This window comes from Lynx rufus, unplaced genomic scaffold, assembly GCF_022079265.1.
Source record: "Lynx rufus isolate CCGP_SWC_20201006 ecotype Redwood Valley unplaced genomic scaffold, mLynRuf1.p SCAF_9, whole genome shotgun sequence".
NCBI lineage: Eukaryota > Metazoa > Chordata > Mammalia > Carnivora > Felidae > Lynx > Lynx rufus.
The window spans coordinates 65,069,951-65,214,129 of NW_025814897.1; the positions used below are offsets into that span (position 1 = coordinate 65,069,951).

Here is a 144,179-nt window from a genome sequence, read left to right on the forward strand (position 1 = left end):
GCTATTAGCAGTTAAGTTTTGGGGGGAATCAAAAGTTATATGTGAACCTTTGCCTGTGTGGGAAGGTCAATGCCCCTAACCCCCCATTGTTCAAGAGTCAACTGTAAGGGTGCCTTGGTGGCTCAGTCGGTTAAGCATTCAACTTCGGCTTAGGTCGTGGTCTCATAGTTTGTGGGTTCAACCCTGTGTCGGGCTCTGTGTTGACAGGAGTCTGCTTGGGATTCTCTCTCTTTGCCCTTCCCTCCCTCACTCTCTCTCTCTCTCTCAAATACAATCTTAAAAAGTCAAATGTAGAAAAAAACAAAACAAAAAAAAACCCCAAAACGATGACCTACAATGACCAGGTCAGAATCCAGGGCCTCGTGCCGCTGAGTGGAACCCCTGTCTCCAGGGCCCCCGCTCCCTGCCAGCCTCAAGGTGGCAGGATCAGGAAGGCACAGGCTCTCTGGCAGCAGGGAGGGTGGTGCCTGCAGAGGAGACGTGCAGGAAGGTGGGCTGTGGTGGGGACTAGGAATCAGGGAGAGATGAAGAGAGAGGTCCGAAGCAGCCTGGAGTTGGAGAAAGGCAACAATGGATCCTGCCCCGCCCAATGCCACCAGCTCTCCAGACTTCCCCTCATCGCCTGGAAGGGGCTACACGTGACCTCCTCCCTGTGCCAGAGCTGGGCAGTGCCGGGGGGTAGGCGGCCCGGGGAAAGCGGCCGCCTCTGGGACTTCCTGTTCTCATCCTCAGCAAAGCCTGGCACGGGCCCTGAGGCATAGTTCTTTGGCCTGGACTGAGTAAATCCTCGCTGTTCTGAGGGCCCGGTGGCCCCTCGGGGTTGCTGTGAGCATCAGTGAGAGAATACAGTAACACTTAGCACAGTGCCAGTCCCAGGTGAGGGCTCAGCAAGCGGGAGCTCTAATTACTAATTGTTGGCACCTCTTCATGGTGCTTTGGACTTTCGACCCAGCGGTCACAGGTTCACACTCCTTCTCTCAGTTCAGCCTCACACACCCTGTGCAGTATAAGACATGCACTTAACAGATGAAGAAACTGAGGCAAGTCTGGGCCCGTGGTCCCTAGCTACCCAGTGAGTTAGCAGTACAGAGAGGACAAGAGTTTAGCTCTCCTAAGTCTAGCATATGTTCACTTTCTTCTATACAATATAAGACTTTAATCCTTATTTCAGAGTAGAGCAAACCATAACCCTTTGTCTGCTACCAGTCCTCCTGTAAAGTCAAAATATCAGAGAAATTTAGTACCGGAAGGTAGCCTTCAAAATGGTTCTACCCACTGATTTTCATGAGGCACAGAGAGGCTACATACTCACTCAAGGTCACACAGCACAGAGCCAGCACTGGAACTTAAGGTGTTCTTTCCTCTATACTCGCTACTATTATAGGTCTTGGAACTTTTATCCCCATTTCAGAGATGGGAATAGAGGTAAAACTATTGACTCCAGTCCCATAGCACTGCCTTTCAGGACACTGCTTCTTCAGTAACCTGGTGGCTCTAGTCTGATATTTGTGAACCATCTGCAGCAAAAGGGAAGGCCGTGGAGTGAAATGTTGCCGTATTGGAAGTAACACGCTTTGCAAATTGTTTAAATTGCATTTCAGGGTCTGATTCCTCTTGCTAGAGAGATTGGTTTATGAATTCAGAGTAGGATTGTTTAAAATGCATTTCACATTTTAAATAACCATGGTTTTCTTAGGTGAGAAAGAATAACAGGTCAAAAACGCACACTCATAGGCTTTTCTGAAAGGTTACAATATAAAATGTTCTTTGCTGGAGGATATGAAGGCACTGGCTCTCTGTTTGACAAAGGAGAGGGCTCTGCTAGATAAATCCTGCATTATGAACAAATGAGAACTGTGTCCCTCTCTTCCTGATCAGCTTAATTCCTTGTTGCTTATCTGCAAATCCAATAATGCCAGTAAAACAAACCCCTCGGGCAGGCTGAGCTCAGGGGCCTGGATGCTCCTCAGAAGCCTTTTTGTGTTTATAACTTCAGTTCCTGCTCCCTGGAGAGCAGGGCTCAGAAGCCCTGTCAGAAAGTGGGCAGGAGAACTCGTCTGGGAGTGACAGTTTTCCCAAGATGGGTCTCCCCGCCCCCAGCCCCAGTCCGGGGCCCTCTGAGCAGGAAACTCTATAGGTTCTCAGAGAGGAGCCAGGGAACTGGGGACCGAGCAGGTATTAAGATCCAGCATCCTTCCTGCACATCCCCTGTGCCCCTGCAAGATAAATAACCTGGCCCCAAATTGCAGGCGTTTCTTGTGCCTGCATGCTTAGAGTGTGGTCACCTGGGTGTCATCTTCCTGCTATATCATACTCCACTAGGTGACTAAGGATATTTCAACTGCACAGCTTTTAAAATATTATTTATTTGTTTATGACATCCACGGTGACAGTATTTATTTACTGTTCATTTCCCCCAACGGGGGCAGGGGTATTTTCTGTGCTCTTTAGGGGTTACTAGGCGCTCATGGGAGCTGAAAACCAGACCTTATAGGAAACCCAGCACCTGGAAAGAGGAGCCACGTGTCAAAAGGTTGTGGTCCTAGGGTGGCCTAGCTGATGGCACTAGACTGTGTCTCTCTCACCCCGGGCAACTTTTTATGAGACCATTCATGTGTGTGCCAGCACGTGGAGCTTCTTTATAGGACATTATTTCCTGCAATAGCGGATCCCATCCCATAAACCTGTTCCTCTGTTGTTAAAAACTCCCCATAAAGGGTGCTTAATGATCCCTCCTGTGAACACAGAATTCTTTACTTAACCGAGTCCCAACTGATAGACATTTTGTACCCCCAACTCCTGCCAATTTCTCCTATTAGAAATAAAGCTGTCATGACTATCTGTACATAAATGTAGCAGGATTCTTGCACAGAGTCGTGACACCAAGGCTTTTCTTTCCAGGAAGCAACTTTATTCGTGCTGACACCACTCAGTTGGGTTCGTCCCCGAAGAACTGAGCCCTGAATGCCACGTGGCATAGTTTTTTTATACATTTTCTATTTTTTTGTCTCCCATATATGGTAACACACAAATATGCAGTCTGATTAAGTGGTCTCATGTTACAAGATTGTGAGGAATGTTGTCACATACACGAATAGTCAGGTTGCCTTGAGGTGGTTTTTTTTTTTTTTCTTTCCTTAGGGAGGGGACCCTACCACATAAACTTTTGATTCCATTGCATATTTCCCCTGGCTAGATTTCTAGAACAGGAATTAATGAGTCAAAGGGCTAAGGCTCTCATCATTTGGTTTTCTGTAGAGGATTGCAGTTAAGCCTGTGGCTCTAGAAGTCTCTGGTGCCTGAGCTTGAATTTGAACTCTCCCACTTATTGTTTGTGTGACTTTGAGCAGGTTATGTAACCTCCTGTTTCTTCACCTGTAAAATGGGGATAATAATAGTACCTACCTCATAGTGTTGTTAGGATTCAATGAGAGGAACCATGTGTGTGAATAGGCATGACTCATGAGACGTCGTCATAAAGCAAACTTTATTTTTGTCTCCCACGGTCTCTTTAATTTTATTCTGTGGGGCTGCTTCCCCCCCCCCCCCCGCCCCGCAAACCTAGATGAAATTGAGGGTAAGTCCCATGACTTCTCTGGCCACTTTCAGGGAACCAAAAGTTGTCCTGTGAGTAATTAATATGTCCTGTCTATTGCAATAAGCAAATCTTAAATTGCGGAGTTACCCATCACGATCTGCTGAAAGCCAGCTGCCTGCAGGAGAGGGTCCAGTTTGCAGTTCTGACTCTTTCTAGGGTCTAAGGTGAAGGGAAGGAGGGGAAGAAGAGAGGAGAGGGGCAGGAAAATTCTTCCTCCTCTCTGTCACGTGAGTGCCTTTTGAGGTTCTTGGAGACCATTCCATCATTTGGGGTGTCTCCGTAAGCACAGCTCCCTCAATGTGAGTGATGCTTGCTCTCTATCCTCCATAGGACACTCTGGTTCCTTTCTCAGGCCCTGGGAAGCCTGGGCCTGTCCCCTCTGCCCACTGTCACCTCCTCCCACAAGGGGGTCCTCTTGACTGGGATCTAAGACAACCACATCTGGTCCTCTTGCTGGGACCCGCGTGGGCCCCCCGAAATACTCACGTATCCTTTGCCCACAAACCTGACCCTGAGGCGGCAGAGTCCTCTTGGCCATCAGGGCAGCCACCCCCCCACCCGCTCTCTGGATTTGCAGGCATAAATCAGTTGCCTGTGCCCCATGGCCTCAGGACCATTATGGCCACATATAAAGCCATCCTGGGGGGGGGGTCTCCAAGCCCCACTCCCTGGACTTGAGGCAAAGGCCATGTACCCTGCTGTGCTCCCACTGAGAGTCCGCTGGACCCCGAGGCTCCTTCTAAAATTCCTCCTAGACCTCCAGCAACATTTTTTGCAGACTTGCATATTTTTTTATGTATTAGAGGTGGATGATGGGCACCTGGTCACAGACCCAGGTTTTCACTGCCTCTCTTCCAAGTCCCATTTGGGGCTATCCCACCTCACTTTGGTATGTGGTATCTGTTAACGCGGAGCCTCGACTGGAGAGTTGCATTTCATCATTACCTGCTGCCCTTATTTGCTTTTTATGGAACATGTGGAGAAGTGCCAGGCACATAGCATGTACTCAACAAGTGATGGTCTCGTGCGACCCCAGCTCACAGGCTCCCCACTTACGTTCATTTCATCACTATTCCTTTTGACTTTATCCCTAGTACCTTGTTTTATGCTTTACAATTTTATTTTTCCTGTGGACTGTGCTGGTTGTGGTGATGTTGGTAGTGATTTTAATTTGCTATTATCTTCTGCAGTTATTTGGAAAAATATACGTATTGTTTTTATTTTTTCAAAGTTTATTTATTTTGAGAGAGAGAGAGAGAGAGTACAGGTGGGTGGAGTAGGGGCAGAGAGAGAGGGAAAGAGAGAGAGAATCCCAAGCAAGCTCCACACTGTCAGCATGAGCTCAATGTGGGGCTTGAACTCACAGACCGTGAGATCATGACTGGAGCCGAAATCAAGAGTCAGACGCTTAACTGACTGAGCCACCCAGGCGCCCCTACACATTTTGTTTTTAATTCTTCTAGTGCTTAGCCTGCATTTTTTCAAATATGTCAGTAAGCCTATCTGCCTCACTTTAATCGTGGAGAAATGGGGCAGTGGGCACTGTCCGGCTGTCCACATATGCTACCGTTTTGCCATGATGTCTGCCCAATGGCTTTGAAAAGACACTGGGCTCTGGTCTAGCGTCCGCTCATTTCTGTCCTGGACTTTCCAAATAGCCCGCTAGCAGTTGCCAATACCTCTGGCCTTGTCTCCCTCTGTCCGCCATTTTGCTCCCAATTATGTCTTTCTAAAAGTACATCTGGGAAGGTTACTCTTGGCTTCAAACCCTCAGTGATGCCTCATTAGCTCTAGAATAAAATCCACACTCCTCAGCCTGGTGTCCAGGGTGCCAGGGGATCTGGCCCTACCTTAACTTTCTAGGCCCTTCTCCTGCCACGTGGAACAGCTACCCTCCATGCCACCACACGGGTTTGCATTTTGGTTTTCAAGTGCATCGGTCACATATTCTCATATCCTGATGCCTTCGCTCACGTCATCTTCTCTGTCTGGAATGCCCTTTGGTCAGAGACCAGCACAGCACTGGGCCAGTTGTAAAATCTCAGTAACTGGTAAGCTTCCCCCTTCCTTTCTTATTAGTCTCTCAGAATCCTTCAAGGCCCGATTCCAATGTCATCTTTTTCACTCTCAGGACAGATTTGTCCTAACCTGACTTCCCCTCCCTCTGGTACCACTGGCTGCCCCTCCTCTGTGCCCCCAGTACTTTGTACACCTGTACTGTAACCCCAGCACCTTGGTGCTTTCAGTCCCTCCTGCCAGATGGAATGCTCCCCAAGAGCAGCACTGGGCCGGCCTGACACCTGCCCAAGCCCTGCGTGGACCTGCGAGCCCGGTCGGGTCCAGTGGATATATGATTGATTCGAATTGCCTTCCTCACCCTGCAAGGATGCAACACCAAGCTACTACACAGGGCACCTTGGGACTTAGTGCCCAATCTGAATAGGTATTCACTTATTATTCATATCCGTTTGTTTCTAAAATTGATTAGAGGTGAGCCACACTCAATAAAACTGTTAAATTAGAAACAGAAAATTTAAGACTTCACATGGAAGTAGCAAAGTGCCAGAAGAAGGTGCTAACTTTCTTCCCTGGCTGAATGAGTGTCGCTGAGAGCAGCTTGCACTGGGGTCCTTCAGCTGGGGTGGCAGATATAAGGGTCTCCTTGGGGCTAAACTCTTTCACTCCCCTCACAAACCATGGCCCTGTCTGAGAATGCCTAAAAGGCAACAAGGAGAATTTAAATTCACAGAAAATATCTCACCCTTGCAGGATTTGGACAGTGGTGAGGAGGCCGTTGGGGGTTGCTACATGGCAGCATTTCGGTACAGATCACCTTGTTCCGCGGGCTAAATTTGAAAAGCTTAGGCCCTTTCTCAAGGGTCATTGTATAGCACAGTTGTATTTTAACCATGGCCTAGTACAGTATTCCTCATGTGGCTTTCTGAAGTGGCTTTTCAATGGAAGCCAAGGGCATACACATAAAATGTCAACCAGGGGAGCTATTTGAGCAGGAAAACCCATTGGCAGTTCTGAGTTGAGTGTGAACTCTCACATACCCCTTTTAACTCACAGAAGCACACACTTAGATCCTCCCCATGCACACACATCAACACATCATCCAACAAACATTCTTGTGCAGACCCATTCAGATGCAGGGACACCTTACCACACACACATTCTCTCTCTCTCTCCCGCACACTCATACGTACATGGCACAGTCCCACTGGCTCCCACACATCCCATGGGCATACACAGCCTCTATAGGACATGGGGAGCTGTCTTATTTCTGCACCTCACTCTGCCTCCAGATTTTACTCCCTTAGGACAGAATCTACAGTATCTATTTAATAGATTCAATTACTTCAGGCTCCTGAGACCTTCCAACTTGATTTTGATTGCTTTAAGGTGTCAGATAATTTGGGAATGGGGGAAAGCAGCCTCAAATTCTTGAAGGGAAAATCTTCTAGGCTCGAGTCATCACCAAAGTGGCAGCTGCTGATGGAAGTTTGGGGAACATGGTCTGGATGGTGGGACCAGCCTCCTGTTGCTGGGCAGGGCTCCGTCCTCCAGTCCTACAGGACAGAGGCCCTCAGGGTAGTGCTTTGTTTGGCCTCCAAGGCAAGGACCAGTCCCTTTCTGCTGACCTTCCTGGGAGCCTGATCAGCGGAACCGAGGCCTATGCCAAATGTCCCAGCAGGCAAGGAAACAGCCCTGCTTTCTGCCCCCTTGCACTCACTCTGAGGTGATTTCTTTTGTCTGCCCTCTGTCCCCTGTGACAGGGATAGCTCTTGGAGGTTGATAAATAATCAGAGGTCACAGCCTTCAGAGAGTGTCAATGCTGTACCAGACAGAGATGGATCTAACCTGTCGTGCGCTCCAGAAACCAGAAGAAAGAGGCTGGGTGTGCATCCATGTGCACTGCACGAACGGTGATAGGGAGGAAGGAGGCGAAAGGCAAGGGCTGTGGACCCAGACTGCTGTGTGTGAATCCTAGCTTCACCGTTGAGTAGCTCTATGGCTTTGGGCAAGATCTTTGCCTTCTGTGTGCCCCAGTTTCTTCTGCTATAAAATGGGTATGATGATAGCATCTCCCTCCTGGGGTGGTTGTGAGGATGAAATCAGTTACAGTGTAGAGATAGCACCTGGAGCTCAGCAAATGCTCCACACATTTGGTTATTGTTTTTATAGTTAATGGGCAAGGCCGCCAGGAGGAAAGCCTGGGAGAGTCCTGGGATGGGAAATCCTGGCCGTGGACCTAGGGCAGCAGGATGGGGCCCTCCTTCAGCGGAGCTGGTTCTTCTCACACTCTCCACCTCCGACAGCCCCGCCCCCCCCCCCCCCCCCCCCCCCGCCGTGTCGTGGAGTCACCACACAGACCCTCTTCTGGCATGGTTACCGGGGTGTGTGCGCTGCTGAATCCAGGGCGCACATGAGGACACCCACATGTAGTGGGAAGAAAGTGCCCCTCAGCAGACCGCTGCCAGATCACCTGTCCTCGCTTCCCTGCTTCTGTCAGCCGGCTGTGGATTCACTAGCCTTCACCTCATCATGCCACGGCTTGCTTTAAAGTTGGTGTGAGTCACAGCCAAGACTTCCTCAGCACTCAGAGACTTTAAGATGACCTTTGTTAAGAAGTTTTTGCTTTCTTTTAAGTGTAGCCCCTAGAAAGAGCTTTGGAGGACAGAGACCCTGGTTCTATTTCAGCTCCATCGCTTTGTAGCTTTCTGTCCTTGGGCATCTTAGCACTATTGAGGCTTTATTCTCCAGAAATAGAAATAAAACACTTGCCTCTCAAGGCTGTTGTGTAGCTTAAATAATATAAATTCATAAGGGCTGGGAATGCAATAGACGGTTTATGTTCTCCTTGACTGCTATAGCTTAGAGGGGAAAGACTACTGCTGCTAGGAAGCAGCTCCTTCACAGAAAACCAGAGGTTCCCCGGGGACCTGTGAGGGGGTGGGGAGGGTGGGGAAGTGGAAGGGGCCAAGAAGGGAAGGCCAGCCTCCAGAGTTTGGACCAGCGGGTTCCCTGGGACCTCTTCTGTTCCAGACCGCAATCCTTTCCGGCACCGAAGGATCCCCTCCCCTCCCCCATCCCTCTTCCCACCCCCGAGCTGAGCAGCGGTTCCCATCTCTTAGCGGAGATAGGTATGCTAGGCAGGCAGGTAGGAGTTAGAATTATCTCGGCTTCACAGAGGAAGAAACGGACGCTCGGAGGTCTAGGGACCCGCCCAGCGGCTTTGGTCTTAGCCTCGGGTGGGCGCGGGCGCGGTCACGTGTGTGGAGCTGGAGCCCCGCGGCTCCCGGGAAGGCGCGGGGGCGGGGGCGTTCGCAACGCCAGCGCCGGCCCGGGGGTGGGGTCTCCGCCGGGGGGGCGGGGCGGGGCGAGGGGGGAGGGGGCGGGCCGCCACGCAGCACTCCGGCGGTCGGCGCGGGACCGAGCCCCTTTAGCAGCGCCGGGCCGTGGGGGCCGGCCTCTCTCGCCTCTACGCGCGCGCACGCCCGTCCGCCCGCCGCGGCCCCGCGCACTCCGCCGCTTCGCCCGTCGCGCCGCGCAGGCAGCCGCTCGCCGAGCCCGCGGCCGGGGCCCTGGCGTGCAGCGCGGGCCTCGGAGGGGCCCAGCGCCCCGGCCCGGGAGGATGCGGCCCGGGGCGGCCCGGGAGCTGAGCAGGGTCCCCGCGCCGGCCCCCGCTGGCCCCGGCTTCCAGAGCCGCAGCCGCCGCCCCGCCCCCGGGAGACATGACTTCCAAGCCGCATTCCGACTGGATTCCCTACAGGTACGCGGGAGCCCGTCCCACCTCCCCTTCGGCTCCGGGACGCGGGCCCGGCCCACTACCCTCCAGCGCTGAGGGCGAGGGTGCCCTCCACCCCGACCCGGGGCGCAGGGCTCCCATATCCATCCCATCCAACACTGCGGGCGCGGGCTGGAGGCGCTGGGCCTTCCTATCCCAACTTTGGGCCCCGGGCGGACTGAACCTGGCTGCCCTGCTTCATCTCCCGTCCGCCGGGGTTGCTGAAAGGGTCCAGAGCTCTGGGCCTGTGTGGGCCCTTGTTGGGTCCGGCAGCGCCATGTGGCCGCCTGGGGAAGGAGCGCACTGCTCTAAGCCCCCTCCTAGGCCCAGCGCACCGGGTCACATGCCAGTGTAGCCGTGGACAGACCCCCCGGTACAAGCTGCAGGCATGCACCTTCCGTGAGTGCATCCAGCCAAAGATGATCCTGCTGATCGGTTCACACACTCAAAGCATGAATTCCTGGAGACAGTTATTCTGAACCAAGATCACTGGCTGCTCATATACACATGCACCCTGTACGTCTCCCCCCACACTGATTCTTGGGCTCACACGGGTGTACTACTGTCTGTGCACATACACATCCTGTATGGGACGATACCTGACACCTGCTACCCACTCACAGATACTACTCCTGTCTTTCAGAGACTCAGAAATCCACTTGCTAACAGGTCCATACCTGGACGCACACTAACTCACAATACATAGAACTGCCTTTACATGCATAAGAACACTCATGAAAACACAGAAAGCACAGCCACCCTGTGTTCCCAGACTCTGGTCTGTCCCAAGGACAGCTGGGCTTTGCTACTTGTGTGGAGGTCCGGGTGGGGGAGGAGTGTGGGGGGTTTCACACAGGTGCAGGCCTTTCCCCCATGCACTCCATTCTCTCCGTTACCACTGGAATAGATCTCATCGTCATGGCAGCGCCAGATCCTTGGCCACCTATTGGCTCCTGGTTGCCATGGGCTACGGGGCTGTCTCTAGGCCTCCCAGAGAGGCATGTGTGTAAAATAGGTGCTGGACTGCTAGGGTCCACTATGTTAGTGTCTGCTTAGGTGCACAGGCCCGTGGGTTGTAGGAACAGACCCTCAGGACCCGCCTTGTAACAGCCAGCTCTTGGGGAGGGACGAACCTGAGTCCAGTCACTGATAGGAAATACTTCTGACCGAGCTCTTCTATAGTCTGTCCAGACAGCATCCAAAATGGAAACCAGCTGAAACCGCCTGAGGCTTGTTAAAAGCAGATTCTTCTGCAAACAAGCACCTGTCAACTGGCCTGGGGATTCAGGGTTTCTCTTAAGAACTGTTGTCTCTAATCTCAGCTCCTTTGGGGGCTTTAGGGTTTCCCAAGTTAGAATTTGTGGGTGCTCCTCCCACCGACATACCCACGTGCACACATACACAAGTCACTCCTAGGATTTCCTGAAGACCTAATGCAGTCACACCTCAGAGTCTCCCATATATCAGGGAGATATTTCTATCAGGAAACTGGGGCTTTGCTGACTCAGAAGAGCTGCTACCCTACACTGGGCATCCAGGCTAGGGGCACAGGTAGTTTCTGGAACATCCTGGCTTTCTTGACACACCTGTATTGAGGGGGTGCAGCCACAAGGAGTATCATTAACCTTTTCTAGCCACCCAGCATAGGTGCCTGGGGTAGTGCCTGTGGGCTGAGTGGCCTCCAATGCTGTGGGAGTACGAGTATGGAGGAGCAGGTGGCAGGTGGTGGCCACAGACTAACTTCGGAGGGAGGGAAGGGACAGCACTTACAGACACGACGGTGCGGTTAGGGTCTGGCCGACTAGGGGCCGGGCCAGATCGTGGTTCAAGGAAGCCTCTCCCAGGAGCCAAAGACCAAAGCAATGCATAGAGTAAGTGCATAGGTCTTAGAGAAAGTCTGTCTCAAATAGGGGAGGCTTAATCCTGCCCCTAGGAAAGGGGGCCCTGGAGAAGTGGGGTTGTCTCTGGGAAGTGGCATTGTCCTCCAGCAATCCCCAGGGCACTGGTGTCCTTCGAGGAGTGAGTTGGCACTTATTCCAGCCCAGGTCCAACCACTCCATCGCCCCATCCCCTTCTTGGGCCGCACACTGCACCTGGAGCACAGAATCTTATCACCCTGGCAGACCACCCCTGAGGAGCAGCTTGGCACCCTTGTGGCCCTGCCTGCTTGCTGTCCCATTGCTCTGTCACCCCTGCCGTTTTGCTCTGTGGCCAAGAGGGTGGGTCTCAAGCTGGGAGCAGGCTATAGTCAGAAGTTGCCCGAATCTCTCGTGCCTTGTTGGGGTCTTTCTGAGCGTGCACCGAGCCTGGGACAGCACTGGACTTTGGGTGTGGACTTCCAGAATGGGGAGGCCTGGGCTGAGAGGAGGAGATGCAAATTGCCTCCTTGTGTTAACTGGGCTGCTGATTGCAGTTAAAGCCACATGCCTGTGTGATCACAGAAAACTGGGGCAGGAGACTGGCAAGGCAGTTTACTTGCAGATGAGGGGGATGGGCACGTGTGCACGCGCTTTGGTATGAGGCTTCCCCCCGATGTCACAGCATGTCAGAACTGGAACGTGTTATTTGGTTTGGGGGAGAGAAGCCGGTCGATTTCTTATTAGCTCTCCTGGTGGGGGTTTTATTCCCTCTGTGATGGTTGCACCTGCGTTCCCTAGGCCTGGCTCATTTTCTTCTAAGCGACGCCAGTTGGTGATAATCTTCTTAAGGGTAATTGTGGCTCAGTTTACAATGATTATGGATTAATCTCACATTCTGACTCAGAAGGGAGCCATTTAGTTTATAAAGTTGAACAATTAGAAGAGCGTTTTGCCTTTTGATATGTTTCTGTTATTACTACTAATAATTTCCACTTCTGCCATTTTCTGTCCGTCTGTGTTGTTCTTGAGTATTAGATGCCCTTCATTCCTGACTTCACAGCCTTCAATGAGCTGCAGGTGGAGTATTCAGAGTGGGGCGTGCTGGCCAGCCCCTGTCCTCAGTGCTCTGTCCGCATGGTCGTGTGGCCGTTGTCTGGTGTGTCTCCAGCCAGGCCCTGAACTCCTGGAGAGCAGGGACCTCATCTGGTTCTTGGCTGTGTGCCTGGCATGAGCCAGCATAGACAAGATGCCTGCTACTTTGAATCAAAGAGGCATCCCCAGATAGCTTTTAGGACTTCCCGGCTTTCCTGGCTCCACACCCAGGTTGTCAGCACACCCGAGGGATGTAGTACTCCCCTCTCAGAAAAAGGAATACTTCTGGAAGAGTGTGGGCCTAGGTTAGAGAATGAGAAGCTCGGCTGGAAGGGCCCTTGCTGTCCAGTCCTCGGCGCGAATGCTCTGTGCAGTAGCCTGCCATCAGATGGCTATGACCAGTAGAAAGTTCTTCCTTGGGGTGAGCCTCAGCATGCCTCTTGGTGTTCCCTCCTCTTGGCTCTTTTTGGGGTCCTCTCACCACTTCCTCACTTCGCTTTCTGGAGAGTGGAATGGCCGCTGACCAAGCAAGACCTGACTCTTTCAGTTCTGCCTGTGTGGGGAGCCTCGGGGCTCCCTGGATGCTGGGGCCTGCTGCTTCGCCTGTGGCGGCAGGGGCGAGGAGCAGAATCTCTCTCCACTCCCCGCCCAAACCCCCCTGGGAAGTCTTCCTGATGTTGCTTAGGGCAGAAGGAGAAGGAAACACAGGGGTGAAAGTGGACTTGGGGAGCAGGCATCCTGTTGGTACACTCAGATTGGTCTCTGCCCTCCTCCAGCACAGGCCTAGAGGCACCTGCAGCCTGCAGGGTGTGGCCTGTGCCACAGCAGTGGAGGGAGGCTGTTACTTCCTGGCCCGGGGGCCGTGGCTGACCTTGAGTCCTCACCATCTCGGGGAATGGCTTTGGCTCACTGACTAGTCACCTTGAGGCCTCTGTAAACAGAACCCTGAAGTCTCATCAGGCTGATGTCAAGCCCTGTCTCCCCCATTCTGCCTGTGTCGGGAAGACCTAGGTTCGGGGACCCACGTGTGAGACATGACCTTCTCCTGTTAGGTTTCTGTTAGTTAGACTCTTGTTAGCTCTCCAGTGTCTTCTGAAGTCCTACTGTCTTTTTAAAAAGAAAAAAAAATTTTTTTTAATGTTTATTTTTGAGAGAGAGAGAGAGAGAGACATAATCCGAAGCAGGTTCCAGGGCCTGAGCTGTCAGCACAGAGCCCCAGGATCCGTGAGATCATGACCTGGGCCACCCAGGTGCCCCTGAAGCCCTACTGTCTTAATGAACAGTTTAGTATCATTTCTACTTTGCGTCATTTGAAGTCTGCTGAGAGGCCTGCCTTGTCTTTAGGTCATCAGTAAACATGCCAACCAGGGCAAGCAGGATGCTAGAAACCTTCTCTGACTGTGGCATGCCCTATTGTTGCAAAGATCTTTGAGTGTCTGTCTTACTGGAGAAGCATGCCACTCATGTGGCTTCGTCGTGCCCGTGGGTAACCATCACTGGTCCCTGCGAGTCCGTGTGGAAGCCTAGCTGTGCTGTCCTCCCATTTTCCCTGATAGGTCTGGGGGCATGTGCCCTGACTTGCCAGTGGCCTGGGCTTGCTCCTGGTGGTCACTGGGTCTTCTAGCTGCTCACTTGGCCTGTCCCGTGATCTTAACCTGGGGCCTACATAAGACTCGTTGATCTGCAAGCTATAATTTCTTCCCCCATCTGAACATAAGGCTGCATTTGCATACTTCCAGCAACTCTCCAATTTCTTTTTTGTTCTTTAGAGAGCACCAGCTGTGGCTCATGGTCCTCATTTGCATGGCTGAGCATTAGAATCACCTACGTTTCTTGTTTTAAAAGAGAGAGTGCGGTGAGGGATTGACTCTGGGGTAATTTCCCCAGCAAGGGGATTACCAAGTCAGGCCCCAGTACCCATAGCCATTTTATGGTGCTTTCCTGGGTCTCCCTGGTCTCGTCCCCAGCAGGAGACGCCTGTAGTGAAGGAGCCACCAGGGTCAGCTGGAGGCCCCATCCATCAGTGTCCTGTCTCCTGTCCGAGGCTCCTGGCGGGGCTGCAGCTGGCAGCCTGGGCTTGGCAGTGGTTCCATAATTGGAGCCCGAGTTGTTAAAAAGCCATTACTGTCTGCTCTGTGGTTATCATTTAATGCTGCCTAGAATAGTGCCCATCAGACAGAGGCAGTGTTGGTGAGAAAGGAAGGTGCTGAAGCGGGAGCTGAGAGGCAGGGCTGTCTGGAGGGGTGGAGCCTGGGCCTGCTGAGGAGGTGAGAGGGGTTTCCTTGACTCCCTGGAGACAGCCATCCTTGTTGTCATTGTGCTCCTCAGCAGCTGGGGTTTGCGGGGATTCCGTTATCCACCAGGGACGGGTGTCGTGTGCCCCGGATACATTGCGGTTAGGCAGTGCAAGCCTATCCCTGCTGGGGGAACGTGGTTCGCCTCGTGCCTTTGCGGCTTTCCTAGAAACAGTGCTGTGCCAGGAGCCTGTTCACTGTACCTGCTGCTGCCTGCTGTTGGAGCCACTCCATGTAGGTCCTTTAATTGCCGGCCCTCCTGGGTGGGTCTTGCTCAGCCAGGCACGTTGTGACTCACCGGGCACAAGTTGCTTCTCCCAACTGCCGCCCCCAGCCTGCACGTAACCCCCCCCCCCCCCCCGCCCCCACGGCTGCTCCAACAGGCATGGTGGATGGCTCTCTAGGCACCTCCAGGCTGAGTTTCTGGAATCTCTTCAGAAGCCTACCCCTAGTTCATCCCTCTTTCTGTTCATCCATCCATCTCCGGTGGTGAAGTCCATTCTGCTTATAATCTTATCACTGTTGCTAAAGCCTGCAGCTCTTCATCTTTCTCCTCCATCAGGGAAAGGAGATGGGGCCAGAGGAAGAGGAAGGCAGCTTCCTTACCTAGGTGTGACTATAGAATGACCGTGGCAGTGGACAGTAGCCTGGGGTAGGAATGTACCCTCCTGCACGAATAAGGACATTAGAGGCACTGGGCAGCAAGGCCACCATGGCTGGAGCCACCTTTTGTCCATCCGGCTGCCAGTGTGACCCAGCAGTTCTGGAGGTGGCTTTGCTAATGTCAGCTTAACCCTCAGATGGATGTCCCCTTTTCTTTTAAAAAAAAATTTTTTTTTTAATGTTTATTCTTGAGACAGAGACAGAGTGTGAACAGGGGAGGGGCAGAGAGAGAGGGAGACACAGAATCTGAAACAGGCTCCAGGCTCTGAGCTATCAGCACAGAATCCGACGCAGGGCTCAAACCCACAAACTGTGAGATCATGACCTGAGCCAAAGTCGGACTCTCAACTGACTGAGCCACCCAGACGCCCCTGGATGTCCCCTTTTCTAAATGACCCTAGATTTTAGTGTCAGCACCATGGGAGGCATCTTCATTGCCCTGCTCAGCAAGCCCAGTGCCAGGATGACCCAGATGAGTGCCCTCTGCCCTGCCCTGTGAAAGTACGAGCGACTCGCATCATCCCAGCAAGCCATGAGACTGCCTCTCCTGCTGGCGGGAGGTGGAGCCGGCAGTCTGGCAGAGGTGACACGGTCGCCTGTAGCCAGGCCACTGGCACGTGACTGAGATTACAGGCCGCCCCGTGTGCACCCAGGCACAGAGCTTGGCAAGCAGAGCACGGGTGGATTTCAGGCCCCGTCGCTTCTGTCAGCCAGGTGCCACATGGAGTCCAGACTGCAGTCTCCATCTGTATCCGGGAAGTTATAAATGAATATGCATTGCTCGTGCAGCAGCCCAGGGTAGACAGTGGTGTTTGTGGACTGACCTGTTGAAGTCTGTGGGAGCAGACGCTTTGCCTTGGTGTTATTCAGTCAGACCACTGACTTAGGTGGAGAGACCAGTGGCAGAGATGTAGCCTCTCAGACCTGGCAGGGCCCCCAGGCATCTTGCTGACTCTAGTACCGTCATCCTTTCTTCAAGACCCTTGCTGCCACTCTCCCGTCATGCCTGTTTTCTCTGATGGGGCACTCACTGTCCCAGACAGCTTGCGTTTTTAGGAGCTTCTTCCCTGTCCTCGGCCCTGGCAATGCCTTCAGGGAGTCCCACATGCAGCTCTAGACTATTTTAGGTGGGCCGAGCCCTTGACTTCGAGCATGTCTGTTTAGTAGTGTTTTCTCTTGTGCTCTGGCAGCCAAGGATTTTGGTGAATAAGGCTGTGCATGGCCCCAGATCACAGTTGGGGCTCCTCTTGAGTGTACAGCAGTCCCTGGGTATCAGGAAAGGCCTTCAAGTAGGTAGGACAGCTGCCAGTTAAAAACATGCAGTCGTTATAGCTTGTGGCCAGGGAGGTGTGTGGGTGAAGCCAGAGGTGGGCAGTGAGCTGTGTAATCCGTGGACTTCCTGCCCCCCCCCGCCCCCCCCTCCCCCCCAGCCTGGCTGCCCCAGCACATGGATGCACAGGTAGTTTGAATGAGCTGAAGGGTCCTTTCAAGTCAATGATTGGTCCAGCTAGAAAGAGCTGCTGTTGTCAGGAGGAGGTGGAAATGGCTTTACCTTGTCTGTGGGGCGACTTGACCTCATCTTTCCCCCTTACATGCACACTGTACTCACCTGCACACAAGCACACCCACTTCTTACGCAGGTGTTTACATGCATTGATATCCAGGTATGTGCTTATCCACGTAGATGTACTCCTATATTTGCACACATCCCCGTGTGTTCACATGCATGAGATACACTTAGAGCTTCACACACAGACCTGATGCACTCAGGCAAGCCTGTGCAGGTGCCCACACAGGTCTGGTTCAGGGGCAGGCTCCAGCATAACTGGGCCAGGGCAGCCTGGGGATTCCCAGGGCTCAGATCCTCAGGCTCCAATCTTACCCCTTAACCTTGGCTTTTATAGAATTTGGGCTTGGGTCTCATGTATGTGTCTTGGACGAGAAGGAAGGCTAAGTGGTTGGAGCTCGCTGATTATGCTTACCTTCCTGGGAGGCAGGTCTGGTGTATGTGAGGTGATGCTACCTGTTCTAAGACCTTAGGGACTCAAGGATTTGATGCCCTGGTGCCCCCTGCACCATATTGGCTGGTTGCTGGGCTATGTGCTGACATGCTGTGTCTGTTTGCAGACATGCCCACCCAGCCCTCCCCTGAGGGACTGGTTGGTGTTTTAGCTTCACTCTCCCAAATGAGGGGACCCTCAACCCTCTTTAAGTGGGGAAGGGGAGTGGGCAGTGTTAGCACCTCCATTCTGCCACCCGGAGAGCCAGGAGTTTGAACAGAAGGGGAAGGTGTCTGCCCCAGAGGATCCAGCCTCCTCCAGAAAGGATGGAAAGAGAGGGGAAGAGCTGGTGAGATCTGAGAGGCACCTGGAACGGATGGGTGCCTGACTTTGAAGCCCGGCCTTGGGCCCGGCTTCTGCCTGGTGCCTTGGGACAGGTTTCCTGGATCTCAGGCATGTTCCTGCTCATGGGCGCAAAGGGAAAGTCTCCTCCTGTACTTACTGGGGCCAGGCTGACTAGGAATTCCTTGAATCAGCAGGGATCCCAGCAGGAGAAAGCTCTAAAGTGGCTAAAATATGGCTCACACCTTTTTGTCTGGAGCCAATTTCCAGAGGGTGGCTCCACCCTTCCTCCCTCTCCTATGTACCCAGGAGTCATGACAGGAGGGGTTTAAAGAATGCAGATGTGCTGGGGGTGGGCTCTGGGCTCCATCCTGGCATGTGGTAGGCAGGCCCTGAGTGCCCCTCTCTCCCTCTGCAGTGTCTTAGATGATGAGGGCAGCAACCTGAGGCAGCAGAAGCTTGACCGGCAGGTGAGTGGGGCTGGGGCCAGGTGGAGGCGTGGTCAGCATTTGGCATCTTGGCCTGAGTCTCCAAGGGTGGGGAGGGAGGATTGTCTCCCTTCCTGGGGTGGCTCTGTCTGGGGAGGAGGAGGCTCTCACAGAAGACAGGCAAGCCCTCTCGGCCAGCTCAGCATTAGCATTGCCCCAGAACCCAGGGCTTCTGTGGGATAGGCAGCTGGACCACTGCAGGTGGAACCCTGGACATCTGTGCTGGGGTCCTGCCAGGGCAACTCCCTGGGCTCACTTTTGCCTCCTTTTCCTGGACCCTGAGTCTCAAGGTACCTTGGTCCGGAGTGGGCTGTGGATCCCATCGCAACCTCTAGAACTGAGCTGACCGAGCAGGGCCTTCTCTTTGATCCCAGTTGGGAGCCTGCCCTCTGGGCGGAAGTGATAGGCTGCCCTCTCAGGGCCCGCCAACTTCCCTGCCTGTCCGGTGCCTCTGTAGCGGGCCCTGCTGGAGCAGAAGCAGAAGAAGAAGCGTCAGGAACCCCTGATGGTGCAGGCCAATGCGGATGGGCGGCCCCGGAGCCGGCGGGCCCGGCAGTCGGAGGAGCAGGCCCCCCTGGTGGAGTCCTACCTCAGCAGCAGTGGCAGCACCAGCTACCAAGGTATCTGCCCTTGGGTCAGCCTGCGCAGGCCCCCGTGCTGTGGCTTCATACCCTGGCTTTGCTTTGGGGAGCCCCTCAGGGACTTTCTGCCTGCCTGCGCAGGCGAGGGGCTCACCCCATCAGGGTGTGCTCAGGCTGGTTGCGGCTCCCAGCTCAGGTGGAGGGAGGCGGGCCGGGGGAGGGGCCTGGAGCCCGGGGCCCCTGCATATGCTCAGGCATCTTGAGGCTTTGGGAGTCTCGTAAGTCACTGCCATGCAGCTGTTTCAGCAGCTGTTTTCTTGAGTACAGATTGTGTGCCCGGGGCAGGGCCAGGCCCGCAGAAGGACGGCAGCCCTTCCGGAGGGAGTGTGCCTCCCATGTGACAAGACACAGCTTCTGGTCGCACCACCATAGGTCACCTGCTCACTTGTGACTGTGAGCAAGTCATTTCCCCTCTCTGGGTCTGTTTTCTCCCATTGCAAAGTGAGGATAATTCTGTTTCTCGGGGCTTTGAAACATTGAAGCGGCCATGGTGTGTTCCATGGTAGTCCAGTCTGCTGAGTGCTGTTCCCTGCTGAGACTCAAGACCAGGCTGCGTGCCTCCTGCTGCCCGGGAGGGCCAGTGTTTGCCCAGCTCTGAGCAGCGGGCAGGGCCCCAGGAGGCGGCCGCACAGGTGACTGGCTGGCCTGGGCTGGGGATGTCCTAGAGTACCTGCCACCCCCACCTGCGGCCCTAGCTGTCTCCCGCCCTGCCCTCTGCTGGCTCCTGGTGTTAAGTACAATGGGATCGTTTCCAGAGGATGATTGGGGAGTTTGACGTAAATCAGAAGTGTTTATCCCAGCAAGTGGTTTTTGATTTATTGGCCATGCTCATTCATGTTAAATATTTGTTTCTTAAATATATTTTGAGGTTTTGGTTTATGTTAGGCTCTGGATTAGAGGCTGAGGATCCTGGGTAAGCACAAAACAGGTGTGGTCTCTGTTCACGCATGAACCTTAAGGTCTTGGAGGGCAGAGAGAGTTAAACAGATAGTCACAGGTGTATTTTGCAGAAAGAAACTAGGCTCTGGGAGTGAATGGCAGAGAGCCTACTCCCAGACTGGGGTCAGGGAAAGCCTCCCTGAGGAGGGCACAGGTTGAGTAGGAGTTCAGTTGGGGTTAGGGGACAGTCAATAGTGAGGGCGGTTCAGGCAGCTAGAGCAAGGCTTCTGTGGCAAGAGGGAGGACCGGGTGCACAAGGCACTGAAAGAGCCTGGTGTGGCCGGGACTTGGGTCTCCTGAGAAGTGAGGAGTGTGAGATTAAGGCCAAGGCCAAGTGGAGGGGAGCTGGAGGGGCCAGACTCACAAGAGAATGTCGGTCATCTTCATGTTATGAGCATTGAGAAGTCATTCAGGGACTTTGAGCAGGTTGGGGTCCTGATGTGTGGAGACTTTGGAGGCCATTCAGCTGTGATCCTTGTGAGGCCTCTCTGTCAGTGTGTGCAACTCTTCATGTCCCAGACTTATTCTCCTGCCTTGGGGGTGCTCCAGCATCCAGGCTCCTGTGGACTTGTCCTGTGAGGGCCAGCGCAGGCTCCCCGCCGTGCTTGTCCTGCTAGTTCTGGGCTCTTCTAGGAGATGCAGCCTTTTCTGTCTTCACCATTTTCGGTGACCCACATTCTCCCGGATCTTCTCCCTTCCCCTGCCCAGGCTCAGAATGTTTGCTGGCCCAGAGACTGACTGCAGTGCTTCTTGATGGATTATGGTGTGGGCCAGCTTGCTGTGACTTTATCACACTGGAGTGGGGGTGCCACCTCCTTCCGGCCCAGCCTGCCCTGGGCCCCTGTGCCTTGTCAAGATGGGTGGTTGAGAGGCCCCGGTGGGGCTCAGGTGGTGGTGCAGCGCTGGGAAACGTTGTGCTGAGAAGTGAGTTCCACTTGGACCTCTGCTCTCACCTAGATCTCACCCATTGCTCTCTCTCTGGCTCTCTCCTGAGCAGTTCAAGAGGCCGACCCAGTTACCAGTGCACAGCTGGGAGCTGCCCGCCCAACAGCACCAGCCTCAGCCAAGAGAACCAAGGCAGCCGCAGCAGCAGGAGGCCAGGGCGGGGCCTCTAGGAAGGAGAAGAAGGGGAAGCACAAAGGTTGGCTTGCCTCCACTACAGCCCTCCTCAGGAGGCCTGGCTCCCACTGGAGGGTTGGGGGGAGGCTTCTCCTCCAGACTTGGAGGTAAGGGACAGGGCGGGAGGCCTCCACGAAGGCCTGGAATGGCACTCAGGCCCCCACCCAGCTGGCTCACAGGCTTCGTCTAGCTCATGGGGTTCCTGCGCTGGCCTGTGGGTGTGGGCAAGCTCTGCCTGCTGCCAGAAGTGACGTGCATCTCGGCTGGGTCAGGCCTGGGAAGTCCCTCCCCCACCCGGCCTGAGTGCCTGCCTGGCCAGCTGCCTGTGTCCTGCCCCAGGATGCTCCCTGCAGCAGGTGTCACAGCCTCCCGGGCTGCCTGCCCATCCTTGTGCAGCGCTCATGGTTGCCCTGTGGGCTTCCTCCACTCTCTGCTCGAGTCCTGACTCCAGCCTCCGGGCCCACAAACCAGTCTGTTCTCTGTGCTCCTCTCTCTCCAGAAAAGATCCCCAGAGATCGAGGACAGTTTTATAGTGGCTCCTGCCACGAGTCCTGTCTCTGCTGGCTAGACACTCTGTGTCCTCAACCCTTGGGCAGGGGCCAGTGATTGCCAGGCCTGTGGGCCATGGTTGGACAGTGGTATGTCCGGGTTCCTAGGCTTCTGGAGCTGACAGCAGCATTTGGCGCACAGCCCAACCAGGCAGGGCAGCTGCCACCTGTGTGGGCCAGGCCTTCTGTTACTTGGGCACCTGGGGCTGGGTGATGTGGGACGGGAGATCTTCCATGTGGGAAAGCGAGTGTATGCCAAACCCCACCTTTTTCAGGAGGCCCATATGTTTTGAATGATGTCTATGAGTTACCGTGTGTGTGTGTGTGTGTGTGTGTGTGTGTGTGTGTGTGTGAGAGAGAGAGAGAGAGAGAGAGAGAGAGAGAGAGAGAGAGCGTGAGCGAGCGAGCAGCATGGGTGTGTCTGTGTTGGAGAGAGAGAGAGAGAGAGATCAGCACTGGTAACCAGGAGCTGGTCACGTCTGTGAACGAGTGGTGGCCTTGGGTCTGGTCACGATCGATCTTTGTTCTCCATCTTGTCCTTTTCACTGTGCAGTTGGTTTTGTAGATGGCTTTTTTCCATAGGGATGTGAAGCATTTCAAACCAACCCTCGGCAGCTAACTTGGGGGAACAGCAGAAGAAACGAAGTCCATGTCCCTTCGTAGCTTACCGATCATTAACAGGCTGGCAGCAATCATTAGTTTTTTTTAAAGATCAGTTTTGCAAATAAAGTTTTGCAGAGAGTCTCCCCACTCGTCCCTCACCCACTTTAAGGATGTCTGAGAATCCAGATTCTCCCTCCCCCCGAATCCCCACGGAACTCAGGAGTGTCCGTGGCCTGCAGGCACCAGCGGGCCAGCAGCACTGGCAGAAGACAAGTGTGAGGCCCGAGGCCCGGTGCAGATCCTGACTGTGGGCCAGTCAGACCACGCCCAGGACGCAGGGGAGACGGCAGCTGGTGGGGGCGCACAGCCCAGCGGGCAGGACCTCCGTGCCACGATGCAGAGGAAGGGTGAGCCCTGTGGGGTTTCAGTGACACCCCCGAAGCTCAGTCCCAGGTTCATAGATGTACCCTTCTGGAGGAGCATGGTCCTCCTGTGTCTGTTGCGGTCCCTCCTAGGCCCTGGTAGGGGGGCACAGTTGGACACCAATGAGAAATTTGGGTGTAGGGGCCCCTAATAAGGCCAAGTTAAGGGAAATAGATGTGAACTGGAGTGAGCAACCTGTCCACAGCCCAGCCCTCTCTCCCTACTTCCATCTCCTGTCCCCAGGGAGGTCTGGGTTTGGAGACAGATTTCCTTTCCCTTTGGTTCCTTTGAAAAAGCTCCTTTTGCACAATGTTTCCCCTGTACCTGCTCAGCTCGGGGAGCAGAGCCAGAATGCCGAGAGGCAGGGCACATCCTCCCGGGAAACCTGCTGCCCAGAGTTGCACCTCCGTGAGCCCTGCCTGAGGGAGTCCCTGGCACACGGTGGTAGAGGGAAGCCTGGCAGTGCCACATGCTCCAACAAGTCAGATCAGGGCCGGCTTCCTGGAGAAAGGGCCACTGAGGCAGAGTGAGGCTGGGGACAGCATTCCAGGTGGGGAGCAATGCGTAGACAGAAGGCCGCAGACAGGCTGGGAGGGGAGTCGGCAGCCCCTGCACATCAGGCTGGGTGAGGAACTGGGCCTCCCCCAAGCAGATGCCATTGCCTGTGCCAGCTGAGGCCTCTGGTGGTCATGAAGGCCCCCTGCACAGGGTCAGCTCTGCTCAGGCCTCACTACCCAGGAGTTGGGCACTGTGACTGGGGGTTTGGGGGAAACTCATGGGGGGACTGAGCTAAAGCTGGGGCGGGGTCACACACTGACTGTGAGCATCCCCAGCTCACGCGTGCGCTTGAGAGAATGTGTCCTTGCGTATATTTGGGTGTGTGTGTGTACCCACGTGTGTACATATGGCTGTACGTGTACGGGTGGCTCAGTGCTTCTGAACAGGTGTTTGTCCAGGCGTGTATATGTGACCCCTCGGCCCTGCCTGCTCCCCTGCCTGGCCCAGGTGTCTCTAGCAGCATGAGCTTTGAAGAGGAAGAGGAGGATGAGGATGAGAATAGCTCCAGTTCTTCCCAGCTAAACAGCAACACCCGCCCCAGCTCTGCTACCAGCAGGAAGTCTGTCAGGGTGAGGCGCTCTCCTGCCCAGCAGGGGTGTGGACGGCAGTCTTCGGAGGGTGATCATCTGGGCTGCAGGGGAATGGGTGTGAAGAAATGAAAGTTGGCTCTCCTGGGACTAGGCCTAGGTGCCCACCAGGAGCTTCTCTGGACCAGGGCTCTTCTGTCCTCCTATCCTGCCTCCTCCCCAGTCAGGCCAGGAGTGGGGGGTGGAGGGGTAGGGCTCGAGTTGGACAGGATGGCCCTGAGAACCTGCCCACATCCTCCGTCTCCACCCCCAGGGACAGCTGAGGTGGGAGAAGGGCTGAGGTGCTGGCTGCTGACCCCAGGGCCAGCATGGCCAGGCCCATGTCCCAAGGACCTTGCCCCAGTTCCCACCACCACCACCCCAGAGGGCAGCTTTGGATCCCAGACTGCCAACTGCACCTGCTCCAGGTCTCTGGGGCATCAGGCTCCTACTCTCTCCCCGGTAGGAGGCAGCCTCGGCCCCCAGCCCAACAGCCCCAGAACCCTCGGGGGATGTTGAGGTCCAGGATCTTGAGGAATTTGCACTGAGGCCGGCCCCCCAAGGTATCACCATCAAGTGCCGCATCACGCGGGACAAGAAGGGGATGGACCGGGGGATGTACCCCACCTACTTCCTGCACCTGGACCGCGAGGATGGGAAGAAGGTGAGGTTGGCCTGCACCTGCAGTTCTGCCGGGGGATGGCCTGAGGTCCCGGGGCTGGGATGTGACCGGAAGCCTCAGATCCAACACTGACCTTTCAGTTCCCTCAAAGGGACAGAAGCCTCCGTACCTGGTCGGTGCATACCTTTGTGTCTGCTGGTGCACATGTGTGCGTGCACACACATATGTTCAGGAGCTGGCGCAAGGGAGAGTCGTGTGTGTGAGGGGCACCCGTAATTGTGACCAGAGGCTGGGCCTGGAACGTGACTTTGCTCCATTCCCCAAGGTGTTCCTCTTGGCGGGAAGGAAGAGAAAGAAGAGTAAAACTTCCAATTACCTCATCTCTGTGGACCCAACAGACTTGTCTCGAGGAGGGGACAGCTACATCGGGAAACTGCGGTACTAGCGCTCCCCTGGGAAGCAGGCAGGGGTGGGAGGGAGGGGCAGGGCCAGACCCTGGACAGGGCATGTCTTGTCCCTGAAGGAGCTCTAGGTTAGGGGTCAGATCCGCTCATGGAATTCCGTCTGTCCATCAGATCCAACCACAGGCCCCGGTCTGTGCCAGTCTAGAGCCAGACTTGGGGATGGACCTTGCACACCCTACCCTAAGCTGCTCCCAGGCGAGTGGGGCACAGGTCTGCCAAGAGTGGTGGATCAAAATCTCAGGAAGTCATTGAAGATGTAGGCCACCATGGAAGAGCTGCTGTGGCCCCATGGTCTGTGCTAGAGCCCTTGAGGGAAGAGAATGCAACCTTGGGATCGGAGAAGGGCTCTGAGCTAGTTCTTGGGGAATGTTTGCTGAGGAGCAGAGTGCCAGATCGGGGAAACAGAAGTCAAGCTTAGAGATGAGGAGGTAATGCTGGAGATGGGGCTGGACCAACACCATGGGCTGGATGGGACAGAGGAGTTCATCTGTGATATCCACTCTCTACAGGATGTTGAGTCCCCTTTACAGTCTTGCCACATGCCGTTGTGCTTGCTCACCTCCCATGAGAGGAGCACTCCTGTTCCTTGAGGGAAACTTGTGGATCCCAGATTTACCTCCTGGAATTTCCCTCACTGAACTAAGATGCCCTTTGATTCTCTTCAGAGCAAATCCAGGCCTTGTGCCCATGATCAAACATGGGGATTCAGTGAGCGGGGTCCCCCCCCACCCAGGTCTGTTCCTGGCTCAATCCAGTATGTTCTGCAGGCTCCTCATGGGACAGACTGAGCTTTTCCCTGCCTTAGGGCAGAAGGTGCATGATCCTTTATCGATTGCCTGTCCTTCAGGTCTAACCTCATGGGCACTAAGTTCACCGTTTATGACAATGGAGTCAACCCTCAGAAGGCATCATCCTCTACTTTGGAAAGTGGAGCCTTGCGTCAGGAGTTGGCAGCCGTTTGCTATGTGAGTCCTGCATTCCTGGTCTCTAGTCTCCAAGTTAGACATGACACGGAGGACTTGCCCAACCTGTGGGTTTTCCCATCTCGCTTTGTGAGTAGACAAGACTGTACAGAGTTGGGCTGCTCTCTGTTGGAGTGGCCCCTGTCTTCAGAGCTCAGACCACAGATGGCCATCTGGCCAGGGAGCCTTGGGAACCAGGTGAGCTCTATATAGCCCAGCCTGGGAGCCTCTGGGAAAGGAGACCGGAGGTCTGGGTCATCCCTCATGTCCTCCCTTTGGTATGTAGGCCCTCATGGACTACAAGGCCCTTTGCATAATCATCTCACTGAATGTACAACCTAAGAGCTCAGTCTTATATCTTTTATCATATAGATGAAACTGAAGCTCAGAGGTTGGGTCACTTTCCAGTGTCCTATAGATTCTAAATGACCAAACTGGAATATAAATACAGGGGATTTGTCTCCATTTTAAAATGGGGGATTGGTACCTCCATTAACCGGGGCATGGATACTTCTAAGGCGGCCAGTCTGCGAGCTCTGTAGCTGTTTTGTATGATCCTGTGCTGCCACCTGCTGGTCACCTTTGGGGAGGCAACCCAAAACTCCAAATGCTTTCTGAGCCCCAGCTGTGTTGCAGGTACTGTTTGAGGCACTGAAGATACAATAGTGAAGAAGAGAGATGTAAATTTATACCTTAAACCTCTGGTAGGGGAGACAAGCTATAAAACATATAAACAAAATAAATAATGTTCCTGATGAATGTGAAGAGGAAACAACAAAGCAGGGAAGAGGGATATGAAATATTAGGCACTTGGGTAAAGCCCGGAAGGAAGTTGGAGCCAGCCATATAGGTGTAGGGGAGAACACAGCCAGTGCTAATGTCCTGAGTGACTGGCATGTATGGGGAATAGCAAGGAGGGCAGAGTGAGTGCAGAGGAGAGCAAATGGTGTGGAGAGGAAAGTGATGGGGCCATACCATGTGAGGCCTTGTGGTCAGGGTAAGGCCTTCAGCTTTTAATGTGAATGAATAGTGGAGGCAAAGCATGGGACTTGACTGCTTGCTGCTGTGTGAAAAGATGGGGGGCAGGGAAGGTTGGAAACAAGGAATCCAGATAAAGGTTATTACTGTCATCTTGGTGAGACGTGATGCTGGTAGAAAGTGGTTGAGTTCTGGATATAATTTGAAGGTCGAGTTGACAGCATTTGCTGATGGATTAGAAGTGGGTTGTGAGTGAAAGAGAGGAGTCAAGAATGAACAAATGGAAGAATTAACTGAGAGACTGTAGATGTTGCTGGTTTAGGCAGAGTGGAGATTGGGAAGCTTGGTTCTGCATGTGTCAAGTTTAGAGATGCCTGTTAGACATTCAAGTGGAGAGGCTGGAAACGAGCTCATCATCTTTATTCCCTCTCCCCACGCCCCTGCCATCTCTCCATGAGGTAAGTAGAGTCCCCTCCAGTGTTGAGTTCTCGCTCTGTGTTTGTTTCCCAGGAGACAAACGTCTTAGGTTTCAAGGGGCCACGGAAGATGAGTGTGATTGTCCCAGGCATGAACATGGTTCATGAGAGAGTCTCCATCCGGCCCCGAAACGTGAGTCTCTGCCCACCCCTTCCCCATCATCCCAGCCTCTGCATGCACTTCTGTCGACAGAACTGTAGCTGGCTTGTGTCTGTGGAGGAGACACAGTGTAAGAAGCCGTGGAGGTCTAGGGAAATCTAAGAACCCCACCCCCAGGGCACATCCCTCTTCAGGGTGGTTGTGGTGCGGCAGCACAGGGCTGGGCCTGGCTCAGGGGAGGCTGCCTTCCCAGGAGCATGAGACGCTGCTAGCACGCTGGCAGAATAAGAACACGGAGAGTATCATTGAGCTGCAAAACAAGACGCCTGTCTGGAATGACGACACACAGTCCTACGTACTCAACTTCCACGGGCGTGTCACACAGGCCTCTGTGAAGAACTTCCAGATCATCCATGGCAATGACCGTGAGTGTTTCTGCCCTTACTCATTATCATCCACGTGGTAGCCATGGCCTGTAGCTCAGGATTCACTCACCCAGCCCAGCCTTTACAGGCCAGAGCTTAAGGATGTGGGTCATACGGCTTAGGTCAGATGTCAAGAGCTCTCTAACCATAATGACGGGAGGCCTTTGGAAGAACCTTCTTTGGAGCCCTAACCCTAGTTAGCAGTCTCAGGTGTGGAAACACCCTCTGAATGGACTTTTTCTCTTCTGGTGTTTATATGTCTGTCTTTCTCCTTGTGTCATCTGCTCCCTCTTTCCCACCACTTCTCCCCATTGGTCTGTGTTTTACCTCCTTTGGGATTTCCCTTGGCATCTCGGCTTCTCTTCCCGCTTCCTCATCTCTACTATCCCTGCCCTGTCCTCTCTCTCTCTCTCTGTGCACACTTGTGCCTGCCTCCAGCGGACTACATTGTGATGCAGTTTGGCCGTGTAGCAGAGGATGTGTTCACCATGGATTACAACTACCCACTGTGTGCGCTGCAGGCCTTCGCCATCGCCCTGTCCAGCTTCGACAGCAAGCTGGCCTGCGAGTAGAGGGCCTCCTTGTGCCCGTTGGGGTTGCCCAGCCTGGAGTGGAGCTGCCTGCAGAGACAGCCCTGCCTACCCTCTGTACATAGGCCTCCTGCCAGATGAACCTTCTGTTCTCGGTGGCTCCCTGGCCCAGCCAGCTCAGACCCGCCTCCACTGCTGAGACAGAGGACTAGATGGGGGAGGTGTGTGTGAATGGACCAGAATGAATTCTTCCTGTGCCCCAAGGGCTGCACACACACACCCCCAACTCTTGGGTTAGTATCCTGCTGCAATCATGTTTGCCAAGCTGGGTGGCCTCTTCAGCTGGAAGGTAGGAAGACGTGTAGAGGGAGAGGAAGCACAATGCAGGGCTCCTGTGGCCCAGCCATCCCCTCAGCCTAGGAGTCAGGGGACAACGGGTCCCCCATTAGTGAAGGGCACAGTGTTTGTGTTGGGTACATCAACTTTACACAGAAGGGCAAGGATCGGCTACCAAGTCCTTTGCTAACTACAGAAAGTCCTCTGGCTTCAGAAGGCCTCAGCCAGGCTGGGAGGACTTATAGGGGTTTGGGAAAGGTGAGTGGCAGGACCTTGTCAGGACTGTAGGGGCCTGGCTGTGGGAGGTTTTCTCCATGTGCACAGAGACAGGCAGTAGGAGGCTGGGCCTCCAGGCCAGATGTCTTAGAGGATGGGGCCTGTAGGACACAGGTCCACGTGGAAGAGGTACACGGAAAGGCTCCCTGGACCAGGGCTATCTCGGGAGTCCTGTCAACTGCCGGAGGAGCTTTCTACTGAGCAGTTCCTGCACTATTCCCAGTAAATGTGGACGGGGACCAGCTTGTCAGCCTGAGTGCACACAGGTAGGCGGGCCTGGGACTCTAGTGGGCAGAGCACTACTCCTGAACCCTGGCATGCTCCGGGAAGAAATTCCAGCTCAGTGCTCTTGCCTGTGCTTCAGCTCCTCCTATGGTCAGTCAAGGTGTGGTTCTTCCTGGGTGGGAGTGGGGCAGGGTGAAGAAAGCAGGGAGTATTTTAGAACCACAAGAGCTCAGAGATGGCAGGGCCTTTAGTGATGAACTAGTAGTACTTTAGGTGAATCATAACAGGAATGGGACTTGCACTGGGTCACCTGGCTGGTTAGTGGCAAAGTTCAGCTCCCTTGATTTCTTTGTTCCTACCATCCCCCAAGAAACTGGTTCTCTGGCCTTCCTGGGACCCAGTCTGCATACCCTCACCCTTTTGTCTGGTTACAGAGAATGAAAGCTGGCTTTTTGGGTATCACTCTGAGACTGGCTTGTGTTTGGCTCAGGGGGCAGGCCTTAGCAAGGCTGCTGCCCCTTTCTCTATTCGGGTGTGATGGGTGGGGTGTGAGTGTTCCAGGGCTGGGCCTGATCTCCCCCCTCCATCCTCCTCCTCTTGGAATGGCACCATCTACCCTGAAGACTTGGAAACGCTAAGCCAAGCCCTTACCTGTTTTGTCATTTACCACCCCCCCCCCTTCCCCGCTACTCACCCAGATGGTGGTCAGAAGTCAAGGGGAAGCAAGGAGGAATAGCTTCTCCCTTCAGAGTAGGTGTGCTTGGAAAGGTGGTGTAGAAATTTTTTTTAAATAAGTCCTAACTACTCTAGTGAGGTTCTGTAGTGAGGGGGAGTTGTTCTGACCTAAGTGGAAGGTACTGAGTTCTTATTTCCTTCTAATCTAGGATTTCCTACATTGAGTGCTCATAGCAAGGGATACCTGTTCTAGTGTGAATATGTGCGAGGCCCTTCCACTGGTCTAGTTTCCGGACCACTCTTGAGGGCATGAGACTTGTTTACCAGGGCTGATCCACTTCTTGATGAGGTACTGTGGGGCCCTCCTCCTTTCCATAGTTCTAGTTTGGCTCTTCTCCTCACTTTGGGAAGAGACCTGCTGACAGTTGGGATGATGAAAACTAGATCTCCCAAGTCTGGGTCAAGCGGCGTCTCTGATTTTAAAGTAGAATGAGCTGTTTTAGATCCTAGGGAGGGGGGAATCCAGGTGGCCACATGGAAAAGGTAGAAGAAGCCCAGTGGCAAATGTGCAGGAGAGCAGGGTGGTTGGATAGTCTGGTGGGGTCAGGAACTTGGTGTGGCCCGGGCCTGGGGAAAAAAGCTCTGGTGAGCAGTGGGTGATGGGTGCTTGAGCTCCAGCCTCACAAGGTCTTTTCTTAAGGCCCCACTCCTGGTGATGCTGGGTTTCCCTTTCCACTGGCCTCTCCATGGGCCCAAAGACTCAAAAAGCTGCCAGGGCCCCTGGAAACCATCTGGGCTCAGCATCTCCCACGGGAACAGCTTTTGCCCTTCATACCCTCTACGCACCTGGTGACTGGATGATGAAATGAGTAGGCCCTGAGGGTGGTGGGCAGCTGGGACCTTCGGCAGCTCCTCTGTACTGCTCCTGGGGCCACACCCCAAAACTCTACTCCCTCTTACCCCAAACAGCTCTTCTACAGAGCAGTGATGTTCACTTCCCCACTCTTCTCCAAATCTAGCTTTTCTTTCCTTCTGGCTCCAAGGTGCTCTGTGTCTGTCTGTGTGTGTCTGTGTCTCTGTGTGTAACTGGGGAAAAGGGCAATCTGCAAATCACCAACTGAGGTTTCTTACTACGATTATAGTTCTAAGGATGAGTAGGAAAGGAATAAGGATGTTATGATCACCTGTGGATTTTTTTTTTTTTTTTTCATTTCATGCTCTTTGATCAGAAAGTAGACCTGGGAAAGTAGCAGCTCCTTCTCCCAGGGGTTCTGACTGGGAGGATACCATCCAAGAAATTTTAGTTTCAGTTCCATTTTGCATTACCTGAAGAAATATGCATGCTTTTGGATGAATCTGAACATACTCTAGTGAATGTGCCTTAAAAATCACGACACTAGTTTAGGAGGAGCAGGTAAGGTCCAGACTCATGCTGAGGACAGGCACTGGAAGCGAGCAAGTGTAATAATCACAAGCTAGAAGAGGACCTTCGGAGCCTGCATCCTTCAGTGACAAAAAAGGGCAGCAAAATTATAGAAGCAAAGCTTGTCTTGGGTCTGGAAATACTTACAGATAAATGCTCTGCCAGTTTACATTTAGAGGCAGTTCTAAATTTAATAAGCAGCAGTGAGGACTTCAAACCTAGTAAGTACATGCTTCCTCACAGTGGGGTCTGCAGTGAGCCATGACCATGGCTCTGTTATGCAAGCACAAATGACATTTCCTATCTGGAGTCCCTGCTTTTCCCTTACTGTGCTAACACTGGCCTTCCCTTTCTAGAATTCTTTCCTAAGCTATACCTGTGACCTCAGGATACCAGGTGGCCCTCAGAGCACACTTTTCCAGATAGCTTAAGGAGTCTGCGATCTTGTGCCCAGCACTGAACTATAGCAGCCCCCAGGAACAGGCCAAGGGATGGGCTCTTGTTTTCAGTTTACTGGTTACCTGTCCTTCTGTACCTCCAGTTTGCAATTCTGTCATCTCAGGATTAGGGGGAGGGAGAAGCAATACCCCAGAAGTACTGGGGATAGGTTTAATTTTCTGACCAAGTTGAGAGGCAAGTTGGTCTTATAGAGAGCACTATTGCACTTAGTAGCTAGGTGATTCTGAGCAAAGCACGTTTTTCTAGGTGGTTTTCTCGTCTACAGCTGAGGAGGTTGGACTGTCCAAGCCTTCAGTAAGAGGGTGAATTAAAGTTGATCCCTGCTTTCATCACTACCTTTTCTGGCTCATCACTGTGCCTTTTTTCTTTCCTAAGAAACATGTCACACCCCTTTCTTCTCTTCTGTTTTCCTGTCCCTCTCCTTTTCCCCCCATCAAGGTCCAGGCAGAGCTATAGATAAGGCCAAGATCCAGAGTTTCCTAGAGAGTAATTCTGAGGGGCTTAGAAAGGGAAGTCCGACTCTGGCCTCATGAAGGCCAGAGTTACAAAGAGGACTTGGTCAGGATGGGTGGCACTTCTCTTGCTGGGAATATACATTTAGCCAGTTTTCATAATGCCTAGAATGTGTATGTCTGTTTGCACAAGATTGTCTTTTCCTATTCTGGAGTGGTCAGACATTTTTGTTCAAAATTATCTGGAGTTTTAGACAAACTTGCAAAACTGTGCTTTTATTAAGTGACTTTTTGAATAAACTCTTTGGTATTCTTGAGCAAATGTATTTATTTACTGGTATGTGCAATGACAAAGTTGGTATTTTCCCATGTTGACATTATATATGTTGTAGAACTTAGTGTTTGTCTAAGTACAGACCATATATCAACAAATTAAACTTGAACTGTTTCAACATGACTGTGCATTTTTTTCTTTGTAGAAAAGGAGAAAAAAACCTTTCTTACCTAAAGTTTTTTCCTACACCATTCATTTCCTTCTGTCCTAAGAGCCTCGGGGGTGGGTGGGAAGGCATCATGGCTTGGTTGGAAACACTATCATGTGGGTTGAGGCTGTCCTGTCTCTGGCTGTGCTCTTCAAATTTAAGGATGGTGAGAACCACACACACACACACAGGCTGGGAAAGGCTGGAAGAATAGTTAAGGATAGAAGTTACTTAGGTTAGCACAGTCCTCTGCAAGAATGGGCTGTTTGGTTCCTGAGTGTCGCCCTGAGGGCCCGGCCCTTGGGAACAAAAATAGGGTTGGTTTATTTTTTACCCTAGATTTGGAGTTTTTATGTGGCTAAGATAATTTCCTGCCTCAATCATGGCCTATATCTTCTTGCTCTGCCTCTGTGGAAAACAACAGTACAGGTTCTTACTAAAAAGGGAAGAGGTTTTTGTTGTTTAGTGGTTAGGTTAAAAACAAGTCTTTTAAATACATCCAGGATGGTCCTGGTTTATACCTATTGTGCTGGCATAATTAAAGTCCCCTATGCCTCCATTCTTCAACACACCTTCCTTCCTGGGTGTAGTTTCTGGAGTGTGTATACTGCCAGTCCTAGAGCTAGCAAGGTGCTTTCTTTTGCTCTTATTGGACAGGAAAGAGCATCTCCTGACTGGATCACCCACCTGATTTAACCAAGCATGGTCCCAGGTGACGCAGTGGCTTCCTAGGCCAACTGTCTGTCCTCCATGCTCTGCCACAGTGCTCAAAGGTCACTGAAAACTAGTACCTGGGGGCTCATCCAAGTTCACAGCCCAGACCAGTTCTGAAAAATGAAGACAATGGTGACAGCGAGAGCAGGCATGACAACGAAAACCAGTGCTAGGATTTGGTCATCCTGAGTTGTATGTACACATAATTGTCATCCCTGAAGGATAAAATAATTCTGGAAAATCCAAAAGACTAAACAACTGGTGAATAATCAAAATTTCTAAAATATAAATATGTTAATATTTATTATTGCTGTTTAAGCCAACCAAGAGCTAGGGCAACAAGAACCATCAAGAGCTCTTAGTACTTCTGGCAGGAACTATTCCCATAAGCCATTTCCCCCAAAGATTAACATTCAAAATTAAAGAGTTGGTTAGGCAACACCTTACATACCATCCTCAAAAATACCTGAACATCCATACACTTTTCACACCAGTTTTGTCTAACACTGCCCTTTCTGCCAAGAATGTTCTCTTCCTTGGCCACCTGAAGTTCCCAGCACGCCTCAAGATCCAACTCGCCCGTCAAGTGTCTTGGAAGTACTTTGGCCAAAATGATCTTTATGTTTCTATAGATTTGGGTCCATGTCTCAATTACAGCATAAAGTCTTGTACAAGAAAAGTAAATTATCTACCACTTATTGAGTGGTTATGTATGAGATAGGAGGGCTAATGCTGTTTTATATGCACTGAGGAGTTCACGTTTAATCCTCCTAACTACCCTATGAGACCTGGACTTGTACTCCCCTGCACTAGATAGGAGAAAACCAAGACTCAGAAGGGTTAAGGACCCAACAAGACTCTATGGACAGAATAGGCATGGATGGAATCATGACCGACATTCTCCGCTTGCAGAATTCACCATCGAGCCCTTTTATAGTTAATAGTTCACTGAAAATAATAAATTAGACAAGGCTCCCACACCAAATTTTGTTTCTCAAAGTTAGGAATTGAGCCCCTGCTCCCACTGCCTACCCCTGGGCAGTGTCTAAATGAACACATGAATGAACAAGCTAGAAACACACACATCTTAATAATGGAAACATATATACTAAGGCAAAAAAGAAATTAGAACCAGGGACCCAGGACTCCTCCCTCATAAATCAACCCCTCACAGTGAATAAAAGGAAATAATGGAAAACAATTTATCAAAACAGTTCAGAGCACCTACATTATTTTTTACCTTAAGCATTACATCTAGATCATTTATAGTACATTTTAAACTACATTCTTTAAAGTGAATCAAATATTCTACACAGAGATAGATGCAATATACTTCCTACAGACTCAGTCTTCAATGACTTCTCTAACAAAAATGTTAATTTCATCAACAAGAAATGCCTAGTAGTAGCTGACATATTAATATGATCCCATACCTTTTGACAGTCTATAGGCTTAGATGTGTGATTTTAACTATTTTCCTGGCATCTTAGACAACTAGGAACAATGGAACTCCAAAAGCTCTATCTACCCTCACATAATTTAATTTTCATGTCTTCTGCATTTTATGATTGGGAATGTTCTTGGGAATGTGTCTTCTTTAAACTCAGGTCTTACATGTAAACTGAATTCACTCATCTTTACTAGCCAGGATACCTGGGTGCCATTTTATCTCCAGAAGACACATGGCAGATGTGTCTCACCTTAGAGATGAGGTCTTTAGTTTGGTCAAAATCCTTCCAGTCATAACCTACCTCCTACTTTCCCAACCCTTCTCAAAAGACCCAGATACCTGAATAGAGAACAAATAGTCTCTTCCCCTGGCCTATATAGCTATAGGGGCTATATGCCCCTGCTATATTGGTTCTCTGCAAAAGACACACGCTGCAACTTCCCTTTGGGGCTGGCACTTTGTCTACAAGCTCAGTCATCCTCACTTCTGTTTCAATTCATGTGGTTGCAGAGGGCACATTTAGAATAGCTTCCAGGCCAGGACTGCTGTAAGCACATGGATTCTTTCCCTATCCCTGGCTCTCTGGCCACCTGAGCATCTCATGGAGGACCAGCATTCTCACACGGCTTTCTTGTAGCCTTAACAGCCTCAAACCTTGGATCTGGAGGGCAAGGCCTAAAAAGTCTCTATTTAAACCTTCTTCTGGCCACTGAGGGCCAGAGGTATAAAGGTGCTTCTGGGTTGGCAGTTCTGTGAACACAACAGGGATAAAGGAAGCTAGAGATCCAGGCAATATTGGAGCAAAACAGTCACCCAACAGGTCTCCAGGCTCCTTCACAAATCACTGGGGGCTTCTGCTACTCTGAAGAAAAGCAGGTATCTGAGGCAGCAACAGTGCTCCTAAAAAGGCCTTTGCTGTGGCAAACAGGCTTCAGCTCACACAGCAGAGTCCTACCCTGCTCTGGCCCCATCATACCCACAAAAAATGTTCTCTTCTTGAACCCAGGAGACCACTAACCTGCTCAAGGCCCACAGAATAAGACATCTTGGACTCTGAAATCTTCACTTTTGCAACCATAAGTCCTCATCACGTGTAAACTGATGTTCGTTCACAGGTAAACCATCTGCTACTCCTAGCACAAGGAGTTAGACCCCTGTCCCTGAGTGTACAATAGATCAAACATAATTACTCAGTGGATCGACTCTCTGGTGGAAGAAAGGCATAAAGAGTGAAGCTGTATTATGTTCATACTAATTGCTACCGTGTTTTACAAGGTGACAGGTGTCTGAGCACCAGGAAGGATACATGATATCCATGGTAGTGGCCTGATTAGCTAGGATATTTAAACACAGAATGAAGTATAGGGCACAGGGCCAAGGATGAAATCGGAGAAGGGAGAGAAAGGTCACCTTGGGACTAGAGTAATGGATACTTCCCCAAACCAGCTGTTTTCAACTCCAAACCCTGGGGGTTCCGCTTCCTCAATGTACCATCTGTATGTGCTTTATCAGTGCTGATGCCCAACCCTTTATCCCTGAAGTCTTGGGGCCATACTTCTTTGGTGGCTTCCTCTTGTTCAGTGTAATTGTCTGCACTGAATCCAGCATTCTCTGCCAAGACCGCAGGATCCTCCTCTTCATGAAAACAGCAGGAACATGTTTCTGGCTTTGGGTCACATGAGGTAACAGAATTATCTTCCTGGACTCTGGGGTCAGTGGGCACTCCCCACCCCAAATGGTCTGATTCTTCACCTTCTAGCAATTCCATTCTTTCAGCTATTTCTTCAGCAGACGGTTCCTTGGGGTCAGGGTAATCCACTAAGATGGTTTCTTGCCTACGCTTGATGCAATCTGAAAGGTCATAAATTGGGTAAGTTTCTTCAGGGTAACCTAGAGAAAAAAGCAGCAAAAAGTCTTACTTTGTGTTGAAGAGACATTCTTTGTATTAGGCTCAAAGAGGCTTCTTAGGCAGCAGCTATCCTGTCCCAACAAATCCATTCAAGAAATCTCTAAGAGGACTCTAACAGTTCTAAAGTTTCACTTGAGTAAATTCTTAGCAATCTGGCAGACTACCCCCGTGTTCTTTGAAATACAAACCAATTCAGAAGAAAAACTCTTCTTAAGTGCAGGGTGCTTAGGGCGGAGCGGAAGTCTCACACCACCAACTTCTGCTGTAGTGATGAAGATTAAACAAACATGAGCCTTCGGTTAAAAACAAACAAAAAGTACCAAACACCAGAGAGCATAGCTCAAGGCTAATGTTTATAATTTCTATTTGGAACCATTTCCAAATCTTCCTGGGTGGGGAGAGGAGAAGAAAAGGAACACTAAGCTCTTCGAAAAAATATACCACGAAGGCTTCCACTAATCAAAAGAACCGAAATGGCTTGCAAGTGTCAGAGAGAGAGAGAGAGAGCACACTCCAGCAAGACATGCCCAAGATCCCGAAGGACAGGAACTGCGTTTTCACAAGACACAATCCCCGTTGTTGGCTTCTTCGTCTTCACAAAATAGAACAAAAGAGACAACAAACCGGTAAACAAAATAAGTAGTACTGGTACTGAATTCCAGCTATGATAATGAGAAAAGACAAAATGTTGCCAAATTAAAGAACGAAATGAAATAAATCTGTGTCAGGCAAGCTGCGCCAGAGCGGCAGATGGGCCTCGCTGGAGCTCATATGCCAGAGCTGGCAACAGCAGCCGTGCACGCTACACGATGTGAAAAGCCGGAGAATTCAAAATCCATTTGCACATTATGATAATTGGCAAATTTCAACCCTAATACAAACCACTTTTTGCCTGCAAATTCTGAAAAGGGTCTTTTTTTTTTGATGCAGTGTAGAGTGTGGAGAGACATATTTTAACAACATGAACTGTTTTTTTTTTCTGATCATAAATCATACAGACTCACTGTAAAAATTTTGAAAAACACAGACAAGATTTAAAAAGAAAACACAAGTCACCTAGAATCCCACCATTGATGATAATTTGTTGTGTTGCTTCTGGCCTTTTTATCATATATTATACTCATTTTTTCATTCAATATTAGATCATGAGCACTTCTCCATGTCATTAGGCATTTTAAAGTTTGCAAAATATCCCATCATACAGCTACATAACTCACCTGCCTTACCATGCCTTTTCTGTAAAACCTGTAGATTCTTTCCTATGCTCCCTTATTGTAAGTAACACAGCAGCTAAGATCTCTGAATATTAATCTATGTCCACTTCCCCATTTCTTTAAGATACACTTCTAGAGGGTGTCTGGGTGGCTAAGTTAAGCGTCTGACTCTTGATTCCGGCTCAGGTCGTGATCCCACGGTTTGTGATATCAAACCCCAAGTTGGGCTCTGTTTGGGAATCTCTCTTTCCTTTTCCTCTCTCTCCCGCTCTCTATGCCCCTCTCCTACATGTGGGTGCATTCTCTCTCTCTCAAAAAGAAACTTAAAAAAAGATACACTTCTATAAATATGAGAACTAAAGTTTAGGATTAGACATTTTAAAAGCCTTTTTTACACCCTGCCAAATTACTTTCCAGAAGAATGTATACACTTTTATTTTTACCAGTGATGTAAAAAAACAAAACAAACAAAACAAACACACACAAAAATACAACTGTCGATCTTATACCCTCATCATCACTGATAGTAGTAGGTTAAGAATCTTGCCAATGCAATCTTAGTTCCCAAGTTTAACTTACTGTGTGTGGGTGGAATGCTAGGTAAAAGAGTTTAGCTACCCAAGGCCCTCACTGCCTCCTTGGTCAAGGGCAGGGGTCCTGGGGAGGCTTACTTGCTAGTTAGCTCCTAGTCACTGAATGCTTAAGAGATGTCCATTTTCTGGCATGTTCCTGCCTTCTTACACCAAGAACAAAGCCTACCTTTGGAGTTCCATGGCTATCTGCTTTAGTTTAAGAGGGGGAGGGCTGCTGAAAATCAAATAGGCTCACAAATGGGCTTCTAAGGTAGCCCATTATCTGCCAACATTACTGGCTACTCAAGAACTTCGTTAAAAATATGAGCAAAACTCACTGATCCTAAAAGGAAGTCAGCAGGGGAGCCAAACTAAGCAAACTATGTAAACAGCCCTAAAAGAACAAAAACAAAACCAAAATAGTCAATGTAGGAAACAGGAGTTAATACCAACTTAAAATGGATATTCCCAGTAATATTAAAAATAATACCGCATTGGTAAAACCCAACCAGGGTTCAGTATAAAAAGGGGAGCAAACAGGCAATAAGAACTATTAGAGCTGGGAAAACTGTACAGCAACATGCAGAAGAATGAACCTGGACCATTTTCTTACACCATACATAAAAACTCAAAATGGATGAAAGACCTAAATGTAAGACAGGAAGCCATCAAAATCCTCGAGGAGAAAGCAGGCAAAAACCTCTTTGATCTTGGCTGCAGCAACTTCTTACTCAACACATTTCCAGAGGCAAGGGAAGCAAAAGCAAAAATGAACTACTGGGACCTCATCAAAATAAGCTTCTGCAAAGCAAAGGAAACAATCAGCAAAACTAAAAGGCAACTGACGGAATGGGAGAAGATATCTGCAAATGACACATCAGATAAAGGGTTAGTATCCAAAATCTATAAAGAACTTCTCAAACTCAACACCCAAAAAACAAATAATCCAGTGAAGAAATGGGCAAAAGACATGAATAGACACTTCTGCAAAGAAGACATCCAGATGGCCAACCAACACATGAAAAAATGCTCAACATCACTCATCCTCAGGGAAATACAAATCAAAACCACAATGAGGTACCACCTCACACCTGTCAGAATGGCTAACATTAACAACTCAGGCAACAACAGAGGTTGGTGAGGATGCAGAGAAAGAGGATCTCTTTTGCACTGCTGGTGGGAATGCAAGCTGGTGCAGCCACTCTGGAAAACAGTATGGAGGTTCCTCAAAAAACTAAAAACAGAACTACCCTACGACCCAGCAATTGCACTACTAGGCATTTATCCAAGGGATACAGGTGTGCTGTTTCGAAGGGACACATGTACCCCCATGTTTATAGCAGCACTATCAACAATAGCCAAGTATGGAAAGAGCCCAAATGTCCATCGATGGATGAATGGATAAAGATGTATATATATACAATGGAGTATCTAAAAGAATCGGCAATCAAAAAGAATGAAATCTTGCCATTTGCAACTACATGGATGGAACTGGAGGGTACTACACTAAGTGAAATTAGAGAAAGACAAAAATCACATGACTTCATTCATATGAGGACTTTCAGAGACAAAACAGATGAATGTAAGGGAAGGGAAACAAAAATAATATAAAAACAGGGAGGGGGACAAAACAGAAGAGACTCATAAATATGGAGAACAAACTGAGGGTTACGGGAGGGGCTGGGAGAGGGGGAATGGGCTAAATGGGTAAGGGGCATTAAGGAATCTACTCCTGAAATCATTGTTTCACTATATGCTAATTTGGATTTAAATTTAAAAAAAAATAAAAAACTATTAGAAATAGAAAATATTGGGGCGACTGGGTGGCTCAGTCGGTTAAGCGTCCGACTTCGGCTCGGGTCACAATCTCACGGTCCGTGGGTTTGAGCCCCGCGTCAGGCTCTGGGTGATGGCTCAGAACCTGGAGCCTGCTTCCAATTCTGTGTCTCCCTCTCTCTGCCCCTCCCCCATTCATGCTCAGTCTCTGTCTCAAAAATAAACATTAAAAAAAAATTAAAAAAAAAAAATAGAAAATATTTCAACTTGAGAAAGGGAGAAAATAGATTGAAATGGACACAGTACGTGAGATCAAGCCCTGCAATGGGCTCTGCATGGACAGCATGGGGCCTGCTTGGGATTCTCTTTCTCCCTCTATGACCCTCCTCCACTTGCTGTCTCAAAGTAAACATTAAAAAAAAAAAAAGCCATTTTTTAAAATGAATAAACAAAATGGACATGGCTAAAAGGCAGATTAGTATATTAGAAGTCAAAGTCCAGAAATTCTTCTAAGACAAAGGTAAAAATGAAAAGGAGATAGAAACTGTGAGAAAATACACACTGCACTGAAGGCTGGCCCGGGACTACCCAATCTCCAAATCACTGGAATTCCAGAATGAGGGAAGAGTAGGTTGAATGGAAGCAAGAACCAGAAAAAAAAAGTTACAAAAGAAAAGATCACTTAGCTGAAGACAGACTCAAGTCTTCAGATGGAAAAGACTCACTAAATGCTAGGCAGAAATACCATGAAAAATCCACATTTTCATATACACTCAGATATGCTAATGAACCTGCCCAAATTCAAATGTGTAAGGATTAAAAGATTATGAATTTTCAGACAGAAAACAAACTAGCTAACTAAAAGGTTCCCTACAGAGAAGAAGAATCAGACTGTGGTAAGATTTCTCATTTTCAACATCAAAGAGAAATAAAGCAACTTTATTTGCAAGTCATCTTAAAGCAAATCGTCTTCAGATGTGTAAGGAAAAAGAGCACAAAATTACCTGTATCAAAGTGAAAAATGGCATATGTAGATACCCAAGTACTCGTCAAGTACACTTGGGGGTGACAGGGTAGGGGTGGAAACACTTAGGAACTATGATACAAAGAAAAAAAATCAAAAAAATTGAGAAAGAACATACTGCATATGAGAAAGCAGTGAACAATGAATCAGTAGAAATTATCAATGTAAAATAATTGAAACTGTGGTTAGAAATTTAATGCCATTGTTCAGAAATACTTAAAACAGGCTACTATATTTAAAAGTTAATATCACTTGGACCTAAATTCTATATAATTTCAACACGTGAGAGGTAGACAGAAAATGAACGGGATATCGGGACAAGGTTATATATAAAGAGGTTTGCAATCTGGAGGATAAAATGAATTCCAGTTTTTATTTCCTTGATTACTAGTGAGACTGAAATACTTTTTAATGTTTTGTTAGCAAGGTGCATTTTTTTCTTTTGTGTACTGCTTACGTAGGAGGATTTCAGTGTTTTATAAATTATAGAATTTTTTTTTTATATGAAGTTTATTGACAAATTGGTTTCCATACAACACCCAGTGCTCATCCCAAAAGGTGCCCTCCTCAATACCCATCACCCACCCGCCCCTCCCTCCCACCCCCCATCAACCCTCAGTTTGTTCTCAGTTTTTAACAGTCTCTTATGCTTTGGCTCTCTCCCACTCTAACGTCCTTTTTTTTTTTTTTTTTTTCCTTCCCCTCCCCCATGGGTTCCTGTTAAGTTTCTCAGGATCCACATAAGAGTGAAACCATATGGTATCTGTCTTTCTCTGTATGGCTTATTTCACTTAGCATCACACTCTCCAGTTCCATCCACGTTGCTACAAAAGGCCATATTTCATTTTTTCTCATTGCCACGTAGTATTCCATTGTGTATATATACCACAATTTCTTTATCCATTCATCAGTTGATGGACATTTAGGCTCTTTCCATATAGAATTCTTTATATACTAAAAGGTATCAACTTTTCAGTCATACTTGTCACAAATATATTTCCTGTTTAGTGTTGGCTTTAAGTTTTGTGGTATTCTCTAATCTACACAAAGTAAAAGTTCTATGTATTCAGAGTACACTATCCTTTCCCTTAAAATTTTTTCACTGCTTTTATTATTTTTTTAACATGAAATTTATTGTCAAATTGGTTTCCATACAACACCCAGTGCTCATCCCAACAGGTGCCCTCCTCAATACCCATCACCCACCCTCCCCTCCTTCCCACCCCCCCATCAACCCTCAGTTTATTCTGTTTTTAAGAGTCTCTTATGGTTTGGCTCCCTCCCTCTTTTTTTTTTCTTCCCCTCCCCCACTGGTCTTCTGGTAAGTTTCTCAGGATCCACATAAGAGTGAAAATATATGGAATCTATCTTTCTCTGTATGACTTATTTCACTTAGCGTAACACTCTCCAGTTCTACCCACATTGCTACAAAAGGCCATATTTCATTCTTTCTCATTGCCAAGTAGTATTTCATTGTGTATATAAACCACAATTTCTTTATCCATTCATCAGTTGATGGACATTTAGGCTCTTTCCATACTTTGGCTATTGTTGAAAGTGCTGCTATAAACATTGGGGTACAAGTGCCCCTATGCATCCGCACTCCTGTATCCCTTTGGTAAATTCCTAGCAGTGCTATTGCTGGGTCATAGGGTAGATCTATTTTTAATTTTTTGAGGAACCTGCACACTGTTTTCCAGAGCGGCTGCACCAGTTTGCATTCCCACCAACAGTGCAAGAGGGTTCCCATTTCTCCACATCCTCGCCAGCATCTATAGTCTTCTGATTTGTTCATTTTAGCCACTCTGACTGGCATGAGGTGGTATCTGAGTGTGGTTTTGATTTGTATTTCCCTGATGAGGAGTGATGTTGAGCTGCTTTTCATGTGCCTGTTGGCCATCTGGATGTCTTCTTTAGAGAAGTGTCTATTCGTGTTTTCTGCCCATTTCTTCACTGGATTATTTGTTTTTCGGGTGTGGAGTTTGGTGAGTTCTTTATAGATTTTGGATACTAGCCCTTTGTCCGATATGTCATTTGCAAATATCTTTTCCCATTCTGTTGGTTGCCTTTTAGTTTTGTTGATTGTTTCCTTTGCAGTGCAGAAACTTTTTATCTTCATGAGGTCTGAATAGTTCATTTTTGCTTTTAATTCCCTTGCCTTTGGAGATGTGTCAAGTAAGAAATTGCTGCGGCTGAGGTCAGAGAGGTTTTTCCCTGCTTTCTCCTCTAGGGTTTTGATGGTTTCCGGTCTCACATTCAGGTCCTTTAACCATTTTGAGTTTATTTTTGCAAATGGTGTGAGAAAGTAGTCTAGTTTCATTCTTCTGCATGTTGCTGTCCAGTTCTCCCAGCACCATTTGTTGAAGAGACTTTTTTTCCATTGGATATTCTTTCCTGCTTTGTCAAAGACTAGTTAGCCATACTTTAGTGGGTCCAATTCTGGGTTCTCTATTCTATTCCATTGGTCTATGTGTCTGTTTTTGTGCCAATACCATGCTGTCTTGATGATGACAGCTTTGCAGTAGAGGCTAAAGTCTGGGATTGTGATGCCTCCTGCTTTGGTCTTCTTCTTCAATATTACTTTGGCTATTCAGCGTCTTCTGTGGTTCCATACAAATTTTGGGATTGCCTGTTCTAGCTTCAAGAAGAATGCTGGTGCAATTTTGATTGGGATTGCATTGAATGTGTAGATTGCTTTGGGTAGTATTGACATTTTAACAATATTTATTCTTCCAATCCATGAGCATGGAATGTTTTTCCATTTCTTTGTATCTTCTTCAATTTCCTTCATAAGCTTTCTATAGTTTTCAGAATACTGATCTTTTACATCTTTGGTTAGGTTTATCCCTAGGTATTTTATGATTCTTGGTGCAATTGTGAATGGGATCAGTTTGTCTTTCTGTTGCTTCATTATTAGTGTATAAGAATGCAACTGATTTCTGTACATTGATTTTGTATCCTGCGACTTTGCTGAATTCATGTATCAGTTCTAGTAGACTTTTGGTGGAATCTATCAGGTTTTCCATGTAGATCATGTCATCTGCAAAAAGCGAAAGCTTGACTTCATCTTTGCCAATTTTGATGCCTTTGATTTCCTTTTGTTGTCTGATTGCTGATGCTAGAACTTCCAACACTATGTTAAACAACAGTGGTGAGAGTGGACATCCCTGTCGTGTTCCTGATCTCAGGGGGAAAGCTCTGTTTCTCCCCATTGAGGATGATATTAGCTGTGGGCTTTTCATAAATGGCTTTTATGATGTTTAAGTATGTTCCCTCTATCCTGATTTTCTTGAGGGTTTTTATTAAGAAAGGATGCTGAATTTTGTCAAATGCTTTTTCTGCATTGACAGGATCATATGGTTCTTTTGTTTTATTAATGTGATGTATCACATTGATTGATTTGTGAATGTTGAACCAGCCCTGCAGCCCAGGAATGAATCCCACTTCATCATGGTGAATAATTCTTTTTATATGCTGTTGATTCAATTTGCTAGTATCTTATTGAGAATTTCTGCATCCATATTCATCAGGGATATTGGCCTGTAGTTCTCTTTTTTTTTACTGGGTCTCTGTCTGGTTTGGGAATCAAAGTAATGTTGGCTTCATAGAATGAGTCTGGAAGTTTTCCCTCCCTTTCTATTTTTTGGAACAGCTTGAGAAGGATAGGTATTATCTCTGCTTTAAATGTCTGGTAGAACTCCCCAGGGAAGCCATCTGGTCCTGGACTCTTATTTGTTGGGAGATTTTTGATGACTGATTCAATTTCTTTGCTGGTTATGGGTCTGTTCAAGTTTTCTATTTCTTCCTGTTTGAGTTCATTTCTTCCAGGTTGTCCAGTTTGTTGGCATATAATTTTTCATAGTATTCCCTAATAATTGCTTGTATTTCTGAGGGATTGGTTGTAATGATTCTGTTTTCATTCATGATTTTATTTGGGTCATCTCCCTTTTCTTTTTTGAGAAGCCTGGCTAGAGGTTTATCAATTTTGTTTATTTTTTCAGAAAACCAACTTTTGGTTTCATTGATCTGCTCTACAGTTTTTTTTTTATATTCGATATTGTTTATTTCTGCTCTGATCTTTATTATTTCTCTTCTTCTGCTAGGTTTGGGGTGTCTTTGCTGTTCTGCTTCTATTTCCTTTAGGTGTGCTGTTAGATTTTGTATTTGGGATTTTTCTTGTTTCTTGAGATAGGCCTAGATTGCAATGTATTTTCCCCCAGGACTGCCTTTGCTGCATCCCAAAGTGTTTGGATTGTTGTATTTTCATTTTCGTTTGTTTCCATATATTTTTTAATTTCTTCTCTAATTGCCTGGTTGACCCACTCATTGTTTAGTAGGGTGTTCTTTAACCTCCATGCTTCTGGAGGTTTCCCAGACTTTTTCCTGTGGTTGATTTGAAGCTTCATAGCATTGTGGTCTGAAAGTATGCATGGTATGATGTCAATTCTTGTATACTTACGAAGGGCTGTTTTGTGACCCAGTATGTGATCTATCTTGGAGAATGTTCCATGTGCACTCGAGAAGAAAGTGTATTCTGTTGCTTTGGGATGCAGAGTTCTAAATATATCTGTCAAGTCCATCTGATCCAATGTATCATTCAGGGCCCTTGTTTCTTTATTGATCCTGTGTCTAGATGATCTATCCATTGCTGTAAGTGGGGTATTCAAGTCCCCTGCAATTACATTTTTATCAATAAGGTTGCTTACATTTGTGATTGTTTTATATATTGGGGGCTCCCATATTCGGCACATAGACATTTATAATTGTTAGCTCCTCCTGATGGATAGACTCTGTAATTATTATATAATGCCCTTCTTCGTCTCTTGTTGCAGCCTTTAATTTAAAATCTAGTTTTGTCTGATATAAGTATGGCAACTCCAGCTTTCTTTTGACTTCCAGTAGCAGGACAGTTCTCCATCCTCTCACTGCTTTTAAAAAATGTAATTGTAGATTCACATGTAGTTATAAGAAATATAGAAACCCCGTGTACCCTTTACCCAGCTTCTCCCAATGATGGTATCTTGCAAAACTATCCTACAATAGGACAATCAGTATATTAATATTGATGAAATTAATATACAGAGCATTTCTATCACCACAAGGATTCCTTATATTTCCCTTTCCCTTTTATTGCCACACCTAGTCCCTCCTGCCCCATTTCCTCCTCAACCTCAGGCAACTACTACCAATCTGTTCTCCATTTCTATAATTCTGCCATTTCAAGAATGTCCTATAATCACACAGTATGGAACCTTTTGGAATTAGCCTTTTTCACTCAGTATAATTATCTGGAAATTCATCCAGGTTGTTGCATATATCAATAATTTACTTTTATTGCTGAGTAGTACACCAAAGTATCAATGTACCATAGTTTGTAACCATTCACCTGCTGAAGGATGTCTGGGTTGTTTGCAGTTGGGGGCTACTACTAATAAAGCTGCTATGCATATTAATGTACAAGTTTTATGTGAACATAAGTCTTCACTTCTGAGGTTAATGCCCAGGAGTGCAACTTTCAGGTTGCACAGTGGATCTAGTTTCTCCACATCCTTGTCAGCATTTGGTGTTGTTACTGTTTTTTTACTTTAGTCATTCTGCTAGATGTGTAGTGGTATTTATTGTGATTTTAATTTGTATTTTCTTAGTGGCTAATGATGTTTAACATCTTTTCATGTGCTCATCTGCCATCTGTGTATCTCCTCTCTGGTGCAAGTCAGTTCATATCTTTTGCCCATTTCCTAACTGGATTGTTTATTTTTCCCTGTTTTGAGAGTTCTTTATATACTCTAGATATAAGTCCTTCGTTGGACATGTGATCTGCAAATATTTTCTTTCACTGTGTAGCTTGTCTTTTCATCATCTTAATGGGGTCTTTTGCAGAGCAAAAGTTCTGGATTTTGATGACATCCACTTATCAATTTTTCCTCTTATGAATTGTGTTTATGATGTCAAGCCTAAAAACTCTTTAGACAATCCTTGGGACCCAGGATTAGGCAAATTTTTTCAAAAAAGGTTTATAGTTTTACCATTTACATTTATGTTGATGACCCATTTTTAATTAATTTTTGTGTAACATGTAGACCTTGGTTTGATGATTATTTTTTGCTACGGATATCCAGTTGCTAGAGCACCATTTGTTAACTCCACTGAAATGGTTTTGTAACTTTGTCAAAAATCAGCTGTACATATTTATGTGGTTCTGGGTTCTCAGTTCTTTGATCTAGGTGTCTGGTCCTATACCAGTATCACAAAGTTTTGATTACTGTAGCTATATAATAAGTGTTGGAATCAGGTAAACTAATTCCTCCAATTTTTCCAAAATTGTTTAGCTATTCTATTTTCTCTGCTCCTCCGTATACATTTTAGAAGAATCTTGTCCAGGGGAGCCTGGGTGGCTCAGTTGGTTAACCTCCAGCTCTTGATTTCGGCTCAGATCATAATCTCACAGTTCATGAGTTCTGTGCTGACAATGCAGAGCCTGCTTGGGATTCTCTCTCTCCCCATCTCTCTGGCCTCTCACTCATGCGCACTCTCTCAAAATAAACTTTCAAAAATATATAAATAAATAAAATTGATATCAACATGTTCTTTGCTATTATGTAGAAATACAAAGACTTTTTGTATTTTTATCTTGTAATCTAACACATGCTGAATGCACCCCGGCAGTTTTAAAAATGAATTCCTTGGGGTTTTCTACAAAGGCAATCACGTAATCTTCAAAGAGGAGCAGTTTTGTTTCTTCCTTTTTAATCTGTATGCCTTTTATTTCCCTTACCTGCCTTACTACACTACCTATTTTTTTTGGATTATGCTGAATAAGAGTAGTCACCCTTGCCTGTTCCCAATCTCAGGGGGAAAGCATTTATCTTTGATCATTAAACATAATGCTAGCTGTAGGTTTTTGTAGATTCTCTTTATCCAGTTGATGAAATTCCCCTCTATTCCTAGTTTTCTGAAAGTTTTTATTATGAATGGGTCTTGTAATACTTTTATGCTCAAGAAATCCTTTCCTGCTAAAAAGCCAGTACATATTCACAACCATTTTTTTCTATTTTTTAAAGGTTCTTCTCTATCCCTAACTTAGTATATCCAAAATCACTCCACTGTTAAATGTGTAGGCTCTTCAGCTCTAGCAATGATGGAGACAAGGGGACCCTTTTCTTTAAACACCTAGAAAACCAGATGAAAAATATGACGCACTGATTTCCAAGCATTACTAAGTAGTGTAGCATGATCCCCGAGAAAAGGGAAACCGAGCCCAGTGGTCTCACTGAGCTGGGAAGATAGACTACAATTTAGGGAGACCAGGGCAGCTAGAATTTACAGGGAAGAATACTAGAAAGAAAGAAGCTTTGCAGAGAAAGATCCCCAGGGATCTTCAGAGACAACTCTTCATGCTTTTAATGGAGTTCTGATCTGTGCATCTATGTGAAGGAACTACCCAAGGCCAGGAAAAAACTACTGAAAGGCCTCAAGATTCTTAGAGCTCATACATAGCTGGGAATAGTTCATGTTCCTACTAGTCAGAATAGAAAGACATTGTGGAGCATCAGACAGAATCTTGAGGTTATTGCCTTACTCGTCTAGTGGGGCTAAATTAGCCAGAGTAAAGATTGCTCTGGACCCATTCTCACAAATCTTAAAAACAAGCCTGAAGGAATCTGGTAACTTAACTGTGTTAAAAATATTTTAATGGATTTCTGGTAACTTAACTGTGTGTCAAAAGTAAGTCCAACAGCTATGTAAAGTACTAAAACAAAATACAGAATCCAACGGTGTAAAATTGGCAATATCTATCATCCAGTCAAAATTTAGCAGGCATGCAAAAAGGGCAATTAAATAAGAGGCCATAGCAGGGAGAAAAATTATTCACTAGAAACAGACCCAGAAGATCAGATCAGCAGCCAAGACTGTTAAAAAGCTATTACAAATATGCTTCATATTTTTAAGAAGGTAGAAGACTATATGAATATATAAGAAATGGAATATGAAATCTATAAAAAAGATCCAAATGGAACTTCTAGAAATAATAATATCTGAATTAAAAATACACTAAATGAAATGGAGAGCAGATCATATACTACTGAAAAGGTTAACAAACTTAAAGGCACAGTAACAATAATTATTCAAAATTAAGCACAACATGAAAAAAAAAGAACGGACCATACATTGATATTGACCTGTAAGGACAATATCAAAGGTCTAACAAATGTACAACTAAAGAACCAGAAGTAGGAGGGAAGGGGGGGGAGGGGGGGGGGAGGGAGGGAGAGAGAGAGAGAGAGAGGTCATTAATAACAGCCAAAGTGGTTGGGGCAGGGGAATCAATCAAGGATCTAGGTTTTCACCTTAAGAAACTAGAAAAAAAATAGCAAATTAAACCAAAAGAAAGGAAATAGTAAAGAACAGGAATCAATGAAACAGGAAACATAAAAGTAGTAAAACAACAACAAATGAAACCAAAACATAGTTTTTTGAAAAGATAAACCTGTCACCAGTCTGACCAGAAAAAATTTAAATTAGAGAAAGAACAAATTACCAGTATCAGGACAGAACAGAGAACATCGCTACAGATCTTACATACATTAAATGAATAATAAGGTAATATAAACAGCTTTATACTAATAATAGATATGACAATTTGGATGAAATACGTAAATTCCTTGAAAGAAATAAACTATCAAAGCTCAGTCAAGAAGAAATAACCTGAACAGCACTGTATCTATTAAAGAAATTAAATTCATAGTTATGTAAATCTTACCAAGATAACTCTAGGCCCCAATGGTGTCATCAGAAAATTCCATACTTAAGAAAAAAATACCAATTATGCAAAGTCTTCTAGAAAATAAAAGAAGGAACACATTGCAATGCATTTTATGAGGCCAGCATTACCATGAGATCAAAACCAAAAAGATTACAAGAATGAAAAACTATAGACCAATTTTCCTAAACACAGAAATAAAGAGTCCTTAGCAAGTTGAATCCAGCAATATAGAACATCATGACAAAGTAGAGTTTATCCCAGGAATGTAAAGTTGTTTAAGCATTCAAAAATCAATGTAATTCACTGGATTAACAGATGAAAACAAAAATAATATGATCTCAGTTGACAAAAAGTGTTCACAAAAATTCCGTTATCTATTCATGATTAAAAACTCTTGGCAAAGTAACACTAGAAGGACACTTCCTCAGTCTGAAAAAGAGCATCTGTGAAAAACCAACAAACAGCTCACATCACACTAATGGAGAATGTGTGAGTGCTTCCCCCTAATATCAGGAAAGCAAGGATGTTTGCTCTCACCACTTGTATTCAGTATTGTGCTAGAGTTTCTAACCAATGCAATAAGGCAAGAAAAATAAGAGACATACAGATTGGAAACTCAGAAGTAAAGCTGTCTTTATTCACAATTTGATTCTCTATGTAGAAAATTCTACAAAATCTAATCCTAAGAAATCTAAAGAGAAAAAAAAGCTACTAGAACTAAGTGTGTTTAACAAGGTTATAGGAAACAAGGTCAGAATACAAAAGTAAATTGTATTTCTAGGTAGTAGCAGTAAGCCATTAGAAATTTTACACTATCACCAAAAATAGGAACTACTTAAGCACAAGTTTACAAAACATGTGCAAGACCTATACACTGAAAACTATAAATGCTGCTGCGAAATTAAAGATCAAATAAATGGTATAATATAAAATGTTCATGGATTTGAAGATTCAGTATTGCCAGGATGTTAATTCTTCCAAATTGACCTAAAGATTCAATGTGATGCCAATCAAAATCCCATTGGGCTTTTTCATAGAAATTGACATACTGATCCTAAATTTATGTGAAAATGAAGGGCTAGAATAACCAAATAATTCTGTAATAAAAGGAAAAAAAGTTGAATTTACACTACTGGATTTCAAGACTTAATATAAAGACACAGTGATAAAGACATTGTGATACTAGTTTAAGTACAGACATGATTTCACACATGTGACATTTAAGAAAACAAATGACCAAATAAAAAAGAGAAACAAAAAAAAACAGACTCTTAAATTAGGGAGAACAAACTGGTAGTTGCCAGAAAGGTGGGCGGGCAATGGATGAAATAGGTGAAGGGAATTAAGAGTACACTTATCATGGTGAGCACTGAATAACATACAGAATTGTTCAATCATTATATTTTACACCTGAAACTAATCACACTGTGTATTAATTATACTTGAATAAAAGAATTCTTAAAAAGCGAATCCAGAATAGACCCACACATACACAGTCAACTGAATATCAACATGCCAAAGTAATTAAATGTAACAAAATAAGTAGGAATAATTGGACATAAACTTAGAAAAAAATTAACCTTAGTCCTAATGCCTCACACAAGATAGAAGAACTAGCTCGAGATGGATCATAGGCCTAAACAGAAGCTAAAACTACTTTTCTAGAAGAAAAACATAGAAGGCAAACCTTCAGTTAGGCAAAGATCATAAAAGAAAAATGATAAGCTGAACATCAAAATAAAACTTCTGCTCTTTGAAAGATGCCACTAAGAAAAACAGCAAAACCACTGTTTAGGAGAAAATATCTGTAAAATACATAACTGATAATAAACATATCCAGAATATGTAAAGAACGCTTGCAACTCAATAAAAACAATCAACCCAATGAAAAAACTGGCCAACAATGTGAACAGACACTTCACTAATGATATAGAGATGGCAAATAAACACATTAAAAAATGTTCATCATCATCATCATCACTGGGGAGATGCAAATTAAAATCACAAGTGGGATACCACCATTCATTCACTAGAATGGCTAAAATTAAAAAGACTGACAATACCAAGTGTTACCAAGGATGTGGAGTAACTACAATACTCATACGTTGCTGGCCGAAGGCAAAATGGCAAAGCTATTTTGGAAAGCAGGTTGACAGTTTCTAAAAATGTTCAATACACACTTAACTTTTTAAATAAAAACCTAGAAACCTAATTCCTGGGTATATACTTAAAAGGAATAAAAACATACGTCCACAGACTTGTATGCAAAAGTTGATAGCAGCTTGATTCGTAGCAGCTCAAAGCTGGAATGTTCCTACACTAGTGCCTGGAGAAACAAACCACAGTATATCCGTGTAACAGAATACTACTCAGCAATTTAAAAAAGTGCTGATACACTCAACATGTGAATCTCTAAAGCATTATGCTAAATCAAAGAAGCCAGAAACAAAAGCACATGTGCAATATGATCCATTTATATAGAAAAGGTAAAACTATAGGAACAGAAAGTGGTTAAGTTGTTGCCAGGGCAGAGTAAGGGATTAGTTGCCAAGGGGGAGGGAACTTACTGAGAAGATGTTAACGTTATCACGATTGTGGTATAATCATACCACTTGATACATTTGTCAAAACTCATCCAACCACACACTTAAAACCGGTGAGTTTTATTGTATTTACATTTTATGTTTTTTTAGGTTTTCATTTATTATTTATTTTCAGAGAGACAAAGAGTACAAGCTGGGTAGGGGCAGGGAGAGAGAGAGGGAGAGAGAGAATCCTAAGCAGGCTTCACACTGTCCGCACAGAGCCCGATGCTGGGGCTCAAACCCACTTAACTATGAGATCATGACCTGAGCCGAAATCAAGAGTTGGACACTCAACTGACTGAGCCACCCAGGCACCCCTACGTTATATTTTTTAAAAATTTCTAAGAGCTCTTTTCTGGGCTGACAGCTAACCAAGAAATGATAAGACATTGTTTACCTTCCCAGTCTTCCATGTAAGGGGCTTCCTCAGCTTCTTTCTCTGGAGTGGGTCTGTCAGTGAATTTTCCTTCTTTCATGACCCTGGTGATTTCTCGGAGCTGATGCAGCAAACGTTTTTCTTGGTCAGAAGTCACAGTCTGTGCTCTGCTTAGAAATATCAGACAACCCAGCCATTTAATGGTAAATACTGCTGGGCAATGAATATAGACAATACTATGATCTGTCTGGATCCTAGAATAGGAAGTCCAACAGCAACAGATAAGTATTCTAGGAATTGATTATGGAATTGCATAGCTGATGACTAGGTATGTTAGTTCAGTGTTCTGATTTTACAAATGCAGACACTAAGGCCCAGAAAAGATCAAGTGTTTGCTCAAGGTCTCACAATGAATTATGGTCAATACTGGGACCAGACCCAGATGTTTCAGCTTTCAGTTTCAGTTCAATCTCTAAGAAATTTCACCATTACTCTTATTATCCATTTACTACAAGCCACTTTTCTTTGAAGCAAGGTCATTAAAAGAAAATATGCTGGCCCATTAGCCTTAACTAGGGAAAAATATGCTACTAGGCCAACCCTGGAATCACCAGGCTGCATCTATTTGTGCAGAAATAAAGATATGCCCTAACATTTCAGAGTTAGGTCATTCTGAATCAAATCACCTAGACCAGAGAAACTCAAGCCCACAGAGGGGGAATTCCACATTTATTCTTATGTCTAGTTCATGTCAGCACTTGAACTATGACTGAAGTCCCCTGACTTCTGATAGCATTCTATACAATTTTTTTTAAAGTTTATTTAGAGAGAGAGAGGAAGAGAGAGGAAGAGAGAGGAAGAGAGAGAATCCCAAGCAGGGTCCATGCTGTCAGTAGAGAGCTTGATGCGGGGCTCAAACTCATCAACTGTGAGATCATGAGCTGAGCTGAAACCAAGAGTTGGACATCAACCAGCTGAGCAAACCAGGCACCCCTCTATGCAATTCTTAAAGCATAGTGCTCGAGTTCCAGTTTAGAAAACCTGGATTTGAGTCCCAATTTAACTGGACAGTTCTAGGTACATGTCTGTAAAAATAAGATGAGGCTCAAGGATAAAGGCAGGACTATTTTCTTTGAGACAGAAGCACTGTATCACACTCATAGGCAGACAAGGTTCTACTTGGAAGATGGAGAACTGGTTTGGGACCGGTATTAAGCAGGATTTAACAGAAGCTACTTATTCTCTTCTTAAAAATCCAGAACATTCAGAGGCCATATAACACTCCTGAAGGAAAAATGACATTCAATACTGGCCTCATGGAGGTGCCGTCAATTTTTCTAATCAGCTAGTCTGAAGCCTGTGTTTTTATCCTTAGTGTAACAAACTTAAACCTTAATGACTAACAGGAAAAAAGTGTTTCTCCTTCCAGTGTTAAGATGGATCCTGAGAAACTTAACAGAAACCCATGGGGGAGGGGAAGGAAAAAAAAAAAAAGAGATTAGAGTAGAAGAGAGCCAAAGCATAAGAGACTCTTAAAAACAGAACAAACTGAGGGTTGATGGGGGATGGGAGGGAGGGGAGGGTGGATGATGGGTATTGAGGAGAGCACCTTTTGGGATGAGCACTGGGTGTTGTATGGAAACCAATTTGACAATAAACTTCATATATTTAAATAAATAAATAAATAAATAAAAAGATGGTAACTGACGGTGCAACATTTTCACAGACCTCAGTGGGAGGAAAACAAAACCACCATGAGCTCTACTTTTTCCACACTAAATGGCCTCAAAGCCATGAACTGAAGAAGCCTGTCTGTTACATATTCAGCTAAAATCTTACATTTATTGGGCCTCTTACAGCTCTGTTCCTCCTATCAGTACAGGAGTCCTGACTTGTCACAACTGCTCATCAGCTCTACATAACTCCTAATTCATACTATTAAAACAAGATGCCCCCCTCTGTGGGGGGCATCTGGGGCAGCTAGGGCACCCCTAGCTAAGAGAGCTTATGTGCTAGTATTAAAAATATATAAAGAACTTATAAAACTCAACACCCCAAAAACAAATAACGCAGTTAAAAAATGGGCAGAAGACATGAAAAAACATTTTTCCAAAGACAACGTACAGATGGCCAACAGACACATGAAAAGATGCTCACCATCACTCATTGTAAGAAAAATACAAATCAAAACTACAATGAAATACCACCTCACACCTGTCAGAATGGCTAAAATTAGCTACACAGGAAACAAAAGATGTTGGTGAGGATGCACAGAAAGGAGAACCCTCTTGCACTGTTGGTGGGAATGCAAACTGGTGCAGCCTCTCTGGAGGACAGTATGGAGAGTCCTCAAAAGGTTAAAAACAGAACTACCCTATGATCCAGCAACTGTACTACTAGGTATTTACCCAAAGGATACAAAAATACTGATACATGAACCCTGATGTTTATAGCAGCACTATCAACAATAACCAAATTATGGAAAGAGCTCAAATGTCCATCAACTGATGAATAAAGAAGATGTGGTATATGTATATAATGGAATATGATTCAGCCATAAAAAGAATAAAATCTTGCCATTTACAACAACATGGATGCAGTCAGAGAGTATTATGCTAAGCAAAGTAAGTCAGAGAGACAAATACCATACGATTTCACTCACATGTGGAATTTAAGACACAGAGGAACATGGTGAGGCAAGGAGAGGCAAACCATAAAACAGATTCTTAAGTATAGAGAACTGAGAGTTGCTGGAGAGGAGATGGATGGGTGGATGGGTTGAATGGGTGATGTGTACTAAAGAGGGCACTTGTAATGAGCACTGGGTTTTCTATGTTAAGTGATGAATCACTAAGTCTTAGACCTGAAACTAATACTACACTGTATGTTAACTAACTGGAATTTAAATAAAAACTTGGAAGAAAAAAAAAGCCTATGTGTTTATCACAAAGCTCTTACTCTTGGGCTGCACATGTTACTTCTCTGGACTGTCCCCAGGGCATTTTGGTTTTTACTTAGTGAAACAATCTGGACTATGTTTCCTAACTCCTAGAAAACCAGAACCCCTAATTTTAAAAGGAATTGCTAGGCTAGAAGCACAAACAGGCAACTGAAGCATTCTCAGAATCTAAGTTAAAGCATCCTCTTTTACCTCTGAACAAATATATTCCTATTGTCCATATCATGTATTAGGCAATTAATCATGGCCCACCTTACATCTTCTGAATTTATGTAATGAATGTTTTTCATAGATTCCTCATTGTCTCAATTTGGTTTGATAGTCATGGAAGGCACTGATAAGTTCAGGATGGTGTAGGCACAGTGCCATGAACATTGCAAGTGCTCAATAAGTATGTGATAGTTTAATTGGTCCCCATTTCCTTACCATGCATTTTCTCCCATCTTCTAGAAATCTGGCTTCCACTCCATCATTTTACCACAACTTGTGAAAATCATCAATGATACTTTACTCAAGTCCAAGAATCTTTTCTTCACATCTCATTCTTCTCGACTTCTCTGTACTGTGAACTATTCTTTCCTTGAAATGTTCTCTTCCCTTGGCCATTGAGACATTCGTAATTCCTCCCACTTCTTTTAACCATCCCTTGGATCTCTGATCCTGGCTCACTTTCCCCCATCCACCTCCTAAACACATGGTTTTCCTGAGGGATCAATCCTTGGGCTCTCACTTCATTCTTATAGTCATGCCTTTAGGAAGCTAACCCAGTATCACAAATTAAACCACCACCTCTACATAGATGATGCCCAAACTCTAGCTCTAATCTTGACTTTTCACATGAAAACCAGTATCATCTAGGCATTTCCACTTAGAGGTCTTGCCGTTAATGAAGTTAACCTTAAATTCACTCTTCCAGGTCCTAGTTGGCCCAGGATAAGGAAAAGCTGCATGAGCAGCCAGGTTTGGAGAAGTTGGGGATGGCAGATTCTAAGATGCTAGAAAAATGGAAGTTCAAGTTGGAACTTTTAAGTTTTATAAAATCAGAGGAGCCATCAAGTTCTGAATCCAAAAGTAAAGCATGGAGAGAATGAAACAGTTTCTTATAACACCATTCAGGACTAGAACAGAATGCAGACCAGCAAAAGACTGCAGGCTACTGCCACACAGTATGATGCACCTTACGAATCTGATCTCATCTTTCCCCATGGCCCTTACTCTTACCTCCAACCAAATGACTTCCAAACTTGTGTCCTTGTTCCTGACTTCAATACCCAAGTTTCCTATTGTTGTTGTAGATCATACATAACATGTTCTGATGGCACCTCAACCAAATTCAAAGCTGAACTCATGATCTCAATCCCAAAGTCTCATCTTCTTTCTCCTCTTCCGTGTTTTTATCTTGGTTGATATCATAACCTTCCTTATAGTTTGGGCTATAAGTCCTCCCAACTCATCTTTAGTTCTTTCTTCTCCTTCACTGCTCTTACCTAGTTTTCCTTTGGGGGAACAAATTCCTTTTCTGCTCACAGTGCAAAGGTTACAGTGAGGCTATGCATCCCCTCACCTCTCCCCTTCAAAGGTGGCCACATGGCCCATAGCCAATCATCACACTCCATCCCTTGGTTGCAGTGACTGATTCAGTGATATATACAGGATCCAAGTTAGGGTAACTGTACTTTCTCCTAAGACTTGGTCTTGAATGCAGCAAAGCCAGATCTGAAAACTTTTCACATTAATTCATTCTAGCATCAGTCCTTGAAGAGACTGTCCATTTGTTCCTTCCTCTAAATCCCCAGAGCTGCTCTGGTTCCCACTCTACAACCTGGATCTTCAGCTATTCTTTTGATATTGTGACCTACCCCATACTTTTCCAATAAATTCTGTCACCTTCTCCAAGTTTTTGCTACCCAGAGTTGGCTGTTTGCTATAAAGGAAACCCTGAAAACAGCATGTGATTTTTTTTTAAAGTTTTTATTCACTCATTTATTTATGTAACCTCTATACCCAACATGGGGCTCGAATTCACAACCCTGAGATCAAGAGTCACATGCTCTTCTGACTGAGCCAGTCAGGTGCCCCCAGCCTAGGACTTTTTCCCCCCTCCATCAAGTCCCTTAATTTGGCCCCTCATTTCCACCCTCACTGGCCTGTTTATTACCTTTTGCTAGAACTTTTTCAGTAACCTTCTAACATGTAGTCACTCTACATATCACTAGAAGAATTACTTTTCTAAAGCACAGAAGATCATGACGTTTCTCTTCAAAAGCCTTCAGAGGCATTCCACTATAAAGACAGAATTCCAAATTTCTCAGCCTACCATTCAGGGCCTTCCAGTCCGGGCCTAGTTTACTTTTCTAATTTCTTCTCCCCTTACTTACCTCCCTACCCATTTACCGCAGCCCTGATGTTCTCCACTCTAGTTACCTAGGACTACATGCTATTCCAAAACCATGTCTTGACTCTTTCACCTTGTTTGCTGCTTATGCCACCCTCTCACTCTGAAACATTCCCACCCCCCGAACCCTGCCTGTGGAAATCCTTTCATCCTATAAAGGCTTATACAAATTATTTCTTTTCCATAGAGCTTCTGTGGTAGACAGAATGATGTTCCCTTCTCCACTCCCCAAATAAGTCCACATCCTAACCCTGGAACCTAAAATGATACTACTTTATATATCAGGAGACTTATGGTTGCAGATAGAATTCAGGTTGCAAATCAGCTGGCCTTAAAATAGAGAGATTATCCTGGGTTTCCTGAGAAGGCACAATGTAATTATAAGGGGTCCTTAAAGATGGAGGACAGAGGCAGAAGAGGTCAGAGTAATATGATGTAAGAAGGTCTCAATCCACTATTGCTGGCCTTGAAGATGAAAGAAAAGGTCCACTGAGCCAAGGAATGTGGTCTCTAAACGCTGAAAAAGACAAGGAAATGGATTTTCCCCCAGAGCCTCCAGAAGGAAATGCAGTCCTGCCAGCTTGATTTTAGCCCAGTTTAAGACTTCTAACATAGAGAACTGTGAAATAATAATTGTGTGTGGTTTTAAGGCATTGTTTGTGGTCATCTGTCACAGTGGCCATAGAAAACTAATATACATCCCTGGAGTATAATTGCCTGAGATATAGTTCCTTATAGAGAAAATAATACCTGCCATTGACAACCACACAGGGCTGCACAGAACAAATCAAGCTAGGTGCCAAAGAAGATATTCTTATTATTGCTGAAATGGCCTGCTTTATTTAAAGTACTTTCTTTATATCTACCTCATTTTTTCAACATATACTGACATTGTCAGTGCACCAGCACTAGGAATAAAAATTTGAACAATAAAAATTTCCTGTCTTCAAGAAGGTTATAGGGCATTAGGGAGGACAGAAACGTTAATGGAAGATCAGAAAGTAATAGGATGCTTAATATATTCAGCAAACCTAGGTGGCATGGGAGCACACCACAGGGATGTCTGAGTTTGAGGTTCAGGGATGCTGAGAAAAAAATGATGTCTAAGTTGAGACCTACAAGAGAGAGTTAAAAATGAGGATATATGGGATAGGGGTCAGGGAGACACTCAATAAAGGAGAAAAGTATATGCAAAGTCCTAGAAGCAAAAGCAGATGAGTATTTTAGAGGAAAAGCAAGTAGTCATTGTGGCTGGAACACAGAGGGAGTGATGGAGAAAGCAACAAAGGTAGGTAGAGTCATGTCACCCACACCATGTAAGCCAGGTTAAAGATTCTGTACTTTAACAAGAGCAATAGGAACCCGTTAAAGGGTTAAGAGAAAAAAAGATAATCCATTTGTTTGGAAGAGAAAGCGAATCAAAGAGAGGCAAAATTAGAGAAGAGGAAACCACATGAGATACCACACAGGACAGTCCTGATCTATGTCAAAAGTCAAGGCTCAGGGCAAGATCCCTGATGAGCAAAGATGCAAAAACTTCAACAAAATATTAGCAAACCAAATCCAACCATACTTTAAAAGTATCATTCACTATGATCAAGTGGGATTTATTCCAGGGATGCAGGATGGTTCAATATCCACAAATCAATCAACATATACATCACATTAACAAAACAAAGGATTAAAACCACATGATCATCTCAATAGATGCAGAAAAAACATTTGACAAAATTCAACATCTATTCACGATAAACTCTCAGCAAAGTGGGCTTGGAGGGAACATACCTCAACATAATAAAGGCTATATAGGATGAACCTACACCTAACATCATACTCAATGGTGAAAAAGTGGAAGCTTTTCCTCTAAGATCAGGAACAAGACAAGGATGTTCACTCTTGCCCCTTATTTTCAACATAGTACTGGAAGTCCTAGCCTCAACAATCAGACAAAAATAAATAGAAGGCATCCAAACTGGTAAGGAAAAAGTAAAACTGTCATTATTTGCAAATGACATACTATATACAGAAAACCCTGAAGACGCCACCAAAAAACTATTACACCTAATAAATGAATTCAGTAAAGCTGCAAGACACAAGATATACAGAAATCTGTTTTATAGAAACCTGCATTTCTAAATACTAATAATGAAGTAGCAGAAAGAAAAATAAAATGTACGATTGCACCAAAAAGAATAAAAGAGAAATAAATTTTAAAAAATATATTTATTTATTTGTTCATTTTGAGAGAGAGACAGAGACAGAGAGAGAATGAGAGCAGGGGAGGGGGCAGAGAGAGAGGCAGAAAGAATCCCACGAATCCCAACACAGGGCTCGAACCCACGAACTGTGAGATTGTGACCTGAGCCGAAACCAAGAGCCAGATGCTTAACCAACTGAGCTACCCAGGAATAAATTTATTCCACCGAGGAATACATTTAAGGAAGGAAGTGTGTGTGAACAAAACTAACACCATCTTGTACAAATCCACTATGATGACCACTCTGTGACCTGAAGCCTTCTTCAGTACAGCACTACCCTCACACACATATTCTTTTTGTTTGGACACACCCTTAAGTAGACCCTTGGGGTATAAAATCCTTGAATCTTCTCTGGAGATAGGACTGTGATTCTGAAACATTTCTTCCCAGTTCTCCCAGAAATACTGCCCAATCTCCAGGGCTATAAAAGCAGGTCTTATGGGAAGTGGGTTGTGGAGATCTACTCATTTTGCAGCCACCCACAACACACTTCTGCTCATAGGTCCTTTTAATAAACCATTTATTGGCATCTGGATTCCTCATCCTTCCTCTTCGATCTTATGTCACCTCAGGCCTTTGGGGATCATTTTGCATATATCTCCCTTTCATAAATAAGGTGAAAGACCTATACTCTACAGCCTATAAAACACCAATGAAAGAAACTGAAGACAATACAAACAAATGGAAAGATATACCACAGTCACCAACTGGAAGAATATTGTTAAAATGTCTATACTACCCAAAGCAACCTACAGATTCAATGCAATCTCTATCAAAACACCAACGGCGGGGTGCCTGGGTGGCTCAGTCAGTTGAGCGTCTGACTTCAGCTCAGGTCATGATCTCATGGTTTGGTCCTTGAGTTCAAGCCTGGAGCCTGTGTCCGGCTCTGTGCTGGCTGCCCAGAGCCTGGAGCCTGCTTCAGATTCTGTGTTTCCCTCTCTCTCTGCCCATCCCCGACTCATGCCCTGTCTCTCAAAAATACATAAATGTTAAAGAAAAAATTTTTTTGAAGAACAAAACCACCAATGGCATTTTCACAAAACTAGAATATAAAAATCTGAATAGAACCACAAAACACTCCAAACAGCCAAAGCAATCTTGAAAAGGAAGAACAAAGCTCAAGGTAGCACAATCCCAGATTTCAAGATAAACTACAAAGTTGTAGTTATCCACTATGGTACAGTATGTACTGGCACAAAAATAGACATATAGATAAATGGAAGAGGATAGAAATCCCAGAAAAAAACCCCACACCTATGTGGTCAATTACTCTATGATGACAAATGAGGAAAGAATATACAACGGAGAAAGTATAGTCTTCCATCAATGGTGTTGGGAAAACTGGACAGCTACATGCAAAAGAATAAAGCAGGACCACTTTCTTACATCATACACAAAAAATAAACTCAAAATGGATTAAAGACCTAAATGTGAGACCTGAAACCATAAACTCCTAGAACATAGGCAGTAATCACTTTGACATCAGCCTTGGTGACTTTCTTCTAGATAGATCTCCTCAGGCAAGGAAAACAACAGCAAAAATAAACTATCAGGACTACCCTAAAATAAAAAGCTTTTGCACAGCAAAGGAAATCATCAACAAAATGAAAAAGCAACCTACTGAATGGGAGAAGATATTTACAAATGATATTTCCGATGAGTTAATATCTAGAATATATAAAGAACTTTTACAACTCAACACCAAACCAACCTCCCCACCACCAACAAATAATCCATTTAAAATAGGCAGAGGACCTGAACAGATATCTTCCCAAGGAAGACATACAGATGGCCAACAGACATATGAAAAGATGCTCAACATCACTAATCATCAGGGAAATACAAATCAAAACCACAATAAGGTATCACCTTACACCTGTCAGAATGGCTAGAATCAAAAAGATAAGAAATAACAAGTGTCGGGGCACCTGGGTGGCTCAGTTGGTTGAGCGTCCGACTTGGGCTCAGGTCATGATCTCACAGCTCGTGAGTTGGAGCCTTGCGTCGGGCTCTGTGCTGACAGCTCAGAGCCTGGAGCCTGCTTTGGATTCTGTGTCTCCCTCTCTCTCTGCCCCTAACCCACTTGCATTCTGTCTCTGTCTCTCTCAAAAATAAATAAACATTAAAAAAAAATTTTTTTTAAAAAAGAAGTAACAAGTGTTGGCAAGGATGTAGAGAAAAAGAAACCCTACTGCACTGTTGGTGGGAATGTACACCGATGCAGCCACTGTGGAAGACAGTACAGAGGTTCCTCAAAAAATTAAAAATAGATACACTATATGATCCAGTAATTCCACTACTCGGCACTTACCCAAAGAAAACAGCACCATTAATTCAGAAAGTATGTACCCCTATGTTTACTGCAGCATTATTTACGACAGCCAAGACATGGAAGCAACCCAAGTGTCCATCAATGGGATGAATAAAGAAGATGTGGTGTGTATATATGTACACACACACACACACACACACACACACACACACACACACACAGAGGAATGTTACTACTAAGCCATAAAAAAGAATGAGATCTTGCCATTCACAATATGGATGGACCTAGAAGGTTATTATGCTAAGTGAAATCAGTCAGAGAAAGACAAATACCATGATATCCCTTACATGTGGAATCTTAAAAAAAAAAAAAAAAAAAAAAAAACCCAACACAGAAACAGACTCAAATACACAGAACTGGTGGTTGCTGGTGGGGGAGTAGGTGAAATAGGTAAAGGTATTAAGAGGTATAAACTTTGTTATAAAATAAATAAGCCATGTAGATGAAAAGTATACCACAGAGAATTTAGTCAATATTGTAATGATTTATGGCGACAGGTGGTAACTATACTTATTATGGTGGGCATTGTGTTTATACTGAAACTAACGGAACACTAATGCCAACCTCAAAAAAGAAAAAAAAAGGTAAAGGCATTCATTCATTTTCATTCATTCACTCATTTTTCCCTTTCAGCTAATACTTTTTTAGGGCCTACTGTTGGCCTGTGCTAGGCTCTGGGAATAATACAGATAATCCCTACCCTAGCAGAGGTTAGAATATTTTGCACAGAGACAGAATTATTAACTAGGAATAAATAATAAGACATGGTGACTGGTAAGACACAGAAGTGAAGGAAAAGGGAAATCAGGAACAATATCTGATTTCTGCTTTGGGCAATTAAATAGATGGTGGAGCCATTTGCTCCTATTAAAGGTGAAGTAGGGTCAGCTGGGGATAGATGAGGATTTTCATTTTGCACATTCATTCATTCATTCAAGAAACATTTATCAATTGAAGATGGGCAGTTAATCGAGGAGATGTGTTCAGTAGGACCCTAAATACAGAGGTCAGGAAGTGAAGGATCTTAGCAAAGAATGCCATGACATACTCTTCTACCATGATAATACATGTATACAAATGCTTATATCAAAAGTATTATTTTTCAACAGTAGGAATTTCCTTAGTATCTATTATGTGAACACAGTGAACAAAACAGAATAAGTCTGTCCTCAATAAGTTCATATCCCAGCAATGTATGCCATAAATCCACAGTCCCACATGCATCCTCAACATGCCTACTACAGCTGTTTTCTGCCCAAGGCTGCACCCTCACTTCTCCTTCAGGCCATGCCATGCTTCCAGGAGGTGAATGATTACAACTGGATATACTGCTTCAAGAAGGAAATTTTACTGATCATAGGGACAGAAATAAGGACACTTCAGTTCTGACTCCTGGATTCTTTCCTTAAGCTATGTCCTTGGGATGGATATTGTGCTAAGTATGATACGTAATCTTTTTCTGTCTCAAGCAGATTAAAAAAGGGCATAACTTTAAGTAAAACCAGATTATTAGACAGCTATGAAATCATCTTCAATAGAACCTGGCTACTTGGCCCTGCAGCACTGCTCCTAAACTTGCCCCTCACAATAATGTGCACACACTGAACACAGACTCTTGAAAGCTGAGACTCTGGTAAGCAGATGGAATGAAAATGGAAATGCTTAGTGAGAAATCATATGTAAATGACAAATAAGTTAACGATTATATAAAATGAAAGTAAGTCGTCCAGAAATCAAAAGCAAAATTTTGAATTGATTCTCTAAATGGGAAATAGCCTGAGTCCTCTTATGTGAAAACCTACCTCTCACCATTAGGTCCCACTCTGTTGATTAATTTTTCCATGGCTTCCTCAGTCTCCTTCAGTTTTTCTTGCAGTTGAACAAGCTCAAAGTTGGCTGAAAAACAAGCATCACTCTTAAGAACCAATCATACACAACTTCCAAAGCTCTTTTCTGAAACTGGCTGGCTGGGACGCCCCACCCTACTGGGATTCCACCTGGTTGTGAAATTCAGAATAGAGGCTCCGAGTCCCTCCAGCTGGTCCCGTCAGGACACAAAGGGTCTCACAAAGAGGTCAGACCTCAAGGATTCGTGTTTAGGGAGTAATGAACAAATCACTCTCTTACACACAGAAACACAGCAGACCCAGCTAAAGAAAATACCTGGGAGTGAAAAAATACCCCTACATGGTCACCCAAGAAGAAATGAAGAAGATAAACATAGTCCTTCTAATCCAAGTGATGCTGGGGGTTAAAGTACCAAACCTGCAAGGTACTTCAGAAAAGGAGTTAAGACCCTGAAAAGAGCAATATTTCACCTGCACCCAAAGTTTGAAAACCTATCTAGAAGATAATGGTTTAAATATTATGCTTCTTCAGTAGGGGAAGTCTTGAGCTAGGGCTGAAACCTCCCTGCCCAAGGTTTCCAAACGACTCCTTTGGGGTGAAATGGTGTAATCGTGGCTCCCAATATTCTCAATAAAGTTCAACAGAGATCACATCTATCTACCAAAATTAACATTAAGACCCTAAAAGTAAATCAGAAAAAAATAAGTCAATGAGTACACGAAATGAACTTTAAGGCAGCAGGAAAATAAAATGCTGTTTATTATGCAGAAAATCCAGTTTTTCTGTTTCATACCTGAGTACCCTTCTACTGAGATATATTTAGGAGGTCACTGTAAAATATAGTATCTTGAAGGCCTTTTAATACTTCTAAAACAAATTCTTATACATGCAGTTAACATCCGAAAAGTGTCTAGAGAACTGTGCCATGTAAATGTTCATTTTTATTTTCTGCATGATTCAAAATTGAAAAATAAAAAGTAGATATAACTGCTACATTATAAAAACAGCTGCTCTTAGGAATTCATTTTATTTACTTTTGTTTTAACTGAATCATGTGACTGGATACAGAATTTGCTGCTCTTTTCAAAATTATTTTTCTGATGCATTTACCATCACTGTTGGTTAGATGTTATCACAAAAGCTTTCTTAAAGGATTCCTTGAATATTTAAGATTTCTAAAAAGGATGCAGACTGTGACTGGGGTATCTACTTCCACAGAGAATCTAGAGTAAATCTAAAAAGAAGTTACATCGGAGGGCAGAGGCTTCAGTGGCTCAGCCTCCTTTCATTTTGCTTCTTTTTTTAAAAACTCCTGATGAGGCTTCATTATCCACAGGATAAAGCAGTTTGGCCTCCAAACCTGCAACAATATGGCATAACCTACCTACTCTTCAGGCCTTCTTTCCTACAGCCGTCTTACATCAGGTTGGGTCTTCCTCAAGTCATCTCATCTATCAAACAGGACCCAGCTCGAGATCATTCCCTGCAAGGCTTTTGCCAAATCCATTCCAGATAGTAAACTTTTCAGTTATTTTTCCTAACCTCCATCCCAGACTCAGAATTATTAGAAGGGAGAGCCATGCCATATACACTTGATTTCCCCAGAAAGCACAGAATATTCTACTTGGTCAGTAAATATATGATGACCGTGTCTCATGAGTCAGAAGGGTTAAACTCTGTCCCTAGATCTCACAACTGATTTTGGCAATGGCTTGATCTCTCTTCCTTAGTTTTCCTCTCTGTGAAATAAAGATATCTGCTACCAATATTCTAAAGTCTGGAAATGAGAAGTAACCCATTCCAAATGTGCATTATTAATTTGCTAATATAAAAAAGTAAACTGACAGTTTTGTACTTTTCATAACTCTTTCTCTTAAAAGCCCAACATCAATATGGAAACTTGAGAATTTTCAGAGCTTAGGTAAAAATGGCATCAGATTAATTTGGGGCAATTTCTGAGAAATGCTTTAAAGAAATATCCACAGACTGTTCATCTGGCTAAATTATGGTGGTCTGACTCAATAAAACTTGTCCACCTACTGAAAAGGAGCACTTACTAATTTTCCTGTGGGTGTTTCCAGCTGTGGCAGTAGAGCATTTCCGATCCTCTGCAGGAGTTTTCCCCTTTGAAAGCTGAGAATTGAAGGAGGTACAGCACATCAACAGCAGCTTAGAAACTCAAAGTCATGGAACTCCTCATATTAAATGAAAAAAGAAAAGGTTGGGAGACAAAAACTAAGTCGGAAATCAAACGGCAATATTAGAGAAACATCTCAAAAAAAGAAAAAAAAACAGTAGAGAGAAAGAGCCAATAGAAGGTTCCCAAGTGAAAAACCATCAATACAGAAAGAAAGAAAAAAAGAAAGAAAGAAAGAGAGAGAGAGGAAGAGAGAGAGAGGAAGAGAGAGAGAGGAAGAGAGAGAGAGGAAGAGAGAGAGAGGAAGAGAGAGAGAGAAGAGAGAGAGAGAGAGAAAGAGAGAGAGAGAAGAGAGAGAGAGAGAAAGAGAGAGAGAAAGAGAGAGAGAGAAAGAGAGAGAGAGAAAGAGAGAGAGAGAAAGAGAGAGAGAGAGAAAGAGAGAGAGAGAAAGAGAGGGAGGGAGGGAGGGAGGGAGGAAGGAAGAAAGAAAGAAAAGAAAGAAAAGAAAAAAAAAAAGAAAGAAAAGAAAGAAAAGAAAGAAAAGAAAGAAAGAAAGAAAGGGAAAATAAATCAATCTCTTTCCAGGTCATCTGCCTTGCCCACACTCATCTAAAAAGGGGATGTGTAGCCCTCAGGGATGTTCTTACAGAGGCAACTAGGGCCCCCTGCAGAGTTCCTGGGCAAGAAGGAACTCACCTCTTACTCTGGTTAGAGAGGCACAGTGAATATTTAAGATTTCCCAAAAGGATGCAGAACGTGACTTCTGCTCCACTTCACGGTCTCTAGGCCCATAACCTGCTGAGGCCTGCCTGGAGGTGGAACTTAATTGGGAATCTGTTTTTAAAGGACCCAAACCATGTCTCCCTAGAGCTAGGAAACAGCAGGCTTAGTTTCAGGATGTGGCAGTTTTGTTTCAGAATTACTGCAGAGGATGTTAAAAACAGCACCTCATACTCCTAGAAGGGGAAAGAAGGACAAAGTGGTGTTGGTATGGTCATTATTTGGCCTCACAGTGGCTGCTTGGAAATCATTGTGCTAATCCTAATGACGAAGGTCTTCTTAGAATATCTTTATGCCTTTTCAGCTTGCAAAGATCCCCAATAAAAAAAATTAGGGTGGGAGAGGGCTTTGAACTTTATTGCTCACTGTATTAGCAACTAGAAGACCCAAGTTCAATTCCTGATTCTGCATTTCTAGTTATGAATTCTAGGGCATACTGTTTAAACTCTGAGAGAAGGTTTTCTCTTCTATAAAACTGGAATAACAGTTATCCTAAGTACCTCATAAAGAGGAAGCAAGGCTTAAAGACGATTTTAATAAAGGTTATGAACTGTAAAGAGTTCTAATACCAACAATGATTTTTATTATGATATTGGATTTTACTGATATAATATGATTGAGATGATTCCACTTACCTTAAATAGAATATATAGTATATATAAAAAAATCCCAAAACCATAGATTGGAATAATCTGTCCCATCAGGCCTCTTCCACTACCTCCTCCTCCAGTGCCTCCACCTGATCCTTTGGCCTTTGCAAATGCCTCTGCGAGGTGAGACCTCTGGAAACGAGCCCCAAGGGTCTGGCCATCTGAGGGTGGCTGGTGATGATGCATCATAGGTGGAAATCGACCCAACTTTCCTGAGAAAATAATCAGTATTTATGTCTTCTACTATTTTAAATATTGCTATTATGAAAATACTTCATGCACTAAGGCATAACAGAAGCCAACTCAAGTTTAAGAAAAAACAGAAACTTGATTATAAGGATACAGAGGTATCACACAGAAAATAAACATATGTGGCAATCTCTAGCCGCTCACGCAAACCCATTTTCCCTTCCTTTCTAGGCCCATAGCTTGGTAACATTTTTCAGCTTCCCATACAGTTAAAGGAAGCCACGTGACAGACGTCCAACCAGAGGAATGTGAGTGATATGTGCTGGTTCAAGGCCTGGCCTATAAAACTTTCCATGTATTAAGCTCCACATTCATTTCCCTTCTGCAGGCTTCATGCTGATACCTGGGGAGACCTCTGAAGTCATGTGATGAAAATGACAAAGCTTCCTTCCATCAATCTAGGTTCATGAATAACTGTGTGACACAGAGCCTTCCAGGGCTACCACCCCACCAACTTAGAACCATGTGGACTTGTTTACGTAAGAAATCAACTTCAATCGTGTTACGGCCATTATACACTTTGGAGTCTGTCACAGCAGTTAGCCACCACCAACTACTACAGAAAAGGAAATGTGATCTGGTCTCAGAAGAGAGAAGAACCCAAACTGGAAAGCCGGAAAGCCATCAGGATCTGGGACAGCTACTCTCACATTCCACTTCAATCTCCCTTTTTATGGGGCCATGAGGCTTTTTTTTTTTTCCCCTGTGTTTCTCTGTGCGGATCTTCTTCATTCTCCCTTCTGTGGAGACCATTTCTTTAGCTTCTTTGTGAACACAGAGGAAGATAGTCACCCCCAAGCCCCTCAATTTGCAGATCCTTCAAGAGGCCAGCACAGACTCGTCACAGTCCCAAATTCCCTGGAGGAAGATTTTGAACACTCAGCTTGGGTAGGTATGCATCCCTTTCCAATCAGCTATAACTGAGCAGACAGGATTCACGTGGCACAAAAACAGGGTCACAGGGTTCCATAAGTGGAAGCACAGAGCTTGGAGAAAGGAGTGTGCATCAATGTTCTTGCATTTTTTTCCTCCATCAGGGGCAAACATTAACATCAACTGCCAAGCTCCTGAGAGCCATAGATGAGAAAGGTAAGTCCTTTCTTCAAAAGGCCATATAAACAAGCTTGTGTGGAAAAACCAACAGGAGCTAACGCTACAGAGCAGAAAACACTAGAGAACAGAAAGACTTCATCAATCAGACTGTAAAAATACAAACTATACAATACTGTTGGACTTGATTTTAACAAAATTACAGATTTCTGTTCGATAAAAACCACCACAGAGTTAAAATAGATGACAGACAAGGAAAAGCTTATGCAACATCTACAATTGACAAGAGATTAAATATTTAAAATAGACATGGAACTTCTACAATTTGTTATTAAAAAATCCTAAGAAACCCAATAGAAAGCACCTACAGAAAGAGAAGCTTAAAGGATTAGCAAGTAAATGAAGAGATGATCAAATTCAAAGAAAACCCAATGAGTAAAATACAAATTAAAACAATGAGATTGCACTGTTCACACCAATCAGAAGGGCAAAAATTAGAATGGTGGATAACAGCAAAGGTTGGCAAAGGTGGGGAAGAACTCTCATGCTCTGTGTGTAACAAGGTAAACAGATCTAACCATTTTGCTAAGAGATCTTAGTGACATGAAGTACTTAGTGACATCAAGTATGTCTATGTCCTATGTGATCCAGTGATCCCACTCTGGTGGGTAAATTCCAGAGGAATTCTGGATGGTCTATATGCAAATTACAGACTTTATAGAGCTGTGTGAGAATTTGCTGGGATGATAATGTAGCAGGGAGCTTAAAGTCACTTTGATTTTGATAATTAGAAGAATGGAAAATCAAAGTGAAGTGGATACAAATACGGAATTCTATGTAGCTTTTAAAGTAATTTTTTTTTTTTCAACGTTTATTTACTTTTTGGGACAGAGAGAGACAGAGCATGAACGGGGACTATGTAGCTTTTAGAAATCACACTTCAGACGTACCTACAGCAACATGAACATCTTAAAAAGCACACAACTGAGTAAAAAATAAGCAAATACCATTATGTAAGCTGACAGCATCATAATTATACTACATATGCTCTACATATATACTACATATATTAGCAAATATGTAAGTGTAAGGACATAAAACACAGAATGGACACATATGAATGAGGAAGGGAATGGCTATATGGACTGAAGATAAAGAGTTAAAAAGAAAAGAATAAGAAAGGAAACTTGCACTCCTGATGTCAAAAAGCTGCTATCAACTGATGACTATCTTTAAGTCAACTGTGCTCCTGAGGCTAGAAAGAAGGTGGGTGGCCAGGTAGAGAGGTAAGACAGCTAGCCACTAGGTTTGGAAGCTGCCATCTGCCTTGTATCCTCTCTCAGCCTACTCCACTCCAATGGTCCTGCTTTCCCTCCCAATACTGACTTTGGAGGACATAAAAATTATGCCAGAAATGCTTTTTAAGAGTAGGTCAGCAACAGAAGCAGAGCTTCAGACAAGAGCGAAGCCAGGTTAACACTCCTTATTCTGAGTGCTGGTGACTATGTAGCTATTAAATTGTCAAGGATCTTAATATATTAAGTGGTGAGTAATGGCTCTAAGGCTATAATACACCTTCAAAAAATGCCTAGCCAGTATTCAAGAAGCTAACCATTCTCTTGAGAGAATATCTGATTTATCAGAAGGCTAGTGTTCAATATACTAGATTTAGTAATTGTGGTAATACCTTGTTGAACTTCATTTTACTGTACTGAGAACACAGGCTTCAAAACTTCATATAAAGCAAAAAACATTAAAATCAGGTAATAGCACAAAAGGCATTATTTTACATTTCTAAAATTGAAAAATGATGACAATGCTGTACACTGTACATCTCTCCCCAAAACCTTTATAGTCTGTCAGCCAGGAAGATACTGCTACTGGACAGCTATTATGTTCAGTAGGTAGGAGAGCGCCCGTACATATAATAAACAACAGTCACACATTGAACAATGCTTTTAAAAAGTAGTATATTCGGGGCGCCTGGGTGGCGCAGTCGGTTAAGCGTCCGACTTCAGCCAGGTCACGATCTCGCGGTCCGTGAGTTCGAGCCCCGCGTCGGGCTCTGGGCTGATGGCTCAGAGCCTGGAGCCTGTTTCCAATTCTGTGTCTCCCTCTCTCTCTGCCCCTCCCCCGTTCATGCTCTGTCTCTCTCTGTCCCAAAAATAAATAAACGTTGAAAAAAAAATTTAAAAATAAAAATAAAAAATAAAAAGTAGTATATTCAAAACAAACACCACCACAAAAGGACAGGGTATCATGGACCTTATTACTAGACAAACTAAATGTCTAAGCATTAAAAGAATGCAAAAGAAAAAATAAAAAGGAGTCAAAGGGGATCAATCGTTGAAGAGAATGAGACACAGAATAGCAGAGAAGCAGAACAGGAGGAAAGAAGAACACCTCCAACAATAAAGAGAGGAGAACAAAGAAATAAGAACAACGAATAAATAAGGCTAACTACCAAATTAGTTTGGCTCCATCTGGGGAAGTAACAAGAGATGAGAGGGAAGTGGAGGGGGAGGGTTTAAATGCTAACTTGTGGTGTATAAATTTGGTAACTGTGGGTCTAAGATCAAGGAAATGACTTAATGAGAAGTGTGTCTGAGAGGGATTAAATCTAGCATTTGAGTATAGGGCCTAATTCAGGGAGAAACTAGGGTGTGAGAAATCAGCAATAAGGCAGTAATTAAGCTCTGAGATGCAAGGGCCTAAGGTGCTGGCTACAGCTATAAAGAGGAAGGAATAGGTCCAAGAGCTCTTAGCATGAAGTGATCAGCAGCATTTAATATTGAAAAGAACACAGAGCTAATGAGGGAAGAGGTCAGAAAACTCCAAGATTAGGAGTTTAATATATGAAGAGAAGAATGAAAACCATGGGTGGGTTTATGGCAAGGGGAAGACTGGGTACACGTTTTTCACACACTAAGTTCCAGGTGTTGGTGGCACATTCAGAAGAAATTGTTATTGGACCACAGTTAGGCTTGAGAAGAAACTCTAAACTACCTAAATGAAAAAGCTAATTAAAAGATTAAGTGAGTGAATTATTCCCATACTAAAAGTGTTGGTGGGATAGGTGTACTTAGGTGCAACAAGAGTAAGAAAAGACAATGGAGCTGTCAAAGAAGACTAGAAGCAAACCAGTTTCCTTAAAAAAAACAAAACAAAACAAAACAAAACAAAAAAGAACTGAAAGCAACTGAGAAGTCTAGAAGAAACTGATAAAAGACTAATGGCAACCCCCATTTTTAGACACAGTGTATCCTCGGGAGAAAGGATGGCTACCGTATGAAATCTTGACTGTCCACCTATTTAGACAATAACAGAAACCAATATACTACAAAGCATCATACAATCTGCAGAGTCAGAAGGAGTCTTAAAAATCACCTTCAGTCTTTTCAACAAATGGTATGAAGACAACTAGATATCCACCTGCAAAAGAGTAAAGTTGGACCCCTACTTCACACTATTTTTAAAAATTAACTCAAAATTGATTAAAGACCTAAATGTGAGAAAACTATACAACTCTTAGAAGAAAACATAGACCTAAATCTTTGTGACCCTGGATTAGGTTTCTTAGACAGGACACCAAAACCACAAGCAAACAAAGAAAAAATAGGCAAACTGGACTTCATCAATTTAAAACTTTTGTGCTACAAAGGATACCATCAAAAAAGTAAAGACAAAACACTCAATGGGAACAAATATTTGTAAAACACAGATCTGATAAGCTTCTAGTATCCGAAATATATAAATAACTCTTACCACTCAATAAGAAATAATCCAATCAAAAAGGTCAAAGGCTCTTAATAGACATTTCTCCAAAGAAGATATAGAAATGGTCACTAAGCACACGAAAAGATGTTCACCACCACTAGTCATCAAGGAAATGCAAATTAAACCCACAATTAGATTCACTACATTACACCCATTAAGATGCTATAATCAAAAAGCAGATAATAGAGGCACCTGGGTCATTCAGTTGGTTAAGCGTCCAACTTTGGCTCAGGTCATGATCTCGCCATTCACAAGTTTGAGCCCCACACTGGGCTCTGTGCTGACAGCTCAGAGCCTGAAGCCTGCTTTGGATTCTGTGCGTGTGTGTCTCTCTCTCTCTCTCTCTGCTCCTCCCCTGCTCACACTCTGTCTGTCTCTCTCTCAAAAATAAACATTAAAAAAAAACCCAGTAATAAAGTGTTGGCAAGGACGTGAGGAAAACTGAACTCTCATACTCTGCTGATGTGACTGTACAATAGTGTAGTCACTTTGAAAAACAGCCTGACAGTTCTTCAGAAGGGTAAACAAAGTTTCCATATGACCCAGCAATCCTACTCTTAGATATCTACCCAAGAAGAATATGTTCACACAATAACTGGTACAAAAATGTTCATAGCAGCCTTTTTCATACTTAGCAAAAAGTCCATCAACTTACAAATGGTTAAGTTAAAATGTGGTATATCCATTAAATGGAATATTATTTGGCCATAAAAAGAATGAAGTACTGACACATGTTATAATACAGATGAACTTTGCAAACATTAAGTAAAACAAAAGAAAGCCAGTCATGTAAGACCATATATTACATGATTCCAATAATATGAAATGTCCAGAATAGGCAAATCTATGAAGACAAGAGTAGATTAGTGGTTGCCTAGGGCTGAAGGGTGAGGGGGGAAAGAGAGTGACTGCTAATGGGTATGAAGTTTTTTGTGTGTATGTGGGAGGGTGATATAAATGTTGTAAAATTGATTGCGGTGATAGTTTTATAACTCTGACTATATTAAAAACCACTGACTGTACACTTTAAACAGATAAATTGCCTGGTATGTGAATTATATCTCAATAAAGCTTTTTAAAAAGTCATCTACTCTAACCACCTGTGTTCAATACCCTCCCCTTCCTTAAGTGGAGGCCCTGACTTTGCTGAATACCATTAAGCAGGAAACTCAGTATTGCCCCCAGGAAGTTCATGCCACCTCTGGACAGCTCTGTTAGAATGGTCTTCTTTATACTGAGTTAATGAGTAATGGGAATAAGAAGGAAATAAACCATAGGGTTTCAAAAAGCAACACTGAATGTGATATGGCAAAAAAGTAGGGAAACATGACTGATAGGGTTTGCAGACTGGAAAGTAGGGGAATACTTTTTTCAAAGGTAAGAAAGAGAAGGAATTGGGGAGCAATGGAACAGATAGGCTAGATAGTAAAAATAGGTTTTATATCTTGGAGAAATGCAAATACATATTTTGTATTTGGTGTAATACCTCACATATTACTAAACACTTAATGTACCACACACAGAGATTAAAATGATAAATAAAACAGCTCCTATCTGTAAAGAATTTACAGACAAGCAATATAATTACAGCAAACAAGGCAACTATGCTTTAACTATCAAATCCAATAACTTTTCCCTGTCAGGTCTCACTCTAAGACTCTTCTGGCAAGGGGGCACCTGGGTGGCTCAGTGGGTTAAGTGGGTTAAGCATCCAACTTCGGTTCAGATCTTGATCTCACCAGTTTGAGCCCCTCATGGGGCTCTCTGCTGTCAGCGTGGAGCCCGCTTCAGATTCTCTGTCCCCCTCTCTCTCTGCCCCTCCCCTGCTTGCTTTCTGTCTCTCAAAGATAAACATAAAAAAAAAAAATACAAGAAAGTGATTATCACATACTACTCATTTAATAAATGTGTGCTTAATCTGAATAAATTCTTATCAAACTTTCCTGCCTTAATTTCTGCCACATCACTCTCCTGAGCTCTTCTTTTCCTACTGACTAGTCTTTCAACCTATTCTTTCTCAGTCTCTTGCATAGGTTCTTCTTTAATCCTCTCCCGGAGATTTTTGTTTCAACATGTTCTCTCTTGATCCTTTTCCTTTGGCAAATTCACTCATTCTCACAGATCCATTATAATTTCCAAAATGTATAGCTCTAGTTCTGACCTTTCCTTCTCAAGTCCCTCTTATCTCTAAATCCCATTAGTATATATGTCCTTTTGTATGACTATCATGTCAAACCTAAAAATGAGACTCATTGGGGAGCCTGGGTGGCGCAGTCGGTTAAGCGTCCGACTTCAGCCAGGTCACGATCTCGCAGTCCGTGAGTTCGAGCCCCGCGTCAGGCTCTGGGCTGATGGCTCAGAGCCTGGAGCCTGTTTCCGATTCTGTGTCTCCCTCTCTCTCTGCCCCTCCCCCGTTCATGCTCTGTCTCTCTCTGTCCCAAAAATAAATAAAAAACCGTTGAAAAAAAAATAAAAAAAAAAAATAAAAAAAATGAGACTCATTTTCACCTTCCAAAACCTGGTGTCTCCTCGTGTGTGTGTGTGTGTGTGTGTGTGTGTGTGTGTGTGTGTGTGTGTTCTAAAGAGAGTCATTCTCCCAGACCTTTTAGGCTTGAGACCTATAACCTCTGCTACCTGTGACCAAAAGTACTCTTGAGATGGTATGCTGGGGTCAGAATGCTCAATTTGGAAGAGATTTGTTTCTTTGTTTTTTCCATAAAATTAACTGTCCTCAACAGGGAACAACCTCGTGTGTTGGATCTTGGTACCACATTTCTTAGAACTGAACCCGGGAGGTTTAAAAATTCAATGGCTATAAAACATTTGCAAATGTCTAGTTGAAATAATTTTTTTAAAAAGAAATTTTTAAAGGTAAATATCCAAGTGTACACAAAAGTATAAGCGATAATGTCTAAGCAAATGAATACCTGCCTACCACATAAATATAAGTGGAACACCTACGTACTGTGTCCCACCCAGAGATAGCCACAGCTCTGAATTCGGTGATTAGAATGTATGCTTTATACTTTACTACATGAGTACATATCCATAAACTACACACAATATTGTTTTGAGTTTTAAAATTTTATGTTATGAATGGCAAGTACTGACAATTATATAGCAATATGAATACACTTAATGACACTGAATTGTACACCTACTGGTTAAAATGGGAAATTTTATGTTAATGTATATTTTACCACAATTTAAAAAAAAATTTTTTTTTTTAACGTTTATTTATTTTTGAGACAGAGAGAGACAGAGCATGAGTGGGGATGGGGCAGAGAGAGAGGGAGACACAGAAACTGAAACAGGCTCCAGGCTCTGAGCGGTCAGCACAGAGCCCGACGCGGGGCTTGAACTCACGGACCGTGAGATCGTGACCTGAGCTGAAGTCGGACGCTCAACTGACCAAGCCACCCAGGCGCCCCTACCACAATTTTTAAAAAACCTTTATACAATGGTATCATACCGTACTCATTCTTCTGCAACTTCCCTTGTCTTTTTTTCTGGGTGGGGATCAGTATTTTGGCCTAGAAATGTACCATGCTGATGATGTATGTAGCTCTAGTTCATTCACTCCATCTGCTATACAGCATCTCCTTGTAGGTCCATTATCACAATTTATTTACCTCCTCCCCAGCTGATGGACGTTTAGGTTATTTTCTATTTTTCACTACGACAAACATTCTACTTTATAGCTACATTACTAAGAGGATTTGTGGTTTTTAAATTTTTTTGCTTAAAAAAACAGCTGAAGAGATCAGAACATTAAAATTGCACTTTTAAATTTTTTTATTTTTTTATTTATTTTTTTTTTTGTATGAAGTTTATTGACAAATTGGTTTCCATACAACACCCAGTGCTCATCCCAAAATGTGCCCTCCTCAATACCCATCACCCACCCGCCCCTCCCTCCCACCCCCCATCAACCCTCAGTTTGTTCTCAGTTTTTAACAGTCTCTTATGCTTTGGCTCTCTCCCACTCTAACCTCTTTTTTTTTTTTTCCTTCCCCTCCCCCATGGGTTCCTGTTAAGTTTCTCAGGATCCACATAAGAGTGAAACCATATGGTATCTGTCTTTCTCTGTATGGCTTATTTCACTTAGCATCACACTCTCCAGTTCCATCCACGTTGCTACAAAAGGCCATATTTCATTTTTTCTCATTGCCACGTAGTATTCCATTGTGTATATAAACCACAATTTCTTTATCCATTCATCAGTTGATGGACATTTAGGCTCTTTCCATACTTTGGCTATTGTTGACAGTGCTGCTATGAACATTGGGGTACAAGTGCCCCTATGCATCAGTACTCCTGTATCCCTTGGGTAGATTCCTAGCAGTGCTATTGCTGGGTCATAGGGTAGGTCTATTTTTAATTTTCTGAGGAACCTCCACACTGCTTTCCAGAGCGGCTGCACCAATTTGCATTCCCACCAACAGTGCAAGAGGGTTCCCGTTTCTCCACATCCTCTCCAGCATCTATAGTCTCCTGATTTGTTCATTTTGGCCACTCTGACTGGCGTGAGGTGATACCTGAGTGTGGTTTTGATTTGTATTTCCCTGATAAGGAGCGACGCTGAACATCTTTTCATGTGCCTGTTGGCCATCTGGATATCTTCTTTAGAGAAGTGTCTATTCATGTTTTCTGCCCATTTCTTCACTGGGTTATTTGTTTTTCGTGTGTGGAGTTTGGTGAGCTCTTTATAGATTTTAGATACTAGCCCTTTGTCCGATATGTCATTTGCAAATATCTTTTCCCATTCCGTTGGTTGCCTTTTAGTTTTGTTGGTTGTTTCCTTGGCTGTGCAGAAGCTTTTTATCTTCATAAGGTCCCAGTAATTCACTTTTGCTTTTAATTCCCTTGCCTTTGGGGATGTGTCGAGTAAGAGATTGCTACGGCTGAGGTCAGAGAGGTCTTTTCCTGCTTTCTCCTCTAAGGTTCTGATGGTTTCCTGTCTCACATTTAGGTCCTTTATCCATTTTGAGTTTATTTTTGTAAATGGTGTGAGAAAGTGGTCTAGTTTCAACCTTCTGCATGTTGCTGTCCAGTTCTCCCAGCACCATTTGTTAAAGAGGCTGTCTTTTTTCCATTGGATGTTCTTTCCTGCTTTGTCAAAGATGAGTTGGCCATATGTTTGTGGGTCTAGTTCTGGGGTTTCTATTCTATTCCATTGGTCTGTGTGTCTGTTTTTGTGCCAATACCATGCTGTCTTGATGATGACAGCTTTGTAGTAGAGGCTGAAGTCTGGGATTGTGATGCCTCCTGCTTTGGTCTTCTTCTTCAAAATTCCTTTGGCTATTCGGGGCCTTTTGTGGTTCCATATGAATTTTAGGATTGCTTGTTCTAGTTTCGAGAAGAATGCTGGTGCAATTTTGATTGGGATTGCATTGAATGTGTAGATAGCTTTGGGTAGTATTGACATTTTGACAATATTTATTTTTCCAATCCATGAGCAGGGAATGTCTTTCCATTTCTTTAAATCTTCTTCAATTACCTTCATAAGCTTTCTATAGTTTTCAGCATACAGATCCTTTACATCTTTGGTTAGATTTATTCCTAGGTATTTTATGCTTCTTGGTGCAATTGTGAATGGAATCAGTTTCTTTATTTGTCTTTCTGTTGCTTCATTGTTAGTGTATAAGAATGCAACTGATTTCTGTACATTGATTTTGTATCCTGCAACTTTGCTGAATTCATGTATCAGTTCTAGCAGACTTTTGGTGGAGTCTATCGGATTTTCCATGTATAATATCATGTCATCTGCAAAAAGCGAAAGCTTGACTTCATCTTTGCCAATTTTGATGCCTTTGATTTCCTTTTGTTGTCTGATTGCTGATGCTAGAACTTCCAGCACTATGTTAAACAACAACGGTGAGAGTGGGCATCCCTGTCGTGTTCCTGATCTCAGGGAAAAAGCTCTCAGTTTTTCCCCGTTGAGGATGATGTTAGCTGTGGGCTTTTCATAAATGGCTTTTATGATCTTTAAGTATGTTCCTTCTATCCCGACTTTCTCAAGGGTTTTTATTAAGAAAGGGTGCTGGATTTTGTCAAAGGCCTTTTCTGCATCGATTGACAGGATCATATGGTTCTTCTCTTTTTTTTTGTTAATGTGATGTATCACGTTGATTGATTTGCGAATGTTGAACCAGCCCTGCATCCCAGGAATGAATCCCACTTGATCATGGTGAATAATTCTTTTTATATGCTGTTGAATTCGATTTGCTAGTATCTTATTGAGAATTTTGGCATCCATATTCATCAGGGATATTGGCCTGTAGTTCTCTTTTTTTACTGGGTCTCTGGTTTAGGAATCAAAGTAATACTGGCTTCATAGAATGAGTCTGGAAGTTTTCCTTCCCTTTCTATTTCTTGGAATAGCTTGAGAAGGATAGGTATTATCTCTGCTTTAAACGTCTGGTAGAACTCCCCTGGGAAGCCATCTGGTCCTGGACTCTTATTTGTTGGGAGATTTTTGATAACCGATTCAATTTCTTCACTGGTTATGGGTCTGTTCAAGCTTTCTCTTTCCTCCTGATTGAGTTTTGGAAGAGTGTGGGTGTTCAGGAATTTGTCCATTTCTTCCAGGTTGTCCAATTTGTTGGCATATAATTTTTCATAGTATTCCCTGATAATTGTTTGTATCTCTGAGGGATTGGTTGTAATAATTCCATTTTCATTCATGATTTTATCTATTTGGGTCATCTCCCTTTTCTTTTTGAGAAGCCTGGCTAGAGGTTTGTCAATTTTGTTTATTTTTTCAAAAAACCAACTCTTGGTTTCGTTGATCTGCTCTACAGTTTTTTTAGATTCTATATTGTTTATTTCTGCTCTGATCTTTATTATTTCTCTTCTTCTGCTGGGTTTAGGCTGCCTTTGCTGTTCTGCTTCTATTTCCTTTAGGTGTGCTGTTAGATTTTGTATTTGGGATTTTTCTTGTTTCTTGAGATAGGCCTGGATTGCAATGTATTTTCCTCTCAGGACTGCCTTCGCTGCGTCCCAAAGCGTTTGGATTGTTGTATTTTCATTTTCGTTTGTTTCCATATATTTTTTGATTTCTTCTCTAATTGCCTGGTTGACCCACTCATTCGTTAGTAGGGTGTTCTTTAACCTCCATGCTTTTGGAGGTTTTCCAGACTTTTTCCTGTGGTTGATTTCAAGCTTCATCGCATTGTGGTCTGAAAGTATGCATGGTATAATTTCAATTCTTGTAAACTTATGAAGGGCTGTTTTGTGACCCAGTATATGATCTATCTTGGAGAATGTTCCATGTGCACTCGAGAAGAAAGTATATTCTGTTGCTTTGGGATGCAGAGTTCTAAATAGATCTGTCAAGTCCATCTGATCCAGTGTCTCATTCAGGGCCCTTGTTTCTTTATTGACCGTGTGTCTAGATGATCTATCCATTTCTGTAAGTGGGGTGTTAAAGTCCCCAGCAATTACCACATTCTTATCAATAAGGTTGCTTCTGTTTATGAGTAATTGTTTTATATATTTGGGGGCTCCGGTATTCGGCGCATAGACATTTATAATTGTTAGCTCTTCCTGATGGATAGACCCTGTAACTATTATATAATGTCCTTCTTCATCTCTTGTTACAGCCTTTAATTTAAAGTCTAGTTTGTCTGATATAAGTATGGCTACTCCAGCTTTCTTCTGGCTTCCAGTAGCATGATAAATAGTTCTCCATCCCCTCACTCTGAATCTAAAGGTGTCCTCAGGTCTAAAATGAGTCTCTTGTAGACAGCAAATAGATGGGTCTTGTTTTTTTATCCATTCAGATACCCTATGTCTTTTGGTTGGCGCATTTAATCCATTTACATTCAGTGTTATTATAGAAAGATACGGGTTTAGAGTCATTGTGATGTCTGTATGATTTATGCTTGTAGTGATGTCTCTGGTACTTTGTCTCACAGGGTCCCCCTTAGGATCTCTTGTAGGGCTGGTTTAGTGGTGACAAATTCCTTCAGTTTTTGTTTGTTTGGGAAGACCTTTATCTCTCCTTCTATTCTAAATGACAGACTTGCTGGATAAAGGATTCTTGGCTGCATATTTTTGCTGTCTAGCACCCTGAAAATCTCGTGCCAATTCTTTCTGGCCTGCCAAGTTTCAAAAGAGAGATCAGTCACGAGTCTTATAGGTCTCCCTTTATATGTGAGGGCACGTTTACCCCTTGCTGCTTTCAGAATTTTCTCTTTATCCTTGTATTTTGCCAGTTTCACTATGATATGTCGTGCAGAAGATCGATTCAAGTTACGTCTGAAGGGAGTTCTCTGTGCCTCTTGGATTTCAATACCTTTTTCCTTCCCCAGTTCAGGGAAGTTCTCAGCTATTATTTCTTCAAGTACCCCTTCAGCACCTTTCCCTCTCTCTTCCTCCTCTGGGATACCAATTATGCGTAGATTATTTCTTTTTAGTGTATCACTTAGTTCTCTAATTTTCCCCTCATACTCCTGGATTTTTTTATCTCTCTTTTTCTCAGCTTCCTCTTTTTCCATAACTTTATCTTCTAGTTCACCTATTCTCTCCTCTGCCTCTTCCATCCGAGCCGTGGTGGTTTGCATTTTGTTTTCCATTTCCTTTAAAGCGTTTTTCAGCTCCTCGTGACTGTTCCTTAGTCCCCTGATGTCTGTAGCAAGAGATTCTCTGCTGTCCTGTATGCTGTTTTCCAGCCCAGCGATTAATTTTATGACTATTATTCTAAATTCACTTTCTGTTATATTATTTAAATCCTTTTTGATCAGCTCATTAGCTGTTGTTATTTCCTGGAGATTCTTCTGAGGGGAATTCTTCCGCTTGGTCATGTTGGATAGTCCCTGGTGTGGTGAGGGCCTGCAGGGCACTTCCCCTGTGCTGTGGTGTATAACTGGAGTTGGTGGGTGGGGCCGCAGTCCGACCTGATGTCTGCCCCCAGCCCACCGCTGGGGCCACAGTCAGACTGGTGTGTGCCTTCTCTTCCCCTCTCCTAGGGGCGGGATTCACTGTGGGGTGGCGTGGCCCGTCTGGGCTACTTGCACACTGCCAGGCTTGTGATGCTGGGGATCTGGCGTATTAGCTGGGGTGGGAAGGCAAGGTGCACGGCGGCAGGGGGGGCAGGCTTAGCTCGCTTCTCCTTAGGTGATCCACTTCAGGAGGGGCCCTGTGGCAGCCGGAGGGAGTCAGATCGCTGCGGGAGGTTTGGCTCCGCAGAAGCACAGAGTTGGGTGTTCGCGTGGAGCGAGCAATTTCCCTGGCCGGAGCCGGTTCCCTTTGGGATTTTGGCTGGGGGATGGGCGGGGGAGATGGCGCTGGCGAGCGCCTTTGTTCCCCGCCAAACTGAGCTCTGTCGTCCGGGGGCTCCGCAGCTCACCCTCCCTTTGTCCTCCAGCCTTCCCGCTTTCGGAGCAGAGCTGTTAACTTATGACCTCCCAGACGCTAAGTCGCGCTTGCTGTCGGAACACAGTCCGTCAGGCCCCTCCGCTTTTGCAAGCCGGACTCGGGGGCTCTGCTTGGCCGGCGAGCCGCCCCTCCGCCCCGGCTCCCTCCCGCCAGTCCGTGGAGCGCGCACCGCCTCGCCGCCCTTCCTACCCTCTTCCGTGGGCCTCTCGTCTGCACTTGGGTCCGGTGACTCTGTTCTGCTAATCCTCTGGCGGTTTTCTGGGTTATTTAGGCAGGTGTAGGTGGAATCTAAGTGATCAGCAGGACGCGCGGTGAGCCCAGCGTCCTCCTACGCCGCCATCTTCCCAGAATCCTAAATTTTTTTATTTTTTTAAAAAATTTTCTTATGTTTATTTACTTTTGAGAGAAAGAGAGAGAGACAGAGGCGTGAGCAGGGGAGGGGCAGAGAGAGGGAGACGCAGAATCCGAAGCAGGGTCCAGACTCTGAGCTGTCAGCACACAGCCTGATGCGGGGCTCGAACTCACAGACTGTGAGATCATGACCTGAGCTGAAGTTGTACGCTTAGCCAACTGAGCCAGTCAGGCACCCCTAAAATTGCACTTTTTAAAACAGAAAACAGCTGTGTTCACTATCTCTCTATGCACTCAAGTAGTCTCTGAAATGGAATCTGACTAAATTCAATTGTTTATTGAAAGCTTTCCCCATATTTAGGTTTATTTAATTATTAAAATTTCACTTAGCATATCATTTAAACTAGACTACAAACTTAATGGATTTTACAGAGTGAAGTTCTACTTTCCCTTGTTATTAACCATCCTTATTGCTAAAAACAAAAACTCTAGCACTGTTAACAAAAGAGCTTTCTGAAAGCAGAATTAAACCATCTGCAATATTTCATTCTTAAGACAAATAAATCAATACAGAACTGGATGTGTTTATGTTTGATTACCACAGTTTAAGAAAGATCTTAATGGGCCAATTCCTTAAGATACATAAGCTTCTCACTAAATACTGAGGAAATTCTAGAGGCCAAATTTAACTCAGCATTAAAGTGGAGGCTGGGACCACAGCTGACTATTCCTGATCAGTCTCCAAGGACCCCTCATCTTGTTACATTCTTCCTCTACTTAACTCTGCTCTGACAGCTGCTTTGACGTTTTCTGCTAGTTTGAGATTTTTTTCTTCATCTTCTACCAACTTCCTCACCCCCAAATCATGGTACATACTACTAAAAGAGATACTTGTGTGTCTAAGCTGCTTATTAGCACAAGGCCTAGTCCATATACCCTACACATGTTAATTACTACAGTTTTGATAGGAGTCATCTTCCCAAAGCACATTTCTAACTGGTCTTGCCATTTCTCTCATGGGTCCCACCGAGGACAAGAGACTGTTACACAGGAGGCAGCCAAGTGAGTAAGCTCAATACTATCTTTTCACTCAGGGTTATTAGTTAAGATATTGGCTGTGCCTCCAACTATTTAAATGGAGGTTAAATGAACCTTTCTTGAGCTCATTTTCATCATCTGTAAAATGGATATAATTGGGGCTGCTACAAGGACTGTTCAGGGTTCTTACAAGGATTACGGATTAAATATCAGATACAAAGCATGTGGCATGCACAGTGGGTAGTTAAATTCTGGTTTTGGCTTCCCTACAAAACTGAATTTCTAAACAACTGAATTCCATAATCTAGTCCAAAAGTACCTCTTTACATTTCTTTCCCATTACATACTCCTGATTCAGCCTAACTAGACCTCTCACCATGCTTGGAGCCTGCCTTGTGATTTCTTACCACTAAGCCTTTGCTTTTTGCTGACCAGTGGTTTTGTTTTTCTAACTCCACGTGTTTAAATCCAGCTTATCCTTCAAGACCCAAGCCAAATACTGCCCTCACCACCAATGCTTTTTCTCTAGTTACTCCCATGCACTTAGAACATACTGCTTGAACCTCTCTAATTGTACTTATCACAACTGGCTGTATTCAAGAGTTATATTTAGGTCTTACAGCTGCTACTTGAATGGATTGAGAATCTTCCACTAAGAACCATTTCTACCCAGTTTTATTCAGTGCTGACTGAAACCTATAAATCATATCAGAGAATAAGAAAATATGCCTCCGACATCCAGAAGCTGGAGTGCTACTATCAGCTAGGCCTTGGTGTTGGTATGAGCTGGCTTGGCACTCACAATTAGGTCTTGGTGTTCTCAGGTTAAACGTCAGAAATTTGAGAATATCAACATTACACAAGGCCATTCTGTGACCATCGTGGATCAAGACAAAAAGAGTAAGACCACTTTGTAATCTGCCTGAACACAGACAACATCCATCAAGCTAAAAAATATCAATAGCCCCTATTCCTGGATAATGAAGGACTGCTGCTTCTTCACCAATTACAGCTTTAGCCTTTCTCTGGTCTGCTCTCCCTTTAGATAAACTCTATTAAGCTATCCAGACACTGAATTTTCCCCATTTTCTGATGGCATCCAATGCAGAGCAAAGCCCCATATCCTTAAACCTTCTTCAAAATCACCTAACACACACCCACATCTTATAATAAAGCTTTTCTTTTTAAAAAAAATTTTTTTTAGTGTTTATTTATTTTTGAGAGAGAGTGAGCGCGTGCGAGCAAGTGAGCATGGGTGGGGAGGGGCAGAGAGAAAGAGGGATACACAGAATCCGAAGCAGGATCCAGGTTCTGAGCTGTCAGCACAGAGCCTGAAAGCTTTTCTAGCACTCTTCCTGTGATGCCGCATGCTCCCCCATGGTATGCATTCTCCCGCACTTCAACAATAAATCCAACTTATTTAACTGCAAATATTATTCATTCGTGCTCTGTAGCTGAAGGACAAACTATGAACTTCTTGAAGAAAAGTCTAGTGTTTTCTTTATGCTCAGGTCCCCTAAAGGGTAAGCTCTGGGTCTTCCACTTTGTGGAATTGATCTGGATGACTTCTACTGTGCCTGCCAGTAACTTTACTGGAATCTCCAGACCCAGCACTATTACTCTCAGGGTTGAAAATAATTTTGTACTTCATTATCCTGAATGTTTTTTAGTTTTGAGACTGGAAAATGGCAATCAGGGTAACTAGTAAAGGTGCTCCACACCTACCACTGCTCTCCATACCCACTCCCCTAGAAGTTTCTGAACTTGAAAAAGTGCCCAATTTGCAGGCATTCACAGGCTCTCAAATTGTCTCCTCTCTTCTTGGGTGCTCCTTCAGAGAAGATTCTCAATGTTTCATTAGAAGAAAAGAAAAGGTAAGGGACCAAAATAATATGTTTGTCCTTAAGCTTATATACCAAAACATAAAGAGCTAATTTGAGAATTATGTATGTATATTATATATGTATATTATATATGTATATATACACATGTACACATAAATATACATATATATATATATACACACATATGATATATATATACACACACATAACAAAATATATGTGTATATATTTTCAATCTCAGATAGCTCAAGACTCAGTGGGCAGCACTCAAGGAAAATATGGTGACAGAAGAGTCTAAGTTATTTCATAGGAACAGGGCTACTGGAAAGGGACTGGTAAGGAACCCTATTTATAAGTACTCAAAGTGAGTGATGACTGGAAAACATGGGCAGGCAGGGTCAGGAGGAGAGATGTCAGGACATTACCATGGGAACACCACAGGATCCAGCTATGGAAGTGGTGAGGACTCTCTTGAAACCGACTCTAGCGTAGAAGCAGCACACTGTCATCTTGGAGGACTTCAACTACTCTGGCACCTGTCTGAAGTCTCAGAAAGCTAACACTGGAATAGCTGACAAGTTCCTGACCTGGCATGCTGACATTTTCATGTTACACAGGTGCATAAGGTGAGAGTAGGGGAGCTGTACTTTGGCCAAAGAAGATACTGGATAGTGAAATGAAAAGAGAACTGTAGGAGAAAGGGACTGTGCCAACTCAGTATTCATGGCAGCAAAGTAGGGGTTCTGCAGCACGGGCTCTAGGAAGGCAGAATTAAGTTCTGAAAATAGAAACAGAATTCCATGGCATGAGACAGACCCTTTCTAAGAGTAAAGTTCTTAAAATGCATTGCTGCTTGGGCATTTCAAAAATTCTCAAGCAGATAGGAAAGGCAGGGGGGGGGGGAAAGCAGATGTCCATGTAGCTCTTCTAAAACAACAGAGAAAGATGAACAGAAAGACACAGAAGTGACTAAGTGGCAAGATATAAAGAGCCCCATGAGGCAACCAAGGTCCAAAATAAATTATGATTTGCCAAAAGGCTAGCTAAAGCAAAAGGGGTACTTTTAGACCAAAAAAGGCAATTTACCTGATAAAATTTAATGCTGAGAAAGCAGAACTTGTGAAATTCTATTTTGCTTCCACATTCTCTATGAAAGGGAATGAATTTTGGGTTAAATGAAAGAAAATTAACAATCCTAAGGACGAAAATAAAGTCCCAGATGGGTGAGGAGGATGGGTCTATCCACCAGATAATTTCTACCAAGACTGGAGAACTTGCAAAAAAGTTCCTAAACTAAAATTTTAAGAAATTACGTTGATAAAAATGGCATTTTTAAAGATGGAGTAGATGTGAACTGTCCCAGTTTGCAAAAGGTGCATGGTGGGTTCTTCAACTGTAGAGAAGTGAGCACGTTGTAACTGTTGGGCTAGATTTAGATTCTAAAAAGGATGCTTCTGGAGATTCTGAGGAAGATGGCAGAGGAGGAGGATACTGAACTTACTTCATCCCATGGACACACTGAGATAACAGCTACACTGTGCAACTAACTCTGAAAATGACCCAAAGACTGACAGAACAGCACTTTCACATTTAATTGTAGAGAAGAGGGAGGCCACATCAAAAAGGGTCAGAGGAGCAGAGAGGAGACTGGGAAGCAAACCCAGATAAGACTAACCACAAATGAGAAGGACACAACCCATGGTGAAGCTAGGGGATCAAATCCCACATCAGGCACCCCAAGCACTGGGGACCTGCATTGGGAAGATGAGTCCCCAAAATATCTGGCGTTGAAAAATATCAGCAGGGCTTAAGAGAGCTTTTAAAATCAGCAGGGTTTAACTCCAGGTACTTTAAAAATCAATGGGCTTAACTCCAGGAGAGCTGAGGGGAGATAGGAAATGGGGTCCTCACCCTCAAAGGGACAGAATAACCTGGTTTTAGACACAGCATAGAAACCATAGAAACAACAGTTTGAAAAGCGCCTGAGGTGTATGTGAAGGAGATTTACTAACCTCAGAACATATACTTGAGGCGCAGGGATCTTCAGGAGACTTCAACATAAGTGCTAACATGTGCCATTGCTCTTCTCCTCTCCAAGCCTAGATAGCAAGACGCTTGGAAAAACTAACACTAACACTCTCCACCTATTTTTCTAGTTCCATGTGCATGGCCCCACCTTCCTCTGCACAGCCTCAGCAGGCAATCCTCCAAAGCAGCTCCTGCTCCACCATACCCTGCAAACAACCCCAGCAAGGACCAGCACCACTGCAAAGTGAATCCTGTGCTGGGGAGAAGGAAAGATAACCCCCCACACCAGTGCCCCCGCAGTTCCAGCAGCCAAGCCTTTTAACTAGGCAAAAATGGAGAAACCCCTGCCTTCTAGGGTGTCTGCAACTGCAGCAGAGAGACCAGGGGCAGACAGTGAGGCTGACTGCTAACCTACCCACCCATGTTCCAAAGCATAAAGTGAACAGTACAAATTGGACAAAGTAGATGAACAGCAGTCATTTAAAAAAAAAAAGCTTAGGGGTGCCTGGGTGACTCAGTTAAGCATCCAACTCTTGGTTTTGGCTCAGGTCATGATCTCATGGTTTGGGAGTTTGAGCCCCACACTGACAGTGCAGAGCCTGCTTGGGATTCTCTCTCTCCCTTTCCCTCTGCTGCCCCCTTGTTCACACACTCTCTCTAAATAAACAAACAATAACAATAATAATAACAATAATGATAATAAAAGTTTAGGATTCTAATAAACCACAAGGTCAGCAAGTAAAATGCCAAAAATCTAAAGCAATCCTTAGGATGCATTAAGAGAAGTAGTAGGGAGATTTTTAAAGGAGGGTGGGGGAGGCAACAGGTTGCTCTTCCATGAGCTAATGGGCTTCCATTTGCTATTACTTGCCTTCTAAGAGGGCACTGAGATGTTGAGATACCTAGAACTAGGTGACATGAGGAGTGGATGATGGAGCCAGAGATGTCAACATAGGAAAAAAGACTGATGAAAGGGACATGATGCTAGCCTTCAAATTCCTGAACTATCTTTCCCTTTTAATCTACTTTTCCTCCATTCCTATTTTGGTGAAGGGCATCACCATCTGTCTAATCACCTAAGCCAATAAACTGAGACCAATCCAAGATGCCTCCTTCTCCCTCACCTTCCGCTTCTACCTAAAAATGGCTCTTAAAAGAAACAACTGAAATTTCTGACAATGTTAAATAAATTACAATTATAAAGTTAAAAATAAAAGTAAAAACCAGAGAAATATAAAAAATACTAAAAATAAAAATAGCTTTTAAAATTGTTCTCCTCCCAGGGTGCCTGGGTGGCTCAGTCAGTTAAGCAGCTGACTCTTGATCTCAGTTCAAGTCTTGATCTCATGGTCCTGGGTTCAGGCCCCGCATTGGGCGTAAAGCCTACTTAAAAAAAAATTGTTCTCCTCCCTACCCAATGGTAACAGCCTCCCCTGCTCTATTTCCTCTTTCCTCCAATACCTCTATATCCCTTTGGGAATCACACTCAACTTCAGAGGGGTTAATCAGTATGTTCTTTCTACCCAAAGCACTGCAAGTAACTTACTTCAGGCCATTAAGATGGGTGGATAGGTTAGCTGGAACGAATGGGACAGAACGAGGGTGGGGGGGATAAGAATGAGGTGGGAGTGAAGGAAGAGTTTAAAAGAAAAGACATCCTCTTTCTCTGGACAATGGAATTTGAGAGGTGATGTCTGGAACTGTTGCAACCATTGTTGCTACCCTGTGAGAGCAGTCAGGACAGAGCTGACTTGAGAAGGAACTTGGAAGTGAAATGGGACACAGAAAATCAGAGCCGGAGACTTGATGAGAATGTCAATCTCTGGATCAAACAACACTGAAGGCCAGTTCTAACACAGAATCTCTTCATGTACACAACACAGTAAATCCCCTTTTTGTCTTTAGACAGTTCACGCTGAATTTTCTGTCTTTTATTATGAATATTCTATCTGATGAACTCACCAACACTGACTTAATGATGCTCACACTGTCTCAACTGGACTTCTGCAACTATCTTCTCCCTAAAGAAATCCTCACAATGCAGCTCCTTTCCTGCTGCCAGGATGTGCTTTCCAAAACCAGACTGGATGTTTCCCTTCTACTTACAAACTTACAATGGCCTCTTCTACTTTTAGAATAAAATCCTAACTCCTTGAATATGGCAGAAAAAAATCTTCTCAGTGTGGCCCCTGCTAACATGTCTAGTCTCATCTCTCATCAAAAGGAAAAACTTTTCTTCTTAAAAAGACACCAGCAAGAAATCAAAGACAACCCAATGGGAGAAAATATTTTCAAATTATATATCTGATAACTGATTTTTATCTAAAGAACTCTTAACACTCCACAAAAAGTAACCCAATTTAAAAATAGGTATAAGATCTGAGTAAGACATTTCTCCAAAGATGATATACAAAAAGCTAATAAATGCACAAAAGGATGCTCAATGTCCTTAGTCATTAGGGAAATGCAAATAAAACCACAGTGAGATATCACTTCACACCCACTAGGATGGCTATAATCAAAAAGACAGCAGGGCACCTGGGTGGCTCCATCAGTTAGGTGTCCAACTTCAGCTCAGGTCATGATCCCAGTCTGTGGGTTCAAGTCCTGCACTGGGCTCTCTGCTGTCAGCACAGAGTCTGCTTCAGATCCTCCACCTCCCTCTCTGCCTGTCTGCTGCTCACGCTCTAAAATAAAATAAACATTTAAAAAATGCAATAACAATAAAAAAAGACAATAACAAGTGTTGGCAAGATATGGAGAAACTAGAATGCTTATACACTGCTGGAAAGAATGTTAGATGGTGCAAGTCTCTTTGGAAAATAGTTTAGCAGTTCCTCAAAAGGTTGAAAATAGAGTAATTATATGACCCAAATATTTCAGAGGAGAAGTTTAGATGGTGGAGAAGAAGTAGGGGTACCAGGATGTCCCTTGTCCTTCAAACACAGCCATAAAGGGTCAGAACACTTGGAACATCCAGGAAATCAATCTGTGGAGTGACAGAAAAATCTCCCCAGGTGGAGGGAACAGTTTAGCAGGACAGAGGTGCATGTATGCAAACTGGGGGAGATTAAATAGTGTAGGCATGGAGGGGAGGGAATTGCTTCTGTGGAGAGACAAAAGGGAGAGAGAGAGAAAGACAGGCTGTGGATTACAGTTGTGTTAGGAGAAGAGGAAAACCTCTCCAGACCACGGACTCAGGAACAAGAAACACCGTGAGTGCCAGTTTCTACTTTGCCAACAGCCTTAGGTGCTGAAGATCAGTTTTCAAAAGTGCATGACTTTCTCTGGACTGGAGCCATCGATGTGTGTGCACACCTGGGGGACAGGAGCCAGCCCTGGGGCGCTGTAGCAATCTCAAGGGCACACTGGGAGAGAACAGTCCCCTCCCTCGAGTATTGTGGGAAGAGAGTTTATTGCCCGTCCGCCCCACCCCCCACACACAAGGTGCCAAAGGCCCTTTATCGGCAGGGCAGAGTGGTATTACACCAGAACAGAATCCATTCAGTGCAGAGCCCCTTAAGACATCCGGTTTTGAATCCCAGCTGAATGTCTAGGAGGCACAGGAGACTGAGGAGCAGGGCAAGGTGACTTCCTGTACTACTCCGTGTGGGCTGCCTGAACAGCATGGTTTGGGACCCTGGCTGGGGGAGGTAAAATTGAGTTGTTGCCATTTTCACCAACAAGGTGGGGCTTCAGGGAACAGGACAGCGGCCCGTAGTGGAGCCGGGACCCGCTTACACCAAATCCCACCCCTCTGTGCCGGCAACTGCTTACCTACTGGAGTGAGACTGAGCCAACCAGACAGCCTCACCTCGGAACCAGCACAGCCACCAGTCCAAGGCACCAACAGACACCTATCCCGCGGTCTTGTGTGTTAGTCTGTTGCTCTTCCCCCTCCCCGTTTCTTTCCTTCTCTTCTCCTTTCTACCCTCTTTTTCCTTTGCAAATCAGGCTCACAGTTTCTGATTTGACTTTTGGTCAATTCTTACTATATATATATTTTTTTGTTTCTTTCTTTCTCTGTTTTGTTTGCTTAATCAGGCATTACTCTATTCTTTTTACACCTTTTCTATATCTTCTTTATTTTCCTTTCTCTCTCTCTGGATTAAGCCTTATAGATTGTTTGATTCTCTGCTTGGTCTCTTTTTTTTTTTTTTTTTTTTTTTTTTTTTTTTTTTTTTTTTTTTTTTTTTTGCCCCTTTCATTTTACTCTTTGTACGGGATCAGGTTCCCTGCCCTTTCCTTTTTTCTAGGGTTACTTCAATGAACAAATCAAAGCACACCTGGTGGAAGGTCCAAATAATGCACCACTACAAGGAAGAGCATTATAGAGGACTGACCAGTGGCATAGAGCACCCAACTACACAGAAAGCATGCCATACACTCCAAAAACACTTCCTGAAGGGCCAGGCCTTGGACAATGTATGATCCCTTTTTAATATAATAATACTCACAGGTGCAGGACACATAACAAGCTATTAAAATACAGAGAAGACAGACTCCTATCCAAAAATGACAAAATGGAAGAATTCCCCTCAAAGAAATTCCAGGAGGAAATGACAGCCAGAGAATTGCTCAAAACAAATATAAACAATAAATCTGAACAAGAATTTAGAATAATAGTCTTAAGACTAATAGCTGGGCTTGAAAAAAAGCATAGAAGGCACCAGAGAATCTACTGCTGCAGACATCAAGGAAGAAAGTCATGATGAATCAAGAAATGTTGTAAATGAGTTACAAAATAAACTTGATGCAGTGACAGCAAGGATGGAAGAAGCAAAAGAAGAGAATAGATGAAGTTAAAGATAAAATTAAGGAAAATAATGAAGCTAAAAAAAAAAGGGAAAGGAAATGATTAGACCACAAGGGGAGAATTTTAAAGACCTAAGTGATTCAATGAAACAAAATAGTATCCATTATCATAAGAGTTCCAGAAGAAGAAGACAGAAAGGGGCAGAAAGTTTATTTGAACAAATTATATCTGAAAACTTCCCTAATGCAGAGAAGGAAACAGGCATCCAAGTCCAAGAGGCAAAATACAAAGATAAAGAGAGAATTCTGAAAGCAGCTTGGGATAAATGGACCTTAACCTACAAGGGTAGACACATAAGGGAAGTAGCAGACCTGTCCATTGAAACTTGGCAGGCTAGAAGGGAATGGCAGGAAATATTCAATGTGCTGAATAGGAAAAATATACAGCCAAAAATCCTTATCCAGGAAGGCTGTCATTCAGAATAGAAGGAGAGATAAAGGCTTTCCCAGACAAACAAAAACTAAAGGAGTTCATGACCACTAAACCAGTCTTGCAGGAGATCCTAAGGGGGGACTCTGTGAGCGGAAAGCAGCAAAGACTACAAAGGACCAGGAACATCAAAACAAGCACAAAACCTACAGATAACACAATGACACTAAATTCGTATCTTTCAATAATCACTCTGAACATAAATGGACTAAATGCCCCAATCAAAAGACAAAAGAGCTTAAGAATGGATACTCATTTTAGACCTGAGGACACCTGCAGATTCAAAGTGAGGGGATGGAGAACCATCTATAATGTTACTGGACATCAAAAGAAAACAAGAGTAGCCATACTATATTTTATTTTTTCTAAGGTTTATGTTTTTGAGAGAGACAAAGCATGAGCAGGGGAGGGGCAAAGAGAGGAGGAGACAGAGAATCCAAAGCAGGCTCCAGGCTCTGAGCTATCAGCACAGAGCCCAACACAGGGCTCAAACTCATGAACTGTGAGATCATGACCCAAGTTGAAGTCAGATGCTTAACTGACTGAGCCACCCAGGTGCCCCAGACAAACTAGATTTTAAAACAAAGACTGTAACAAGAGATGAAGAAGGGCATTATACCATAATTAGGGGGTCTATCCATCAAGAGGAGCCAACAATCGTAAATGTTTATGCCCCCAACATGAAACACCCAAATATAAATCAACTAATCACAACCATAAATATAATATAATACAGTGATTGCCACTTACAGCAATAGACCAATCATGTAGGCAGAAAAATCAATAAGGAAATAACAGCTCTGAATGACACATTGGACCAGATGGACCCAACAGATATATTTAGAACTTTTCAACCCAAAGCAGAATACACATTCTTCTCAAATGCACATTGAACATTCTCCAAAAGAGATCGCATACTAGGTCACAAAATAGCCCTCAACAAATATAAAAGGGTTGAAATCATACCATGCATATTTTAATCACAACACTATGAATGAAACTTGAAATCAACCACAAGAAAAAGTTTGGAAAGCCCCCAAATACATGGAGGTTAAAGAACATCCTACTAAAGAATGAATGGGTTAAACAGGAAATTAAAGAAGAAATTAAAAAATATATGGAAGCAAATGAAATGAAAATATAACAGTCCAAATCCTTTGGGATGCAGCAAAGGCAGTCCAGAGACGAAAATATATTGCAATTCAGGCCTTTCTCAAGAAGCAAGAAAGGTCCCAAATACACCACCTAACCTCACACCTAAAGGAACTACAAAGGCAGCAGCAAAGAAAGCCCAAAGCCAGCAGAAGAGAATAAAGATTAGAAATAAACAATATAGAATCCAAAAAAAAAAAAAAAGGTAGCAGAGACCAATGAATCTAAGAGCTGGTTTTTTGAAAGAATAAACAAAACTGATAAACTCCTAGCCAGACTTCTCAAAAAGAAAAGAGAGATAACCCAAATATATAAAATCACAAAAGAAAGAGGAGAGATCACAACCAACACCACAGAAATGCAATTATTGGGGCGCCTGGGTGGCGCAGTCGGTTAAGCGTCCGACTTCAGCCAGGTCACGATCTCGCGGTCCGTGAGTTCGAGCCCCGCGTCAGGCTCTGGGCTGACGGCTCAGAGCCTGGAGCCTGTTTCCGATTCTGTGTCTCCCTCTCTCTCTGCCCCTCCCCCGTTCATGCTCTGTCTCTCTCTGTCTCAAAAATAAATAAACGTTAAAAAAAAATTAAAAAAAAAAAACAATGTCTTTATGACATTAAAAAAAAAAAGAAATGCAATTATTACAGAATACTATGAAAAATTATATACCAACAAACTGGACAATCTGGAAGAAGTGGATAAATTCCTAGACACCCACACACTACCAAAACTCAAATAGGAAGAAATAGAAAATTTGAACAGACCCATAACCAGCAAAGAAATTGAATCAGTTATCAAAAATCTCCAACAAATAAGAGTCCTGGGCCAGATGGCTTCCAGGGGAATTCTACCAGACATTTAAAGCAGAGTTCATGCCTATCCTTCTCAAGCTGCTCCAAAAAACAGAAATGGAAGGAAAGCTTCCAGACTCCTATGAAGCCAGCATTACCTCGATTCCCAAACCAGACAGAGACCCGACTAAAAAGGAGAATTACAGGCCAATATCCCTAATGAACATGGATGCAAAAATCTCAACAAAATACTAGCAAATCGAATTCAAGAGTGTATCAAACAATTATTCACCACGATCAAGTGGATTCATTCCTGGGCTGCAGGGCTGGTTCAATATTCATGAATCAATCAGTGTGGTACGTCACATTAATAGAAGAAAGGATAAGAACCATATGATCCTGTCAATAGATGCATAAAAAGCATTTGACAAAATACAGCATCCTTTCTCAATAAAAACCCTCAAGAAAGTCAGGATGGAAGGAACATATCTTAACATCATAAAAGCCATATATGAAAAGCCCACAGTTAATATCATCCCGATGGGGAAAAAAGTGAGAGCTTTCCCCCTGAGATCAGGAACAGGACAGCACCACTGTTGTTTAACACAGTGCTGTATGGGGCGCCTGGGTGGCGCAGTCGGTTGGGCGTCCGACTTCAGCCAGGTCACGATCTCGCGGTCCGTGAGTTCGAGCCCCGCGTCAGGCTCTGGGCTGATGGCTCGGAGCCTGGAGCCTGTTTCCGATTCTGTGTCTCTCTCTCTCTGCCCCTCCCCCGTTCATGCTCTGTCTCTCTCTCTGTCCCAAAAATAAATAAACATTGAAAAAAAAAAATTAAAAAAAAAAAAAAAAGAACACAGTGCTGTAAGTCCTAGCCTCAGCAATCAGATAATAAAATGAAATAAAAGGCATCCAAATTGGCAAAGAAGTCGTCAACGTTTCACTCTTTGCAGATGACATAATACTCTACATGGAAAACCTGAAAGACTCCACCAAAAAACTGCTAGAGCTGATACATGAATTCAGCAAAGTCGCAGGATATAAAAATCAATGTACAGAAATTGGTTGCATTTCTATACAGCAATTACACCAATAATGAAGCAACTGAAAGAGATATCAAAGAATCAATCCCATTTATAATTGCACCAAAAACCATAAAATACCTAGGAAGAAACCTAACCAAAGAGGTAAAAAAATCTGTATGCTGAAAGCTATAGAAAGCTTATGAAGGAAACTGAAGAAGGGGTGCCTGAGTGGCTTAGTCAGTTAAGTGTCCGACTTCAGCTCAGGTCCTGATCTCATGGTCCATGGGTTTGAACCCTGCATCAGGCTCTGTGTGGACAGCTCTGAGCCTGGATCCTGTTTTGGACTCTGTGTCCCCATCTCTCTCTGCCCCTTGCCCCCCCATCTCAAAAATAAACATTAAAAATTTTTTTAATAAATTGAAGATGACACAAAGAAATGGAAAAACATTCCATGATCATGGACTGGAAGAACAAATATTGTTAAAATGTCGATACTACCCAAAGCAATCTACACATTCAATGCAATCCCAATCAAAATAGCACCAGCATTCCTCACAGAGCTAGAGCAAACAATCCTAAAATTTGTATGGAACCACAAAAGACCCCGAATAGCCAAAGTAATGTTGAAAAAGAAAACCAAAGCTGGAGGCATCACAATTCTGGACTTTCGCCTGTATTACAAAGCTGGAAGCATCAAGACAGTATGGTAATGGCACAAAAACGGACACAGAGACCAATGGAATAGAGAACCCAGAAATGGACCCACAAACATATGGCCAACTAATCTTCAACAAAGCAGTAAAAAAGACATTCTCTTTAGCAAATGGTGCTGGGAGAACTGGAAAGCAACATGTAGAAGAAAGAAACTGGACCACTTTCTTACACTATACACAAAAATAAATTCAAAACGGATAAAATACCTAAGTGTGAGACAGGAAACCATCAAAATCCTACATGAGAAAACAGGCAGCAACCTCTTTGACTCTGGGTACAGCAACTTCTTACTTGACATATCTCTGAAGGCAAGAGAAATAAAAGCAAAAATGAACCACTGGGACCTCATCAAGATAAAAAGCTTCAACACAACAAAGGAAACAATCAACAAAACTAAAAGCCAACTGAAGGAATGGGAGAAGATATTTGCAAATGACATATGACATATTAGATAAAGCATCAGTATCCCAAATCTATAAAGAACTTACCAAACTCAACACCCTAAAAACAAATAATCCAGTGAAGAAATGGGCAAAAGACATGAATAGACACGTTTCCAAAGACACCCAGATGACCAACAGACCCATAAAAAGATGCTCAACATCGCTCATCATCTGAGAAATACAAATCAAAACCACACTGAGCTACCACCTCACACCTGTCAGAATGGCTAAAATTAACAACTAAAGAAACAGCAGATGTTGGTGATGGTGTGGAGAAAAGAGAATCCTCTTGCACTGCTGGTGGGAATGCAAACTGGTGCAGCCACTCTGGAAAACAGTGTGGAGGTTCCTCAAAAAATTAAAAATGGAATTACCCTATTACCCAACAACAGCACTACTAGGAATCTATCTAAAGGATACAGGAGTGCTGATTCGAAGGGACACACGCACCCCAATATTTATAGAAGCGCTATCAACATAGCAAAATTATGGAAAGAGCCCAAATGTTCATTGACTGATAAATGGAGAAAAAAAAAGATGTGGTATATACATACAATGGAATACTACTCGGCAATGAAAAAGAATGAATCTTGCCATTTGCAGTAACGTGGATAGAACTGGAGGCCATTATGCTAAGTGAAATAAGTCAGAGAATGACAGATCACATGATTTCATTCACAGGTGAAATCTGAGAAACTTAACACATGGCCAGAGGGTAAGGGAAGGAAAAATAAGATTAAAAACAGAGTGAGGCAATCCATAAGAGAGACTCTTAAATACAGAGAACAAACTGAGGGTTGATGAGGTTGGGGAAAATGGGTGATGGGCACTGAGGAAGGCACTTGTTGGAATCAGCACTGGGTGTTGTATGTAAGTGATGAATCACAGCATCTACTCCTGAAGCCAAGACTACAAGACTACCCTGTACGTTAGCTAACTTCACCAAAGGGGGAAAAAAATTCACTTTTAGTTCTAGCCACACTAAAATGTTCATATTTCCCAAATGTATACACCCAAGAAAAATGAAAACATGTCTACATCAAAGTTCATATTCAAATGTTAAAAGCAGCATTACGTATATAATAAAAAAATACATAAATAACCTAAATGTCCATCAATGGATGAATGGATAAACAAAATGTAGCATATCCACAAAACGGACTACTATTTGGTCATAAAGTCATGAAGTACTGTTACATGCTACAACAGGGATGAACCTTGAAAACATTATGCTAAGCAAAAGAAGCCAATCACAAAAGATCACATATTGTATGATTCCATTTATATGAAATTTCCAGAACAGGAAAATTTATAAAGTTGCCTAGGGCTGAAGGCAGAGTGGGGTGTGTTGGAGGGTGATGGATAAAGAGTATGATGGAGATGGGTGGGGGATGACAAAGTAAATGTTCTAACACTGATTGTGGTAATGGCTGTACAACTCAGAATAGAACAAAAATCACTGAACTGTACACTTGAAGTGGATGAACTGTATGTGAACTTTATCTTAAGAAAGCCGTTAGGAGAAAAGAAAATCTCCTGTTCTAGGACACCTTTCCTGCTCCCAATAAAACTGATCATTCTAATCATGAGTTCCCACTGTTTCCTGCAAGGTGTTTGAGTATATGCAACTGATATTGTTCTTCACTTATTTATTGTCCATTTACCTCTACTAAAGTGTGCATTCCTCAGGCAGATAATTGGCTCATTTTTCTTAGAATCCACAGTTATCTGTACATCGTGTACACACTAAGTGAAAGAGCACATCATAAATATTTACTAAAAGATGGTCTAAACAGCGGTCATGTGGAAAAGGGACTGTACTTGTTTCACATACTCCAATGGGCAGAAATGAAAGTTACAATGACGGGTTTTAAGAATTTTCAAAAATCAGGGTTGTCTTTCTCTAAAACAAAGGTTTCTTGGTTCTGTGAATTCTCCGAATTGACACTCAAATTGTGAATGTATGTGTAAATAGTATGTGAATTTTTCTAGGGAGAAACTCTAACTTTCATCAGATTCTCAAAGGGGTATGTAACCCCAAAATGGGTAGGAATTGCTATTTTTTTTCTTTTTAAAAAATTTTAGGGGTGCCTAGTTGGCTCAGTCAGTTGAGCATCCAACTTGGGCTCAGGTCATGATCTCATGGTTTGTGAGTTCAAACCCTGCGTCAGCCTCTATGTTTACAGCTCAGATTCGAGATGCTTTGGATTCTGCTTCAGATTCTGTGTCCCCCTCTCTCTCTGCCCATCCCCTGCTCACACTCTCTTTCTCAAAAATAAACATTAACAAGATTTTAATTAAAAAATTTAATCCCAGTAAACACACAGGGTTATATTAGTTTCAGGTGTGCAATTTAATGATTCAACAATTCCATGTATTACTCAATGCTCATCAAAAGTGTAGTCTTGGGGTGTCTGGGTGGTTCAGTTGGTGGAGTGTCTGACTCTTGGTTTTGGTTCAGGGGATGATCTCACAGTTCATGGGATCGAGCCCTGCGTCAGCCTCCATGCTGGCAACACAGAGCCTGCTTGGGATTCTAACACTCACTCTCTCTCTCTCTCTCTCTCTCTCTCTGCCTCTCCCCCACTTGTGTGCACATGCACCCACACTCTCTAAATAAATAAATAAGCATTAAAAAAAATGTAGTCTTGAATGCCCTTCATCTATTTCACCCATCCCCCAACCTACCTCTCCTCTGGTAACCATCTGTTTGTTCTCTATAGTAAGAGTCTGTTTTGTGGTTTGTCTTTTTTTCCTTTTTATTTAATTTTTATTTTGGCTTTTTATATTTTAGTTAGTTAATACACAGTGCAATATTGGATTCAGAAGTAGAATTCAGTGATTCATTACTTAGATACAACATCCAGTGATATCATGACAAAGAATTATTCACCATAATCAAGTGGGATTTATTCCTGGGCTGCAGGGCTGGTTCAATATTAGCAAATCAATCAACATGATACACATTAATAAAAGGATAAGAACCATATGATCCTGTCAATAGATGCAGAAAAAGCATTTGAAAAAAATATAGCATGCTTTTTTTTTTAATATTTATTTTTGAGAGAGTGAGAGAGACAGAGCATGAGCGAGGGAGGGGCACAGAGAGAGAGAGGGAGACACAGAATCTGAAGCAGGCTCCAGGCTCTGCACTGTCAGCACAGAGCCCAATGCTGGGCTTGAACTCATGAACCATGAGACCATGACCTGAGCCGAACTCAGACGCTTAACCAACTGAGCCACCCAAGTGCCCCATGAATTCTTTAATGTTTAATTTTGAGAGCAAGTGCACAAGCAGAGAGGAGGGGCAGAGAGACTGGGGGACAGAGGATCCTAAGCCAGCTCCACACTGACAGCAGAAAGCTTGAGCATCCGTTCTTGATAAAAACCCTCAACAAAGTAGGGATAGATACAACATACCTCAATATCATAAAGACCATATACCAAAGACCCACAGCTAATATCCTTAAAGGGGAAAAACTGAGAGCCTCTCTCCTACTATCAGGAACAAGACAAGGATACCCATTCTCACCATTACCATTTAATATAGTACTGAATGTCTTAGCCTCAGCAATCAGACAACAAAAAGAAATAAAGGACGTACAAACTGGCAAGGAAGAAGTCAAACTTTCACTCTGCAGACAATGTGACACTCTATGTAGAAAACCCAAAAGACTCCACCAAAAAATTGGTAGAATACATGAATTCAGCAAAGTCATAGGATATAACATCAACTGTGCAGAAATCTGTTGCATTTCTATACACCAGTAATGAAGCAGCAGAAAAAGAAATCAAGGAATCAATCCCATTTACAACTGTGCCAAAAACAAGAAGATAGGAATAAACCTAACTAAAGAGGCAAAAAAAAAAAAAAAAAAATCTGTACTCTGGAAGCTACAGAAAACTTGCGAAAGATACTGAAGAGGACACAAAGAAATGGAAAAACATTCCATGCTCATGGATTGGAAGAACACTGTTAAAATGTCTATACTACCCAAAGCAATCTACACATTTAATGCAATCCCTATCAAAATACCTGTACCACCAGCATTCTTCAGAGAGCTAGATCAAACAATCCTAAAATTTGTATGGAAGCACAAAAGACCCTGAATAGCCACAGCAATTCTGAAAAAAATAAAACTAGAAGTATCATGATTCCAGATTTCAAGCTATATTATAAAGCTGTAGTCATCAAGACAGTATGGTTCTGGCAGAAAAACAGACATATAGATCAATGGAACAGAATGGAAAACCCAGAAATGGACCCACAACCATATGGTCAACTCATCTTCAACAAAGCAGTCTCTTCAGCAAACAGTGTTGGGAAAACTGGACAGCGACATGCAGAAGACACACTGGACCACTTTCTTACACTATACACAAAAATAAACTCAAAATGGACGAAAGACCTAAACGTAAGACAGGAAACCATCAAAATCCTAGAGGAGAACAAAGGCAGCAACCTGTGATCTCGGTCAGAGCAAATTCTTACTAGACACATCACTGAAGGCAAGGAAAACAAAAGCAAACATGAACGACTGGGACTTTATCAAGATTAAAGATTCTGGGGGTACCTGGGTGGCTCAGCCAGTTGAGCATCTGACTTTGGCTCAGGTCATGATCTCATGGTTCATGAGTTCGGGTCCTGCATGGGGCTCACTGCTGCCAGCGCAGAGCCCTCTTCAGATCCTCTGTTCCCCTCTCTCTCTGCCCCTCCCCAGCTCATGCTCTCTCAAAAATAAACGTTAAAAAATCCACAAAGATGAAAAGCTTCTGCATAGCAAAGGAAACAATCAACGAAACTAAAAGGCCGCCTACAGAATGGGAGAAAATATTTGCAAACAGCACATCTGGTAAAAGATCAGTATCCAAAATCCATAACTTCTCAAACTCAACACCCAAAAAAACAAAATGGACCCAGTTAAGAAATGGCAAAACACATGAATAGACACTCTTCCAAAGAAGACATCCAGCTGGCTAAGAGACACATAAAAAGACGCTCAACAACACCCACCATCAGGGAAATACAAATCAAAATCATAGTAACATATCACTTCACACCTGTCAGAATGGCTAAGATTAACACAAAAAAACAACACATCCTGGTGAGGATGTGGAGAAAGGGGAACCCTCTTGCACTGCTACTGGGAATGCAAACTGGTGCAGCCACTCTGGAGGACAGTATGGAGGTTCTTCAAGAAACTAAAAATAGAACTACCCTATGACCCGGCAATTTTACTACTAGGTATTTACCCCAAGGATACAAAAATACAGATTCAGAGGGGTACATGCACTCCAATGTTAATAGCAGCATTATCAACAATAGGAATGGCTGTTTTTATTTTTTAATGTTTATTTATGTTGAGAGAGAGCAGGTGTGCTCACACAAGCACGCAGAGAAGGGGCAAAGAGAGGAGAGAGAGAATCCCACACAAGCTCAATGCTGTCAGCACAAATCCCAACACGGGGCTCGAACCCACAAACTAGGAGACCATGACCTGAGACAAAAATCAAGCATCAGACACTTAAGGGACTGAGCCAATCAGGCACCCTGAAATCACTATTTTAAAAATGTGACATACCGGTGTGAGGATTTTAATTAATTTTTTTTTTGAAGTCTAGTTGACATACAATGTTACTATGTCATACACCTGAAACTAATGTAATTCCACAACTCTATACATTATTATGCTCACAAGTGCAGCTATCATCTATACTGCACAGCCCTGTGACACCATTGGCTGTAACACCTGTGCTGTACTTTCATCCTGTGACTTATTAATTTCAAAACTGGAGGCCTGTACCTCCCACTCCTCTTCGTCTGTTTTCCCCATTCCCTCCCCCACCCCTCCCATTTGGGGATCATCAGTTTGTTCTCTAGGTTTATGGGTCTGTTTCTGTTTGCTGATTTGTTTAATGTTTTAGATTCCATTTCACATATAATTGAAATTATATGGTATTTGTCTTCCTGACTTATTTCACTTAGCATAATACCCTCTAGGTCCATAAAAGGGCAGAGGTTTTAGTTAGCAAAATTTCAGTTACTGGCATAGATCATTCAAGGTAAGTTTTTGCCTAGATTATACTCTTTTAGTAACTAATGCAAAAAGAGAATTCACAATATTAGTAGCTTCATGAACTTAACTTATTCACATTATTTATTGACTGCCATTTTAGCTAAATGCTAAATGAAGTAGTTAGTGGTAGACAAGACAAAGTCCCTGTCTTCATGAAACTTACATACTCGAAAGTAGAAACGGAAAAAAAGTGAGTAAACAAATAAGAACATTTCATACCATATAGTAATTCCTTCAAAAAGGAAAATAAAACAACATGAAGGACTAGGAAGTGATTCGGGTGGAGTTGTCTTAGCTAGGGAGAGTCTCTCTGAGGAGATTACATTTGAGCTGAAACTTGAGTAAGGAGAAGGAAGGTGAGGTAAGAACATTCCAGGGAATAAGAAGAACAGAAAGTGTTCTCATCTCTAAGATGACAACATTGAATATCAGCTCTTGAGTTCTCAAGGGAAAGAGCCACATTTAATCTCTCTACAACATGTATAAGAGTATCTCCCACTCACATTCAATGGAACTTATTCAAGATAATTCAGCATAATGGAATTCAATTCAGTGAAATACCATTTTAGAAGAATCTTTACTGCTCAAGATCATTATGAATTAATCTTCAAGGCAGACAAGACAGGATCATTAGACAAAGTGAGCAAAACCTTTAGGATTTTGTAACAAGGTAGAAAGAAAAAAAATAATGTGATAATTTTTTGGAAGTCTCTTCCAGGTAGATAGTTTTACAAGCATAAAGTTTATCAAGCAAATTCTATCAAGAGAATTCTGGGTTCAATCTGTCCTCCACCCCTAGAGTTTAGTGCTTTGCATTCTATAGTATTTCTAATTTATGATGTGCAAGAGAGTGGAACTATATAGTCAGTGTGCACAAATAACAGGGAAGTGGATCTCAGTTCAAAAGGAGCTGTCCAATCACCAAGGGCTGAATATTAGTGCAAGTGTCTGGAGACTATAAAACCATCCTCAAGGGTATTACAGAGATTATTTACAGGAGAAAGTTCCTAGAACTTCAAGACCTACAGAGAACTGTTCTAGTCCCTTCTCTCAACCTGGACATCCATCCCTTTACACTCATTATGGAAAAGCCCCTGAAAGCAACCAACACGGTGGGTTTGTAAACACCACAAAGATCATACCAATAACAAAGGATTGCCAAACAATTTAAGTAAGGGGAAAGTAGTAATCTGTTCATCTCAGTAACTGAAATTTCAGTTAAAAATTTCAAATTATACTAAAAAAGGCACAAAAACAGGCTCAAGCGGGGCGGTGGAAGTACACAACGACTTAAGGCTAACCACACCGATATCAATTGACTTTATGTAAAAGCACGACAGAAAGCACACGGAAACCCCCGAGAGGGGAATGCAAGTGGAAGCCTTCCTGACTCAAAGCACCTGAGCAGATGGCGACAGCTGGGTTAAGGCAGTGAGGGCAAGGGGGAAAGCTTCGAACGGGTGTGCGACGGGCCACCGAGAGGGTGCCCAGGCGCGCGCGAACGCCAGCACTCCCGGCCCTTCCTGCGTCAGGAGGTCGAAGGGACCAGACAGCTGGAGGAGTCGTCCGCTGACGCCAAGGGACCCGCAGGGGCTTGGCACCTCCCAAACGCCGCCAGGTCCGCCCTCTCTAGCCCTTTCGAGGAGACCTGGAGCACCCCTCAGTGCAGCAGTGCTCTTCGCAGACTGAGGGGAAGCTAGCCCGGTTGCTCACCTTCCGGCGCCGGCGGCGGCTCCTGCCGCTTTCCACGGGACAGGAAGGCCTTGGGCAGCAGCAGCGACACAGCCAGGACGAGCCCCGAGGCCAGGGCCACCCTCTGCACGGTGGAGTACGCCATGGCCGCCGCCCTCGCCACAGGTGCCGACGCCAGCCGGAACCGGAACCGCAGCGCCGGCGGCCTCCTCCGACCGAACCGGGGCTGCGCGGACGGCGACGCGCGAGGGACAAGTGCGCCAGGCGCCCGCACCGCGGTCGCGGCCTCCGTACTCGCACCCGCGGCCTCCCGTCTTTGCCAACTGGAAACTCCTCCCTCTCCACGTCCCACGCCCAGGGGCGCGTCCTTCGGACCCGGGGCATTGGCGGTCCCGGCCTTCTGCGCATCCCGCTCACTGCGTGGCTGCGTCCGTGCGTCCGTCCGTCGGTCCGTCCCCTTACCGAAGGCAGCTCCCATTGCTCACAGCTGTTCTCAGTCTGTAGCCAAAGGAGCGAATGCTGAAACGCACGCCTAATGATTCCCCTCCACGGCATAAAACCTTTCAAGAACGCCTCTTTATCCTTGGCACAGCCATCCGACTTGTTTCTATGCCCTGAAAGCTCTGAATGATTTGGTCTTAACAGTGCTGCATCCAAACTAGATCATTTGCTCTTTCCGCAGCATATTCCTTGCTTTCCGGGGGCCTTGGCTTGTCCTGTTCCCTCTGCCTGGAAAATTCCTAACGCCATCTCCACCGGGTAAATACTTCTCTGTAGAACAACTGGAGAAAAAAAACAAAAAAAAAAAACCACTCTCTTCGTGAAACTTTTCTAGTCAGCTTCTCCTTCCTCTGCATTCCCACAGTCCTCCATTACTGTCTTTATTATTTAATGTTTATTAGCTAAATGAATAAGCATTTTATGAACATTCAGTTCTTCTGATGTATCAAATCCGGAAATGGCACTCCAGAGTATAATGAATAAGATGGGTTTCCTTATGGGACAGATAGATATCTATGCAGAACATTTTCTGCATTTTCTGGAGTAGTCAGCTCAACTGGAAGGAGAGGGTCAAGACAAGCTCCTCAAAGTACGTGAAATTCGAGTGTGTTTTTGAAAAATAAGTCACTAGACAGGTGGGAGGATTTAGAGTATTCAGGCAAAGGATGCAAAGAAGGCAAAGGCATGAAAGCCTGTGTGTGTTCCAAGAATTGCTAGTGATTCACTTTGGCTGAGCCACAGGGTTGCTGACAATATAAAGTGATAAGACTACAAATATAAGCAGGAGCTAGATTGTGAGAAGCTTGGATATAACTTCCAGTTCAACATGGCAGATGGAACACATCCATTTATCTTTGCTTCCCCCAGACACCTCACAAAAATGAAAATAAGGAGATAAAGTGTATCAACTACAAGACTAAGGAGAATGGGAGAGAATATGACAAGGGACAAGAAAGGTCAACATTTTGTTAAAACACAACACTATCCAATAGAAATTGGATAGTCACGTAAGTAATTTAAAATTTTCTAGTAGCCACATTAAAAAGGTGAAAAATGGGTGAAGTTCATTTAGTCCATTTTGTTTAACCCAATATACCCAAAATATTTCAACAGGTGTAGCACTAGTCAGTCACATTTCAATGGCTTAATAGCCATGTGTGACTAGTGGCTACCATATAATGGCATAAAAAGTGAAATACATACAGAGGGAAAGCCCCTAAAAAGGAAACTAATTTGTCCCTCAGAACCTAGGAAGTCTTAAGAATTGGAGGCACTGAGTATTCCTTTAAAGGCAGAGATGGGGGCGCCTGGGTGGCGCAGTCGGTTAAGCGTCCGACTTCAGCCAGGTCACGATCTCGCGCTCCGCGAGTTCGAGCCCCGCATCAGGCTCTGGGCTGATGGCTCAGAGCCTGGAGCCTGCTTCCGATTCTGTGTTTCCCTCTCTCTCTGCCCCTCCCCCATTCATGCTCTGTCTCTCTCTGTCCCAAAAATAAATAAACGTTGAAAAAAAAATTAAAAAAAAATAATAAAGGCAGAGATGTAGCGTGGGGCTGCATAAAGAAGGTTTGGTTGAAAGTCTGGTTAAGAAGCAGGTGATATCCTTTAAATCTTGTTCCTCAATCTTGTTCCAGGTGGTTGCCCCTACCAGCATGCTCTGGCATCATCAATCTCGATATCATCAACATCACTAAAAGCTATTGAGTACTTAACTATGTTCCAGGTATTTTACATATCATAACAATTGTATGGACTAAGCAATATTGTATACCCATTTTACAGATGATAAAACCAAGAAACAGAAAACTTAAAAGTAACTCCCCCCGAATGACACAGAAGTCAAAACCCATTATTTGAACCCGGGCATGCTTACTCCAGGACTTGCCCTCTTAACCACCAGTTTTACTCTCTGGAACCAGGGAAGCTCTGGACTCATGGATAACAGGTGCAGTTTATGGAGGTGATGACTGAGGGGATAGGACTTCTAAGAGGTGCAGGGAAAAGTGCAATGACCCCCAAAATTATGGTTTGGATGACTGGATAGACATTGATTCCATATAACAGAATCATGAGAATGGATTAATTAGGTTTGTGAAAAAGAGTTCCAATTTTGACTAGTTGAGTTTGGGTTCCATGAAATACCCATGTACAGCTATCCAGTTGGATATGTGAGTCTGAAACTAAGAAGAGATGTTTGGGCCGGAAACAAATATAGAAGCGATCGGTCCATCAATAGTAAGTGAAGGCTGGGAGAAGATAACATTAGCAAGAGTGCTCATGTAAAGTGATGAGAGGCCACAGTAGGAAACTCGGATTACACCATGATATTGAAGTTCCCAAGTAGGAGAACAGAAATAGGGTGGAAAAGATAGTGACCTGGATGTTAAAATCTTGAATAAGAAGTTACTGAAACTTAGAATAAGAAAGTTAGAAGGTGACAGAAACAAAACGTATAATGAGTGGCCAGATGACATGCTCTTCTAAGGAGTGGTAGGATTTGTGTTGGTTTTGAGAGTGGTTGTAACAACGGCAGCAGGCTCTGCGAGGAATACTTTTAAGTCCTTTACATGCAGAAACACACTGATGATAATACGAAACTGAATAAATGCCTGCCCTTAATCACAACTGTACTTTTTAATCATTGTATTTTTTATTTTCCTACATTTGAACAAACTTCTTTTCCTCCCGCCTGTGGTCCCACTGCCACAGACCTTGTAAATTGCTCCCTAGAAGCTTTCTCCTGTGTTGCTGGAGTTCTTATCCTTATGCTAGTTACCTTTCCAGCATTCCTGATTTACTTTTGTTACACTACTCTTGACATCCAATTTCAGCCCAGAGACGACTGCTCACGGATCGTGAGACCAAGGGCAGAGAACCTACCTTTCTCTGGTGTGCAGTAGGAGGCAGAGAGGGGACTCTTCCAGCCTTAAACCCCAAGGAAAGGAAAGACCTCTGTTCGTCTCCTTCTCCTTAGAAGCTTCTACTCCGCCTTTTAATGACCAGCAGGTCTCCCTGAGATGAGGCGCTTGAGAGCCCACAGCTGGAGCCACTGACCTGCAGCTGCTGTCAGTGATTTCTTTCTCTCCGCCCCTTTCACAGCTGACCTTGCCCTAATATAGAAGGCCCAAACAGGTCTGAACCTCTTCCAGGAAGCTCTCCTGGACACTACAACTCATGCTGACTCTTCTTTCATTGGACTTCTGTGGACACTATTTATCATGGGTTTGTTGGGTCTTTTCACCTGGGCAGGAACCGCAGGAGGATAGGGTTATGTCTTCTCTCCTTGACATGGCCGAGCACAGAACTGGTTCACAGTAGATAGTTATTGAAGTATGATGTTGATGGCTTCCCACACACACTGATTTTGCCACTGCTCTGAGCAACTATGTATCTTCCTAGGAATCAACAGTTTTCTTGAAGAGTCACCCCAAAAGATATTTAAACTTCCACTTACAAAATAAATAAGCCCTGGGCATGTAATGTACAGCATGGTGACTATGGTTAATAATAATGTGTTGTATATTTGAAAGTTGATAAGAGAAATCTTTAAAGTTCTCATAAGAAAAGGGGCACATGGGTGGCTCAGTCAGTTGAGCGTCCAACTTTGGGTCGGGTCATGATCTCGCGGTTCATGGGTTCAAGCCCCGCATCAGGCTCTGTGCTGACAGCTTGGAGCCTGAGGCCTGCTTCAGATTCTGCGTCTGCTTCTCTCTCCGCCCCTCTCCTGCTCACGCTCTCTTTCTCTCTCAAAAATAAATAAAAACATTTTTTAAAAGTACCTGTAAGAAAAAAAATTGTAACTGTGTGGTGATTGATGTTAACTATGCTTAGTTTGGTCAGCATTTCACAATATATGCAAATACTGAATCATGTTGTATACATGAAACTATCATGTTCTTTTTTTAAAACTATTATGTTCCATGTCAATTTTAATATTCAATATACTTATATTTCAATTAAAAAGACATGGTCAAAAGAAGAATCAAACCAAAGAGTCTCATTTCAAAAAGTCACTGATTTTGTCCACAATAGGTTTCTCTATCCCATCCACCAAATTTGCCCCTTAGTGACCATGATGGTTCATTTTATGTGTCAACTTGGCTGGGCCACAGTGTCCAGATATGTGGTCATACTTTATTCTGGATGTTTCTGTGAGGGTGTTTTGGGTGAGAGTAACTAAAATCTGTGGAGTTTGACAGGGCACCTGGGTGGCTCAGTGGGTTAAGCTCAGGTCATAATCCCATAGGTTTGAGCCCCATGTCAGGCTCTGCATTGAGAGCACAGAGCCTGCTTGGGATTCTGTCTCCCTCCCTTTATGTCTCTCTGCCCCTTCTCCCCCTCTCAAAATAAATTTAAAAAATTTAAAAATCTGTGGAATTTGATAAAGCAGATTGTCCTCCATAATGTGGGTGGGCCTCACCCAATCAGTTGAAGGCCTGAACAGAACAAAAAACTGATCTCCCCTAAGAGAGAATCCTGGCAGCACTTGTGTGGTTCAGTCAGTTGAGTCTCCAACTTTGGCTCAGGTCATAATCTCACAGCTCATGGGTTTGAGTCCCACATTGGGCCCTATGCTGACAGCTCAGAGCCTGGAGACTGCTTCAGCTTCTGTGTCTCCCTCTCTCTCTGCCTGTCTCCCACTCATGCTCTGTCTCTTTCTCTGTCAGAAAATAAATAAACATTAAAAAGAGAGAGAGAGAATTCTGCAGCAGGAGCTCTTCAGACTTGAACTGCAGCATCAACTCTTCCTGGATCTCCAGTCTGTCAGCCCACCCTGAAGATTTTGGACTTGCCTGGCTTCTATAATCACATCAGCCAACTCCTTAAAATCTCTGTCTCTCTCTCTCTTTTCCCCCTCCCTTCCCCTCCCCTCCCCACCCTCAGTCACACACACACACTTCCAATTGGCTCTTTCTCTGGAGAACTCTGATGAATACAGTGACTTTGGCCACTTCCAAAAATGAATTCCCCCTGCAGCTGAGGCTTTTCCATCTCAGAGGAGATTCCAGGGATGCACCTTGGTCTCTGAAAACAGTTCTTAAAAAAGCCCAAAGAACCACAGCAGGCCATTGTGAAGAGTCACGGACCCTTAATATAGGTAGGAAATTGGGGTGGTTCAGGGAAATGAGACCCAAGTATCCAGAACACCAAGCAGAAGGGAGCAAGGTGTGTAACTCCCAAGTCCAGAATGAAGAGGTTAAATAAGAAAGGCAGGAAGATGGGGCAGGATGCCTACAGAGGGTATACTGGACCCAGACCTTGAAAGAAGGGTAGAATTTCCATCAAGGATAAAGGAAATGTGCTAAATCGCCTGTCAATTGTGGATGTCCAGAATCTTTTGAATACCCTTTCTTTGATGTTATCTGCATCAAGAACCTCCCTTTCTCAATGCGGAGTCCAGCAAATGGTATTGCCCCTCGCCACTGGGGCACAGGTATATAACTGGTTCCCTAATCAGACACACCCATGTGGGACTTTGGTTTGGAAGTTATCTATGAGAGGAAACAGCAATGCTGGGCTGCCTTTTCTGATGGTCCCAGGTGGCAGCAGAGGTGGGATATTCCTGCAGTTGGTGGTGACCACAAGCAGGTCTGGGGTCGGTGGCAACAGAAGTCCCATGAGAGGCCAGCTCTGCGGCACAGTTCTAGGAGTTGTTTCAAGCTCCAGAGCCCCAGTTTCCTCACCTGTGAAATGGAGGTTGTGCCGTCTCCCTCCCTGAGCTAGCAAATGTGACGGAGCCTGGAAGGCAATTGGGTGTGAGATGAAACAACAGCCGGAGCTGTGGCTCAAAGCAGGTCAAAAGGAAGAAAACTAGAATCAGAAAAGAGGAGGCAGTTTCAGACGAAAACCCACTGGGAGGACCCTAAAGCTTTACCTGACCAGGAATGGGTGGGTAGAGGCGAGGGGCATGAGGCCCCAGGCTTCCTGCTGGTGGTTGGTCAAAGTATGAGAGTCCTGACCACTCTCCTACCACCTCTCTTCACTGGCCCCTGCCCCCGGCGGATGCAGCGCAGAGAGAAGTCACAGTTGGATACCTTGGGCCTTTCTGCCTCGAATGAGAAGAAATAGTCTTTGGCTCCAATTAATTAAGCAAACTGATAGAAATTCCCTGCCTAAGTCACACTTTGCATATCCATAATCTCTGCGCTACATTTTCTGTATACTTTACCCCTGGGTAAAAATTGGTGAGCATTTAAATGCTTCCTCACATAATCTTGCTAAAGCACACCCTTGCCTATAAATATTCATGCCACTGCCAAAACATTTGCAAGCTTTCCCCAAAGGTGAAATGTGTGTAATGTACTTTGTCTTCTGGGTATAAATATTATCCAATACATTTTGGTTAATATGAATACACTAATTATTCCTGTAACCCTTTTAAAAAGGGTCATCTTCATGATGTGAATTTTTAAAAAATGTAATTACAGTAATTGGATACTTAATCTAATTAAAATTTGCTTTATCTTTAATGGGAATTTTTCTAAAGAGGGAGAATGACAATGGCCTTTTTGATAACGACTGTTTTCTTCCTGCAGGGGGATCGGGTTGGTGAAAACTGGAGAACCAGGCAGTTTGGGGTCTGTCAGTGCCCTGGTTGCTGGGCAAAGGCAATCCAGGCTTCGCCTTAGGACTCAGTACTTATAAAATGAATATCGGTTTTAGTTACTGAAGAGAGTGGAGGAAAGGACTAGGGGAACATTTTCTATTCCAACAGATAAAGCTGCCCCCTTACTAGGAAGCAGCCTTCCATTCCTCTGGACCTGTGATTGGCCCATGGTGGGAACTTGAACCTCGGCCTGCTAGATCAGGATCCTTCACAGAGCTTGCTGGAGCTGGAGGAGAAGCAGCTCCATGATGCTTTGGGGGACACAGTGCTACAAGGAGTTGTAGTGAATGTTACAGGTGCTCACTCAGATCCCAGTGGTTCACCTTTGAGGTCACCCGCAGATAGCTCCTGTATGTAGGTTGGAGTCCTGCATCTGTCTGCATAAGGCCATTCTCTAAACTGTGGAACAAGCTAGACCTGCTGGAAGCTATCACCCCAGAGCAACTCTCAGACAACGAGGGAGGGGAGCTGGTAGATAACTACCTTAGGGTGGACAACCTGAGGGGTTCTCTGCACATTCTTTCCCAGGCATCCCAGTGGGATTAAGCTCTAACTGCTGCCACCATAACCTGCTTGTTAACATACCCATTCTGGGGCTTCATCTCCTTCCTTATCTCTCTTTGCCACTCCCTTCTTGAGATGATCTTCCAAATAAAGTAGCGCAAAGTCTTACCTTGGAGTCTGCTTTGGGGGAGACTAAACTAAGACAGATGCAAGGTTGGGGTCTCCAGGCAGATGATCTCTCCACCATATGGAATAGGCCTGTCTGGAGGACAGAGTGAAACCAGCAGAAATAAGCAGAAATGAGGTAGATGGAGAACAAGCCTGGTGTGGAATCCAGGCTCCAACCCCAGACCCTTCTTGCTTCCTGCTCCTCCTTTGATTCTGTGGGTTTCCTGGAAACCTCCCCGCCATAGGAGTCAATACATTCCTCCCATTCTTTTCCATATGTGTTAAGCTTGCCTGATTGGGTTGGATTTTTGTTTCTTGCAACCGAAAGTATTGTAACTTTTGCCCAATGAGTGAGTTTTGCCTAACAAGTTACAAAATAACTTTTGTAAGTAAGTGAGTTTGCATGCAAAGCACTCAGACTAAAACTTGCCTCTGATTGATTGTTACCACCATCATCATTATTATTGTTAAATGCATATTGTTATTATTCAATGTCTATCCTGCTTCCAGAAGGGCATATGGTTCCAGATCCTAGAGCCTAGAAAAGTCACAAAAGAAGTCAGTTTAATTCTACCTAATTTTCTCCCTTTTGTCTTTTTTTATAACTTGAAATAAAAATTATTCTATTTTGCTTAAGGGTCACGTTCACTTTGCTCTAATTTTGTTACCAAATCTGAGTGGCATAGAGAAACTGCTGAGCACGAATGCCCCAGTCAGGTTCAAGTCATGGTGGGCTCTGACTGGCTACAGGACCACATTAGGATTGTCATGGGTCATTGGTGCTTTTGCCTTGATGGGTCCCATCTTCCATAAAACATATTTAAAGTTACATTTTATGACTGCATTGGTATAAAAACAAATATGTTACTATTAGATATCAAGGCATTTTCTGCTAAAAATTCATTTTTCCTTCTGGTTTTAAGACAAATGGAAACATTTTAGTAACATGCCTCCTGCTTGGTGTTTCCTATAACACGTACTTTTTTTTTATTTTAAATTTATTTGTTTAAATTCAACACATAATTGTTTTTCATTGCATCAAGTACCATAGAAATAGAATATTGCCATTTTTAGAAAAGTTTCCAGGCAGATGTTTCCAGAAGACTTGATGTTGGCACAGGGAAAATGCTCCTGTGAATCTCCTGGCAAGGTCCATTGAGTCATCTATATGGAGTCGGGGTTGAGACAATGAGGACAAGGGGCTTCTAAGAATAAATTAAAGTGATGTTTTCCTTTAATGAGAGGCTGTTATGTTGTAAACTTTGGGATCTCTGGTGGCTCAGAGACAGGAATTCAACAGCAAGGAACTGGGGAAGAGAGGGCAGGGTTTGAGGGCCTGTGGTTGGTAGAAGAGAGAGTCAGCCAGGAAATAGCTCCCTATGTATGATGAGAGATGCTCGGTAGATTATGGTTTCAGTAAAGTGATATCCAGGGTTTCCTCCTGCACTGCATTCCTCTTATGGTTTCTTCGAGCCTTTAGAAAAGTCTGTGGTACACAATGGACTGTGCCATTGGTGCTGGGGAATATGGGAGAGGATTGGTCCCTGCTTGGAGCGAGGCACTCTCATCTCCTAAGACCAGGGCTGAGGGAGCAGTATCGAATCAGTAGACAATGCTAATCCCAGCAGCCAAGGTGACAAGAAACAATGTGCATGGAGGGCTGTGGGGTGACCAGATGAAAGAAAAGGCAGGCTACTGCATGTTTGGTAAGAATGCACTTGAAACAAAGGCTGTTTCTCCCAAATGCAATGGAAGACAGTGATCCTGGAAGGGAAAGGTGGTAGAGAGAAGGATTGGACCCTACTATTATGTGGCTAAGGGACCCAAAGCAGCCATTTGTAAATACAGTGTCCTTGCCTCTCTGAACACATCTCCTATGATGTCTGTGCTTCAAGCTGCAGCCATGTTAGCCTCCTTGCTCACACACACAGGCCTGGGCAGCACCACCCTGAGTCTTTGAACTCTTGCCCCAAATATCTGCATGGCTCAACCTCTCTCCTCCTTTAAGTCTTTGCTCAAACATTGCCATTCTCAGTGAGACTTTCTGTGGTCAACTTATGTAAGGTAAACACTCCTTTATCCACCTGCACTGCTTTATTTTCCTCCATGGCACTTGTCTTAGCCAGTTCAGGCTGGTATAACCAAGCACCACAGACGGGTGACTTATCAACAACATAGCTTTATTTCTCATAGTTCTGGAGGCTATCATCTGAGATCAGGGCACTGGTAGATTTGGTGTCTGATGAAAGCCTGCTTCCCAGTTCATGGATAGCCATCTTCTTCTGGTGTCCATGGCAGAAGAGGCAAAGGAGCTCTCTGGGGTCTCCTTCATAAGGACACTAATCCAACTCATGAGGCTCACCATCATCATGACGTAATCATCTCCCAAAGGCTCTTCCTCCAAATACCATTACATTGGGGATTAGGTTTCAACGTATGAATTTCAGAGGGGCACAAACATATACTATACAGCAACACTTATCACATTCTATAGGTTATTACTTTGGTTTCTCTCCTGTTTCTCCCCCACTAGAGTGTAAGCTGCACGAGGGCAGGGAATGTGGTCCATTTTGCTTACTTCTGCTTCCCAAGTGCCTAGAACAGTGCCTGGCACATGGTAGGCATCAATACATATTCTTTGAATGGTTTGATGATGATGACAACATATAGATTTTATAGATAAAATGCTTTGAAAAATCCCCTCAACTGGCTGGAAATAAGTTACATGCATATTATATAGCAGCTGAAAACTACAATTGGGCAAATGAAGTGGGAACAGTTTTACATTGAATGATTGATCATCCACATTCTCATGTTTGGCTTAGATGGTGTTTATCATGCTGAGTGGTTTTTAAATGCTGTTCTGTAGAAACTCAGGTGCTGCAGGGCTTTCTTCAATGTTTGTTCTTATTTTTGTCCAAATATATTCTAACTATATTTAGAATAACACGTACTCAAATGTAGTATATGTTAAATTTGAATATATTGACAACTCCTGATGTGTTAACTACTACTGTCATGTTAACACATTTTTAAAAGGTAGAGCCTCAGCATAAAGATTCTTCTTTCATTTCTCCAAACATATTTGAATTTCTTATAAATATTTCCATAAAACATAATAAGTTTGGAGTTCTCCATTTTTGACACTTTATTTAATAAGGAATGCAAGCAGTTAGGTAATTTTGGTGATTCTCTATTGGACACAAACACACCAATTTTCTACTATTCTCTTTCAAGCTTCTGAGGTTAATTAAAGATAATCTTGAGGATGCAAGGCGTAAAATATGTTTCCATTTGCATTACCTCAAAATGTTCTCAATACCGTGTGACCAAAACAAAAGGTAGAAATCGACTGGGCTTCAAAACTGATAAGTAGCAGAAACTCTACTCAGTAGCCTTGCTTTCAAGATTTTGTTTTGAAATAGTAATTATTTTTTAATTTGTGGTACTTTGGGCACAGTCTTCTCTATTTTCTGTTTTGTTTTGTTTGTTTTTCTTATGCAACTAATGAACTATGTTAACAAATAAACTAGTGGCACCACAAGGGCACAGTCTTATGTCTTCATAAAGCCTTGGCAACCTGTAGGTCCAAGCATTATACTCTTTCCCCCTCTGTCTGGGTTGATACAGCTGTTTGTTCACAACAAGGTTTTGAATGTGGAAAGCTAAATGTTCACTGGGGATTTTTTTTTTTACGGTTTTAAATTTACAAATGTAAAATTCACTTTTTCTATGAGTTTTTACACATACTTGGATCCTTTTAACCACCACTTCACACAGGATACAGAACAATTCCAACACCCCCGAGAATTCCCATGTGCTGCACCTTTGTCTTCAGATCCTCTCCCTGTACCCACCCCAGACAACCATGGATCTGTTTTCTGTTTCTATATTTTATTTTTATTTTTTAATTTTTTGGGGGGGGAGGGCAGAGGGAGAGAAAGAATCTCAAGCATGGTGCCTGATGTGGCGCTCAATTCCATGACCCTGGGACCATGACGTGAGCCGAAATCAAGAGTCAGATGCCCAACTGACTGAGCCACCCAGACACCCCTGTTTCTATATTTTTGCCTATTCCAGAATCATGGAATCATACAGTATGTAATCTTTCGAGATTGGGTTCTTTCACCTAGAAAAATGTATTTGAGATTCATTGAAGTTATTGTGTGTATTAATAATTCATTGCTTCTTATTGCTGAGTGGCATTCTATTGTACAGATATAACACAGTTTATCTATTCACCTATTGAAGGACATTTGGATTGTTTTGAAGTCTTGGTGATTACAAAATTTTGCTATGAAAATTTTTTTGTTTATTTATTTTGAGAGAAAGAGTGTGTGTGAGCAGGGGAGGGGGAGAGAGAGAGAGAGTATCCCAAGCAGGCTCTGCACTGTCAGCATAAAGCCTGAGGTGGGGGTTGAACCCACAGGCCATGAGATCATGACCTGAGACTAAACCAAGAGTCAGTTGCTTAACTGACTGAGCCACCCAGGCACCCTGCTGTGAACTTTTTTGTACATTTTTTTAATGTGAGCATAGGTTTTCATTTATCTAGGGTAAATACCAAGAAATGGAATGCAAAGGACTTAGTGTTGGTAAATAGTGTTTCACTTTCCTTTTTTCAAAAAAAATTTTTCATGTTTATTTTTGAGAGAGAGAGACAGAGTGTGAGTGGGGGGGAGGGGCAGAGAGAGAGAGAGAGAGACACAGAATCCAAGGCAGGCTCCAGGCTCTGTGCTGACAGCACAGAGCCCGATGGGGGGCTCGAACTCAAGAACCATGAGATCATGACCTGGAGCGGAAGTTGGATGCTTAACCGACTGAGCCACCCAGGCACCCCAAATGTTTCACTTTTTAAAGAAACCGCCTCACTATGTTTTCCGGAGAGCTGTAATATTTTGCATTTCTACCAGGAGTGTATGAGAGTTCCAGTTGCTCCCTGTCCTTATCAGCACTTGATATTGTCAGTTTTCAGTTTTTAACTTTAGCCATTCTGATGTGTACATACTGGTATGTCATTGTGGTTTTAATTTACATTTATCTGACTAATGATGTTGAGCATCTTTTCATGTGCTTATTCATTAATATACCTTCTTTTGTGAAATATCAATTTAAACCATTGTCATTTAAACAACTAAGTTGCTTATTTATTGTTGAGTTTTGAGAGTTTCTTTATATTTTCTGCATACAAGTCATGTCTGGCATATGATTTGCAAATATTTTCTCCCAACCTGTGGCTGATATTTTTTATTCTTCTAGCAGTATCCTTCACAAAGCAAAAGTTTCAGTTTTGATGAAGTCTAATTTATCAATATTTTCTTTTATGGATTGTGCTTTTAGTGTCATACCTAGGAACTCTTTGCCTAACGCAAGGTCAAGAAAACTTTCTCCTATGTTTTTCTTCTATGAGTTTTATAGTTTTACATTTAGGACCTTTATCCATTTTGAGTTAATTTTTGTATATGATTGTTTTAAATTTTTGATATTTCAGAACCATAGGTTGTTTTAATTGTTTGAATTCCTTTCTAACTATAATGATTTTGTTTTTATAAAACTAATACATGCTTACTATAAGATACAATACAGGATACAAAGAAGAAAGTTAATATTCACTTCTAAATTCTACCACCTGGAAAGAAACATCTATAATTCTTGATGAACACTATTTTAGAAATCTCTGAGCATATATACAGATAGATGTGGGGGGGGGAGGGTGGAGAAAATGTGTGAAAGATAGGTAAGTATTTTTAATTTTCTTTGGGGACATTTTCATGTTAAGAAACACTAATTATACATAGTAGATTTCTTTAGTCTTCCTTACCTATCAACTTCTTCATAATCATGTTTTCATTTTTATTTTTATTCCATTTTATCTAGTGTGATTTCCTAAAATTCTGATCACGAGGATTCTGGCTGTATTTTCATTCATTTTTTTTTCCTGTTATTTGTTGCTTCTAATGGGAGGTTGCTCTATATATCTCACTGTTTCTTGCTTGCTTGCTTGCTTGCTTGCTTGCTGAGAGAGGGAGAGAGAGAGAGAGAGCACGAACTGGAGAGGAGCAGAGGGAGAGAGAATCTTAAGCAGCCTCTGTGCTCAACATGGAATCCCACTCAAAGCTCAATCTCATGACCTTGAGATCGACCTGAATTGAAATTAAAAGTCTTAAGCCACTGAGCCACCCAGGCACCCCTGTTTCTCTTGTTTCTTTTTGTTTCTATTTATTCTCTTGACTTTTGCCACCTTATTTATTATTTGCTATCCTATAAGCTCTTCACTACACCTTTGTGTCTCTTCTCTGTACTTTTCTTTAGAAAGAGAGATCATGTGATCTATAATTTAATGAAGGCTACCAAAAATTATTTGCATCCTTCCTTTGTTTTCTTAATTCCTCTTGAAATGTATGTCCTTCATCTGCTTTTTTTGTTTCTGTTCTTTTTTTTTTTTTATGTTCCTCACCCCCTGCCCTTTGCTAAGCCCCTGTGTGACTTCCAGTTGGTTCTATCTCATCTTACAACTGAGTGGGTTGTTGAAGAATAGTCTGGGGAGAGGAGAGAGCTAAGACAGTTAACAGCTTCCACTCAAGTGAGTAGTAGCAAACAGACTCTCAGCAATATTATTTCCCCTGCCCTAGGTGCCTGTTTTTCATCTGTTTTCAGCTTTCTAGAGGTCCAGAAGGCTCACAGTAGGGATCCTAACGTCACAGGTTCTCTTTAGTGTGATCTCACGACCCCCATTTAAGCTCTGCCTCTATACCACTTCACCTCTGGCTAGGAGTTTAGAAGTAGAGTCATAATTGTGTGTTGCATCATTTTCCCACCCAACTCATCTAACCTTCTTGCATGTCAAACTGGGTATCTCAGTCATTTCAGCTCCTGTGACCTGTCCATGTCCTGAGATCTGGTTGCTCCTATACCATAGCTTTACTTGGTAATTAATACCTAAAAATATGCTGCTAAGTCTTATTTGCTAATATTTTATTGAAGATTTTGGTTTTGTTATTCAAAATGAGATTAATCCGTAGTAGTTGTTTTGCCTTGTCCAGTTTTACTATCCGTATTTTACCAGCTTTGTAACAAATAACTTGGAGATCTCCTTTCCTTTTCATGCCCTGGACAGTTCAACTCCACAATTATTTGTTCCTCAGAGATTTGAATGAATTCACTTGTGAAGCTCTGTGTGTGTTTGTGTATGTATATATACAAGAAAATCATAAATTTTTTTCAATATCTTCCATGATTATTAACAGTCTTTAGTCAGTTTTGGTAATAATATTTTCCTAGAAATAATTTCATATAGTTTTTAAAATACATGAACACAGGGTTGTGAAATTATAAAATTATCATTATTTTAATTTTCTACATATTTGCGGTTATTTCCCCGTTTTGTCTACTTGTGCTTCTTTGCTTTTTTTAAAAAAAAATCTGATTAACTAGTAATTCATCTGTGTTAGTCTTTTCATCAGTTGGGCAGTTAATAAATTGTTCTTAATGAATGGATTTCTATTTTATTATTAATTTCTTCTTACTACTGTTCTTAGGATGATTTTGTTATTTTTTTCTTTGGCTGGATGCTTAAGTCACGGATTTTAATGGTTTCTTGTTTAATGTTTAATGTTCCTGAGACAGCGCTCCCTGGATACATGTGTGATCTCCCCTTATATATCACAGGGTCTCTTGGAATTTGGCATCAGGTCTGCAACTAGCCCTAGCCAATGCATTGTGAGCAGAAAGTGGTTTATATTTTGTCTGGATTGAAACAGTTATGAGCCGGTATGTCTTCTTCCTCCTTCTTCCTCCTTTTCCTTCTGCTTTACCACAATCTTGTAGGTTATGTGTTCCAGATGGTCCAGCTACAAGGCAGAAGATTCTCTATCAGCGTGCACCCCTGAGTGACTGATTGAAACAGGCATGTAGCATGAATAAGAACTAACCTTTACTGTGCTAAGTCCCTGCAACTTGGGGGTTTGCCTGTTGTGCTAGCTATTAGTTACTAACCTTGTCCAACAATGCATTTGTCTATGACTCTTCCTCTGAGTATAGCTTTAGACATATCCAAAGGTTTTGATATACAATTAAAACAATGATTTTTCCCCCCACTGCACGGAGATATATGTACCACTTCCCATTTGTTCAGTCTGGCAGCTGCAGGATACATCTGCTCAGTCCAGTTCTTCCAGTCCCAGTCTGGCCAGAACTCCAGGCCCTCCCACTCACTCAGGGCAGTCTGTAAATGCAAACTGTGATTGCCCGCCAGACCCCCTGGGTGCCTACTGCATTTGCTCCTGACCTGCTTCTGCTCCAATGCCATGCCCTAGCAGGTTACCAGCTCTTGTTTCCATCTCTCCTTCACAAATCTGCTTCTCCTCCTTTGGTCTTGGCATTTGCAATCATCTCTCTGGTGGCTTATGGCTTTCCTCCGGAGTAGCTTGGATTCAGCTTACTCCCTTCAGATGGCTTCAGACAGCTGGTGCCCCAGCTCAGCCCTGCCTGGCCAGCTCAGGAAGTGAGTGTGGAGAATATGCCATCCTTAGGTTTCCCTGCAGACTCCTATCTTCTCTCATCCCTCTTCCTTCTTATGCTCCCTCTGTTGAGAGTCAGAAGTACATGCTGCACGCCATTGGTGCCTGGGGAGGTCCAGGTGGTCTCAGCCCTCACCTTGCCATAATGAGGGCTTCCCACACCCCATCGGGAGGCCCGAGGGGGAAGGAGATGGAGTGCCGCCACCGCCACCGTTTTCACAGCTTTGCAACAATCTGTATTCTTGGGCCTTTTCCTTAAGAAGGAGTGTGGGAATACATATGATTTATAATGTAAACAATATACACTGACAGGATGTGAATGAATAAAAGATGAATAAATAAAAGCGCAGGAATAAATAAGCCTCCTACCTTGGCCTTGCTCTGAGTAGCAAAGGAAATGGTGGGAACATCACAGCGGGACAGGGCAGCCAGGGGCTGCTGCCTCAGCATTCTTCCTCACCAGAAGGCTGGCCAGCCTCCCTGCCCATCCCCTCCCCCAGAGTCCTCCTGCGTTCAGGCAGATCTTCCATTAAGGGGGGGCAGTTTGGTGCACAGAGAAAGCACAGGACAGATACTAACTAGCACTGCAATGCGTAGCAGGTTGGCATCCTTTTCTCCTGCTACCCCCCAGGCCTGGTGTCCCCATCTATAAATGCAAGGATTAGACTACATGTCCTCTGAGTCCCTTAGGAATGTGCTTTAATAGTCCCTCTTATCAGGAGGGGCAGCGTGGTGCACCATATTTCTGGGCCTCAGTTTTCTCATCCATGATGTGGGGATTCTGATGGGAGGTCTCAGAGGGTCTTCTCTCTCTGGTGGTCTGCTAGGTGGCTCTGACTCCCCTGCCTTCCTCCCAGAGATCACAAGAGGGGCAGTCTCTGTTCCCGGTGCAGTTTCAGTGCAGCTAGCTCTGGAACAGGCCTGGTTTTCTGGGCTGACGGCCCTCAGGCAGACTGGAAGCAGCATGGAGGTTACATCCATGTAAGTCATCCTATGACAAGTCAGGTCCCACGGCCGCCTCTTTCCTGCCTGGCCTGGAGGGGACAGGTAGCATCTCCTGCCTGAGAGGTCATATGCCCCAAGGTCCCTGCTCTGCGCCTGGGGGACAAAATCTGTCCTCAAGGAGCAACTCTATCAGATGGGGAGGTGGGGAAGAGGAACCCAAACCAGAGAGGGATCAGTACATTTATGGGGTGTGAGAGAGGGCTTTGGAGGCCACAGAAAGCAGGCAGGGAGTCAGGGAGGGAGTCTGGGGACCATCTGGCTGGGACTAGCAGGAGAGAGGGGCTTTCCTAGGACAGGATTCTGGCTTGGCCTCAAATATGGGCAGCCTCCGGGTCATTCTTCCATCCACCCAGCAGATGGCAGTGTATGTATGGGAACCAAAGTGACAGCTTCTGGAATACCCCATGGATGATTTTGCAGGGCTAGAGAGCACTGTCTTGTCGACACACTCAACTTCATTGACCTCTGTTTTCCCACTGTCCTTGTTAGTAAACTCCTTATCCTAATCTTCTCTGCATGCAAGGAGCTGAGTGCTACTGGGGACAGTTACCCAAACATAAAGACCAGAACCATACACACAAGGGGCTCCTTTCCGCCAAGCCCTCAGCACTGCCCATCCATCCCTCTGTCGGTCCCCAGTATCTGTCTCCTGCTTTCCAAAGAAATTATTGCAGAATTGACTCCCTCTCCTCAAACCTTCCTCCACTGCACTCATGTCAGAATAAGGAATAAGAAACTTCACAGGGAAACTCCTGTGATGAGCTTCTCTATCAATTACAAATTGCAACCTCTCTCTGTCAATTAGCTCTAGCTGGTTCTCAAACTCCAGCTTTTCCTTCCTCTCCTAATGAGCCACTTTGAAGATATGGCCACCCTGATTGTCTGTTCAGGTTTAGCATAGAGGGAACGCAGCCACATGGCTGAATGGGGGTCTGGGTACAATGCGGGAGCTCCTATCCAAGGCAAGACAGAGGCAAGCTAAATAAGACCCCATTTTTTGGAAAAATTAAAGTTCATGCACTAGAAACACTCAGAACAAACTGGAATCCTAAAAGGACAGTGGCAGGATCAAGAGTTTGGGTTATGAAGCAAGAGCACAGAGTCCTAGGAGATTGTATCACAAGGAAAAGCAGATGAGGAAGGAGAAAGGAAGAGTGGGTCTGGGTTGTTTCTCTGAGTAGCCTTGGAACATCCAGACCATCTTTCGTGGCCTTTGGGTGTCATACACTAAAGGGGCGGGTGTATAGATTGTCTTAAATGTCAGGGAGGTGTAGGGTGAGATCAGGAAATGAGGTGCCTGTGGCCTTCTGCCCTCCTTCCTGGCCTATTCCTCTCAAGGATACATGCGCTGAGCTGTCCATGGTACCAAAGTCTGTCTTCCCTCTCTGGATTGTGACAGCTAGACTAAGGGCGGGAGAAGAGTCTGGGGATTGTAACAGGATGTCTTCCATGTCCAGGATATCCTGCAGGACAGTCTTACACACAGTAGGACCTCAGTTAATATTTGTTGAATGAATGATAAATGAATCAGGACACCCATACAGGTGTAGGCATGTCTGGAAGATGATTTGTCCATTTGTTGCTCCCTTCTATCCAGCTGAGGCTGTTTGCACACTGACTTCATGAAGACTCATGTTCTGTGTGTGAGTCCCAAAGGCCAGATGAGTTCTAACCTGTTTATACCACAGAAAATCAATCTCGGCAAAGCAGGGTTCTCTTTCCCACCACCTCATCCCAGGAGGTAGTGTGTTCTTGTGGGAGGAGTCCTGGACTCAAAATTAAACACTGGCATTGTGGTCCCTTCATCATCACTGACTTGTTGAATGAGCTTGGAAAGGTCACCTACTCTTGGGGGGGGGGTCTCAGTTTCCCCTGGGAATAATTATCTCTGCCCTTATAGGGTCATTGCAAAATTAAATGAGCAAATGAATTGAAAGAGCTTTGCAGATCATAAAACATGGTGAATGGGCTTAGGACTGTGATGGTAATGATTTTGGGTGTGGCATCCAAGATAAGGTCTTGGCCAGGCAAGGTATGAAATCCCTTTGAGGATAAAACATGTGGGTGATTCTTCTCTGTCGTCCCCCAGGGCTCAATAAGGGCACTATGGAAATGCCTAGTAAGTCATTAAATGAGACTGAATTTCTTTCTTTAGAAGATCCTTAGTAGTGACCCAGATCTGGAGGTTTTAGGCCCAAGGAAGGTAAGGCTTTCCAGCACCTGCCATTCCCCAGGGATTAGCTGTTCTTTCTTTTGCACCCATCTACCATCCCTCTGGGCCTCAAGTAAAAGGCCTGGAATCTGAATTTCCAACTTCACCAAGTGCCTCCTGTCACCATGGACTTCTATAACCATCACTATGTGCATTGTGGCTGCTACCCAAAGGGAGGGCAATGTGCGGCATCAGCATCTATTAATCACTTTCAGAAATACTACTCAATGCAAAATCGAAAGCAACAATTATGCTAACTACATCCATTTCTTGTTATTGGAAGCTATTCAGTAGGAGAGCTATAATTATTGTGCATCTATGTGTCATTTTACAGTTTTCAATTTCTTAGTTATGTTTGGCCAAAAATTGATAAATACATAAAGTACAACCCATTGATTCATACCCTGCATGGAACCACAGGGTGCCCTGTGGATCTGCTGTACCAGTGCTCACATGCCTTTCCTTTCCTCCACAGCTGCCCATTAATTATGCCCAACCTCAGTCTCCTGGGCACTGTCACAGGGCCATGTTAAGACAAGCTGAGGTTTAGGTGTCTGTAAGAGAGAAGATTTGACTCGAGCCCAGAGAATAGGCCTGGGTCAGAAAGAAAGGACTCTAAGTGCTCAGGAAGTGGTGGATACAGCACAAGGACTCTCTGATGTTAGTGGACATTTTACAGCCTGTTTGCAGTAGTCTGGAGGGGGATCCAGATCTAGGGAGGCTCTGCTTCTCAGCCTAATTATGGTGGCTCAAGGCATGATGGTTCTGCTTACCCTCTTCTTTCCTCTACTTCTCCAAATGACCCCCCTGTCCTAGGTCTCTGCCTTGACAGCACTGTAGCTCCTCGTCTATCTCCCCCTGTCCACACCACCTTTCTAGCCATATCTGAACACATATTTGACTCTGGAAAAGAACCTGATGTGAGGGGTCAGACTGGGAGAAGAGAATGTGAGAATCCTTGGCCAAGTGCTCCATGGCTAAGTAGTATCCAACCCATTCCTATATACCATTCTGATACTGGGGCCTCGGGCACCCTGTAATCCATCCTTTTTTTCATCCATTCATTTAATAAACATTAACTGAGCGCACAATATGTACCAGTTTCAGTTTAAATGTGTCCATTGATTGAAACATGTGAAATACTTTTGGGAACACTTTGGTAAGAAGTAAAATGTCACAGCTAGATGCATATGGAGTCAAAGCTCATGGCACCTGGCCTCACTTACTTGCTCTGTTAATGTGGGTAAGTTATTTAATTTCTTTGCGCTTCATTTTCCTAATGTGTAATATGGAAAGAATAATAACAATGGTAAGGTCATGGTAAGGATTAAGTGAGGTATTAGGTTGAGTTGTAGGAAGTTGCCACCAGTTGGCCATTTTTGAACTACAAAAACACTAATTTCATGTAGTTTAGCCTCAACAAGTGCTTAACACAGGGTCTGGTTCAGAACAACTGCTCAGTGAGTGGTAATGTTGCTTCTTATTCTCCAGATGGCACAAGCCTAACAGAGAGTGAGTTCTCTCACCTCGACTATTAGTTTCACGCTAGCATTTGAAGATGAAGCTCTTTCTAGGAACCACCAGGAAGGTTTTGACTCAAGATTTACATACTCAATGGGTTAGTTTTACCCAAGACTGGGGGACAATCATGTTAGAGCAGGCAGTGACCACCAACAGTTCATGACTAGCCAAGGAGTGACCTAATTGTGTCTGGGAGGTGGCATTTCTTTAGGTTTTATTCAAAGTGGCACACATCAGTTAAATATAAGGTTAACTATTAATGCTAATTAATACTCTCTCCATTATTTTAACAGAGAGTTATGTTTCTAGGAAGTCATAATGGAATGGGAATTGTCTATAGTTAATCACAGATAATGTGTCCATTAATCACAAATCTATTTTTTTAAGTGCCAGGAAGAGGCAGAGCAGGAGCATGTTGTCTGTGAGCTTTGGAGAGTTCAGTCTTCAGTCCTAGGGGGCAAGAAGGGGAGTGGAAGGCGGGATGCGAGTCTGCTTTCCAGAAAGCTTAACTCCAGGAGGAACATAGAGCCTGGAAGTCAGGGCCCTGGACAAACCCTCCTTTCTCTGCATCTTTTTCTCTTGAAAGACTTATTCAGGCAGCACTGTCACTGGAAACATCAAAGGCTCTACCCTGCCAGAAACCAGCCCACCTAACCTTGTGTCCAGAGCTCCTCCCACAGCAGCACTGGTCTCTGCTCTAATGCTCAGAGGTGAAGAGATAGCCAGGATCCATAAGCTTTTCCATGAGCACCTTGTGGGCAAAGCAGGCTTCTCAGAGCTTTGCAGATTTTCTCAATGCCACTAGGGCTTTTCCTTTCATTCCCTCCAGCCAGGGCCCAGTTCCTGCTTCTCAAGGAAGTGAGGCAAGGCCGCTAGCTTTGTGGTCTCCTGGGGAGTCCTGGCTTGGCAGAGCAAAAACATACCTGATACCTCTACAGCTGCAAGACTCTTCCCTAATCTCTCTTTCCTAGCATGTTTCCAGTCCTTAGAAAGAGCATGAATGGGACCCTGAATTCCCTTTGGCTCTTAACAAAGAGGCTGTCTTTTTATTTACAGAGTCAACAAGATGAGAGGCAAAGAGAAAGCAAAAATACACTGTGGTTTGCCAGTCATTGCCTTAGAGCAGGAAAGCCCCACCCCACATGTTGCACGTGAGGCAGCAGAGGCTCAGAGACGGGGAGGGGCTTGCCCAAGGTCACACAGTAAGTCTCTTTTCCTTGCTCTAATAAGCTTTTCTTTCCACAATTTTGTATTAAGTGCCAAACTGTAGGCCACCCCCAGAGAAGAAGAACAAGAGAACCAATCTCAAAGTCTGCATCTCAGCCATAGAACCCTCTGTGTTATGAGGCCTTAGGGAAATGCAACCCCCCAAGTTTGAAGTGAGGAGGCCCCCTCTTGAAAAATCAGTTAAAATGCCCTCCTTTATGCACATGCCAACTTTGACTTCAAAAAGACTTTATTCCCAAGGATAAACAACCCCATGTTTGTGTAATATAATTAAGTGAAGGCATCTTTAAATGTCATACTAGCTTGTGCCCATTTCAAATTGTTATGCATCAACAGAACTTAACGAGATAGCCAAGGCTTCTCCTTGCTGTGAGGCTGAGATAAGCCACAGCACTGTGGGCCCTTTAATAGATTGCCAAAATAAAGCATTTTCTATGCAAATTATTCATGCAGTGGGACAGCTAATCGCCTGCCAAGAGCCCGCCCACTGCCTCTCTGCAATTAGTCGTGAAGTTGAAGGAGCTCCAAACTCCGCAGGCGCACTCAGGGCCTCCTGCTCCTATGGCTGGTTTTCAGGTGAGCAGAAACTTTCTTTCCTTTGGTGGTGGGGCCTGGACTCCCCCACAATGGAGACAGATGAGGGGAGTGAGTGGTGGGCAGGAGGCAGAGAAATGAAGAGAGATAGAGGGCTGTTCCTGGAGTCCCAGCCTAACACCTGACTCGATGTATATACTGTGTACTTGGACACACCCTGAGACTCAGTTCCCTCATCTATAAAGTCACGGTGGACACTGGTCTGATGTCTGGTGTTTCAAGGACAACGGGCTGAGGGAATTGGGAACACGCTCTGCTTTTCCTCTGCTCAGGAAAGAGCCCACTGTGGGCTTGCAGGACACCAGAGACTCAAGATCAAAATAGGGACTTTGGGTCAGGAAAACCTCCAGTGTCCCAGCCCACCCCGGCTTCCACCACCACCTGGCATCTGTCATCATAGACATAGGAAGTCTCTGTGGCAGCCAAAGGAGAGTCCCAGATAATTTAACCAATGACTAGAGCTCCCCCTCATTCTTACACAAACCAACCAGCGCTTTTGGTGTCTCTCTCTCCCAAGTCTGTCTCTGAGACTTTCACGGTCTCTCTCTCCCACCACCAGCTGGCTATGGGAGCCTCTCCGAGGGGGACCAGCACCCAGTGGCCTCCTGAAACATAACCTAGACAGATTCGATCTGCCAGAGGAGGATGGGGGTATCTTGCTCTTGCCACCATCTTGTGCAGGGCAGTACCCCCAACCTGGGATCACATGCTCACTCTCCAAAGTGGGTGGAGCCAAGACTGTAGCCTACTTTGGGCCTTCAATCCCAAGATCTGACAAGCTGAGCCAAACCCGAGTTTTTCAAAGGAACAGACTTGCTCAGTGAGGGCCCAGGAGCCCTATGAGGGCAAAAGTCATGTATGTGCACATTCGTGGGAGAAGGAAGGGACTGTTTTTGACATTCTGGGAAGCTTTAGAAGTTACTTGCTAACTTGGTAAATTAGGGTTTGGGCTAATCCATGGGTTCTCAAGTCAATGTTTTGCTTACTAAATGGAAGGTTATTTTTCTCATGAGGGTTTGTTAACATATCAGAATGGCAGTCACTTAACCTAGCAGCAGAGTGTTGGATGATGGATAACTGCCTCTGATATTATGCAACAGCCTTTTGATGCACCAAGAGTCCCCAGGGAGGGCACCAATGAAAAGATGGTTTAGTTGGGACTCTGAGCATGAGGTATGCCCGGTCCCATGCTGAGTGCTAGTGACAGCACACACAGAGCGTGCAGCCGCTGAGCTTCCCCAGAGGCCTAGGGCAGCTGTTAACCTTCCCACATGGAGGTCAAGGACCTAAGGGCACCTGTTTCTCAAGACAGGAATGACCCCAGAGTAGCAGCACGTTGAGCCCTTGCTGTGGAATCGCATTAAAAACAAAGGAAGTGCTTAGATTAACAAATCTCTGCCTCCTTGGCTTCTTTCTTTTCTCTCTCATCAGCCACTGAACCTACCTGTGGCCTCAGTGTGGCTCAAGAGATGTCACTCTGGTCTCACTCAGTATCACAGCTGGTCCCTGCCTCAGGCCCCAGCTAGGGTTGATCACTTCATCCTAACTTGTTCAAGGCCCCATTGGGTTACCTGTCCAGGGATGCCACCTTCCTACTTAGAGCTGCCCTCTGCTCAGACTAGCTTTGCCCCATTGTGGCTGGGGCCCTGTCACTTGCTGATGCTCAGTCCACCTTGCACCTGGCCTTGGCTCTCTGGGAAACAGAGCCCTGAACTCCTATCACCAAGCTCTGTGATCTACAAATTCCTCCCCAACTTTGTGGGGTCAGGGGCTTTAAAGCTGAGCTGGGCTATGCCTGGTGTTTGCCCCTACCCATGGCCTCCTGGTTCCTATTGCTTGACTGACTCCCACATAGCACCTGAGAGAAGAGTGCTATACACTCTCCCCACTTCCTCATCCTTGGTTGCCTCCAAGTCCACGTCTGACTAAAGCCCTCTACCTCAGTGACTCAGGCTTGTTCTTTGACGTGTGGAGAGAGCCATAGCTGCTCCCTGAGTGCTTGTGACCCTGGACATGGGGGTATGGGTTGGGGGAAGGCAGGGAGAGGTGAGCTATGGAACACTGAGCCCTACCTGACGGGGCAGACCTGGGAAGGTACATGATAGAGGATGGGCCATTGGGGTGAAGAGAGAAGGTAGGGCAGGATGGGAATGCAGGACACTGAGGAACACTTGCCCACTCAGAAGTAGCCAAGGCCTGAATCTGGGGTATGAGCCTTGGGGAGAGAATAGATAAATCCCCTCTCCATAATCTTCTTCCCTTTCTCCACTTCCTCCTCTTCCCTTCTCTGCCCATGGCACCTGCTGCTAAAGAGATGTACTGAGTTTCAGCTTTGCTATGGGTCTCACATATCTGGGGGCTAGCCTGGGGGCCCTTCCTCCCACAGGGACTGTCATTGGCTCCCAATGGGTTTTCTGGAGCTCAATTCCTGTATAGCCAGAGCTTGACTATCCTGGTGGGCGTGTGCTGCCTTGTTCTATACTGGACAGGACTCCCAACAGGCCATGATCATGGCGGCCTGTTTCACTGTTTGTTGGCCAGCCCTAGTGTTCCCAGGGTGACTTGTACACCCCAGTGCTTTCAGCGGATAAGGGAAAAGTGACTCTACACGGCAGGACCCAGGAATGTGTGTATTCAGTTCTCCCCCATCCCAGGTGACTCTAAGACACAGCTAGGAGTGGGAACTCTTATTTTGTCAACTGCTTCTTGAACTTCAGTATGCATCTGAGTCATCTAAGGAGTTCGATGAAACATAGACTACTGGGCCCCATCCCCAGAAAGCCACATTCGGGAGATCTGAGGGAGGCCCAAGAATTTCGGCCATCTCCCAGCCGATAGATGCTGCAAGACCATGTACTACACTTAGAGCAGCGAGGGTCTGGCCCAACCTCTCGGCAAAGCAGGGCAGGGGATGCTGGTCCTCCACTCAAACACTCAAGGCTATGAGGGTTTGGGTTCCCACTTGAGGAGGGCAACAAACTCAAGTCAAACCCAACGGGTCATGTTGCTATGTGTCGGGCCTCCAGCCTGGCCCAGGTGGCCAGGGTATCAGGAGTGTTAGCCACTGTCATTGGCTGGTCCCTCATTGACAGGTTGTCATTGACGGCAGAAACTTGGCCAATGGCAATCAATCAGGGGGCCCGCGCTGCCTTAAATACCAGCAGAGCAAACAGCCTCAGACAAAGCTGCGCCATATATCAATTACCAAGAGGCTGTGTGTTCCTCTGGGTGGAGGGAGCCCGAGCAAGCGGCCAGGGCTGCTGCCCCAGCTGATAAGGGCCTGCATTGTTCGGGGACAGCTGGCGGCCCGATAAGGGCCTGCTCGCCCGAGATAATGGCAGTGGGCAGGCGCCTCGCGGCAGTTTAGAATTTCTTGGGTCTCCAAGAAAGGTTCTATTAAGCCCACTGACCCCAATTGAATATTAATTAGCTAATTAACGGATTTATTGTTCCACGCCATTTCTGGAGAGGCCATTTTTTTCGAGTGCCATTATTTTTGTAAATGATTTTTCGCATTGTGCATAATTGAATCTTTGCAGCTGCCAGCATCTTCTGCATGATTTGGCAAAAAAAAGGAAGCAGAAGCACTTAGGGTTTTTCACCCCCCCTCTCTCTGAACAAATGTTTTCAGCCCCTCCTGCTAATGCTGGAGTGAGGGGGAGGGAGGGGGGCCTGGCTCTGTTTCACAGGTTTGTTTTTTAAGCTGAACTGCAAAGTCCGCACTCCCTTTCCCTTCCTTTTGTAGGCAGCTGAGGGCCTAGCGCTCCTGGCGGTCCCGCACCAGGCCTTTGTCTGGCTGTCTTCAAACTGGCCAGACTTAGCTTTTCTGAGTCCCAACTCCTTAAAGCGTTAGAGTAGGGGGTAGGTAGAGGGAACAGGGCCCAAGCTTGTCACACCCAGAGCTCACAGGGGAGGAAGACCAGCTCTGACCAGGAGGGCAGTGCCGCCTGTGGGCTGTGCCTCTGTTTCTGCCCTCAGCTACCCCAGCCCAGCCTTTTCTAGCTAGAGCCTACCCTTGGGTCTGCTTGCTCTGGGGGAACAGAACCCCACCCCTGCACATCTCAGCTGCTCTTTAATGAGTCCTCGCTCCAAATTCCACGCCAGGGCTGCCTGACTCCCTGGAGCTGGCATCGGCCCATAATAAATTGACCCGGCCGGTCCCACAGGCAAATATCTGATTGAATCAAACCCATTCCTCAGCAGAGGGTCTGGAATGTTGGGGGGGGGGGTGCGTGCACTGGGGTGGGGCTGGTGTGGGCGGCTCAGCAATATTGTCAGGCAGCATTTGGGAGCCCCCTTGGACCTCTCAGCCCCTTCAGCATTGTTAATGAAGCCAAGGGCAGACAGAGGCTCCAGGAATATTAGTCAGGGCCCCCGGGTGGGCGGGTCTAAGGAAGGCTTGTGCCCAGGACCTGCCCCTGGCCACCAGGGGCTGCAGAGCTTTATTGGGATTTTTTATTAAGCCACCTCTTCCTGCCCTCATCCCTGTCCCTATCCTGCTGCTTGTGCTCAGAAAGAGGAATTCTGAAGGCCTTTCTGAGCAGAGAGATCAATCAGGAAGGAGTTTTTGCATCCTCCGCTGCAGACACTGGCTGGGACCACACCACCTGCCCATTTCCTTTGCTCTGGACTGGAATAAGAGCCCAGGGGACAGACAGATTGTCATGGGCATCCCCGCCAGATGCAAAAGTGGAAGGGACCCCAAAAGTCTGGCTAAGAGCTGGGAGTGGCGCTTAGAGTTGGGGAGGGGGGGTCATTCAGCTTCCGTTTGAACACTGCTAGGGGTGGGAAGCTGACAGCCACTGAGGCAGCTTTCATACCGAGAAGGGTGGTCTTTATTACAGAGTCTGCCTGCTCCTTTCTCTCTGACCCCCACCCTGAGTCTCCCACTCCCCAGAAGAGCCACTCAGCTCACAACAGTAATAACCATAATAGTATCTAATGTTAACTGAACTACTATGTGCCACACACAGTACAAGGCACCTGTCACGCATCACCTCAATTTAGTGCTCCTACGGTCCCGTGAGGTAGGTGGGTTTCTGGGGCACAGACATAGGACGTAACCTGAGCAAAGGTCACTGGTGAGGGCAGTAGCACGAGACACCAAACCCCACTTTGCCAGACCTGAGCCCTCGCTTCTGACCACTTTGCTCCACGGTCAGGAAAACCATGCCCCCGAGGCTGCTCTCCCGTAGGGCAAACCAGCTCAGCTGCAGCACAGGCTCCTTGTCCTACATGGTCTGTCTTCTCCCTCCCACCCTGAACCTCCTTCCTGAATTCCAAAGACCAGAAGTGGTCTGGCCAGGAGAGAGCAGAGTGAGTCTGTCATGTGCCACATGTTAGACACCATACTCTGGTCGGCAATAAGGTTCTTGGCAAGAACCCCCTCCACAACCCCTCCCGTCCACTAAGGTTCACACTCATTGTTCTGAAAGGGAGCCAAAAAGATCACCTTCTCCAGTTCTCTGAATTTTAGAAAAATTTGGTGTGATCCTCGCCAAGTGGGTTTCCTACAGCCCCAGAATCTGCTGAGGGACCCCCTCCTCTGAGCCCTGCGAGCTGAGAATTGCATGCAGCCTTCCTCAGGGTGTTAGGGGTGTGTGAGATGGAGGCCTCCAGCCTGGTGGGGGGGCAGTGGGGCTGCGCCATCTGGCTCTCCCCTTCTAGACCATTTGAGTCCTGTTCTATTAATGTGACCCTGGCAGGACCCTCGGCCCTGGCAGCATACCTTGCTGGAGGGGCCTGGGGGCTGCAAGCCACATTGGGCTGTTTTGGGAAATTTCTTCCAGTTTCTTCTTTTGTAAATAAGAGTAGGGAAGAGACCTGTCCAAGGTCACCCAGCCACACTATGGAGGCAGGACCATGTCCTGTTCTCCTCTGCCCCTCGGGAAGGGCCACTGAGTATTTGGTAATGGATCCAGGAGCCCAAGGTCATGCTTGGCTCAGAAGACTAAGGTGACCTCCTCTCGGGAGCCTGATTCTGAAGGTAGCACCCACTGGCCCACTGGTCATCTCAGTCAGGTTTCCTGGGATCCTGCCCTCATTGTCATGACCACATTCTAGGAGTCAGTATTGCTTAAACCCTAGTCCCCTACCCCCTGTACGTCTCTAATATGATGTTATCAAGCTCTCAACAGGAATCCTTTCATCAGATGGGACAACTCAGGCTCCAGGGAGCAAATCTCTTTCCCCCTAGAGCTTCAGGGTCCTGGCAGGGGTCTCAAATCCCTGACTTATCACTCAGGCTCAGTGGCCTTGGGCAAATCACATCCCTCTGAACATTGGTTTCTTAACTGTTCAGTGGTGGTAATAGTAAAGCTAGTCCTCATTTCCTGAAGTTTCTGGAAGACAGGCAAGAAGAGACTCTGTGCTTTTTCATCTGGAGCACCCAGTGCTATGCTGGGACTTGGGAATGCCACAGGACAAGTACAGGCTTCTGCAAACAACACTTTCGCTACGTAGAAAGGAGTTTAAAACATATATTTTGAAAAGCATATATTATGGACTGGCGGAATAGAGGTCGCCTTTCAGGGACAGTGACTGGAAGGGGCACTAGGGCTTCTTAGGGTGCTGATGATGAACCCTTTACTCTGGGTTCTGGTGACACAGGTGTGCTTCTTTTGAAAAATCATGGGACAGAGCACTTAAGATGGGAGCACTTCTGTTTACATCTCATTAAAAGCGTACCTTAAAAAGACTGAATTATGAAGATGTGTGTGAACTTTCAAGACAAAACATGAGACCTAAACACAATCTTGTGCGTATGGCAGACCACACCCCTCCAAGGGGACTCCCAGTGGCTTGACTAATGATGATGGTTTTAGGCTCTAGGCAGATGGGCTAGGGGATATTCTGGGGTCTGGGGGAGCCTCCCAGATGACATAGAGAGGCTCTCACTTCTTTAGGCAGAACCACTTGTGAGCACCCACGTTTCAAAGGACTCACGTCCTGGGGCGCCTGGGTGGCTCAGTCGGTTGAACATCTGACTTCGGCTCAGGTCATGATCTCACAGTTTGTGAGTTCAAGCCCGGTGTCAGGCTCTGTGCTGACAGCTTGGAGCCTAGAGCCTGCTTTGGATTCTGTGTCTCCCTCTGTCTCTGCCCCTAACCCACTCACATTCTGTCTCCGTCTCTCTCAAAAATAAATAAACATCAAAGGGCTCACGTCCTTTCTAAGAAAGGAGGGTGGGGGCTGTGCAGCCTCAGGCTTGGGCCAGCAAAGGCCCTGTGGCAACCTCTCCAGTGAGCCCAACCATCTTACACAGGGTGACTCAGATTTTACTGGAGAAAAAATATCTTAGCTACATAGAGCCAGGGAAGGAGGGTGGGAGGGAGAGAGAGAGACAGAGGGAGAGAGAGTCAAAAGGAGACAGAGACTGAAAGGTAGGAAAAGAGAGAGGGAGAGACAAAGAGGAGACAGGGCAAGAGTCACAGGGGAGAGACAGAGAGCATTGGCAGGGAAATGTCTTTTCAGTGGGCAAGGCTGAATATCAAAGCAACCAGCATGGGGCATCAGAATCCCTTTCATGTTTCCAAGGCAGGGGATGGGAAGGAGAACAGCTTTGAAGGTTTCCTAGTCCCAGCCAGGCCATGCCTTGGAGCTAGGGCAGGCTGACTGCACAAGCTCCCTTCAGAAGCTTTCAAGAGCCCATTCTAGCTGATGCCTCAGCCTGAGGGAACAAGAAAACAACAGCTTCCAGCTTTTGCCTGCCTGCCTGCCAGTTGACCCATTGGGACACTGGCCTCGGGCTTCGGCTGGGCTTGGGGCCCATGCACATTGGATCTCCCAGTTGCTACCTGCGTGTACATGGCCCTTCCCCTCAAGCAACAGGGTCAGGGAGGGGGGGTGAAATGCAGGGTTGGATGGGACTGAATATATTGCTGCCTAAGGAGAGAACAGCCACCCCTCACCTGCTGTTCAAGGCCCTCCTTCCTGGCCCTCAGGTGAGGCGAGTGCATAGTCTGTTGATATTCTCTTGAAAGGACAATTGGGAAATTGGCCCTTGGACCCTCAGGCCTGGGGAGCTGTAGGGCCAGTGGCCCATCTGAGGACAAAGAAGGTCCTGCCTCTACTCTGAGTGCTACTCTGCCTTGTCTTCTCCTGGTCTAATACATACTTAACTCCAGTGGACGGGGTTATAAGCTGTTCTGCTCTTGAGGGGTTTAACGAAGCACCTGAAATCATACGGGAAGCTGGAAGACAGTGGCATGAGATTTTAGGCAACCAAAAAGTTCCCTTGTACTACACCAAGGGGGTACAAGACCCCGCCTTTGGAGCCCTTTGGAGAGTGTGTTAGTATAGATGCTTTGAGCTGCAAGTAACAGAAACTCCCGACTCAAAGGGGCTTGAAGAATAAGAGTATAGGAAGTACAGCAGGCCCCAAGTACGAACTACCAGCAGCTGAATGAAGCTGTCAAGGACATGGGAGTTTCCCATTCCTCCATCCCACCTTCCTTGGTGTCATTCTGCCTTCTTGGTTTTCCTTGTGGTCCTAAGATGCTTCCAGTGGCGGGGCGCCTGGGTGGCTCAGTCAGTGAAGCATCTGACTTTGGCTCAGGTCATGATCTCGCAGTTCATGAGTTCGAGCCCTGCGTGGGGCTCTGTGCTGACGGCTCAGAGCCTGGAGCCTGCTTCCGATTCTGTGTCTCCCTCTCTCTCCACCCCTTCCCTGCTCACGTTCTGTCTCTGTCTCTGTCTCTGTCTCTCTCTCTCTCAAAAATAAGTAAACATCAAAAAATTTAATAATAAAAAAAGATGCTACCAGTGGCAAACAGGGCTACCTGTTTCTTTATTCACACACCAAAAGAAAGACAGAAAACCTCTCCTCCAATCATAAATATAAGTCCTTAGTTTGACCAGGATAACTTGGATACCTACTTACCCTGGACGAATAATAAGAAAAAAGAGGTGCAGAGAGCATTCGATTTAGACTGATCATCTACAGAATGGAGGTTGGACCTTAACCAAATGTCCACCACAGAGGGTGTCTCAGGGAGATGCTCCCTTGTCTATATGAGAGAGAAGATGTCCGCGCTTTGACCCTTTCTAGTACAATCTCTCAACCAGACCTGTGTTGCTTCCTCCTGGGTAAACCTGAGAGAAATTCACCACCACCACAAGCTGGTTCTCACCAGAGGGATGCATATGCCTGCTAGTAACCTGATTTTTATTTCTCTCCAAACATTATGACCTGGAATTATTGGGTTAAGGAAGTGTTTGACCCATTTCTGCCCCTGCTTTCACAGGACCCTTCGCTCACAGAATATGCCCTCATCTGAGTCATTTGGGATATTGGGACCATTCTCAGTTCATTTCTCTATGAGGCCGAGATGTCTTCCCTGCTAACCGCGGGATGGAGGAGGTGGCCACAGCCCATCTCAACTCGTAAGAAATTCTTTGTCCAATGTGTACACTTTTGCTTTGGCCATTTTATTCTCTGTACTGGAAGATGCCCTAGGAGCAGATCAAGGGTGAAAGTCCTTGGAGGGTCTATGGGAGGCTGGGTTTTCTGAAAAGGGGAAAAACAGACCTTGGAGGCTGTGGCAGGGTGGAGCATTTCACCTCCGCACCCCCAGAATGCTTCTAGTATATGTTTTTGAATGGATATAAAAATAAAAAAAGCCCGGCAGGGGGTCATGAGGAGCGAGCCATGCAAAACTCATTTCTCACCTGGGCAAGTGAAACTGCAGGTGTCCCCACCCTTGGTGTCTGCTCCCTCTGATTCTCCCTTTATATCACCCCAGAGTGATCTTTCAAAGAGTGCAGATCTGATCATGCCTTGTTCCACTTACAAAGCTCTGACATTTCCCTGTTCCTCGAGGATAAAGGCCCATCTCCCAGCCCAGCGGGAGACACCCCCCCCCAACCCTCCCGCCCCATGCGGCCTTGCTGCTCTCCTCCAGGGCCTCTGCATCCCTGTGCAGGCACACTGAACCTCGGGCCACCCTTCACCCAGGCCCCACTCTCTCCCACTTCTGGGCCTGTACCCACTGTCTGCTATGCTCATCCTCCCTTGTTTGATGGCTCAAGTGTCCTTTCCCCAGAACCTTCCCTGTCTCCCAGGCCAAGTTCGCTACCTCCCCTTTCTAAAGCTGTCGTGACACTGACCACACCGAGTTATGACTTTTTCACAGGCTGGCTCCTGACTCTCCTCCTCTCTGTGAGAGTTTTTTAGGGCAGGGACTTTGCTTCATTTCTTCTATAACTCCCTTGCCTTACCCTACATCAGACACTCAACATACATTGGAGAGATGGAAAGGTGGGCAGAAGGAGGAACAGGAGTTACATAAGCGGGGAAGGTGGGAGGGAGAGATGAATTAAACCAACGTTACTTTTTTCTGCCTAGGTCACTAGACGGCTATCAGGGATGCTTTGCGGTGTCTGGACTTTTGATAAATTCTTTCATAACTTCATCCGTGCTTGTGATGGAAAACTGTGCTTGACGCAGTGCTAGTCAGCTGTTTGGAGAACCGCCCCCAAAGATCACTAAATAATGGTAATCTGATAGGAGGTGCCTCGTGGTCAGCCACAGGGCTCTGCTCTGGGCCATGTTATGCTCAGTGTTTAGCCAAGAAAATGGTCCTCTCTGCTTTTAATTGGCGTTATTACTCCTTGGCAGAGGTGGCATTGAAAAAATGTCACCCCACGTACTACACTCTGCCACCTGCAGAACCTTTCTGGTCTATCGGGCCTCGGAGCTTTCCCCAGTAAAGGGCACCCCTGACCTTGATCATGTGCCTGATTCCCCAGACAGAGACCATCCAGCGTCTCCAAGAACTGCACCCCTTTACTTGCTCCCTCCACCCCTACTTCTAGCAGCATCCCTGGTTACCTGTTCCACCTGGAGCTCCCCGGGTGGGGAGGAGCTCCCACCTCTAGGCACTTGCTTTGTCTCAGCCTGAAGTGTCCTTTCTCTTGTGTCTCCACCAGATGAATCTGAGGCCCAGCTCAAATAATTCTGTTTTCCTGGGCCCCAACCTGACCCACCAAGAGCCTTCTTCCTTGGTACTCTTGCTTCACTGCAGGCTCCCACCCTCCTTACTAAGGTGGAGCTTTGAGGAGTAGTGGCCAGTGAGGTTTTCTACGTGCCTGCAGGAGTGGACACATTGAAAGTGGCCATGGCTTGGAAAACAGGGGCTTGTGTCCCATGTCCTGCTCAAGAACCTATAACAGCTCTTTGTGTTGCAAGTCTGGGCTTAAACTCTTCTGTTCAGCTTCCTGTTTCCTATCCCCCACCTCAACCCCAAACCCACTCCACTTCCAGCGTCCCCTCTTGCGTTTCAACCAGTCGAGATCCCAGACTTCCCCCTATACCTGTAAGGCCTCCCTCATATCTCCGGCTATTCTTTCCGCAGGAAGCAACTCAATATCAGGTTCCTCTCAGGTGTTTTGTGCCACGTGGGCCGCCCCTTCTTCAGAGTGCTGACAACATCATACTCACCCATTCATTCTTGCCACGTACTGCTTACATGGATGTGTATTCCTGAGATACCACAGAGCAGCTACCCTGTCCCCAGATGTAGAAGAGCTGACTTGAACTCTCTCCTCTGCACCACCTAGCTACATTACAATGTGCTTTATTTCCTCATCTGTAAAGGGGGGGGGGCATTAACCTATGCACTCCCAGGGAGACTGTGAGATACAATATAGCAAAACAGGTGACGTGTTTTTAATAAGCAGAAAATTTTTCTGTTATGCGGAGCTGTCATTGGCCCTGTTAGGGGCAAGTTCCCAGACGGTACAGACCTATGACCTCAGGAATTTAGACTGCCCACAGGGAGCAAGGAGCCCTCGATATCCTTCCTCTTAAACCTCTCCAGGCCCAAGGGCATTATTTTGCTGCACGAAGGGGCTACTGAGGAGCAGTGGGGAGTAGGTGGAAATGTGAGCATTCCTGTAGGGAATAAAGGCAACCAGAAGTGTAATCGGGATCCGATCCTCACCCAGATGGGTCAGAAGCCCGGAGCCTAAATCTATCGTAGGGCTCAAATCTGTGCCTCTTTCTCTGTATGGAGTTTTTATCAATGTCTGTTTCCCTACCAAAAATAAGAAAGCACGGCTTAAAGGGGTATAGGACTGGTAGAGTGCAGGAAGAAGGGGGACAGCAGTATGGTGCCTCATGCTTCGAGTGGTGAGGGCCATCAGAGACAAGGCCAGTGGCAGAAGGTAGAGCCTGAGTCCTGCTTGACCTGAGGAGGGCCTAGGACTTACACTGCAGAGGACTTGGGGTCCCTGAGAGGGTGGATCATGCCACTTTTCCCCCTTATATTCCCACTTTAACAGGTTCTGGTTCTGGGCTGAGCATTGGTGTGCATCCACTGCTGGAGGGGTGGGAAGAGAGCCTGTAGTGACAGCCACCACCACATGTCGCTGGGGAGGGACTCAGAATGTGTGTATGGGGGGGTGACCTCTAAGATTACATAGCAAAGCCCCCAGTGAACAGAGCCCCATGAAGTTTGGAGCTCAAGTTAGAGGCCCTAAGTTAAAGAAAAAATGTTAGGGAACCCCCCTATGTGATTTAGATAAATATAACATCTAAATTGCAGAATAGAATTATATTCTTCAAAGAAGCTTTTATATATATGCTGAAATTAAGACCACTCCTTTGTAGAGTCTTTCTCTCCCCCCTCCCCCCGCCCATTTGGTTTGGGCCAGAGGGGAAGAAGACAAGGGTCACGATGCTCACTGTTGGCATCACTTCCTGGAGTCAGAGGGGCCTGAGCAGGGGCCTCCCGTCATAGAATCGAGCTGCTTTTGGAGTTGATGAACTCCTGTGTTCCAGGCATAGCCTACATCATAATACTCAGGGGTCATTTCCACCACCCCTTTCATTTTGTGCACCCGATCATGAGCCCAAGCGTTCAGGCTCAAAAACTCCAGAACCACGGAGAGTTCCAGAGAGTTCTCTGACCCTGCCCTGGTCTCCATAGGGCATGTTCAAGCCTTAGATTTGGGCGGGGACCTTTTTCAGCACTGAGGCCCCAGAGGGGCTGGTGGCCACCACTGAGAGCCACTTTTTCTCCCTACTCGCTAACAATTTCTCGCCATCCAGCTCTCCAGCCTGAGCCTGTCCTGCCCGGTCTCCATCAGGCTCAGCTTTCCTGAACTCACTGGGATGTGTGCCTGGAGAGAGAAGAGCCTCAGATGCTTCTACCTCCTCCCTTTCCAGCAACCCGAAAAGGCTTCTGTGAGGAGCCACTGTCTGAGGAGGACAAGGAGTAGGGTCCCTCTTCAGATGGGAAGTGCACAGTAATTAGTTTGAACAGGGAGGGAAGAGTAGCCCATTTCATTGCAGGGAAAGAGGATTTTTAAATCATTTAAAGGGCGGTGTCGGCTCTAAAATGGCTTGTGGTGGAGCCTCAGAGGGGCTAGTAATTAGCTCTCATGTCTCTAATGAAAGCAGAGGGCCAGGAGGAGGGGTCACTTAATGAATACAGGGATTAGCTTCCAAATAAGCCCTAAGTAAGTAGGCAGGTGCAGGGGAAGGGGTAAAGGACAGGACTGGGTCATCAGGGCCCCGGCTGAGGGGAGGCCAGCCCATGGGAACTTGGAGAAGGGGTCCAGGGTCTCCTGAGGCCCACAGAACCAGTGCCCACCCAACCCTGCTTTGGGCAAAGTTCCCTTCACTCCTTCACTGTGAGAAGCTAGGGGTGGGTGGCCGGCCTGATGTCCCCAGGCTAGAAGCAAGGGGCTCTATCGTCAGCCACATTCTGGAAATCCATAGCCCTGCATGAAAGCCCAGGGTGAAGTAGGGAAGTATCACAGGGCACACAAAACAACCCTTCTCCCAGGGGCACCTCATGGTGTGTGTTGTTGGCAGCAGACAGGGGCCCCCACACCTCCGTGCCCAGGATACAGCCATGAGAAACCCACCTGCCTCGGCTTCTCTCTCGATCCCCGGAAGCAGGAAGGCCCAATAGGGGCCCTGAGGCTGAGCCTAAGCCTGGAGTACCTCCCCCCTCAGAACAGGCCAGCAGGCTGAAGGCAGTGAGGTCTGGAGAAAGGGAAAGAAGGACCGGTCATGTCAGCCCCATTGTCCCGTGGCCCTCTGGGCATTGCCAATTCCTGCTTTTACAACAAACTGTCTTTTCCCCTGGAAAATGGGTCATGCAGTCTGCAGAGAAACTACTTTCTTGGTGCATCCTCTGTGGAGGACAGTAACTCCAAGTGTCCAGAATAATCAGGCTAGATTCCCTAGAAACCACGATCCAGCCAACATATCCCAAGTTAGTGGCATCATGGGGCAGGGAGACTGGCGATGGCAGCCAAGAACCCAAGCCCAATTTCTTGGTATCTTAAGGAATAATGTTTCTTATTAACCCAGAAAGTAAAGGGAGAGAAGCACTGAGCAGACATCAGGACTGAGCAGCTCTTCCTCTCCTCCACGCACTGTGTGCCCCAGCAGGATCCCTGCGGGAATGAAGGCCTCAGGATGCAGGAGACATGGCTCTGAGCCAGGCTGAGGGCCAGAAGGTCAAACTCCGAACCGAGGCTGGCTTCACTGTGCCCCTGTCCATCACTCTGGGCCTCAGTTTCCCCAAAGCAAGCCCATTAGATAAGATGGTCTCTAAAGGTGGGTAAGAAAAGATCATTCTTTCCCATTCTATCTAAAGCAGGCCTCTCTCCGGCCACTCCACACTATCTTCAGCTCGTTACTGACCTATTTATTTATTGCCTATCTCCCCCACTAGACTATAAACCCCACATGGAGAAGGACCCTGTCTGCCTTCTCCACTGGGATTTCCATTCCCCCGCACCTGCCGCCATGGCTGGCACATAGCAGGCTGGCTTCCTGACTGACTGAATGCTGGTGCACTGGGGCCTGCCTCGCCGATAAAACCCCGGCCCAGGGATTGGTGGAACTGCCTGTGTCAGATCGCTGCTCCAGGCTGCACTGCCTCTGATGACATCATCTGGAACTGCTCATTCCACCCAGCATTCCGCAGAAGCCAGGCCCAGCAACAGGCTCATTTAGGCTGCGCTACGAGGGACAGAAGCGTCCAAGTCACTTACTCTTCCTCCTCGTCTCTCCCTCTCTTACCCAAGGACCACCTTCTCAGCAGGGGGATGGGCCATAGAGAGAAACAGGGGCAAAGTGGGGGGTCTAGAGGATTATTCATGGGTACCATCTGCCTGTGCGCTCCCAGGCCCTTCCCCATACAAGGGCTGTCTCTAGGTGTCGGTTTCACATGGGAATTACCTGATTGGAATCTGGAGTCAGACCAGGCCTGAGTTCAGATCCAGTCCTATTACTTACTGGAGTAAGTAATTACTTTGAGCCTCAGTTTCTTCAGCTGTAAAATGGGGATGATGATGATAATCTCACCTCCCTCACAGAGTTACTGGGCACTGTTTTTATTTATGAAAGCCTGCTTCATTTGTCTGCCTGGCTGTTTTCCCCCACCAGTCCCAGGGCGCCGTGCCCTTTCCAGGGAGCACGCACTGAGGCCCAGAAACAGCCCGTGGGGTGCAGCAAGAGGCTGCTATGGGGAGCCCAGGCCTCCTGCAAGAGGGCCCCAGACCTCAGAAGCGGCAGGCCTGATGCGGGTTGTATCAAGTCAATGCTCCGGCAGCAGCTACATGTTCTGGCGTTTACCACGAGCCAGCTGCAGTTGTGAGTAGGTGCCGTGTGACGACTCATCTAATGCTCAGGGCAGTCCTGAGGGTAGGTGCTATCTGCACCCTTCTTGGAAAGATGAAGAAACTCCTCACCTGTAAGATGAGAGTGAAGCGAGCAGCTCAAGGCCATGCAGCTGCCAGGCAGAGGAGCTATGGTCTGAACCCGCCTAATCTGGCTCCTGGGCCACATGCCACCACTGTGCCACACTGTCCTTTGCCGCCACAGCCGTCCTCACTCCACCCCTCCCCTGTAGATTCTTCCCAGACCTGTTGCCCATTCCCTCTGCTCTCCTACCTTGTCTCATCTCTTCCCATCTGTTTCTCTCTCTCTCTCAATCTCCCCTCTTTCCTTCCTTCCCCCCTCTCTTACTCTCTCCCATCTTTCCCTCTCTGTTCCTCTACCTCAGGTAACTGTGCCACCTCAGATAGGGAGGGGGGCAGAAGTAGGGGGCCCTGGGTCACTCTGAAGAGCCCTGAGACCCCCGTGGGGAGAGCCCCATATTACCCAAGTGCAACAGGGAGACCTGTTACAACAAGAGGTGTGGCCTGGGAACTGCCTCTATCCCTTAGCACCTCCAGACTCGGAAAGACAGAACTGCACTTGCCAGAACCGTAGGAAACCACAGGTCCCAATGGGGTTCCCCACTCTCACAGAGCAGACTCGGGAGGTAAGAGTGTAAATCAAGCCCCAGGCAGGAGTCCC

The 144,179-nt window shown here is 44.9% G+C and overlaps 2 protein-coding genes and 1 long non-coding RNA gene across 7 annotated transcripts in view; 2 read left to right on the forward strand and 1 right to left on the reverse strand.

Annotated features, from left to right (window-relative positions):
* Positions 1-9,336: 9,336 nt before the first annotated feature.
* Positions 9,337-29,956, forward strand: TUB (TUB bipartite transcription factor). Its single transcript, XM_047071455.1, has 12 exons — positions 9,337-9,374; positions 18,058-18,109; positions 18,585-18,747; positions 20,705-20,848; positions 22,217-22,384; positions 23,406-23,527; positions 23,991-24,188; positions 24,472-24,584; positions 25,458-25,575; positions 27,061-27,159; positions 27,380-27,551; positions 27,990-29,956. The coding sequence occupies exons 1-12, from the start codon at positions 9,337-9,339 to the stop codon at positions 28,121-28,123; spliced, it is 1,521 nt and encodes a 506-aa protein (XP_046927411.1). The 3' UTR covers positions 28,124-29,956.
* Positions 29,957-34,453: 4,497 nt separating this feature from the next.
* Positions 34,454-105,148, reverse strand: RIC3 (RIC3 acetylcholine receptor chaperone). 4 transcript variants are annotated; one of them, XM_047071512.1, is made up of 6 exons: positions 105,025-105,148; positions 68,141-68,367; positions 66,646-66,721; positions 64,543-64,636; positions 52,815-52,960; positions 34,454-36,463 (listed from the first exon to the last, which is right to left on the reverse strand). In XM_047071512.1, the coding sequence occupies exons 1-6, from the start codon at positions 105,146-105,148 to the stop codon at positions 35,991-35,993; spliced, it is 1,140 nt and encodes a 379-aa protein (XP_046927468.1). In that variant the 3' UTR covers positions 34,454-35,990. The 4 variants fall into 4 exon arrangements, with proteins under 4 accessions (XP_046927468.1, XP_046927467.1, XP_046927469.1 ...); XM_047071511.1 differs by having other exon boundaries at positions 52,815-52,963; XM_047071513.1 differs by lacking the exon at positions 105,025-105,148 and having other exon boundaries at positions 52,815-53,047; positions 68,141-68,344.
* A 22,608-nt stretch (positions 105,149-127,756) lies between these two features.
* Positions 127,757-144,179, forward strand: part of LOC124505849 (uncharacterized) — a 16,817-nt gene continuing 394 nt past the window's right edge. The window contains exons 1-5 of one of the 2 annotated variants that reach the window (XR_006960718.1): positions 127,757-127,840; positions 137,104-137,242; positions 138,204-138,353; positions 142,263-142,430; positions 142,549-144,179. The exon at positions 142,549-144,179 is cut by the window's right edge and continues 394 nt beyond it. This is a non-coding gene — a long non-coding RNA (uncharacterized LOC124505849). The remainder of the gene's footprint in view (positions 127,841-137,103; positions 137,243-138,203; positions 138,354-142,262; positions 142,431-142,548) is intronic. The other variant, XR_006960717.1, reaches the window with a different exon arrangement.

What these genes read in the sequence shown, in the direction of transcription:
- RIC3 (XM_047071511.1), bottom strand. Translation starts at nt 105,148, where the DNA reads ATGGCGTACTCCACCGTGCAGAGGGTGGCCCTGGCCTCGGGGCTCGTC. An exon ending in GCCGCCGCCGGCGCCGGAAG is followed by an intron (nt 68,368 to 105,024) that starts GTGAGCAACCGG and finishes TTATTTTCTCAG; the next exon opens with GAAAGTTGGGTCGATTTCCA. An exon ending in GTGGGACCTAATGGTGAGAG is followed by an intron (nt 52,964 to 64,542) that starts GTAGGTTTTCAC and finishes GATATTTCTAAG; the next exon opens with CAGAGCACAGACTGTGACTT.
- TUB (XM_047071455.1), top strand. Translation starts at nt 9,337, where the DNA reads ATGACTTCCAAGCCGCATTCCGACTGGATTCCCTACAG. An exon ending in TGCCACGATGCAGAGGAAGG is followed by an intron (nt 22,385 to 23,405) that starts GTGAGCCCTGTG and finishes TGCCTGGCCCAG; the next exon opens with GTGTCTCTAGCAGCATGAGC. An exon ending in AGCTACATCGGGAAACTGCG is followed by an intron (nt 24,585 to 25,457) that starts GTACTAGCGCTC and finishes CCTGTCCTTCAG; the next exon opens with GTCTAACCTCATGGGCACTA.